The following is a 144,179-nucleotide window of genomic DNA, read 5'->3' on the forward strand; positions in this document are numbered from 1 at the left end:
ATTACTTCCTAGGATAACACGCATTTATTTTCATTTCTTCTTCTGCTTCCCCCTATACCCACATACGCATATATGTCTAAAGAACATCCAGCCAAACTTCAGATGCGAATCCTTTAAATCTCGAATATGAAAAATTGACTGCAAGACGTAATATTTTGACAACAAAGCTAAGCAATTTGCAGTTGAAAGTTTGGCACAATTGGCAGCAGACAATTGAGAAGCGCATTGCCCAAGGACTTGATACCAAACTGATGACTCTCCACCATCAAAACTCTGGCAATGACAAATTCAGTTGTTCGAATAAAATTCCCCAGTGTCGTGAATGGCCAACAACGAACAATAATGTCAGTGATAGTGGAGCTATCGATGCTGTGACTAGCAGTGGTGGAAATGCCAACAAAGTCAATAAGAACTATAACAACAACATCATCGTGGCGAACATGAACACCTGGACATCCAATTATACACATCGTTATCAAGTTGTCACCCCAAATCGTTGCAGTAGTGCAACAGCACTCCCCAATACTACAGCTAGGGCTTTAAGTGAATCGTCATCGTCGTCGGTGTCACCACCACCACCATCGTTGTCGTCGTCGTCAACGACACCTGGCAGTGGCAACACAAAAATCCTTGAAATGCATTACTCCAGCGAACTTTTCACATTATTAAGGGAGACTAAATATTTGTTGGCCCTACAACAGGTTAACGAGAGGCGTAAAGGGTTACTGGCCACATTTAACTCGCCACAGCCGGCGTCCACAGATCTGCAACGACAAAAGGCAGCTGAGGAACAACTGCACCCTCATAATCATCAAGAACAGCAGATGCAGCAGCACCCTCAATTGTTGCCACAGACTTTACTCGATTTGTACGAACAACGCGATGTTTTTTGGCAACGCAAGATCAGATTAATGCAAATCTCGGAATACTATAACGGCATTCGCCACCAGAATGGACAGCGAACAGCTATCACAGAAATGCAATTAATTCATCCGTCTGTCAGTGTAATCTATGAACAGTTGGATTTGGCTGCCAAAACATTAACATGGCGAAACTATGGTGAGTTTGTTAAGGTGCATCTTGCTTTTGTTGTAGTCGTTGGTGTTGTTTTCGTTTTGAAAAGGTGACAACTAGGGCTTTGATTAAAATTCAATAAGCCGCATCAAAGGATTTGCGGATTTGTTCGTTGTGTGCGCCATCTTTTTCTATTTGCCGATTAGAGATTAGTTTGGACAACATATTTTTTGGTGTCCAAAGAAAAAACTATGAAAATAAATCTGTAAATAATTGCTAAGTAATTTGATTACCGGATTCTGTTGAACCGGAAAAATAAAACGGCGTTGTTGAAGAAAATAGGTAAAATTAATTAAAATAAAGATAAATGCGTCCGATGTTAAACAGAGGGTCAGTGTGTCATCAGAGAAATCGGATTTAGGTTTCAATGCCAACCATAAGTTCTTCAATTAGAAGCCAAGTATGTCCTCTTATAGAATTCCAAGTGGTCCTTCATATAGAAAACCAAAATTAGTTTAAATTGGTTACCAGAAGGACTTCCAGAACTATACAAGGTCAGACAGGTATATCATAGGAGATGTTAAACATAGGGCCAGAGGATCGAAAGAGAAATTGGATTTAGGTAGTTAAGGTCCATCTCAAAACCAACCAGGAGTTCTTCAACTAGAAGCCCAGTATCTCCCAGGCTATGTGTTTCTTATTTTAGAAATTTGGTTATTTTAGGTTAAAAAAAAAGGACTTTCGGAACATTTATTTCGAGGCCAGAATTTTATCTCATAGAAAATATTAAACATGGAGCCAGTGGGTCAGAAAAAATTGTATTTAGGACTTGAAGGTTCATCTAAAAGCCAACCAGAAGTTCTTCAAATAGAAGCCCAGTAACCTTATAAACGGCTGTGGGGTCCTTCTTACAGAATACAAGAATTAGCTATTATTGAGGACAAAAAAAGTGATTATTTATTTCTTATTTTTTATAAAAAAAACGAAATGCCGTATGATCGTATTATACAACACCAACAGTCTTCACATAGAAGTTCAAAAAACCTTCCTATAAAATAAGAATATAAGAAAATGTTCTCGTAGCAGACATTAGGGTTAATTATAGAAGACAAAAGGTATTTTTTACAGAAGAAGATAAGCTCCTATTGTAGAAGATGAAATATCTTCTTGTAGAAGCCCAGAAAGATCTTCTTTTTAGAACTCCATAAAAGACGAAAGAGATTTTGTACAAGAGATGAAGAGATCCTATAGTATAAGACGACATATTTTGTTATAGAAGTCAAGAAGGATCCTCTATCTAGATGTCCATAAGTCCAGTAAAAAGTCCATTTTGTCTTCGTATAGAAAAATTTTACAGATGTCAGGAATTTTTTAAGAAAATGCCAGTAGAGTGTTTTTTTAGGAGACCAAGAGGGAATATTTATAAAAGGCCAGAATGAAGTTATTTTATAAATTCAAACATATAGAATACAAAGGTCTGTAGGGTTAATAACAGCAGTCGGGTTCTTCTTACAGAAAATCGAATAATTGATTATCAACAAAACTAGAATGCCTTTATTGTAAATGACCGGAACGATCTTCTATATAAAAAAATAAAACAATTTTATTAATAGCATAAGGTCTTACTATAAAAAAATCACAGACAAGAAAAGAATTGTGGCATGAAATGGTAGTGTCTTCCTGTTTATGAGGTCCTTACATGGATAATGAGAAGGGTTTGATCATTCAGCGTTGAATAAGAGCTGAAACGTCTGCTTATATAGATGATAGGGTTCTTTAAAAAAAGAAGACCAAAAGAAGGCTAGAAAATCGTATCAATAAATAATATATAATCTTCTCGTAGAGAACCCGAAGGTTTTTTTCATAGTATACCACAAGGTCATCTCATACAAAACCCTAAGGTCGTCTTATAGAAGATCAGAATGGCTTGCTCATAGAGAGGATAGGGTTCTTTAAAAATAAGTCTTGAAGAAGGCTAGAAGATTTTATCAATGAAAAGCAAATTATCTTCTAATAGAGAAATCAAAGCTCTTCTCATAGAAGACCACAATGTAATCTCATACAAAAGCCTATGGCCATCTTATCGAAGGTCAGAATATCCTGCTCATGGAAGACCAGAATGTTGTCTTGCAGAAGACCACAACATTTTGTCATTCACACTTGCAGAAGAAGACCTTCGAATGCCGCATAACCATATCTTTCAGGGTAATAATATATTCGATACCCTCATAGAACCTAGAAATCGCGAAGTTCTTCTCACACAAGACTCCAAAGTATGGCCCGCTCATAGAAGACCAGAATGTTGTCTACCAGAAGACCATACAGTTCTGTTCTTCACAATCGCATAGAAGCATGGGCTTTCTATATATTTCAAGCTAATAATCCTATTTACATGATCAGCCTTATTCTAATGAGGGTGTATACAATTTGCTACGATAAAAATATGCCCCATGATAAAAATGTGCCTCAAGGTTCTTTGGAACAAATTCTTTACAGATAATTTGGTGTCGATTCTGCCTGTCTGTCTGACTGGTGCGCATGAGGTTTTCTCTCAAAAGTTTATATTATAGGACAATATTCAGGGCTAAGACCATACATCATAGGTGCAACACATTATTCGGTATTTTCAGCACGTTCTTTATCTGATTTTCAAAAATATAGAAAACCGGTTATTTTTGACTCGAAATTAGTTTTTTGGACTATGTGGCATAAAGGGCCCCATACACTATATATCATGCCATACAGCATTTATCATAGTATTTGTTATTTTTTGAAATTTTATTTATGTAGTTTTGATTTGAAAATGAACTCCTATCAATCTGGTGAATAATATCAATTTTGAAAGTTGTCAATAAATAATTTTGTGTACAAAAATAAGAGAATTGTGTCGGAATAAAACAACAACTGAATTTACGACACAAAATGCAATTTTTGGGACAAAAATTGATTTTTTGGAATAGTGATTGAAGAGTTTGCCATACACTAGTCAATATCACATATACAAAAAGAGGTTCATCGGCATGACGGCATGATTTATAGTGTAACAATAAATATTTTTTAAAAAAATAATGTGGACAAATACGAAAGTGTTTCATAATACATATGTATAGGGTATTATTCTTCTTTTTTCTATTGACTCAGGTCAATAGAAAAAAGTCCATAAGAAGGATCAAATATAGATTTCTAATATTTAGGGACCCCAGCGATAATCTTATGAAGAAATTTTTTGCAGATACTGCGAGGATTATAAATCGCATCTTATGTAAAGTCCGGTATAAAAAATTATGGACGAAAGGGACACACGAGCAAACGTGTTAGAAGGACGAAATGTTATACAGAAATATCTCCATTCCATGCAAAAGCTACAAATCCAGATACGAACTTATCTCTTTATTTATAATAGGGTCGCCCGCAAAAAAAAAGAATGATCACGCCATATCTCTGAACTTTTACCTAAGGTGATTTTTTCTTTCTGGATTTTCATATACTCACCAAGGCCCTAATAGGAATTTCCTATCCCCCAGACAATGACCTAAATTTTGTCAGACATTCTTATAAGTCAGTGTTTATACCCTTCACCACACTGTGGTACAGGGTATTATGTCTTTGTGCATATGTTTGTAACAGGCAAAAGGAAACGAGATAGACACATGGTTCCTTTTGAGAATATGCATATAATCACTTTCTGAGTCGATTTACGCATGTTCGTCTAGAATGATGTGTGTTGAGTTTCCTGAATATCGGTCCAGATTTAGATATAGCTGCCATATATATTTTCGTCCGATTTAATGTAAATGGTGTACCAAAGTCCCTATATATCTTTCGATTTGCACGAAATTTGGCATAGCGTAATGAATTAGGTCTTGACTGATGTGTGCCAGGTTACCTGAAAATCGGTCCAGATTTAGATATAGCCCCCATATATATTTTCGTCCGATTTAATGTAAATGGTGTACCAAAGTCCCTATATATCTTTCGATTTGCACGAAATTTGGTAATGAAGTAGGTCTAGAATGATGTGTGTCAAGTTACCTGAAAATCGGTCCAGATTTAGATATAGTCCCCATATATATTTTCGTCAGATTTAATGTAAATGGTGTACCAAAGTCCCTATATATCTTTCGATTTGCACGAAATTTGGTAATGAAGTAGGTCTAGAATGATGTGTGTTGAGTTTCCTGAATATCGGTCCAGATTTTGATATACCACCCATATATATTTTCGTCCGATTTAATGTAAATGGTGACCCAAAGTCCTTATATATCTTTCGATTTGAACAAAATTTGGTACAGCGTACTGAATTTGTTCTAGAATGATGTGTGTTAAGTTTCCTGAAAATCGGTCCAGATTTTGATATAGCTCACATATGTATTTTCGTCCGATTTAATATAAATGGTGTATCAAAGTATAGGTTGCAGAATGGCATGTTTATGGATCTATTTTCGTGTTTATGGTCCTTCAACGTCTGTTGGGATTCATCTGTTGAATATGCCCAAAATGGTGAAGGGAATCACATAGTCGGCCCCGTCCGACTTTACTATTATCCTTACTGGTTTTTCATAGTCCCCGTAAAAATGTAATGCTTTACTTTCGGTATGGTCCAAGTCCCCTCCCAATTTTGCTGAGTTTTTAGATTTTGGTATTTCGTTTTCTCCTTTTGTAATCTTCAAAGTAATGACAATTTGGGGTGCCCAATGAAATCCAACATTTTTAATTTAACATTTCGGATATATTGACAATTTGGGTTAAATCGTTTGATAGATTTTTTTAACCAATGATAATCCAAAATACCAATTTTGTTGAAAAAGTGTAAAAAAAAATCCTCGAATTACCGTATGTACATTTATTTCAAAATCCTTTAAATAATTCTTGAAAATTATTTTAATCTCTGTGCGTTTTTATGATCGAAGAAACTATTTTTTGACTAGACTGTATGAATTTCGTGGACATCATACCTTCATCTATCACGACTAATCTGATATTAATACAATGCATGTTCACACCTACAAGTACAACAACTTTTTACTTCGATAACAAATTTTCCTTTTTGATATAAAATAATCGCAAAAATAAGTACGGAAACAGCTCAATAATATTTCACATTTATAAATAATAAGTTTATATTAATATTAAAAAATAAATGTATATTCCCTTTCAGATGACAAACTAATCGACGAAATCTATGTAAAAACTAAAGCACTACATCGCAATTTAGTGCAAACCCGATCCAACATAGACTTAATATTACAAAGCATACAACGCTGGAGCCGTGAACCATTGCATCAACGTTCAATTTATGGTAAAAATTTATTAGAAATACGACATCAGGAGGAACGCTTACGCACTCGCCTAGTGCAATGCGAAGAAACCAACAGTCTGCTGAATCGTTTACTGATTAAGAATTTCTGTTTATTTTTCAATTATGAAATTGATGAGAATTACGATGGAGGAGATAAAAATATACATGAGGTAAGCTAGTTGATCAATACACATTCAATAAAAAGTTGAAATATTTTTGTTTGTTAATTTGTTACAGTTTTTACTTAACTATCCCGATGATCAGCGTGATAAGTATACACAGTATTTAAAGTCAATTGATAAAATGATATATGCCGAAATACGCCAATCAATGAAAATAAGGTTACAATATGACTGTTAAATTAATCGCTCAATCATAAAACGTCATTTGGAGATTCATTAAAAACGACATCATCTCAGCAGGATCATTTAACATTTTTCGAGGATCATTTCATCTGTCAAACTCACAGAAGATATAACATCAGATACGACATAAAATACTAAAAATAAAAATAATCAATCATAACTAAATCGACAACAAAATATTCTCAGTTGACTCAGAGTCACACATCGAATATGGACTGCCTCCTCCGTTTTAACACACCCCAGACAAAAGTGTTCGCTTCAGATTAGGTATTTTCAAGTTGCTGTCCAGGACTCAAAGTTTTCTAATCTCCACTTCCCTGTAATAAGTCACTATGATATTGAATATGGAGAATAACGATCCCCATTTTCGTATAGCTCCCCTTTAACAGTACCGACTTATTTTCGATATTTTCATATTCCGGTTTCTTTAACGCTGAAAAACCTACCTATAATTTAGCATATCGGCTTTTTGGGTAAGAAAAACATGTTAGCATAAAATTATTGGCATTATGAGTAGATTTCAACAGTTCAGCAGATATTACTATTGTGTCAGCAGGTCTCTTAATGATGGATTTCGGGTATAGGAACTCGTAATTTTCATGTTCACGGGAAGAAAAAAGTTAAATATGATGCTAAGTCATTCGTTCGGGTTGGGCCCCGAAAAAAATCTGAAGCATGGAAAAATTGAGCGGAACAAGATTTTGACACAACCTTTGGGTTCTATTGCCAACATACATGGCATAGCCTCATCATTAAAATTTCTCTACACAGATATGTCAGATAATCTTCCGCCTATGCACTTCCATTGTACTGGCTGCAGGCTTGTGAAAGAACATTTGTTCCATAAGCCCAGCTTAAAACACATTTCCAGGTTCGTCGGTCTTGTGCGCAGCTTTTCCAATTTGAAAGACCCTGTTTCGAGATGTTGTCATCCACTTGATCTATCCATCGAATTCCCCTTCTATGTGAAGCTGGGGCATCCTCATCCATTCTCACAACATGATCTAGCGAACGTAGTCGCTGTAGCTCGATGCGTCGGACTATGTCGATGTCCGAGAATATATGGTACAACTCATGGTTCATTCAACGGCAATATTCACCGCCGACGCAGATCGGCCTATAAATCTTCCGAAGATTTTTTTACACTTCCATTGTAATGTTGCAATAATACTTAACAATAACCTTTAAAAACGGACTTTAAGTCACCCGATCCTGATGTACTTGTAAGAAAATCTTGTTGAATGCATATAAGGTCATAAACCGGTAGGTGGTAAGTTAGCTTACGCCAGAATATTCAATATGCCACTTGAAGAATTATGACAGGGTGACTCCTTAGGTCACCACATTTTCCCACCCAGTTATATCAGCAAATATTCTGGAGGAGGAGGTTCACTCATAGCATTTTTGTGAAACATTCGCCCTCACCTTGGATCATCCACGTCCGTCCTCATTCAATTCGTATTAGGCGGAAATTTAAGGGGGGCCCATTCTCGGTTTCAAAATACTGAAATTTTTATTTAATTCAAACCTATCAAGCATCTCTGAAAAGCGCTGCACAAGATAGACAAGAATTCCATCTGTCAGGACAAATTCGAATGTTTTAGCCCCTCCATAATCAGGATGGAGCAGCCGTCTGTACATAATTACTGTCTCAAATGCACAAAAGTTCAATACACATCTGCTTGAAGAAAGCACTTCTTATCCCGATAATAGTATAGAAGCACAATGGCAAAGAATTGCCCACTCCCTACAAACTGCAGAAAAAAGAACAATTGGGTACCAAAAACCACCACCAAGAAACCCATGGTACGATCAGGAGTGTCGTAATGATACTGATGTGAAAAACGCACGTTACGTAGCAACACGTAACGTGATGGAGAATTATCGGGAGAAAAGGAGAGAGTAGAAACGTGTTTTCAGAAAAAAGAAGAAAGAACTAGAAAAGCGTGAGCGTCAGCAAATCAAGATGTACAGGCGTCAAAATGAAGTCCGGAAATTTTACCAACGAGTAAAACACCAAACCGAAGGCTTTGGTGCAGGCACATCCTCCTGTAGAGATGAAGAAGGAAACCTGGTGACAGATACAGAAAACGTGTTGTGGATCTGGAAGGAGCATTTTGAAAAGCTTCTGGTATCAAATAGTGGTGATAAAGAAGATACCCCAGAATCAATAAGAGATGATGGTATAGAGTGTATACCACCTTGACAAGATGAGGTCATAAAAGCAATTAATCGGCTCAAGAACAACAAAGCAGCAGGAGCCGATGGGTTACCAGCCGAACTATTCAAGACTGGTGGCCAGATGCTGGTCAGGAGCTTGCACCAGTTGATTAGCACACTTTGGCTAGATGAATGCATGCCCAATGATTGGAACCTCAGCATCCTGTGTCCCGTGCACAAAAAAGGAGACAAGACGATATGTGCCAACTATAGAGGAATAAGTCTCCTTCCCATCGCATATAAAGTGCTATCCAGTGTGCTGTGTGAACGATTGATGCCAATGGTCAATGACATCATCGGACCATACCAATGTGGCTTCAGACCTGGCAAATCCACCATTGACCAGATTTTCACTCTGCGCCAAATCCTGGAAAAGACTCACGAAAAACACATCGACACATACCACCTATTTGTCGACTATAAAGCCGCATTCGACAGCCCTATCCGTTCAGAGGTGTTTAAAGGATTGTGATGGCCAACCAATGCTACTATGGTCTAAGTAAGCAGTTTAGAAACAAGGCCACCTCCCGCCAGACCAAACTCACACTTTACAAGACGATGATACTACCCGTGCTATTATATGGATCAGAGGCATGGATACTTGCGCAAGCAGATGAGGCAGCTCTTGGGGTGTTTGAGAGAAAAATTCTCCGAAAGATCTACGGGCCGATCTGCGTCGACGGTGAATATCTGCGTCGAATGAACCACGAGCTTTACAATTTATACGCGGACATCGACATAGTCAGTCGTATTGAGCTGCAGCGACTATGGTGGCGAGGCCATGTTGTGCGGATGAATGAAAATGCCCCGAATTAGATGGAAAGACCAAGTAAAAAACAACATCTTGGAACGTTGTCTTCCAAATTGGTGGACTTGCGCACAAGACCGACGCGCTTGGAAATCTTTTTTAAGCTCGGCTTATGGAACAACCGTTCTGTAACAAGCCAGCTAAGTAAGTAAGTAAATAGGTCATTCGACTTCAAATCCACCGAACAATTCGCACCAACGAAAAACCGATTAAGAACGTTTCGAAGAGGTTATTAATCGACTCTTAAGAACATTTCCCGCACTTCACATTAACGGGTAACTGAGTAGAATTTTCTGGACATTATGACTGTACTCTCTGAAACAGAACAAATATCCTTATGGTAAACAATGACTAGACCATAAATTTAATCTCTCAAATACGGATTTAAGGAATGGGAGGAGTTCTTAAGTGGAATGTTTAAATACCTATCATGTATGAAAAACACGAATATCCTTCATGTAAATAATCACTGCAGGATCCGTTTCATTCACCTAACTCCTCAACTATACCCACTCACATGTCCCCAATATCGTATTGGACTTAAGCAGTCTAGATTGTAACCTTCATGAATATTTAAGACACGTTCATAGATAAATTTCCGAACGGTAAAAATAATTGTCCTTCATTGCCAATTAATGGAATTAATTACAACAGGATGTATTTCTTGAAATTCTTTTGAAATGGAACCCCATTTCCAATAGACTTCCCTCCATACTATCTCCTACACCTTTTCACTTAGCACAGATTTCCCCCATTTTATATTTGGAATATAAAAATCAGGAGTCAATTTGTAAAATAACCCTCTCGTCCGCAAAGAGGTAATAAAATCAACACCAAATATCCAAGCAAGTAACAATTCAATAAAACCCCTGCCTCTCCCCCCAAGCTATTGACAATGTTTACTTTATACTAAGTCTGCCAACAATAACTACAACAGTGGCAATAACAAAAAATCGCTGAAAACACACATTCGCGGTATTTGAGCTGTCATGTCACTTTTTTGTTGCTGCAACCATTCAAATTGCACATCATGCGAATTTAAGTATCAATGCATTCGTCCGTCCGTCCGTTCGTGTGGCTCAACTTATTTTACAGCCAAAATGTGATGACAAGCAAACTGTCAGAATTGATACGTTCATCCACATTGCAAAACATTATCATGATCATCATCAGCACATCAAAACACATATGAACATACACGCACACACACATCGATACACCTGTACTCACACACACGCTCACTCCCTGATTCATTCGGCCATAAGTGAGAAATAACCATTAGCCTGCCATACCACAAAACTCACATTCACACCTTGTCGCACACACACACTCACACATGGAGGTACAACTCCCATTTGAAAAGTAACATTTCTGTGGAATTCACGGTGTTTTGTTGGCGTTGTTGTTGCTGGCAATTGCATGCAACATGCATTGCCACGACGGCACACAAAACACCTCTTATGCCACGTCACTTCACTTTTCGTTGGTTTTGCAGTTTGGAGTATTTGCTCAACGAAATGGCAACAACCGCAACAGTGGAAACATCACAACCACTGACAACAACAAGAACAGCAACAACAACATCGGTAAACGAAGACCCTATTACAACGATGCCAACAATTGCTGAATCAACTGCTGCTGCTGCTACGGCTGCCGTTGAAATGTGTGGAGTCAACCAAACAAGTGCCATCAAATCAATACAAATACTAACTGCAACAACAACACAGACACCAATACGAACATCAACAACAACATTGACAGAATTAACAGTTCCAAAAGCCACAACAGCGACGGCAACCAAACATTTTCTACCCCACTTACTTAAGGCGATCCATAGCCAGCAACAACAACAATTGCCCAATGCTAACGACTCTGCACCCTTACATCCAGCAATGCGTTCCCCACTCACCCACAACACTACGAATAACTCCCATCCCACCAAGGACCACCACCCCTCCATAACCACAACAACACCAACGAAATCACCCCTTTTTGAGGTAAAATTGCAACTACTTTATGGCGCCCGTTGCATCAACTTCGTACCCTCGCTCGAGACAAGTGAGCCAACAAATTTCCAGCAAATTGTCGAGCAACTACTCGTTGACATCGAGAAAGCATGCAAATGCATGCCGCGCATTTTCGTAGAAGATGACACGCCACTGACACCAGCGAGCAATGAATGCGACGGCGATGTTACGTTCCATCGGGTACAAGCGGCTCGTGTCGTAGGGCCAAGTCAAGTGTTGGCAAGAAGAAGCAGAACACAAACGACAACAGCTACAACTTCGGTGCGATGCCCATCAAGCGAAGACAGGGTGATGAATGCTACAAATGTTGCAACAATAACCCAAACAGGTAAATAGTTTTCAGCTCATTTCACTTAGTTAAATATTGTGGCAGGTTGGCAGGGTGGTGGTCGGTGGAATAATGGGAGGGATTCGATTGAAAATAAATTTATTAAAAATTGGCGTAATTAAAATTAATTTTTCAGTATTGTTATAACCCAGCCCATGGTGGCGTATGTGGTATATGCATGATATATTTTACGGATGTTACGCATACGCCATGATGTCCATAAGATATGATGAGGCCATCGTTAAGTTGAAAATATTTTTAGAATTTGCTTCTAATCGTCCAATCATCCGTCTGTTTTTATACCCTCCACCATGTACATTGAATTTGTCATTCCGTTTGCAACTCATAGATTTACCGGATACCCCACAAAGTATATATTTTGGATCAGAATACAAATTCTATGTCTATTTATGCATGTCTGTCCATCTGTCTGTTGAAGTCACGATAGAGATAGAGCTTTAAAGTTTTGCACTGGCATTGCTATTACTCCCAGGATGGTTGGTATTGCAAATATGGTATCCACCGTTTGGCATAGCCCCCATATAACGGTGTGGGCACCGTTATTATCATACGGATTTTTGACAGATTTTTCAACCGAATTAGCTGCAATTTGCTACTTTTGTTTCTCATTGGGTAGCAAGTCTTCCTACCGAAAAAGGTCAATAATCAGCTATAAATAGATATTTTAGTCACAATTTAGCTATACGATCTGACCACGAAAATGTCACACTGCTCGGCTCACTTTTTCAAAACGACAGATTTGATTAAATCTACACCTTTTCAAACACCGTACATGGTGGCGTATAATTTGTAGTGTACATGGTGGCGTATACATTTATTGTAAAATTTCTGGAAAGAAGGTTTTTTTTATCATCAATCCGATATGCCAATTTATAGACACTTCGATGTGAAAAAAAGCTTAATAATAGTCGAAATAAAGCGATAGGGGTTAGGTGAAGACATGAGCCTATGCTCAGAGTCCTACACACGTCGATCACCCTTATGGATGTCTGTTTTTTTTAGTGGTGTACTCAAGAGCCTTTTCCTTTTGCCCTTTGACACGGGTTATACTTCGGATCAGATGTCAGCTCCACACCTTTGCCAGAGACAGTGGGCTTTGCCGACTCTACTACTTTGTTTGATTCAGAAATCTCCTTAGAGGTTTTTGATCGAGTACCTGTTTGTTTCGGGAGGAAGATCCTTTCCATCTGGAGCTCACGATGAAAAGCATGCGGATAGGTTCTTTCGAAATTCTTTACGAATTTCATTTTGGCCTACATGAGATGAACCTCCCTCGCCGAAAGCAAATTCGCATCTCGCCCTACGAATTTGCGGAGGTACGATACGGCACGTTTATAGAGCTTCGCATCGGATAATTCACGGGCAGTTCCGACCTTTGAATCGTTGACCGTTGTTAAGGTCTCAATAGACGCTCATCGATTCGGTCGCGGTCTGCTTTTTGAGTTTATTGTCGGCATGTTCCGAAACAAGATCAGTGGGAATCATACTTGCATTCGGTTGGTAAACAGGGCCTAAACTTCCTTCGTTGTAACTAACCACAATAATCATCCTGTGTAGACTTAGCCGGAATCATCGTGGCGACCAGTTTATCATCGGAGTTAGATTTTGTAGCAGTTCCTCCTGAAATGTATCCCCACTTTGCTCTTTCAGTACAAGTCTCTCCAGTTGGTCGAAGAGTTCCCTACTCGGTTCCTCTAGATTTTCGTGTATAGCAATAAGGATCCTATGAAGGTCGCCCCTCCCAAAACTGTAGTCCTGTCTGTCACAATTTGTGATCGCGAGGTACATCTCTAATGTGGTAGGACCAGAATTCTGAATTTTCTTTAATTTCCGCGGATTTTTTACATCGAGCCGACACCAAATTTAACTACCTTTACTACCCTTTCCCACGCCTCTGCTGACGATATTTGTGTTCGTGTTGTTTTCCTAAACATTGGCAACACAAAGCTGACAATATTTCACTTGAAAAGAAATTGCAGTTTCTTTGGCTGATTCACTCTGATGCACATACTACTGACGATGCTTTTTATTTTTCATCTTCATCCACTTGGTATTTTTTCCAGGGGACAACTACGACAACAGCAACAACAACGACAACAACTACATCTTAAAACAACTCAATGCAGTCATACGGAATATGGTTGCTGCCACTGTTAATGCCGCCAAAGCGTATGCCTCCAACTTTCAACATTATGCACATTTATGGAGTGAAAAATATTCACAAGTTCTCAATAGACAATTGTGTGAAATAGCAGCAGGGGGTGAGAGGGCACGACAGAAACGGGATGCCGCCGATTCGCAGGTGGCAGGTGGTAAGCGTGCAACAGGAGAGGAGTATGGCATGAACCGAGGTTACTATGTCATGGAAACATTCAAGCGTGAGGTAAGTGGGAATATTAATGTCAACAGACGAACAGACGAAGAAACATAAGAATGATTTTGTGGAGGGAAGAATAGAGGGAGGTAGGGGAAAATAAACACGTTTTGAGCCATGTTTGCAAATGGAGATGAATGCCGGGGAAGAAGTGTTAACAAACGACAAACAATATTTTTATCTCAAGGCTTGAACTGCATGAAGAAATGCTGCAACGACAAATGTCTCCATGTCCAGGTGTTTTTTGTGTTATTGTTATTGTTATTGTTGTCATTCTTGTTCTTATTGTTGTTGTTGATGCTCTCTAACCATTTGCCGTATGGCAAGTTCAATTGTTCATTTGAAATGCTCATAAAAAAACTTTATGTCCATCATAAATAACCAAAGACAAATGTAAATTATATATGTATGAGTATGTTGACATATACAGGCTCACACACATACATGCATACTTGATACTAAATTGAGGAGGGCAGCATCATTTGGAATCAAATGCCCACAGCAATGATGGCTAACCTGAATTGAACTCTTATTTAAGTGTTTTTTTTTCTTTTGTTTTTGTCTCCAAAGCAATTTCCAAAACACTCCTGTTAGTGTGTGAGTTTGTGGCTGTCAATGTGTATGTGTGCGTGTGTGTATTTACGTGTTTGTGTTCTAACCACAATATGTGTGGTCAGTTGGAATTTTTATAAGGATTTGCCACATCCATGCATGCACACACACACATACACACCCATCTATATATTGCAAAACTAAAAGAAACATAAAACAATAAGAGAACCCGGTTGCACATCAAACACACAGGCACACAGCCACTCATACAGTGACACACTCTCAACCCAATACACTACACATGAAATATTTACTCACATTCACACATACACACATATTTATAAGATATATGCGACCACAATCACACAAGTTGTGCCCACGGGACCAATAACATTTGATAAATGTCGAGCATTTAAGGCCAAACTACTTGGCACTTCTCGGTAGCTGTGGTGGCTGGATGACTGCTTCGCTGGCTGGCTGTTTGACTGAATAAATGCCGAACTAACAACATAAGAGGATCTTGGTGGTCCTGGTCAGGCAACTTCATCGTCTTGTTTTTTGCTTGGTTGCTTGGTAGCCACTTTATGTCATCTTAAACATTCACAACACAAAGACACACACACAGAGACACTCACACACTTGAGAGTTACAATTACACATATATTTACGCTTAAGTGTCTGTAAATGTGTTGCAGTTTAAAACATTTCCAATTCAGCTTCTGGTTATGGGGCTTAAGATGAAAAAAACACACACACCAAAGATATTTCTTCAATTATTACAATCACCGAATATTTCTCATTTAAAGGGGACAATTTTGAAGGGGCACAGTGGTTTGACCCCAATACAAATATTATTTAAAAAATTAAGTCTTAAAAACAGGACCATCACAAGTCGACGCATTTAAAAGACCTTTAACAAAAGTCCCGATTTTAAAGGACCTTTGCACAATCCACTAATTCCAAAATCCACGCCTCAATGGCTTTAAAAAAACGATGCCTTTACAAGACACTTAAAAAAATGAACGACGTTAAAGGACTTACAAAATGCACGCCTTTAAAGGACACTAAAAAATACACGCCGTTGCAAGACACTTACAGAATAAATGGCTTTAAATGACCCTTACAAAATCCACGCTTTTAAGGACATTTAAAATATTCACGCCCTTAAAGGACCTGAAAATATTCACGCCCTTAAAGGACCTGAAAATATTCACGCCCTTAAAGGACCTGAAAATATTCACGCCTATAAAGGACCTTAAAATATTCACGCAAATAAAGGACCTTTAAAAAATCCACGCCTTTTAAGGACACTTCAAATATTCACGCCTATAAAGGACCCTCAAAAATCCAACCCCTATAAAGGACCTTAAAATATTCACGCCTCTAAAGGACCTTAAAAACCCTCTCCTATACAGAACCATTACAAAATCCACGCCTTCAAGGCCTACTTCTAGGCCTTGAAAAAAATTCTTTTAAAAATCCACGCCTACTTCTAGGCCTTGAAAAAAATTCTTTTAAAAATCCACGCCTACTTCTAGGCCTTGAAAAAAATTCTTGGAGGGGTATAAAAATTCTTTTAAAAATCCACGCCTACTTCTAGGCCTTGAAAAAATATTCTTTAATAAATCCACGCCTTCTTCTAGGCCTTGAAAAAATATTCTTTACAAAATCCACGCCTTCTTCTAGGCCTTGAAAAAATATTCTTTAAAAAATCCACGCCTTCTTCTAGGCCTTGAAAAAATATTCTTTAAAAAATCCACGCCTTCTTCTAGGCCTTGAAAAAATATTCTTTAAAAAATCCACGCCTTCTTCTAGGCCTTGAAAAAATATTCTTTAAAAAATCCACGCCTTCTTCTAGGCCTTGAAAAAATATTCTTTAAAAAATCCACGCCTTCTTCTAGGCCTTGAAAAAATATTCTTTAAAAAATCCACGCCTTCTTCTAGGCCTTGAAAAAATATTCTTTAAAAAATCCACGCCTTCTTCTAGGCCTTGAAAAAATATTCTTTAAAAAATCCACGCCTTCTTCTAGGCCTTGAAAAAATATTCTTTAAAAAATCCACGCCTTCTTCTAGGCCTTGAAAAAATATTCTTTAAAAAATCCACGCCTTCTTCTAGGCCTTGAAAAAATATTCGACGTCTTCTTCTAGGCCTTGAAAAAATATTCTTTAAAAAATCCACGCCTTCTTCTAGGCCTTGAAAAAATATTCTTTAAAAAATCCACGCCTTCTTCTAGGCCTTGAAAAAATATTCTTTAAAAAATCCACGCCTTCTTCTAGGCCTTGAAAAAATATTCTTTAAAAAATCCACGCCTTCTTCTAGGCCTTGAAAAAATATTCTTTAAAAAATCCACGCCTTCTTCTAGGCCTTGAAAAAATATTCTTTAAAAAATCCACGCCTTCTTCTAGGCCTTGAAAAAATATTCTTTAAAAAATCCACGCCTTCTTCTAGGCCTTGAAAAAATATTCTTTAAAAAATCCACGCCTTCTTCTAGGCCTTGAAAAAATATTCTTTAAAAAATCCACGCCTTCTTCTAGGCCTTGAAAAAATATTCTTTAAAAAATCCACGCCTTCTTCTAGGCCTTGAAAAAATATTCTTTAAAAAATCCACGCCTTCTTCTAGGCCTTGAAAAAATATTCTTTAAAAAATCCACGCCTTCTTCTAGGCCTTGAAAAAATATTCTTTAAAAAATCCACGCCTTCTTCTAGGCCTTGAAAAAATATTCTTTAAAAAATCCACGCCTTCTTCTAGGCCTTGAAAAAATATTCTTTAAAAAATCCACGCCTTCTTCTAGGCCTTGAAAAAATATTCTTTAAAAAATCCACGCCTTCTTCTAGGCCTTGAAAAAATATTCTTTAAAAAATCCACGCCTTCTTCTAGGCCTTGAAAAAATATTCTTTAAAAAATCCACGCCTTCTTCTAGGCCTTGAAAAAATATTCTTTAAAAAATCCACGCCTTCTTCTAGGCCTTGAAAAAATATTCTTTAAAAAATCCACGCCTTCTTCTAGGCCTTGAAAAAATATTCTTTAAAAAATCCACGCCTTCTTCTAGGCCTTGAAAAAATATTCTTTAAAAAATCCACGCCTTCTTCTAGGCCTTGAAAAAATATTCTTTAAAAAATCCACGCCTTCTTCTAGGCCTTGAAAAAATATTCTTTAAAAAATCCACGCCTTCTTCTAGGCCTTGAAAAAATATTCTTTAAAAAATCCACGCCTTCTTCTAGGCCTTGAAAAAATATTCTTTAAAAAATCCACGCCTTCTTCTAGGCCTTGAAAAAATATTCTTTAAAAAATCCACGCCTTCTTCTAGGCCTTGAAAAAATATTCTTTAAAAAATCCACGCCTTCTTCTAGGCCTTGAAAAAATATTCTTTAAAAAATCCACGCCTTCTTCTAGGCCTTGAAAAAATATTCTTTAAAAAATCCACGCCTTCTTCTAGGCCTTGAAAAAATATTCTTTAAAAAATCCACGCCTTCTTCTAGGCCTTGAAAAAATATTCTTTAAAAAATCCACGCCTTCTTCTAGGCCTTGAAAAAATATTCTTTAAAAAATCCACGCCTTCTTCTAGGCCTTGAAAAAATATTCTTTAAAAAATCCACGCCTTCTTCTAGGCCTTGAAAAAATATTCTTTAAAAAATCCACGCCTTCTTCTAGGCCTTGAAAAAATATTCTTTAAAAAATCCACGCCTTCTTCTAGGCCTTGAAAAAATATTCTTTAAAAAATCCACGCCTTCTTCTAGGCCTTGAAAAAATATTCTTTAAAAAATCCACGCCTTCTTCTAGGCCTTGAAAAAATATTCTTTAAAAAATCCACGCCTTCTTCTAGGCCTTGAAAAAATATTCTTTAAAAAATCCACGCCTTCTTCTAGGCCTTGAAAAAATATTCTTTAAAAAATCCACGCCTTCTTCTAGGCCTTGAAAAAATATTCTTTAAAAAATCCACGCCTTCTTCTAGGCCTTGAAAAAATATTCTTTAAAAAATCCACGCCTTCTTCTAGGCCTTGAAAAAATATTCTTTAAAAAATCCACGCCTTCTTCTAGGCCTTGAAAAAATATTCTTTAAAAAATCCACGCCTTCTTCTAGGCCTTGAAAAAATATTCTTTAAAAAATCCACGCCTTCTTCTAGGCCTTGAAAAAATATTCTTTAAAAAATCCACGCCTTCTTCTAGGCCTTGAAAAATATACTCTTTAAAAAATCCACGCCTTCTTCTAGGCCTTGAAAAAATATTCTTTAAAAAATCCACGCCTTCTTCTAGGCCTTGAAAAAATATTCTTTAAAAAATCCACGCCTTCTTCTAGGCCTTGAAAAAATATTCTTTAAAAAATCCACGCCTTCTTCTAGGCCTTGAAAAAATATTCTTTAAAAAATCCACGCCTTCTTCTAGGCCTTGAAAAAATATTCTTTAAAAAATCCACGCCTTCTTCTAGGCCTTGAAAAAATATTCTTTAAAAAATCCACGCCTTCTTCTAGGCCTTGAAAAAATATTCTTTAAAAAATCCACGCCTTCTTCTAGGCCTTGAAAAAATATTCTTTAAAAAATCCACGCCTTCTTCTAGGCCTTGAAAAAATATTCTTTAAAAAATCCACGCCTTCTTCTAGGCCTTGAAAAAATATTCTTTAAAAAATCCACGCCTTCTTCTAGGCCTTGAAAAAATATTCTTTAAAAAATCCACGCCTTCTTCTAGGCCTTGAAAAAATATTCTTTAAAAAATCCACGCCTTCTTCTAGGCCTTGAAAAAATATTCTTTAAAAAATCCACGCCTTCTTCTAGGCCTTGAAAAAATATTCTTTAAAAAATCCACGCCTTCTTCTAGGCCTTGAAAAAATATTCTTTAAAAAATCCACGCCTTCTTCTAGGCCTTGAAAAAATATTCTTTAAAAAATCCACGCCTTCTTCTAGGCCTTGAAAAAATATTCTTTAAAAAATCCACGCCTTCTTCTAGGCCTTGAAAAAATATTCTTTAAAAAATCCACGCCTTCTTCTAGGCCTTGAAAAAATATTCTTTAAAAAATCCACGCCTTCTTCTAGGCCTTGAAAAAATATTCTTTAAAAAAATAGGCCTTGAAAAAATATTCTTTAAAAAATCCACGCCTTCTTCTATGCCTTGAAAAAATATTCTTTAAAAAATCCACGCCTTCTTCTATGCCTTGAAAAAATATTCTTTAAAAAATCCACGCCTTCTTCTAGGCCTTGAAAAAATATTCTTTAAAAAATCCACGCCTTCTTCTAGGCCTTGAAAAAATATTCTTTAAAAAATCCACGCCTTCTTCTAGGCCTTGAAAAAATATTCTTTAAAAAATCCACGCCTTCTTCTAGGCCTTGAAAAAATATTCTTTAAAAAATCCACGCCTTCTTCTATGCCTTGAAAAAATATTCTTTAAAAAATCCACGCCTTCTTCTATGCCTTGAAAAAATATTCTTTAAAAAATCCACGCCTTCTTCTATGCCTTGAAAAAATATTCTTTAAAAAATCCACGCCTTCTTCTATGCCTTGAAAAAATATTCTTTAAAAAAATAGGCCTTGAAAAAATATTCTTTAAAAAAATAGGCCTTGAAAAAATATTCTTTAAAAAAATAGGCCTTGAAAAAATATTCTTTAAAAAAATAGGCCTTGAAAAAATATTCTTTAAAAAAATAGCCCTTGAAAAAATATTCTTTAAAAAATCCACGCCTTCTTCTATGCCTTGAAAAAATATTCTTTAAAAAATCCACGCCTACTTCTAGGCCTTGAAAAAATATTCTTTAAAAAATCCACGCCTTCTTCTAGGCCTTGAAAAAATTCTTAAAAAAATCCACGCCTTCTTCTAGGCCTTGAAAAAATATTCTTTAAAAAATCCACGCCTTCTTCTAGGCCTTGAAAAAAATATTCTTTAAAAAAAGCCACGCCTTCAATATTCCCTGAAAAAATATTTTTTGATGAATATGATGATATAATGAAAATATTCTTTAAAAAATCCACGTCTTCAATGGGCCCTGTAAAAATATTCTTTGAGAAATCCACACCTTGTTATAGGCCTTGAAAAAATAGTCTTCCAGAAATCCACGCCTTCTTCTAGGCCTTGAAAAATATTCTTTGAGAAATCCACACCTTGTTATAGGCCTTAAAAAAATATTCTTTAAAAAATCCACGCCTTCTTCTAGGCCTTGAAAAAAATATTCTTTAAAAAATCCACGCCTTCTTCTAGGCCTTGAAAAAAATATTCTTTAAAAAATCCACGACTTCTTCTAGGCCTTGAAAAAAATATTCTTTAAAAAATCCACGCCTTCTGCTAGGCCTTGAAAAAATATTCTTTAAAAAATCCACGCCTTCTTCTAGGACTTGAAAAAAATATTCTTTAAAAAATCTACGCCTTCTTCTAGGACTTGAAAAAAATATTCTTTAAAAAATCCGCGCCTTCTTCTAGGTTTTGAAAATAATATTCTTTAAAAAATCCACGCCTTCTTCTAGGCCTTGAAAAACTATTCTTTAAAGAATCCACGCCTTCTTCTAGGCCTTGAAAAACTATTCTTTAAAGAATCCACGCCTTCTTCTAGGCCTTGATAAAATATTCTTTAAAAAATCCACGCCTTCTTCTAGGCCTTGAAATAATATTCTTTAAAAAATCCACGCCTTCTTCTAGGCCTTGAAATATATATTTTTTTTTTGTTTGAAAAATATTCTCTGAACCACTGTGCATCCATTTATAGGCTGCAACTTCAATCCTTCTTATGTTTTATTTCTTATGACTTCGGTTTCAGATTGCTTTCCAATTATGCTGACGTAAGGGGTCGGTTAGCAACTGGCATTGGCCCCACTTACCATAAACCAACATCAACCAACCGCACCAAGAAAATAAAACACTTTGAGACACTTAACAGAAACGCACACACACAGTCACGCTCCACATACACATGCACATAAACGAGATCAGCAAACATAAAGGCCTCAAATTTCCTTTATGTTTTTCGATTTTTATTTGCGGTTGAGGTTAAAGTTTTGTGGTTTTTGAAGCCTATTAAACCGAAGAAATTGGTTCATATATCATAGTGGCCGACCGAACAACCGACAGACCGACATTCGTGCAACCAAACAAAAATGACCAAAGCACCAGTAAAAATGGCACATTTAAATACAAATGCCTATCGTCGTCGTCGTCGACGATGAGGACGTTATGGGCAGGACACATTGGTCATATTTCTTTCTGTGTTTGCATCCCCGATTTTCTTTGGTGGTTTATTACCCTTACCCATGTCCGTCCATTCCCGTTTTATTTGTATTTGCATGCACATGACATGTATTTGTTATCGCCGAAATGTTCGAAGTATATTTTCACCATAAATAAGACAAAGGAGGAAGAAAAATTATTTCATTTGCAAAAAAAGGGGGTTCGGTAGTAAATCTGTTATTGGGTTAAATAAAAAGTAATTTATTATTACTGTGGTTGTTATCGGGTGTGTGGAGGATGAAATGAAACATATGGGAACATATTTTGTTCCATTTATATTTTTATTTTGATTAAATACACAAATAATGGGCCCCAAAGAAAATGTTTCAAAGGATCATCACTGGAAGGAGTTTTAAAGAATAATTTTCCATACATTAATTTCTAAGATCCTGCTAAGGCGTGGATTTTTAAAAGAATATTTTTAAAGGTCCCGTTAAGGCGTGGTTTTTACAAAAATACTTTTTTAAAGTCCTTGTGAGGCGTGGATTTTTTAAAGAATATTTTTTTAAGGTCCTTGTAAGGCGTGTATTTTTTAAAGAATACTTTTTTAAAGGTCCCGTTAAGGCGTGGTTTTTACAAAAATACTTTTTTAAGGTCCTTGTAAGGCGTGGATTTTTTAAAGAATACTTTTTTAAGGTCCTTGTAAGGCGTGGATTTTTTAAAGAATACTTTTTTAAGGTCCTTGTAAGGCGTGGATTTTTTAAAGAATACTTTTTTAAGGTCCTTGTAAGGCGTGGATTTTTTAAAGAATACTTTTTTAAGGTCCTTGTAAGGCGTGGATTTTTTAAAGAATACTTTTTTAAGGTCCTTGTAAGGCGTGGATTTTTTAAAGAATACTTTTTTAAGGTCCTTGTAAGGCGTGGATTTTTTAAAGAATACTTTTTTAAGGTCCTTGTAAGGCGTGGATTTTTTAAAGAATACTTTTTTAAGGTCCTTGTAAGGCGTGGATTTTTTAAAGAATACTTTTTTAAGGTCCTTGTAAGGCGTGGATTTTTTAAAGAATACTTTTTTAAGGTCCTTGTAAGGCGTGGATTTTTTAAAGAATACTTTTTTAAGGTCCTTGTAAGGCGTGGATTTTTTAAAGAATACTTTTTTAAGGTCCTTGTAAGGCGTGGATTTTTTAAAGAATACTTTTTTAAGGTCCTTGTAAGGCGTGGATTTTTTAAAGAATACTTTTTTAAGGTCCTTGTAAGGCGTGGATTTTTTAAAGAATACTTTTTTAAGGTCCTTGTAAGGCGTGGATTTTTTAAAGAATACTTTTTTAAGGTCCTTGTAAGGCGTGGATTTTTTAAAGAATTTTTTAGGCGTCTTCCAAGGCGTGGATACTTTGAAGACTATTTTTGTACGGGTCCTTTTCAGGCGTGGATTTCTAAAGACTATTTTTGTACGGATCCTTTTCAGGCGTGGATTTTTAAAGACTATTTTTGTACGGATCCTTTTCAGGCGTGGATTTTTAAAGACTATGTTTGTACGAATCCTTTTCAGGCGTGGATTTTTAAAGACTATTTTTGTACGGATCCTTTTCAGGCGTGGATTTTAAAGACTATTTTTGTACGGATCCTTTTCAGGCGTGGATTTTAAAGACTATTTTTGTACGGATCCTTTTCAGGCGTGGATTTTAAAGACTATTTTTACGGGTCCTTTTCAGGCGTGGATTTTAAAGACTATTTTTGTACGGATCCTTTTCAGGCGTGGATTTTAAAGACTATTTTTGTACGGATCCTTTTCAGGCGTGGATTTTAAAGACTATTTTTGTACGGATCCTTTTCAGGCGTGGATTTTAAAGACTATTTTTGTACGGATCCTTTTCAGGCGTGGATTTTAAAGACTATTTTTACGGGTCCTTTTTTCAATGATTACTGTATTTAATATACAAATATATTTAAGCCTCTGTAACAATTTTTCCATGAGTCATTATTTTTTATATTTAATGATAGTATCCAGTCATTTGATTTTATCCTGCGGAGTATTACCTCCCAGTGCTATGACTTAGCCTCAGCTATAAAATTTTGTGAATATTAAAAATTCATTCTCGGACAATGGCCCAGTTTTTGATAAGCAATTAATTTGATTTTTATGTGCAATATAAAATGTGATATTTATTGGCCTCAGAAAATCTGACGCAACAACTTGTTGAATGACCATAAAATTGTCACATTAAATTTGAATTTATTTAAAAAATGCACATTAAATATCACTCAAAATACTCATAAAACACAATCGTGTACAAACACTCGCACACACACACACCAAAGCGCCCACTCATACACCTTTACAATTACATTTAATTATTTTTATGCCAATATGGCGCATTAAAACTTATTTTTCTCTTCTCCTCCTCCGTCATCTTCGTTGGTATTCACTTTACCTTTGCAGAGCTTATTTCATTTCAAAGTTAATTTAATTTCTTTTTTCAAAAGGGAGAAGGACAAGGGAAGTTTTTTTCGCATTTTTTGTCTATAATGTAATGAAGGAGAAGTAATTCTTGTTTGAAACATTTCAAACAATTTCGTTATTAAATTAAACCAGGGAGGTATTGAGACTGTGCTTGGAGGGGAGAGGTGGCGAGGCATTATTTTCTGTAATTTTTTTATATTTTATTTATTAAAAAATATGTAGAAGAATTTCCAAAAAAAAAATTTTTCCTCGAAATTCATTTTCCTTCATTTTTTGCTTTTATTTTTTTCAGATTGAACGCTACATTGAAATGCATGACGTCCTGGAACAATTTGATGACTTCAAAATCATTAACGGTTGGCTGCTCATCGACATTAGACCATTGAAATATGCTCTGCTGAATATGACATGCAAATGGTCACAGTTTTATAAAAAAGGACTTTTGCTTTATGTGGAAAGGACATTGGAGGTAAATATTAATGATATGGTGGTTTTTTGACTGTGATGGGGGGTGGGGAGGATTTTCGGAATTATTCATCATAACAGATAAGAGCTTTAATTTACATAAATAATATACTTATATAATAAATTTAAATTAAAAAATCCAAAAAAAATGTTAATTTTAAAAAAATAAACAATAGTTTTTCAAGGCCTATAACAGGGGTGGAGTTTTTAAAAAAATATTCTTTAAAGAATCCACGCCTATTGTAGTCCTTGAAAAAATATTCTTTAAAGAATCCACGCCTATTGTAGTCCTTGAAAAAATATTCTTTAAAGAATCCACGCCTATTGTAGTCCTTGAAAAAATATTCTTTAAAGAATCCACGCCTATTGTAGTCCTTGAAAAAATATTCTTTAAAGAATCCACGCCTATTTTAGTCCTTAAAGAAAAAAATATTCTTTGAAAAAAAGAATCCACGCCTATTGTAGTCCTTGAAAAAATATTCTTTAAAGAATCCACGCCTATTGTAGTCCTTGAAAAAATATATTCTTGAAAAAATAAAGAATCCACGCCTATTGTAGTCCTTGAAAAAATATTCTTTAAAGAATCCACGCCTATTGTAGTCCTTGAAAAAATATTCTTTAAAGAATCCACGCCTATTGTAGTCCTTGAAAAAATATTCTTTAAAGAATCCACGCCTATTGTAGTCCTTGAAAAAATATTCTTTAAAGAATCCACGCCTATTGTAGTCCTTGAAAAAATATTCTTTAAAGAATCCACGCCTATTGTAGTCCTTGAAAAAATATTCTTTAAAGAATCCACGCCTATTGTAGTCCTTGAAAAAATATTCTTTAAAGAATCCACGCCTATTGTAGTCCTTGAAAAAATATTCTTTAAAGAATCCACGCCTATTGTAGTCCTTGAAAAAATATTCTTTAAAGAATCCACGCCTATTGTAGTCCTTGAAAAAATATTCTTTAAAGAATCCACGCCTATTGTAGTCCTTGAAAAAATATTCTTTAAAGAATCCACGCCTATTGTAGTCCTTGAAAAAATATTCTTTAAAGAATCCACGCCTATTGTAGTCCTTGAAAAAATATTCTTTAAAGAATCCACGCCTATTGTAGTCCTTGAAAAAATATTCTTTAAAGAATCCACGCCTATTGTAGTCCTTGAAAAAATATTCTTTAAAGAATCCACGCCTATTGTAGTCCTTGAAAAAATATTCTTTAAAGAATCCACGCCTATTGTAGTCCTTGAAAAAATATTCTTTAAAGAATCCACGCCTATTGTAGTCCTTGAAAAAATATTCTTTAAAGAATCCACGCCTATTGTAGTCCTTGATAAAAAAAATATTCTTTGAAGAATCCACGCCTATTGTAGTCCTTGAAAAAATATTCTTTAAAGAATCCACGCCTATTGTAGTCCTTGAAAAAATATTCTTTAAAGAATCCACGCCTATTGTAGTCCTTGAAAAAATATTCTTTAAAGAATCCACGCCTATAGTAGTTCTTGAAAAAATATTCTTTAAAGAATCCACGCCTATTGTAGTCCTTGAAAAAATATTCTTTAAAGAATACACGCCAATTTTAGGCCTTAAAAAATATTCTTTAAAAAATCCAAGCCAATTTTAGGCCTTGAAAAAATATTCTCACGCCTATTACATACTTACTTAGCTGGCTTGTGACAGAACTTTCGTTCCATAAGCCGTGGTTAAAAAAAATATTCCAGGCGTGTCGGTCTTTTGCGCAGTTTTTCCAAATTGAAAAACCATATTCGACAACGTTATCTTCCACTTGATCTTTCCATCTTATTCGTGGCCTTCCCCTTCTGCGTGAACCATCAGCTGGTTCGCTTTTATATGCCTTCTGGGCTGGGGCATCTTCATCGATTCTCACAACATGACCTAGCCAATGTAGTCGCTGCAGATCAATACGTCTAACAATATCGATGTCCGAGAATAGCTGGTACAACTCATGGTTCATTCGACGGCGATATACACCGTCAACGCAGATCACCCCATAGATCGTTCGGAGAATTTTTCTCTCAAACACTCCCAGAGCTGCCTCATCTGCTTGCGCAAGTACCCATCCTTCAGATCCATATAACAGCACGGGTAGTATCAACGTCTTGTAGAGTGTGAATTTGGTCTGGCAGGAGGTGGCCTCGCTTTCAGTTGTTTGCTCAGACCATAGTAGCATCTGTTGGCCATCACTATCCTTCTCCGAATTTCAAAACTGATGTCATTCGTTTTATTTATGGCGGTACCAAGGTTTATAAAATCTTTAACAACCTCAATGCTGTCGTTATCAAGTTCCACAGTTGGTTCGAGTCTACTGGATGTCTTGCGCGTTGATACCATCAGCTGGGTTTTCTCGCCATTTACTACCATATCCACTTTGGCAGACTCCTTTTCAATTTGTTCAAAGGTGGCTGTTACCGCTCGCAATGTTCGACCCATTATATCGTCGAACATTGCGCGAGTAACATGTGTTGTTTGGTGTACAGGGTGCCATTTCTGTTCACTTTTGCCTCTCGTATGAACTTTTCCAGCAGGATGTTAAAAAGATCACACGACAAACTGTCACCTTGTCTGAATCCTCATTCGGTATTGAAGGGCTCTGATAGGACATTTCCGACTTTAACATCCGATCTTGTGTCACTTAAAGTTATCCTGCATAGCCGTATTAATTTTGCAGGAATGCCAAACGCAGACATGGCATTAAACACCTCTGAACGGATAGGGCTGTCGAATGCGGCTTTATAGTTGACGAATAGGTGGAATGTGTCGATATGTTTTTCTTGGGTTTTTTTCCAGGATTTGGCGCAGAGAGAAAATCTGGTCAATGGTGGATTTGCCAGATCTGAAGACGCATTGGTATGGTCTAAAAATGTCATTGTCACTTTATATGCGATGAGAAGGAGACTTATTCCTCTATAGTTGGCACATATCGTCTTATTTCCTGCTTTGTGCAAGGGACACAGGATGCTGAGGTTCCAATCATTAGGCACGCATTCCTCTAGCCAAATTGTACTAATCAGTTGGTACATGCTCCTGATCAGCATCTGACCTCCGTTCTTGAATAGTTCGGCTTGTAACCCATCGGCACCTGCTGCTTTATTATTCTTCAGCCGATTGATTGCTATTCCGACTTCATCTTGGCTAGGTGGTATACACTCTATACCATCGTCACTTATTGGTTCTGGGGTATCCTCTTCACTGCTACTATTTGATACCAGAAGTTTTTTCAAAATGCTCCTTCCAGATCCTCAGCACTCTGTCTGTATCTGTCATCAGGTTTCCTTATTTATCTCTATAGGAAGATGTGCCGGCACCAAAGCCTTCTGTTTGGTGTTTTACTCGTTGGTAGCATTCTCGGACTTCATTCTGACTCCTGTACATTACGATTTGCCCATGCTCACGTTTTTCTTGTTCTTTCTTCTTTTTTCTGAAAATACGTTTTTCCTCTCTCCTTTTCTCCCGATAATTCTCCATCACATTACGTGTTGCTTCTGTCTGCAGGGTAGCTCTATACGCTGCGTTTTTCATATCAGTAGCATTACGACACTCCTGATCGTACCACGGATTTCTTGACGATGGTCTTTGGTACCCAAGTGTTGCTTTTGCTGCAGTTTGTAGCGAGTGAGCAATTCTCTGGCACTGTGTTTCTATACTATTATCGGAAAGGGTGGTTTCGTCAAGCAGTTGGGTAATTTGAGCGGAGTAGGCTTCTGCTATCTGTTGTGTTTGCAGCTTTTCGACGTCAAATTTCCGTGTTACATTAGATCGCACCTTTGCTGCTACATTAAGACTGGTGCCTACCTTGGCTGCCACAAGGTAATGGTCCGAATCGATATACGCCCCTCGGATCGATCGGACGTCTAAAACACTGGATGAATGCCTTCCGTCTATCACAACATGATCAATTTGATTTCTCGTTGTTCGATCAGCAGAAATCCAAATGACCTTGTGTATATCGAGATGTTTGAATCTGGTGCTGCTAACTACCACCTCATGCCGTTGTCGGTTGTTTCTTCATGAAGACTGAATTTTCCGACGGTGGGACCAAAGATATTTTCCCTTCCGATTTGTATATTAAAATCTCCTTGCAGAATTTTAATGTCATGGCCAGGGCAGCGATCATATGCTCTTTCTAGGCGCTCGTAAAATATGTCTTTGGTCTGCTCATCTTTGTCTTCGGTCGGAGCATGGGCGCAAAAGAGACTGATGTAGAAGAACTTCGCTTTTATACGGATTATAGCAATTCGCTCATCTACTGGAGTGAATCTGGAATCGAGGTATTTTTTCTGCTGTTAACCATAAATCCGCCGCCAAATTCATGTCTCGTTTCATGGCAGCTATAATATAGGGCGTAATCTTCTGATTTACTTACGCCAGTCCCTTTCCATCGCATTTCCTGCAAGGCAATAATATCGGCTTTGTAGTTCTTGAGTACATCCGCCAAAGCGAACACTGCGTCTGTTCTGTACAACGTGCGAACATTCCAGGTGCAGATTCGCAGATCCTTTATATGTTTGTGGACGACCCCCATTAGATGGGTTTGGTTTTCTTTTTCATAGTTCCGGTTCCGATTTTCCGAGTGTGGACAACTAACCCGACGCCTCAACCCATTTTTTATAGTTCTTATGGGTGAACTCGCAGCACATATTAGCTTACTATTTCATCGGGTGGTGAAAATAGGTACGCCAGGTGGCACCACGGGGAGGTCAGTGAGATGAGATGAAAGAGGGACCAAGATAAGCCTGGACTTCCCATGTTAAAGCCAATCCGAGCCGTTGCTTGGTATCTATCATCTCCTACGCCACCTCTATTGTAGTCATTGATAAAAAAAATATTCTTTGAAGAATTCACGCCTATTGTAGTAATTCAAAAAATATTCCTACAATTCCTAAAAAATCCACGCCTCAAAAATGTAGAGCTTTCTTCTCAATATCTTATCATTAATTATTTCTCTTTTTTTATTTTTCTTCAGAGATTTAACATCTTCATTAAACAAAGTTTCGAGCTGTTGCAACTTCATGTGGCACGTGATGATTTTCGATCACTCCTCAAAGTATTGGAGGTGTTGGCCCGCATTAAGAAAAAGGAAAAATATGCTGATCATCTGTTTAAGCCACTCAAGGAAATTGTTCAGCTGCTGAAAACCTATCATGTACAAATCAATGGACAATTTGCCCGTTCCATTGATCAATTGCCGATGCAGTGGCAGCATCTGAAAGCGGTGGCAGCTGGAAAAATTGAATCGTTGCAGGACACACAACGCTATCAACAGCAACGTGTCGCTGGTATTTCACAACTCTTTACCTGTCATTTGCAGACGTTTGCAAAACAGTTTCAACAAATGGCTGTAAGTATGGAAGAGGACTGAAGGTGTGGTACGGGGTCAGAGGGGGGCTAGACAAAATACCAATCAATTTGTGCAATTTTTTGGACAAAAGCAACCGTTTTGCTGTTTGTTCAATTCAATTTTCTCGTTTCGTTTTGTTTCTTTTTTGCTTTCTTTCGTTTTCTTTCCATTTGTCCGCTGTGTGACAAATAGTTCTTCGAAACACCCTGCTCGGAGGTGTATTCGTTGTGCGACAGCGTTTGTTTGCTTTTGCATTGCTTCGACATGCAACACAAACGCATTAGCCATTGTGCCCAGCTACTTGATATTGCAGCACCGGATGATACAGTGTTGCGGGTCTGTGCCACCGAAGTGAAACGGGTTAAGGTAAGTGTGAGTTTTTTTCGGCTTGAATGGAAGATTGCTTACCTATAGAAAGGGTCTGGCAATGGACCATAAAACCATTCATCGTCATAGCACAATAAGCAACATGGTGATGACAATTTGTCAACAAAATTGTACACGAGCTTACAAAGGACCAACAAAACACTGGATTTTTAAAGAATATTTTTTCAGGCTCGAATATAGGCGTGGACTTTTTAAAGAATATTTTTTCAAAGGCCATCCTAGGCGTGGACTTTTTAAAGAATTTTTTTTCAAAGGCCATCCTAGGCGTGGACTTTTTAAAGAATATTTTTTCAAAGCCATCCTAGGCGTGGACTTTTTAAAGAATTTTTTTTCAAAAGCCAAAATATAGGCGTGGACTTTTTAAAGAATATTTTTTCAGGCTCGAATATAGGCGTTGAATTTTTTAAAGAATATTTTTCAGGCTCGAATATAGGCGTGGACTTTTTAAAGTATATTTTTTCAGGCTCGAATATAGGCGTGGAGTTTTTAAAGTATATTTTTTCAGGCTCGAATATAGGCGTGGACTTTTTAAAGAATATTTTTCAGGCTCGAATATAGGCGTGGACTTTTTAAAGAATATTTTTTCAGGCTCGAATATAGGCGTGGACTTTTTAAAGAATATTTTTTCAGGCTCGAATATAGGCGTGGACTTTTTAAAGAATATTTTTTCAGGCTCGAATATAGGCGTGGACTTTTTAAAGAATATTTTTTCAGGCTCGAATATAGGCGTGGTCTTTTTAAAGTATATTTTTTCATGCTCGAATATAGTAATTTTTTTTCTAGAGCTGTAAATTTTTTAGAGAATATTTTTTCTAACAACATAGTCTTCTTTAGAATATTTGTAAGCCAGTGATGAAGTCGTCAATTCAATTCCTCAACCTTCGTCTTATACGATTCTCTCGTTTATTGAATTCAATGTCTTTGTTTACCATTTACATACATACATCCATGATGATGGTGTATCATCACCATTATTGTCCCCTTATAACCTTCTCCGCCTCTCTATCTCTCCTCCCTCAACAGCAATTGTGGGATTTCGTCCATGTCATTGAATCCTGCATCAACGATTGGCGTGCCTCACCTTGGCTACTCATCGATACCGATGACATTGAAAACGAATGCAAACAATTTACACGCGATTTACGAATCCTAGACAAAAGTATACGCGACTGGTCGCCCTATTTGTATATTGTGGGTGTTCTTAGGGAATTAGTGGCATCGTTGCGTACCATCACCGAACTGCAAAATCCTGCAATTACCGAACGTCATTGGCTGGAATTGATGCAAGAGACGCAGGTAAGTACATGCAGGAAAATTGAAGTTTTAAGAATTATTACCAATTATTTTTAATTTATTGGGAGCAAAATATCTTTCGGCGAATTATATTTATAAGGGAGGCACAAAAGTGCAATGGTTAGTATAGTCGCCTGGCACCTTGAAGGGTTCAGCAGGGATAACCCCCTATAAATCTATCTACATTTTATAGGACTTCATTCTTTAAAATGTATCTATAGTTGGTGGAGGTTATATATTCGATACTACTTTCGGCCTCGTCGATAAAAATCAGGTCAAAAATCAATGGACATAGTATAGTCAGGTTTGACTTTTTGATATTATAAATCACATTCCTCCACCTGGGATCTGTTTACATTACTATATATTTTTGGACCATATCAATTTGTACCTACCCATTACTCCACTAGTTCAATAAATATCCCTTTATTTGTCAGTTAAAATATATGTTGCCATTTCTCTTTGCCATTCGCTTCTTTTTCGTCGATTTTCGAATTTCGTTAAAATTTATCCAAAGAACAACAATGGAATGAATGGCGAAACAATTACTTAATTCACACACAACAATCAGCGTTGTGAGTTGTGTGAAGACAAACATTTCTTTGCTTTTAGCAAAAGTGAAAAAGCTGTTGATGCAATAAAAAGCATCGTAAACATCGGTCGGTTTGGTAGGATACCCACGGCAATGCAGGAATCGATTGTATCAAACAATTGGTAACCTAGCACACATTCTGACTAAAACCAGTAAGGAAAGTAGTAAAGTCGGACGGGGCCGACTATATGATATCCTTCACCACTTTGGGTATATTCAACAGATGAATCCTAATGTATGGGGGTTATATCTAACTTCGGACAAATTTTGGGCCTTTAGTGTACAATTTACATAAAATCGGAAGAAAATATATATAGGAGCTATGTCTAAATCAGAACCGAAACTTAGCACACATCATTCTAGACTTAATTCAGTACGCTATGCCAAATTTCTTGCAAATCGAAAGATATGTGTGGACTTTGGTGCACCACTTACGGACGAAAATATATATGGGAGCTATATCTAAATCTAGACCTAATTCATTAGGCTGTGCAAAATTTCGTGTAAATCGAAAGATATATAGGGACTTTGGTGCACTTTTTACCTTAAGTCGGACGAAAATATATATGGGAGCTATATCTAAATCTGAACCGATCTTCACGAAACTTAACACACATCATTCTAGACCTTATTCATTACGCTGTGCCAAATTAAGCGCAAATCGAAAGATATATAGGGACTTTGGAACACCATTTACCTTAAATCGGACCAAAATATATACGGGAGCTATATCTAAATCTGAACCGATTTCCGGAAAATTTAACACACATCATTGTAGACCTAAATCATTAGGCTGTGCAAAATGTCGTGCAAATCGAAAGATATATAGGGACTTTGGTGCAACATTTACATTAAATCGGACGAAAATATATATGGGAGCTATATCTAAATATGAACCGATTTTTCCCAATTTAAATAGGGTACGTCCTTGGGTCAAATAAGTGACCTATGCCAATTTTCGTCCAATTCGGATCATAAATGCGACCTGTACTTTGTTTACAATTTAACATTGACAGACGGACGTACGGACGGACATGCATAAATCGACTCAGAAAGTAATTCTATGCATATTCTAAAAAGGAACCATGTGTCTATATCGTTCCTTTTGCCTGTTACAAACATATGCACAAAACCATAATACCCTGTACCACAGAGTGTTGAAGGGTATAATGAACAATTGTTATAAATTCCGAATAAAAATATATTGTCTCATCTAACATTAAGACCAGTCAGGACCATTGTCTCACCAGGGATAATGGGTCAGTCGACAACGACCATTGTCTCAGATGAGCCGATGACAATCATTATCGCTAAGACAATGTCAAGTAAGGAAAATTATCTTCAAATTGCACCCTCTCTTCTTGGGAAATGAGGCTAGTGAACATAATAATTTGGCACTTCGATGTTGATATCACTGTGTAACAGGATTTTAGGTTTGTGCAAAATTCCTTATGAGGTTGAAAACCCTTGGTGAGCATATTAAGACCCAGCAGAAAAAATTTGCATATATGAAGTTTTTATACCCTACACAACTATGCTGTAAGGATAGTATTGCCTCCTGTGGCCTCAAGAGTTATTACACCGCAAAATATTGGACCTTTAAGCATATCGATCATCATATCACGTCTTCTTAGTCGATCAGAACATGTGTGTCCGTCCGTCTGTCCATTATAATTTGTTAACACAGTACAGGTCAACGAAATTTTGCATATATGTCCGGTTGTAGCCAAGGAAGGCTACTATTGTTGTTAGCAGTGGTCGGTTAACATTTAGGGGATGAAATGGATCAACAACTTTATTTTTATTGTATGATTTGGTACCATTTTAAAGGTAACTGCAGAATGCCTCTCTCATAGAAGTCCTGCTCTCTATTTGCAAAAAAGATCTAATATTTTATCATTAAAGAAATTTTGCAATGCAAGAAAAAAATGATAATCGCTTGGTACCAAGTCCGGACTGTATAGCAAATGCATTAATACCTCCCACTCAAGCTCCCGAAGTTTCTGACAATTCACTGTAGATGTGTGAGGCCTAGCGTTGGCCGTTTCTGGTCAATTGCTATATTCAAACGGTCCAGTTGTTGATAGTAGAATTTAGCGTTTGGCCATTTGGAAGCAACTGATATTAAATAATCTTCCAGTCCCACCAAATGCATAGCAGAACCTTCCTGGCCCTTAGTCCTGGTTTGGTCACCGTTTAAGGTGCTTCACCGTATATAATCCATTTCTCATCTTCAGTCACCATCCGTGTAAGAAATGGGTCTACCTCGTTCCGTTTTGTCAAGGCTTCGCAGATGAAATATCGATCCACTTAGTTGTTTCTGTTAATTGGGCTTATTTTTGAATCAAGATTTGTGTAAAGGGTTTAAAACAGTTTTATTGTAGATTTTTAGCTCCTGGACGATGTTACGACTGCTAACATGCCGCTCAATTTCGATAATTTCCCCGATTTCATCGATCAGACAGACGGACGGATGGACCTTCGTGAATCGACTCCACTTCGGTGAATAGTGCGACTAAAGCATTAAGAATACGTCTAATATGGTGGGATCCATATATATTTAGATTATGGCAAAACATGGGCTCTCTATCACCTCTTATGAACCCGAAATACCAAAATAATGCTACTTATATTGAATAATATGACTATGTCAGACCATGGACAAGCATTTTACATTTTTGCAAAGTTGTTTTTCAAACTTCAATAATGCGGAATGCCAAAATGAAAATTTGAAAATTTACATTCTGTCAAAACGTGAACATTTGTGAAAGCCAAATACCAAATTAATGCCACATCAGCTGGAAAATGCAGGTAAGACTTCAAAACATCGGGAAATTACCTGGACCTGTATATAATATTTTTTGATATTTGCAGTCAGGAGTCACCCTGTCGTTTAAAGGTGGCAAAAACTGAAGCTATGAAAACAAGGGTGAAACCTTTCCCTGTTTTGAGGAAAGGAAGGGGGGCTATACCAAAAGGTAGACCAATATATACCGAAGCAATATCAAAATTTCAACAGATTGTCTTTATGAGGTTCATGACCAATATTTTCAGGAGTTGCAAACAGATTTGACAAATTTAATATATTATAATAATAATGAAGGGCATACAAATGTAGAGTTGTGGACGAAGAATCATTATGGGCATACTTTGTGAGATCACTTTGGTGTATACAAATATATCGACAAAGCGCCCATTGTGATGTAGGGCCCCGTCAGGCTGTTGCTCTTTTGATTTATCGGAATCCAACATGACAGATTAAGTTATTTAGGTTATTTTAAAATATTAAACCCGTAAACTTATTTACTGCAAATTCAATGGAGATTTTGACTAAGAAGTTAAAATTGGCGAAAATCGGCTGTTCCAGTTATGTGGAGTTTGTAAGGGGACCAATATTGAATCTAAAGTATATTGTGGTTGAAAATGTAACTAGGTTCAGAATAGAAATTATCTTTGATTTCAAATTCTACTCATCACTATCTTGGACCCCACAACGTCAAATCAAACTCAGAGATTTCCGAATTTTGGTTATTCAATTACCACATCAAATGCTAAGTCAATAGTAAATATCTCCCTAAAAGTCCCCCCAACAAAGAAAACCTAAAAAAAACAAACAAAAATCTGAAACATGAATAGCACCTACACCAAAGGCAACATCTATTACAATTTTCAATTGAAAAGTTTAGAGAGCGTTTTCCTATTTCTCTTCCAAAACACAACAAACAAAACCCGAATAGCAAACCCAATAGTGGCCACAAATAAATTTACACGATCAAATACACAAATCAAAGCAAACATTTAAACAACAGCAATTCATTCGAACTGGTATCCCTTAAACTCCCGCATTTCCGTTTTCCGCGTCTATGTTCACTAATCTCTTTAAACAAGGTCTTCTACATTTGAAGTCTAAAGCAAAAAACAACAACAACGACAACAAAGGAAATAGGACAAGAGTCTGAGAATTGTTATAATTGTTGTTGATAGCCTTTCGAATTCCTTTGCAGCTGCAAAGGAGTGGAATCGTAGAGAAATGAAGTTGATTGGGGGCAAATCACAATTACCGGAATAGCAATAATATTGTAATGGTCAACTCAAGTGGGCGTGGGCTTCTGAGGGAGAGGGGTGTTATAGACAAAACATAGAAAACCAACCAAAAAAGGTAATTAACAGTAGATGCTGTGATAACATAATTGAAATTGGAGTTTTCTACTTTGTTTTGTTTCCTTGTTGACCAAGGTTAGAGGGATTTGAGCGGAAGTAAGCAATTCGAACAATTGTCTGACCAGGAGTTGCTTGGATTGCACCCTACACCCACAAGGCGTGGATTTTTCAAAGAATATTTTTTCAAGGCCTATCAATGGCGTGGATTTTTCAAAGAATATTTTTTCAAGGCCTAGAAGAAGGCGTGGATTTTTTAAAGAATATTTTTTCAAGGCCTAGAAGAAGGCGTGGATTTTTTAAAGAATATTTTTTCAAGGCCTAGAAGAAGGCGTGGATTTTTTAAAGAATATTTTTTCAAGGCCTAGAAGAAGGCGTGGATTTTTTAAAGAATATTTTTTCAAGGCCTAGAAGAAGGCGTGGATTTTTTAAAGAATATTTTTTCAAGGCCTAGAAGAAGGCGTGGATTTTTTAAAGAATATTTTTTCAAGGCCTAGAAGAAGGCGTGGATTTTTTAAAGAATATTTTTTCAAGGCCTAGAAGAAGGCGTGGATTTTTTAAAGAATATTTTTTCAAGGCCTAGAAGAAGGCGTGGATTTTTTAAAGAATATTTTTTCAAGGCCTAGAAGAAGGCGTGGATTTTTTAAAGAATATTTTTTCAAGGCCTAGAAGAAGGCGTGGTTTTTTTAAAGAATATTTTTTCAAGGCCTAGAAGAAGGCGTGGATTTTTTAAAGAATATTTTTTCAAGGCCTAGAAGAAGGCGTGAATTTTTTAAAGAATGTTTTTCCAAGGCCTAGAAGAAGGCGTGGATTTTTTAAAGAATATTTTTTCAAGGCCTAGAAGAAGGCGTTGATTTTTTAAAGAATATTTTTTCAAGGCCTAGAAGAAGGCGTGAATTTTTTAAAGAATGTTTTTCCAAGGCCTAGAAGAAGGCGTGGATTTTTTAAAGAATATTTTTTCAAGGCCTAGAAGAAGGCGTTGATTTTTTAAAGAATATTTTTTCAAGGCCTAGAAGAAGGCGTGGATTTTTTAAAGAATATTTTTTAACGCCTATTACTGGTTTGGATTTTTTAAAGAACATTTTTTTGGGGTCTTTGAACTCACTTGTTGTGGTATAGGGTATCAATTGGTCTCCTTTTTGTCTCATATAATTTCCTTTTTAATTGTTTATTTTGATAGCTATTTAACAACTTTAGAAATACTTTTTCCCGCCTTTCTAACTTTCCACTTTGTTTTTATTTTCGTTTCCCAACTTTCATTTAGCTGGCCAAACGATTTCCATTGGATTACCTGGTAAGTAACACAACAATAACATTGAAAAAATTGCCAACAACACCGACACTTAAATTTCTGCCAATTGTCTATGGGAGGAATCCCCATTTGTTCGTTCTAATCGCTAAAAGATCCGACCGACTTAACCTTTTTTAATTTATTTCAATTGTCCATGGGCCATAAAAATCAAAAAAAAGGGGTTAAACAACTTAACACTTTATGGGAAAGGGCGCTTTTAGCGAACAAATTACCATCTTATCGACATGGCCAGTCAGCCATCCAACCCGCCTGCCAGCCAATGAGCATTTAAAAGGTTTTTGGCAATGTTTCGATGTGATTCATAAAATTATTTTGTATTTGTGTTCATAAATCCCACCCGACAAAATGCGAAAACAATTGAAATTAAATGTTTGAGATTGTTCGTTTTGAGGGTTCGAGTTTAATTGTCTGCTCAAGAATAAATTCCACATAGGTCAGCATGTTTTGGAAATTTTGTTAAGGTGCATAGCTACTACATAAATTTATGTCAGATTAGAATTTTTTTATTTTTCGGATAATTTCAATAAATTTTATGACTAGACAAATATAGAAAAACATGAATTTACATATTTTCTTTTTAACAAATGTTCGAAATGTTTAAAAATAATTTATTGTTATTTTTTTATATTTATTAATAGCTTACGTGAATTTTTAAATTTATTATAAGCAATCTAAAGTTTTTGGGAAAAGGTAATTTCTCAAGGTCAGTGGGGAAAATATACGTATGACGCAGATGTATAATGTGAAGGTGATATGTTTCCAGTTAACTGACAAAAGACAAAACATGCCAAAGGTTTTAATTTTTTATTGTGAACCGGTAATTTATTAGTGAAATGAAAATCGGGACTATGTCTTTGACATATTCTGTTATTCATTGGTCATGATAATATGAAATTTTGCGCAATTAGGCGAATGGGCTTGGTTCACACACTATTCTTCAGAAAGACATCCTGCAAAGGGGAGTCCAGCTAATAAAGACTAGCATATGCAAGTTAGACACAAAACAATCAGCATGAAATGTTCTCAATTAAAGTAGATGAGCGAATTTCTTCTACATCAGTCATATTTGCGTCCTTGCTCCGACCAAAGGCATATTTTACGAGCGCCTAGAAACATCATATGACCGCTGCCTTGGCCATGCCATTAAAATTCTGCTAGAAGATTTTAATGAAAAATCGGAACGGAAAATATTTTTAGTCACACCGTCGGAAAATTCAGCCTTCATGAAGAAACATCCGACAACGGCATGAGGTTGATTGACTTCGCGGCAGCAAAAAACATGGTAGTTAGCAGCACCAGATTCATGCATGTCGATATACACAAGGCCAACTGGATTTCTCCTGACCAAGCAACGAGAAATCAAATTTATCATGTTGTGATAGACGGAAGGCATTCGTCCAGTGATTTAAACGTTCGATCGGTACGAGGAGCGAATATCGATTCGAACAATTACCCTGTGGCAGCCAAGGTTCGCACTCGTCTTAGTGTAGCAGCAATGGTGCGATCTAACACAACACGGAAACTCAACGTGGAAAAGCTGCAAACACAACAGGTAGCAGAGGCCTACTCCGCTCAACTTACCCACCTGCTTGACGAAAGCACTTCCTGTCCCGATAATAGTATAGAAGCACAATGGCAAAAAATTGCCCACACCCTACAAACTGCAGCAAAAGCAACACTTGGATGCCAAAGACCACCATTAAGAAATCCGTGGTACGATCAGGAGTGTCGTAATGCTACTGATGTAAAAAATGCAGCATATAAGGCAACCCTGCCGACAGTAGCAACACGTAATGCGATGGAGAGTTATGGGGGGAAAAGGAGAGAGGAGAAACGGGTTTTCAGAAAAAAGAACAAGGAAAAATGTGAGCGTGAGCTAATCGAGACGTACAGGAGTCAGGATTTGGAAGGAGCATTTTGAAAAGCTTCTGGTATCAAATAGTGGCGGTGAAGAAGATACACCAGAACCAATTAGAGATCATGGTATAGAAAGTATACCGGCCAGCCAAAATGAGGCCATAAAAGCAATTAATCGGCTCAAGAACAATAAAGCAGCAGTAGTCGACGGGTTACCAGCCGAACTATTCAAGACTGGTAGTCAGATGCTAGTCAGGAGCATGCACCAGCTGATTAGTATCAGCGTCTTGTAAAGTGTGAGTTTGGTCTGGCGGGAGGTGGCCTTGTTTCTAAATTGCTTACTTAGACCATAGTAGCATCTGTTGGTCATCACAATCCTTCTCCGAATTTCAAAACTGATGTCATTCGTTTTATTTATGGCGGTACCAATGTATATAAAATCTTTAACTACCTCGACCCACTTTGGCGGACTCCTTCTCAATTTATTCAAAGGTGACTGTTACTGCTCGCAATGTTCGACGCATTATATCGATGTCATCGGCGCAGGCGAGTAACATGTGTTGTTTGGAGTACAGGGTGTCATTTCTGTTCACCTTTTCGTCTTGTATGACCTTTTCAAGCATTATGTTAAAAAGATCACACGACAAGCTGTCACCTTGTCTGAATCTTCATTCTGTATTGAAGGGCTCCGATGGGTCCTTTCCGACTTTAACTGCTGACCTTGTGCCACTTAAAGTTATCCTGCATAGCCGTATTAATTTTGCTGGAATGCCGAACGTAGACATGGCTTTAAACACCTCTGAACGGATAGGGCTGGTCAATGGTGGATTTGCCAGGTCCGAAGCCGCATTGGTATGGTCCAATAATGTCATTGACCATTGGCTCCAGTCGTTCACACAGCACACTGGATTGCACTTTAATGCAATGGGAAGATAGCTAATACCTCTATAGTTGGCACATATCGTCTTGTCTCCTCTTCTGTGCACGGGACACAGGACGCTGAGGTTCCAATCATTGGGCATGCATTCCTCTCGCCAAATTTTATTAATCAGCTGGTGCATGCTCCAGACCAGCATCCGACCACCAGTCTTGAACAGTTCGGCTGGTAACCAGCTCCTGCTGCGTTATTGTTCTTGAGCCGATTAATCGCTATTCTGACATCTTGGCTAGGTGATATACATTCTATACCATCATCACTTATTGGTTCTGGGGTATCTTCTTCACTGCCATTATTTGATACCAGAATCTTTTCAAAATGCTCCTTCCACATCCCCAACACGTTGCCTGTATCTGTCACCAGGATTCCTTCTTCATATCTACAGGAGGATGTGCCTGCATCAAAATCTTTGCTTTGGTGTTTTCCGGACTTCATTATGACTCCTGTACATCTCGATTTGCTACAGCTCACGTTTTTCTTCTTTATTCTTTTTTCCTGAAAACACGTTTCTCCTCTCTCCTTTTCTCCCGATAATTCTCCATCACATTACGTGTTGTTACTGTCTGCAGGGTTGCCCTATACGCTGTGTTTTTCACATCAGTGGCATTACGACACTTCTGATCGTACCATGGATTTCATGATGGGGGTCTTTGGTACCCAAGTGTTGGTTTTGCTGCAGTTTGTAGGGAGTGGGCAATTCCTTGCCCTTGTGCTTCTATATTATTATCGAGACAAGGAGTGTTTTCGTCAAGCCGATGGGTAATTGAGCGGAATAGGCTTCTGCTATTTGTTGTGTTTACAGTATTCCGACGTCGAGTTTCCGCGTTACATTAGATCGCACCATTGCTGCTACATTAAGACGGATGCGTACCTTGGCTGCCACAATGTAATGGTCCGAATCGATATTCGCTCCCCGGACGTCTAAAATACTGGATAAATAACTTCCGTCCATCACAACATGATCAATTTGATTTATCGTTGTTCGATCGGGAGAAATCCAGGTGGCCTTGTGTATATCGAAATGCTGGATTCTGGTGCTGCTAACAACCATGTTTTTTTCTGCCGCGAAGTCAATCAACCGGATATTTCTTCATGGAGGCTGAATTTTGCGACGGTGGGACCAAAAATATTTTCCCTTCCGATTTTTGCATTAAAATCTTCTGGCAGGATTTTAATGTCATGGCCAGGGTAGCGGTCATATGCAGTTTCTAGGCGCTCGTAAAAAATGTCTTTAGTCTGTTCATCTTTGAGCGCAAATAAGACTGATGTAGAAGAACTTCGCTTTTATACGGATTATAGTAATTCGCTCATCTACTGGAGTGAATCTGGAGACGAGGTATTTTTTTTCCTGTTAAGCATAAATCCGCAGCCAAATTCATCTCTCGTTTCATGGCAGCTATAATACAGGGCGTAATCATCTGATTTACTTACTCCAGTCCCTTTCCATCGCATTTCCTGTAAGACAATAATATCGGTTTTGTACTTCTTGAAAACATCCACCAAAGCGAAAACTGTACATTCCAAGTGCAGATTCGCAAATCGTGGTTGTTTATACGTTTGCGGTTCGTCAACATTGGGGAGGTTTAGTTTTCTTTTTCGTTGCTTTTTCATAGTAGGAGGGGTTTTCCGAGTGTGGACGACTATCCCGATGCCTCAGCTCATTTTTTATAGTTCTTGTTGGTGAACTCGTGGCACATATCCGCTCACTATTTCAACGGATGATGAAAGTAGCTACCTCAGGTGATACCGCGGGGAGGTCAGTGTCCACAATGAAAGAAGGACCAAGATAAGCCTGGGCTTTGCATGTTAAAGCAAATCAGAGCCGTTGCTTGGTGTCATCATCCACTACGCCATCCGCTCACATACCAATGGTCCGGTTAATTTTCGTTATATTGAAATTCCTACCCCAATTTTCCCTACCTGAGTGTCTGCAATTTGGAACATAATTTTTTTTAGACCTGAGCAAGAAATTTGAATACACACACCGTGGTAGTCAAATATTCCGATATGTTGCAAAACTAAATGACAAATTTAATATATACTCCACCTCATGGGGTATTGTATAAAAATAAGACTTTGACAAGCCCTTAGTATCACCTTTAGAGTTCTCTAAGTATTAAATTTTTATCTTTTATCATTCTTTTAAAATAGTTACAAAAAATAGGAGACATATCCTCAAGAGACTCATATAAAATATAAACTTCTTTTTTCTTTTAGCTCATGAAATCATGTCTTTTTAAAACAATTACAAATTGTTTTCATCGTTCTTTTCAATTATCCGCACAGATAATCTCAAAATAATCACACCCCTACACCAATTAATATTGTCCACCAATTTAAATTCTCTATCAAACAACATCATCGAAATGTACCCACAAAACTTCTTTTACAAAACGACGCAATTTGTTTCTAGATCCCATTTGGACAATACAAAAATGGAAAACAACAACAAGAAAATAAAAATTATCATTCAGGGAATAATCATTGGTAGAACTTTTCGAAGAAAATTTAATTTCCGTTGCATATGGCCAGAAATTATATCTCATGGTGTTCCGCAGACAAATAAAAACGAAACACGCACGCACGTGCATACACACAGGCGACACATACACACACGCCTTCCTCACATTTACTCCTTAAAATTGTCTCTATTAATGGAGTTTTTATATGTTTTTTTTTCGGCCTCCATTCGGTCTTTAAATGTTCGTACGTTTTCATTTGAATTTAACTGGCAGGAGATGATCTGGACAGGACTTGACAGGACACCTTCCGCCTTTACTTTTGATAAGAAGAAAATACTCACACAATATGCTTAAGGATAATCATAAAAAAATTTAACTGTTCCATTCATTGAACAATTTGTTTACTGTATATCTACACCCTCCACTTCGAGCGAATGGAAATGATACAATGACCCAAGGACAGGATGCACGAACGAGACAGTGAGGGAGTCCATAAAAGTCCAATGTCCATTTTCGTAATATATGTACATAAAAACACTTATAATGACATAAAATATAAAAAAGCATGTCCTTAAAATATCCTTACATATGTCAGTGCTGCAAAAGAGAAGACATAAACAAACACAGAAGCACGTCCTTTGACCCAGTAACCCCTGGTCTTCACATTTTTCCTGTGTTTATTTAATGGTCAAGTTATTCGTCTCACACCCTCTCTCTCCCCTTCTCAATTTGGTTCCCTGCAATTGAAGTAGACATTACATCATTTGTCCATATCCAATTACCCATCTATTATTACCCATTCCATTTAGTCATCCTGACATCCTCATCGTCTTAGAGTGCTGCAAGGCATTCCAAAAATTCTTGGAATTATTATTGTTGTTGTTGTTGTTGTGACTTATGAGCATTAATAATTTATTTATTACTAATATTTATTCTGTGTAAATTAAATAGAATTAAATTATTTGTACATGTGTATGCAAATAAATGTATGTGTACTCGACATGTGTATGTCCGGTCATAGACACACACACTCTCTATATGTTTTTGTTATTATGGCTTTTTGAGATATCCTTTGGGGATGAGAGATGATACAATCGATATGATACATATTAGGGTGGCCAATATTTTATTAATGACCAACACAAGCTTGGGTTTTAAAAATATTTTTTCATGGCCTACTGTAGGCGTGGGTTTTTAAAAAAAATATTTTTTCATGCACTATAATAGGGTGGCGTAGGGGATGATAGTACGGTTCTGATTGATAGCAATGGCTCTGGTTGGCCTTAACATGGCGAAGTCAAGGCTTATCTTGGTTCCTCTTTCATCTCAATTGTGGACACTCACCTCCCCGTGGTACCACCTGGCGTAGCTATTTTCATCACCCGATGATATAGTGAGCTAAAATGTGTCGCGAGTCCACCCATAAGAACTATAAAAATGGGTTGAGGCGTCGGGTTAGTTGCCCACATTCGGAAATGAAAAAGCAACGAAAACGAAAACCAAGTCCATCTAATGTTGACGACCCCCGCAAACGTATAAAGGACCACGATCTGCGAATCTGCACTTGGAATGTGCGCACGTTGTACAGAACAGGCGCAGTGTTCGCTTTGGCGGATGAACTCAAGAAGTACAAAGCCGATATTGTTGCCTTACAGGAAATGCGATGGAAAGGGACTGACGTAAGTAAATCTGACGACTACGCCCTGTATTAGATGCGAGAATTGCTATAATCGGCATAAAAGCGAAGTTCTTCTACATTAGTCTCATTTGCCCCATGCTCCAACCGAAGATAAAGATGAACAGACCAAAGAGATATTTTACGAGCGCCTAGAAACAGCATATAACCGTTGCCCTGGTCATGACATTAAAATTCTGTTAGGAGATTTTAATTCAAAAATCGGAAGGGAAATATCTTTGGCCCCGCTGTCGGAAAATTCAGCCTCCATGAAGCAACATCAGACAATGGCATGAGGTTGATTGACTTCGCGGCAGCAAAGAACATGGTAGTTAGCAGCACCAGATTCAAGCATCTCGATATACACAAGGCCACTTGGATTTCTCCCGATCGAACAACGAGAAATCAAATCGATCATGTGATAGACGGAAGGCATTTATCCAGTGTTTTAGACGCCCGATCGATACGAGGAGAGAATATCGATTCGGACCATTATCTTGTGGCAGCCAAGGTACCCACCAGTCTTAATGTGGCAGCAAAGGTGCGATCTGACATGGAAAAGCTGTAAGCACAACAGATAGCAGAAGCCTACTCCGCTCAACTTACCGAACTGATTGACGAAAGCACCCCTTGTCCTGATAACAATATAGAAGCACAGTGGCAGAGAATTGTCCACTCCCTACAAACTGCAGCAAAAGCAACACTTGGGTACCAAAGACCATCGTCAAGAAATACGTGGTACGATCAGGAGTATGAAAAACGCAGCAGCCACTGATATGAAAAACGCAGCATATGAGGCAACCCTGCGGACAGCAGCAACACGTAATGCGATGGAGAACTATCGGGAGAAAAGAAGAGAGGAAAAACCTATTTTCAGAAAAAAGAAGAAAGAACAAGAAAAACGTGAGCGTGATCAAATCGAGATATACAGGAGTCAGAATGGAGTCCAACAATTCTACCAACGGGTAATATACAGGAGTCAGAATGGAGTCCAAAAATTCTACCAACGGGTAAAACACCAAACCGAAGGCTTTGGTGCAGGCACATCCTCCTGTAGAGATGAAGAAGGAAGGTTGAGGATCTGGAAGGAGCATTTTGAAAAACTTCTGGTATCAAATAGTAGCGGTAAAGAGGATATCCCAGAACCAATAATAGATGACGATATAGAGTGTATACCACCTAGCCAAGATGAAGCCAGAATAGCAATCAATCGGTTGAAGAATAATAAATGCCGGTGCCGATGGGTTACAAGCCTAACTATTCAAGACTGGTGGTCAGTTGCTGGTTAGGAGCATGCACCAGTTGATTAGTACAATTTGGCTAGAAGAATGCATGCCCAATGATTGGAACCTCAGCATCCTGTGTCCCTTGCACAAAACAGGAGATAAGACGATATATGCCAACTATAGAGGAATAAGTCTCCTTCTCATCGCATATAAAGTGCTATCCAGCGTGCTGTGTGAACGTCTGAAGCCAATGGTCAATGACATTATTGGACCATACCAATGCGGCCTCAGACCTGGCAAATCCACCATTGACCAGATTTTCATTCTGCGCTAAATCCTGGAAACAACCCACGAAAACCCCATCGACACATTCCACCTATTCGTCGACTATAAAGCCGCATTCGACAGCCTTATCCGTTCAGAGGTGTATAAAGCCATGTCTGCGTTTGGCATTCCAGCAAAATTAATACGGCTATGCAGGATAACTTTAACTGGCACAAGATCAGCAGTTAAAGTCGGAAAGGACCTATCGGAGCCCTTAAATACAGAACGAGGATTCAGACAAGGTGACAGTTTGTCGTTTGACCTTTTTAACATCCTGCTGGAAAAGGTCATACGAGTGGCAAAGATGAACAGAAATGACACTATGTACACCAAACAACACATGTTACTCGCCTACGCCGATGACATCGACATAATGGGTCGAACATTGAGAGCGGTAACAGCCACCTTTGAACAAATTGAGAAGGAGTCTGCCAAAGTGGCGGTCTGGCAGTAAACGGCGAGAAGGCCAAGCTGATGGTATCAACGCGCAAGACGTCCAGTAGACTCGGAACAACTGTGGAACTTTAGAACTACAGCTTCGAGGTAGTCAAAGATTGTATATACCTTGGTACCGCCATAAACAAAACGAATGACATCAGTTTTGAAATTCGGAGAAGGATTGTGATGGCCAACATATGCTACTATGGTCTAAGAAAGCAGTTTAGAAACAATGCCACCTCCCGTCAGACCAAACTCACAATCTACAAGACGCTGATACTACCCGTGCTGTTATATGAATCTGAAGCATGGGTACTTGCGCAAGCAGATGAGGCAGCTCTTGGAGTGTTTGAGAGAAAAATTCCCCGGAAGATGTTGTGAGAATGGATGAAGATGCCCCAGCCCAGAAGGCATATAAAAGCGAACCAGCTGATGGTTCACGCAGAAGGGGAAGGTCACGAATAAGATGGAAAGATCAAGTGGAAGATAACATTGCTAAACATGGTCTTTCAAATTGGAAAAAACTGCGCAAAAGACCGACGCGCCTGGAAATATTTTTTAAGCTCGGCTTATGGAACGAAAGTTCTGTCACAAGCCAGCTAAGTAAGTAAGTACAATAGGCGTGGATTTTTTAAAAAATATTTTTTTTTCAAGGACCAACTCAAGGCATGGATTTTAAAAAAAAAATATTTTTTTCAGTGTCCATCCTACACAATGCGTGGATTTTTTAAAACATATTTTTTTTCAAAGGACCGTGAATTTTTTAAAGAATTTTTTTTAAGGAACAACTCAAGGCGTGGATTTTTTAAAGAATATTTTTTCAAGGACCAACACAAGACGTGGATTTTTTAAAGAAGATTTTTTTCAAGGACCAACACAAGGCGTGGATTTTTTAAAAAAGTTTTTTTTTTTCAAGGACCAACACAAGGCGTGGATTTTTTAAAGAATATTTTTTCAAGGACCAACACAAGGCGTGGTTTTTTTAAAGAATATTTTTTCAAGGACCAACACAAGGCGTGGATTTTTTAAAGAAGATTTTTTTCAAGGACCAACACAAGGCTTGGTTTTTTTAAAGAAGATTTTTTTCAAGGACCAACACAAGGCGTGGATTTTTTAAAGAAGAGTTTTTCAAGGACCAATACAAGGATAAAAAATGTTTTTTCAAGGACCAACACATCCTATTATACACATCCTATTATATACAATTTATAGAATATGGTTCGAACAATTTTCTACATACAAACATATATATTTATAATTGTCGCAATGATTTGCCATTGATATGTTGGGCCTTTATCATTTAATTACAAAATGTTAATGGCAATGCAAATGAGTTCACTCACTTATTCGGTTTATGGGTGATTTGTCCTGCCATTATTATTGTTATTGTGATTCGGCTAGTTATAAATAAAATTGGAATTAGAAAATCGAATCTATACAAATCCAGGATAAAACGAACAAATATTAATTTGTGGCTCTTAAAATTTGTAAAATGATAAGGGAAAGGAGATACACGTAAAATGAGTTAACAATAATTTTGAGAATTGAAGATTAATTTAATAAATTAACCAGTTAACTGGGTCAAGTGTGGTTTTGCAAATCTTGCTATTAAATAATACAAAATTCCACGAAGTATGAATTAAATATTAGATATCAGCATGACTAAGGAGATAATTAGATTTTCTTGTTAATAATTTAATACATTATTTTAAGGAAATATTATGTAAAGGATACTTCAAGGAGTAAAGGAATCTTTTCAGAGGCTCTATTCCTACTTTAGGCGTGGATTTTTAAAGGATTATTTTCCGAGGCATAATCTTAGGCGTGGATTTTAAAGGAATCATTTTATGAAGCATACATTTAGGAGGGGATTTTTAAGGAATCATTTTATGAAGCATACATTTAGGCGGGGATTTTTATGGAATCATTTTGTGAAGCATACATTTAGGCATTGATTTTTAAGGAATCATTTTATGAAACATACATTTAGGCGGGGATTTTTATGGAATCATTTTGTGAAGCATACATTTAGGCATTGATTTTTAAGGAATCATTTTGTGAAGCATACATTTAGGTATGGATTTTTAAAGAAAGATTTTTAAAGAACCCGGTAGTACAAAATGAAAAAATTCGTTGTTGCAAACATAAATTTACTGTGAAAAAAAATTATTTCGGGGGGGGCCCGGGCCCCCCCGGGCCGCCCCCCTGCGTACGTCCCTGGCTCCCATATATATTTTCGTCCCATTATAGGTAAATAGTGCACCAAAGTCCCTATATATCTTTCGATTTGCACGCAATTTGAAGATGAAGAACTCAAAATGTGACCGAATGCTCAAAACATACTGAAATAAGTGTAATCCAACAAGTGGCAAGTTTCGATTAATCGGTTTAGATTTCGATATTTTGCTTTAAATTTATTTACATAATATTGTCCCATTGTAAGAAGCAACTCTATATCTGACCAAAATTTAGTATAGGTTGCAGAATGACATGTTTAATTTCATGTTAATGGTCCTTAAAAAATGCGAGGTCTGTTAGGATTCCATCTTATGAATATACCCAAAGTGGTGAAGGGTATCATATAGTCGGCCCCGTCCGACTTTACTACTTTCCTTACTGGTTAAGTAATAATTTTGTGAGCATACATATAGGCGCGAAGAATATTTCTGAAGGGCTATCACAGGGACGTACGAAGGGGGGGGGGGCGGCCTCCCCCCCCGAAATGAAATCCTGTGTACGTTGCTGGGCTATCAGACTTCTTAAATGTCTCTATTTTCTTTTTTGTAGCTCTCCTTCAAACTGGACAACACCAGCACCCTGGACGAACTTATGAAACTCGAACTCCACAAACACGATGAAGAAATTAGAAACACCGTGGACCGAGCCATAAAAGAAATGAACGTAACCAAAATCCTAGATGACATTAAGGCGATATGGTCACAAATTAAGTTCGATCGGGAACCACATCAAAGACGTCAGGATATAATATTACTTAAAGTCTCGGAGGGTCTCATTGAAACCCTCGATGATAATCAAATGCAAATTCAAAATATAGCCTCATCGAAACATGTAGATTATTTGCTGGAGAAGCTCAACTATTGGCAGCGGATTTTAAGCGGCGTGGAACTTTTCATTTCCAATTGGTTTGAGGTACAACGTAAATGGGTATATTTGGAATGTATTTTCATTGGATCACCCGACATAAGGGCTCAGCTTCCTAAGGAATCGCAATTCTTCGAAGAAATTGATGAAGAATTTATTGACCTACTCTCAAAAATTCAAAATGTCAAAATTGCCATGGACATTGTGATCGATCATCGTTATGTCTTCGAAGCCTTGGAGCACCTACAGAAACGCCTGCTAATTTGTGAAAAGGCTTTGAATAATTATTTGGAAACAAAGCGGTTAGCATTCCCTCGTTTCTACTTCATATCCTCAGCCGATTTACTGGACATCCTTTCCAATGGCAATAATCCGCAGATAATCGAAAGGCATTTCATTAAATTATTCGATTCCATTCTAAGGCTTTCTTTTGCCTCATATCGCACCAATAATGCCATCGGAATGTATTCCAAAGAAAATAATGAATATGTACCTTTCATCTCCTGCGATGGGATACTCTGTGAGGGTCGCGTTGAACTATGGCTACAAATACTGATTACCGAAATGCGTCACACCTTACACCAGCTGTTTAGCAAAGCTCTGCAGGTGCAATCGGAAAAGCCACGCGATAAATGGCTCAATGATTGGCCAGCCCAGGTTGCCCTGTGCTGCAGTCAAATCTCATGGACCGCTGATGTTAATCGGGCCTTTGCCTGGATGGAGGAGGGTTACGAGGCTGCCATGAAAGATTTACACAAAAATCAAATAATACAGCTAAACTCATTGATTAATCTGCTGTTGGGTGAATTGACTCCCGGAGATCGTCAAAAAATTATGACCATCTGCACAATTGATGTTCATTCGAGGGATGTTGTTTCGCGAATTATCCAGGCAAGGGTTGATAGTTCATTCGCCTTTCAATGGCAAAGTCAGTTAAGGCATCGTTGGACGGAGTTGGAAAGAGGAGAGGATTCGCTGATCAACGAAGATTGCTTTGCCAATATTTGTGATGCGGAATTTCGTTATGCCTATGAATATTTGGGTAATACTTCCAGGTTGGTCATAACACCACTAACAGATCGTTGTTATATTACGTTGACACAGGTAAGTATATATTTATTTAAGGGAACAATAAAAAAATAAGGAAGATCTTCACCGATTGGCTTTATCCTAGTTCATACGAGAGCTATACAGTCCCAGAGAAACGTTGCAAAATTTGGAACCGATTGCATTATTAGTTTTCGCAAAAACATGTTTAGAGAAAAACGCGTTTAAAGTTTGAGAAGCCCTTCAGCCGTCACTTGATGCTGACACAATAAATCGGCTATATCTTCAAGAGTTCTTGAGATTTTCACTTGAAATATATCGAATTATATCAACAAAAGTATTGACCCCGAGAAGTAAAAGTCCAGTGCAATAGAGTTTTTTTAATAATAGAAAATTGAAATGTTTGGAATGAAAAAATGGCGATAAATAACACTAGGTCCCCGTTTTGGAATAGTCCGCATATGACGATACTTTGTTTACTTTAAAGGTTTTAGCCAATGTATTAATCCGAATGATATGTGTATAGGCGCCTCAAGCTCTGATGAAATAGTAAAAACCTTGAATATGTGAAGGAACATAAATTCAATTGTGACAGAATTACATGTTTCCTATAGAGCATCAAAACTCAAGCAGCAGATGCCAATTCTACATACTTCCCAACGAAGAAGTTGGTAAGGAAACCAGCCGCCGAAACTTTGATAATATGGGTCCACGTTTTTTCTTTACTTTACTTTACTTTACTTAGCTGGTTGGTGACGGAACATTTGTTCCATAAGTCGAGCTTAAAAAAGATTTCCAGGCGCGTAGATCTTATGCGCAGCTTCTGCACTTTGAAAGACCATGTTCCGAAATGTTGTCTTCCACTGGATCTTTCCATCGAATTCGTGGCTTTCCTCTTCTGTGTAATCCATCAGTTTGATAGCTTTTATATGCCTTTTGAGCTGGGGCATCCTTATCCAACGTAGTCGCTTGCGTATCTACCCATGCTTCAGATCCATATAACAGCACGGGTAGTATCAGCGTCTTGTAGAATGTGAGTTTGGTCTGACGAGATGTGGCCTTGTTTCTGAACTGCTGACCATGAGACTGAGACCATAGTGGCATCTGTTAACCAACACTATTTTCCTCCAAAGTTCAAAACTGTTGTCATCAGTTTTATTTATGACGGTACCAAGGTAAATAACATTTTTTACTACCTCGAAGCTGTAGTTCTCAAGCTCCACAGTTGGGCCGAGTCTACTAGACGTCTTGGGCGTTGATAACATCAGTTTGGTCTTCTCGTCGTTTACTGTCAGAACGACTTTGGCAGGATGTTAACAAAGGTCACACGACAACCTATCACCTTGTCTAAATCCTCTTTCGGTACTAATGGGCTCCGAGAGGTCCTTTCCGACGTTAACTGCTGATATTGTGCCAGTTAAAGTTATCCTACACAGCCGTATTAATTTTGCAGGAATGGCTTTTAACACCTTTGAACGGATAGGGCTGTCGAATGCGGTTTTATAGTCGACGAATAGGTGGAATGTGTCGATGTGTTTTTCGTGGATCTTTTCCAGGATTTGGCGCAGTGCGAAATCTTATCAATGGTGGATTTGCCAGATCTGAAGCCGCATTGTTATGGTCCAATAATGTCATTGACCATTGGCTTCACTCGTTCACACAGCACGCTGGATAGCACTTTATATGCGATGGGAAGGAGACTTATTTCTCTATAGCTGGCACATATCGTATTGTCTCATATTTTGTGCACGGGCCACAGGATGCTGAAGTTCCAATCATTGGGCATGCATTCTTCTAGCCAAATTGTACTAATCAGCTGGCGCATGCTCCTGACCAGCATCTGACAACCAGTCTTGAATAGTTCGGCTGGTAACCCATTGGCTCCTGCTGCTTTATTATTATTCTGCCTATTAATTGCTATTCTGACCTCATCTTGGCTAGGTGATAAACAATCTATACCGTCGTCTCTTATTGGTTCTAGGGTATCTTTTTCATCGCTACTATTTAATACCAGAAGCTTTGCAAAATGCTCCTTCCAGATACACAACACGCTGTCTGTATCTGTCACCAGGTTTCCTTCTTCATCTCTACAGGAAGATGTACTTGCACCAAAGCCTTTGGTTTGGTATTTTACTCGTTGGTAAACAAGTGTTGCTTTTGCTAAAGTATGTATGGAGTGGGGAATTCTTTGCCATTGTGCTTCTATACTATTATCGGGACAAGAAGAGCTTTCGTCAAGCAGGTGGGTAAGTTGAGAGGAGTAAGCCTCTGCTACCTGTTGTGTTTTCAGCTTTTCGACGTCGAGTTTCCGTGTTACATTACATCGCACCTTTGCTGCTACATTAAGGCGAGGGCGAACCTTGGCTGCTAGAAAGTAGTGGTCCGAATCTATATTCGCTCCTCGGATCGATCAAACGTCTAAAACCCTGGATGAATGCCTTCCGTCTATCAGAACATTATCCATTTGATTTCTCGTTGTTCGATCGGAGGTGGCAGCAAATTCACGTCTCGATTCATGGTAGCTATAATACAGGGCGTAATATTCTGATTTACTTACGCCAGTCCCTTTCCATCGCATTTCCTGTAAGACAAAAATATTGGCTTTATACTTTTTGAGTACATCCGCCAAAGCGAACACTGTGCCTGTTCTGTACACCGTGCGCACTTTCCAAGTGCAGATTCGCAGAACGTGGTCCTTTATACGTTTGCGGGGGTCGTCAACATTAGGTGGGTTTGGTTTTCTTTTTCTTTGCTTTTTCATAGTAGGTTCGGTTTTCAGAGTGTGTGCAACTAACCCGACGCCTCAACCCATTTTTAAAGTTCTTATGGGCGAACTCGCGTCACATATTAGCTCATATTTCACCGGGTGACTAAAATAGCTACCCCAGGTGGCACCACGGGGAGGTCAGTGTCCACAATTGAGATGAAAGGGGGACAAAGATAAGCCTCGACTTCGCATGTTAAAGCCAATTAGAGCCGTTGCTTGGTATCTATCATCCCCTACTCCACACCCAATAACAACTCAATGTAGCAAATTTCAGCGAATTCGGTTGAAACACGCGCTCAAGAACTCCAAAATTTCGAAAATTTGGTGGTACTCTTAAATGGGGTCTACTCGAAAAAAGGTACCCAACGTACCAAATTTCATTGAATTCGGTTGAAATTTGGTTGGTATCCTTATATAGGAGCTATGCCTAAACGTGGACCGATATAGCTCATCTTCGAACTTGACCTGTCTGCAGACAAAATTCGATTAGAGGCTAGAGTGATTACAACAGACAGACGTACAGAAGGACATGTCTATATAGTCATAGGAAATGAATATGTCGATGAGTTGCAAACGGAAAAACAAAATTGATATACCCTCCATTCTATGGTGGAGGGTATAAAAATGGATGTGCGGTGGTTATAAAAGTTCGACCTTCCATTAAGTTAACCGATCGTCATTAGTTATGACCCTCGGGAACAAATGGCGGACTATTTAAAGCCTTTCCAGGGCAAACTTAAAACACAAACAAAACACCTGTCCAAAATTAATATCAACCTAAGTATCAGTATAAGTAAGAGGTCTTAAATGCCAATATAACGCAAAAAACCTCTCAAAAATCTCTGTCCACGCAATTCCCATCCGCATTCCATCCGCAACTATATAAATTGACCAGATTTCATCATTTGTTTTCCTTAAAATCTTCTTCAATTTTTATTCGCAACCGCTTAAAAAGTCGATTTCATTTGATTTCCTTTTAACAAAAATGAATCCAACGCCATAATCCAGCAATTATTTCATAAAGTTTTCCATTAATCTTTGTTCCCTCAACAACAAAAAAAGTATTCAAATGAACAGCAGTAACAGAAGCTTCGAACTTAAACAAAATTCACCATTTAACTATCTCTTGAACCCATAACTCCCTGCATTCCAAGCCCCCACCCTTTTGTAATCTGCATTCAGCATGGAAATTCCTGTACGAAAAAAACACGCAAATTTTTAACCAATGTTCGTTCGTTCGCTCATTCACTCGCCTCATTCATTTCACTTCATTTAATCTTTGCCCGGCTTGGCAATGCCGGAAAATGGCTTTACTTTCAATATTTCATATTTATGTTTAATGATTTTTTTCGAATCTGCATTTTCTTTTGCACAAAAAAAAATCGCTTCGCTGGATGGGTGAATCCCCAAAAAACAACAACGGAATTTCGAACGCCTTGCATTCATTCGCATGGCATGGCATCGCACCGCATCACATCGCGTTCACATGAAAAGTCATTGCATCTTGTGATGGGTGGTGCCCCTGCCGGGCCGGCTGGTACTGGCAAAACGGAAACCACAAAAGATTTGGGCCGTGCACTGGGTGTAATGGTTTATGTATTCAATTGTTCCGAACAAATGGACTACAAATCCTGTGGTAATATATACAAAGGTCTGGCACAGACAGGAGCATGGGGCTGCTTTGATGAGTTCAATCGCATTTCCGTGGAGGTACTGTCTGTGGTTGCGGTACAAGTTAAGACCATACAGGAGGCAATAAAGGTTGGTGGTTTTAACCTCAAACACATGCACGAACAAGCAGTCACACACACACATACACATGTTTTAATACCTCAAGAATATGTTGTTGATGTTGTATTTTTGGTGTTGTTTTTTCCTGTTATCTTTTAGATGCATAAATCCCAATTTGTATTCATGGGCGAAACAATAGCCTTGATGCCATCGGTGGGAATTTTTATTACCATGAATCCCGGTTATGCAGGACGCACAGAGTTACCGGAAAATTTAAAATCCCTATTTCGCCCGTGTGCCATGATTGTACCCGATTTTGCCTTGATTTGTGAAATAATGTTAATGGCGGAGGGTTTTCAGGATGCCCGCCTCTTGGCCAGGAAATTCATAACCTTGTACACCCTATGCAAGGAATTGCTATCCAAACAGGATCATTATGATTGGGGTCTGAGAGCGATCAAATCGGTGCTAGTCGTTGCTGGCACCCTGAAACGTGATGATCACAGCCGTCCTGAAGATCAAGTTCTGATGAGGGCTTTACGAGATTTCAACATACCAAAAATCGTTACCGAAGATATTTCCATATTTATGGGCCTGATAGGAGATCTCTTCCCCGCCCTGGATGTACCACGAAAGCGAGTATTTGAATTCGAGAAAATCATACGTCGAGCCGTGAACGACATCAAACTACAGCCGGAAGAAGGCTTCCTCATGAAGGTGGTTCAACTGCAAGAGCTACTCGATGTTCGACATTCCGTATTTATTGTCGGCAATGCGGGGACAGGAAAGACACAAATTTGGCAAACACTTCGTGAGACATATCGGCTGCAAAAACGAAAACCTGTTTGCAGTATTTTAAACCCCAAGGCTTTGACGAATGATGAACTGTTTGGGGTGGTAAATGCCACCACGCGAGAATGGAAGGATGGCCTATTCTCGTCGATAATGCGTGAGCAAGCCAATCTCAATAATGATCATCCGAAATGGATAGTGCTGGATGGTGATATCGACCCGATGTGGATTGAAAGTCTCAACACCCTAATGGATGATAATAAAATTCTGACCTTGGCGAATAATGAGAGGATTGCGTTGAAGAAGGAAATGCGTTTGATATTCGAAGTGGGTCATTTGAAAGCGGCAACACCGGCAACTGTTTCGAGGGCAGGGATTTTGTATATTAATCCCCTGGATTTGGGATGGTCACCGTGAGTATTGAAATCCACAAACTAGCCTCTCATAAGAACCTTCAAAAATATTCCCTAAAAATCCACGTCTAAGGCTCAAGAATATTCCTTAAAAATCCACGCCTAAGGTTCCATAAGAACCTTCAAAAATATTCCCTAAAAATCCACGTCTAAGGCTCAAGAATATTCCTTAAAAATCCACGCCTAAGGTTCCATAAGAACCTCAAGAAATATTCCTTAAAAATCCACGCCTAAGGTTCCATAAGAACCTCAAGAAATATTCCTTAAAAATCCACGCCTAAGGTTCCATAAGAACCTCAAGAAATATTCCTTAAAAATCCACGCCTAAGGTTCCATAAGAACCTCAAGAAATATTCCTTAAAAATCCACGCCTAAGGTTCCATAAGAACCTCAAGAAATATTCCTTAAAAATCCACGCCTAAGGTTCCATAAGAACCTCAAGAAATATTCCTTAAAAATCCACGCCTAAGGTTCCATAAGAACCTCAAGAAATATTCCTTAAAAATCCACGCCTAAGGTTCCATAAGAACCTCAAGAAATATTCCTTAAAAATCCACGCCTAAGGTTCCATAAGAACCTCAAGAAATATTCCTTAAAAATCCACGCCTAAGGTTCCATAAGAACCTCAAGAAATATTCCTTAAAAATCCACGCCTAAGGTTCCATAAGAACCTCAAGAAATATTCCTTAAAAATCCACGCCTAAGGTTCCATAAGAACCTCAAGAAATATTCCTTAAAAATCCACGCCTAAGGTTCCATAAGAACCTCAAGAAATATTCCTTAAAAAAAAATCCACGCCTAAGGTTCCATAAGAACCTCAAGAAATATTCCTTAAAAATCCACGCCTAAGGTTCCATAAGAACCTCAAGAAATATTCCTTAAAAATCCACGCCTAGTGCAGGACTAAAGCCTCAGAAAATATTCTTTAAAAATCGACGACTAAGGTTGTCGTGGTACCCCAGGCTCTTATTACCTATTATTTTTTTATATTTTTTTCCAGCTATGTATTATCCTGGCTGGAGACCCGCACCGATATGCTGGAACGTGGCATCCTCACAACGCTCTTTGAAAAGTATTTCCCAAAGTTATTACAACGTCATCAGGATTTTCGTCACATAGTTCCAATATCCGATATGGCTGTCATTCAAATGTCCTGCAATCTCCTGGAATGTCTATTGGACTATCAGCAGGACGAAGAGGCGGAATTTCAACAAAACTTTAACCCAAATAACCCTCACAGTTTACATCATGCCGGTTTACCTTCTGACTCTTTGGAACTACATTTAGAGCTGATATTTGTGTATTCGGTACTTTGGGCTTTCGGATCATCTCTGAGTCAGGATCACACCATCGATTGGCGTCGGGAATTTCAAAAATGGTGGTCCACCGAATTTAAGGATATTAAACTACCATCACAGGGGACCATCTACGATTATCATTTGGATGTGAGGACACAGAAATTTATACGTTGGTCGGATATGGCAGGTCAGCTTCCGTTACAAGTGGAATTTCAAACACCAGTACAGGTACATTTTTAATGAGGTCCTTAAAAGCTTTTTAATTTGATATTCCTATTTTTCAGAACATCATGATACCCACCTTTGAAACGGTGCGCCTAATGCACTTCCTCGAATTGCTGATAAATCGCAATTTACCCTGCATGTTGGTGGGCAATTCAGGTTGTGGTAAAAATACAATATTTCGGGAATTATTTTCGAAGTATGCCCAAGCTTTGGATGCCATGGATGTAAATTCTGCCCCGATAGAAACACAGCGATGTTCATTTCAATCCCAATTGAAGCCATTAGCCACCACGGTTCAATCGATCCATTTCAATTATTATACCTCATCGGAAATTTTCCAAAAAGTCCTCGATCGGCCATTGGAAAAGAAGTCGGGACGCACTTATGGTCCGGTGGGAGCTAAAAGACGTTTGGTCTACTTCATCAATGATCTGAATATGCCCGAAGTGGATGCCTATGGGACCGTACAACCTCATACAATTATGCGACAATTTATGGACTATAGGCAATGGTAAGATGGGATTTTTGAAGAATATATTTTGTAAGATATCAGTAAAGCCTTGGGCCTAGGTTTTTAAAAAAATATAGGCTCTATTCCCAACTTAGGAGTGGATTTTTAAAGAATATTTTCTGAGGCTCTATTCCTACCATAGGCGTGGATTTTTTAAGAATATTTTCTGAGGCTCTATTCCTACCTTAAGTGTGGATTTTTAAAGAATATTTCCGGGGGCTCTATACCCACATTAGGAGTGAGTTTTTAAGAATATTTTCTGAAGCTCTATTCCGACCTTAAGTGTGGATTTTTAAAGAATATTTCCGGGGGCTCTATACCCATCTTAGGAGTAGATTTTTAATATTTTTGTTCTGAGGTAACAATACAATCTAAATGTCTTCTTCTATTTCTATTTTCAGGTACGATCGCCAATGTTTACAATTGAAAAATATACGCAACTGTCAATTTGTGGGCTGCATGAATCCCACGGCTGGGTCTTTCACCATCGATCCTCGTTTGCAGAGACATTTCTGCGTCTTCTCAGTGGCACCACCTAGCGAAGCTACACTCCAATATATTTACGGAAGAATTTTATCCACACACCTCGACAACCCTTTGAATACTTTTAGCAAAGAAATCAAATCCATTGCACCACTCCTGGTACGAGTTGGTATAGCTTTACATCGCCGAATGGAGGCCTCATTTCTACCGACTGCCGTAAAATTCCATTACATCTTCAATATGCGTGATTTAACAAATATCTACCAGGGTCTAATGAATAGTTGTGGTGTACCCGCTGAGGCTAATAATGTTGGAAATATAACCTCCTTGGGTGGTACCGTCTGTTCGAAGCCTTCAGATCTTATACGCCTATATGTCCATGAGGCATATCGTACCTATAATGACCGCCTGGTAGATCCTTATGATATCAAGGCCTTCAATTCGGCCATAAGAGATATTTTCAAAAAAGATTTTGAAGATTTCGATGAGGATTTTGTATTCTCAGATCCCTTGATATATTGCCACTTTGCTCAATCTCTGGCCGATCAGAAATATATGCCGTTGAAAAATTGGCAGGCACTATATCAGCTGTTAATGGAGGCCCAGGCGAGCTATAATGAAGTTATTGGCTATATGAATCTGGTGCTTTTCGAAGATGCCATGAAACATGTATGTCGGTAAGTGTAACAACAACAAAATAATAGAACTTTAGAAAATACACTAATTTCTTAGCGAAATATTCCTTGAGGGAAATTACTTTAAAAATCCACGCTTATGGCTCCAATAGCCCTTGAGAAAAATCCTTTAAAAATCCACGCCTATGTTTGTAATGGACCTAGAGATAAAATTACTTTAAAATTCCACGCCTATGTTTGTAATGGACCTAGAGATAAAATTACTTTAAAAATCCACGCCTACGGCTCCAATAGCCCTTGAGAAAAATCCTTTACAAATCCACGCCTAAGGCTCCAATAGTCCTTGAGGAAAAATTCTTTAAAAATCCACGCCTAAGGTTCCAATAGTCCTTGTGGAAAAATTCTTTAAAAATCCACGCCTAAGGTTCCAATAGTCCTTGAGGAAAAATTCTTTAAAAATCCACGCCTAAGGTTCCAATAGTCCTTGAGGAAATTTTTTTAAAATCCACGCCTAAGGATCCAATAGTCCTTGAGGAAATTTTTTTAAAATCCACGCCTAAGGATCCAATAGTCCTTGAAGAATAGTTCTTGAGCAAAAAATCTTTAAAAATTCACGTCTGTTCTCTAAAAAATCTACACTTATTTAAAGCAATCGATAATTCATTAATTCCAGCATTAATCGCATATTGGAAAGTCCCCGCAACAATGCCTTACTTGTGGGTGTTGGCGGCTCCGGCAAACAAACACTAGCCCGTCTGGCCTCCTTTATTTCCTCGTTCAGCGTATGCCAGATACAAATCAAACGTGGCTATGGCCTGCAGGATATGAAGGAAGACATTGCAGCGCTTTGCATGAAAGTTGGCCTGAAAAATGTGGCATCCGTATTTCTAATGTCCGATGCCCAATTACCCGAGGAAAATTTACTAATGCTCATCAATGATTTACTGGCAACCGGAGAGATACCAGAACTTTTTGCCGACGATCAAATGGAAGTCATTGTCAATGGGATACGCAATGAAGTGAAACAGTCCGGCACACTGGATACTCGTGAAAATTGTTGGCGTTTCTTTGTCGAGAAGGTTCGACGGCTGCTGCGTTTAATTTTGTGTTTTTCACCCGTCGGCCAGGCTTTGAGGGTAAGGGCTAGGAAATTTCCCGCCATCCTGACACAGACCACAATCGATTGGTTTCATGAATGGCCGAAGACGGCGCTGCAGTCAGTGTCACAACAATTTTTGGGTGAAATAGACAATGGTATTTTGCCGGTAAGTAAGTAAACAACCACCAATACATATCCTCCTCGATGTGCCTTCTAGGTACTCTCTATCTGACCACATCATCACCACTGGACCATGATGTAAAAATATCAGTCATATCATCACCTTACTGAACATATTGTATATTGTCCAGGGTCATGTCTTTACCACACCCACCATAAAAAAAAATTTCTTTCCCCAGCCCCCTCTCATTGAACCCATTGGCTGTTTCATGGCCTATGTACATGGCACCGTGAATCAAATATCCAAGATTTATTTACAAAACGAAAAACGTTACAACTACACAACCCCAAAGACCTTTCTGGAATATATTTTCCTGTACCGCAAATTATTGGTCGACCGTAGTGGCGAACATACGAGACGCATACAACGGCTGCAGAGCGGCATGGCCAAATTGGCAGAATGTGCCAGCCAAGTTGATACCCTAAAGGTAAGTGGAATGGTGGGGTGGGAAACACAATCGAAGGCCGAAGCCATAAATATTTTCGGAAACCTTTGAACTCACATTGCAATTAGTGTAAAACAGCAGAGAAGTTCACACATCTTTAAATGGGTTTCTATTGGCACATACACTCACACATATACACAATGTGTTATACACATTTACGAAATCCGCACATAAGTTAATCTATGACTTTAGGTCTCATTGTCGCATTTGCTGTTCGATTCACACCTCCTTTGTCTCATCATTTCATCGGGCTCCTCCCACACCGTTAACATGAAAAACCGCGAATGACATTAAATTAGTAAAATGCTGCAGGTCATAACACACACATGGGCAAATATAGAGCACACTATGTTAATAAGAATTCACGGGAGTTCTTAATTCTTCAATAAATGTACGCCTTAACAGGACCTTAAAAAAGTATTCTTTAAAAAATCCACGCCTTAAAAGGACCTCTAGCTGAGCCTTGAAAAAATATTCTTTAAAAAATCCACGCCTTAAAAGGACCTCTAGCTGAGCCTTGAAAAAATATTCTTTAAAAAATCCACGCCTCTAGCTGAGCCTTGAAAAAATATTCTTTAAAAAATCCACGCCTCTAGCTGAGCCTAGAAAAAATATTCTTTAAAAAATCCACGCCTCTAGCTGAGCCATGAAAAAATATTCTTTAAAAAATCCTCGCCTCTAGCTGAGCCTAGAAAAAATATTCTTTAAAAAATCCACGCCTCTAGCTGAGCCTTGAAAAAATATTCTTTAAAAATCCACGCCTCTAGCTGAGCCTAGAAAAAATATTCTTTAAAAAATCCACGCCTCTAACTGAGTCTTGAAAAAATATTCTTTAAAAAATCCACGCCTCTAGATGTACCTTGAAAAAATATTCTTTAAAAAATCCACGCCTCTAGCTGTACCTTGAAAAAATATTCTTTAAAAATCCACGCCTCTAGCTGTACCTTGAAAAAATATTCTTTAAAAAATCCACGCCTCTAGCTGAGCCTTGAAAAAATATTCTTTAAAAAATCCACGCCTCTAGCTGAGCCTTGAAAAAATATACGCCTCTAGCTGAGCCTTGAAAAAATATTCTTTAAAAAATCCACGCCTCTAGCTGAGCCTTGAAAAAATATTCTTTAAAAAAATCCACGCCTCTAGCTGAGCCTTTAAAAAATATTCTTTAAAAAATCCACGCCTCTAGCTGAGCCTTGAAAAAATATTCTTTAAAAAATCCACGCCTCTAGCTGAGCCTTGAAAAAATATTCTTTAAAAAATCCACGCCTCTAGTAGACCCTGAAAAAGTATTCTTTAAAAAATCCACGCCTCTAGCTGAGCCTTGAAAAAATATTCTTTAAAAAATCCACGCCTCTAGCTGAGCCTTGAAAAAATATTCTTTAAAAAATCCACGCCTCTAGCTGAGCCTTGAAAAAATATTCTTTAAAAAAATCCACGCCTCTAGCTGAGCCTTGAAAAAATATTCTTTAAAAAATCCACGCCTCTAGCTGAGCCTTGAAAAAATATTCTTTAAAAAATCCACGTCATAACCGGACCTTAAAAAAGTATTCTTTAAAAAATCCACGTCATAACCGGACCTTAAAAAAGTATTCTTTAAAAAAATTCACGCCTTACAAGGACCTTAAAAAAGTATTCTTTAAAAAATCCACGCCTTAACAGGGCCTTAAAAAATAATCTTTAAAAATCCACGCCTTAACAGGACCTTAAAAAATAATCTTTAAAAAATCCACGCCTTTACAGGACCTTAAAAAATAATCTTTAAAAAATCCACGCCTTTACAGGACCTTAAAAAATAATCTTTAAAAAATCCACGGCTTAACAGGACCATAAAAAAATCTTTAAAAATCCGCGCCTTAATAGGACCTTAAAAAATAATCTTTAAAACATCCACGCCTTAACAGGACCTTAAAAATAATTTTTAAAAAATCCACGCCTTAACAGGACCTTAAAAAATAATTTTTAAAAAATCCACGCCTTTACAAGACCCTAAAAAAGTATTCTTTAAAAAATCCACGCCTTAACAGGATCCCTGAAAAAAATATTCTTTATTAAATAAAATCGGTGCTACCATTTTCCTCCCTTGTATATCCTGATAACCTCCGTATTTATATTTCACACATTTCAGTTTTCGATTTTAATTAATTTTCATTTTCATCCTCTGACTGCATTTTACAATTTTATCTTGGAAAACCACAATCCATCTATATACATACATAAGTATATATGTATGGGAACATATGTACTATGCTGTTATATATAGCAGAACACGTAGCTATCCCGCACATTACCTTCTCGGCACTTTTGTTATTAATCTTTTGATTAAAGACACATTTAGTGAACGAACGAAGAAATAAATGAATCAGTCCATAGATCGGTTGGCAGCCAACCCTGGTATCCATGGTATGTCATCCGGTTTCTTATAAAGCATTTATTTTTTCTTCTTGGTTTCATCAGAATCAATTAGCTGTGCAGGAAATTCAATTGACTGCCAAAAATGCTGCTGCCGACAAACTGATACTGATTGTCAGTGCCGAAAGTGAAAAGGTGAAATATGAAAAACATATCGCCTCCGAGGAAGAGAAGCGAGTACGAATCATAGAAGAGGATGTTTGTATTAAAACGAAAATGTGTGAAGAAGATTTACGGAAGGCTGAACCGGCCTTGGTAGCGGCCCAGGCAGCTCTAAACACCTTGAATAAAAATAATCTAACGGAGTTGAAATCATTTGGTTCGCCACCCAAGGCCGTGGTTAATGTTTGTGCTGCGGTTATGGTGCTCTTTGCCAATAATGGTAAAATACCGCGGGATCGTAGCTGGAAGGCTGCTAAATTGATGATGGTGCGGGTCGATCAATTCCTCAACGATTTGGTCAATTACAACAAGGATAATATACATCCGAATATCATTGAGGTCCTGCAGGGGTATTTGAAGGTAACAACAAAGACACTTCTCTTTTTTTATTATAAACACCCCTTCTTCGCATATTTTTTATTTCAGGATCCCGAATTCAATCCCGATAAAATTGTACAAAAGTCCGTAGCCGCCGCAGGTCTTTGCGCCTGGGTCATTAACATCCATCGTTATCATCAAGTTTTCTTGGTCGTTGGTCCAAAACAACAGGCTCTCAAAGATTCTCAAAATGAATTGGCCGAGGCGAGGCAACGTTTGGATTACTTGAAGCAGAAAATTAATGATTTAGAACGAAAGCTCAGCGAAATTCAATCGGAATTTGAAGATGCCATAGCTTCGAAACAAAAATGCCAACAGGAAGCGGATAAGACTACATTTACAATAGATTTGGCCCATCGCTTGGTTAATGGTTTGGCTAATGAAAATGAACGGTGGCGGGAATCGATTCAAAGGTAAGAAAAACGATTTTAGGGATTTGCTATCATTTTCATAAGCTGAAGATGACATCGTAGGGATTAAATCATAAGGTGGAATGTATATTAATTTTGTCATTACGTTTGCAACATCTCGAAATATTTACCGGAGACCTGATATATTATATATATTCTTGATCAACAAAAAAGTCTACGCCAATGTATGTCCTATTTTCTGCCTGTCTGTTGAAATCACCATAAAACTCAAAATATTTAATATATAGCTTTGACATTTTTCACATACCTTGTTACTACTTCTAAGATGTTTAGTACTGAAAATGGTATATCGGTCTACGTATTGAACCACAAAATACCGAATAATTTGAGTTTCCATTGGGTAGCAAACCTCCCTACCGAAAATGATCGATAAGGGTCCACTTTTTGGGATAGCCCCCGATGAAATGGGATTCATTTTATCATTGGATAGTACTACTATATCGGTCGCTATGTTGAGGATTTTTTAACCTAATTGACTCTAATTTGGTTTTCATTGGATGTCGAATCTTCCTACCAATAATTTTCCACGGCATAGCCCACCATTTATGAAGATCTCGAACGATTACAGGTATTTTAAACGGCTACATCATGTTGGAGGGCTCAGCCAAATGTATTAAATTACTTATTATTTTACTTATTTTGAAGCTTATACCTGGGGCGTCGCTGAATGGGATGTCTTCAAAAATGATCCTACTTATCATGTTTCAGAGCATGTCTTATAAAAGTTCCCGCCTCATTGCAGATATTTTAGAAGTTATAGACTCATTTTCGTGTTCTTGGAGGAAAAAAAGTTTTCCTCTTTGGATATTTTTAAAATAGGTCAATGTTTTACTGTAGACCTCAATAAAGGTACAGAGTTGTTGTCGGATATTTTTGATAAAAACTTGCCACGTATAGCATAAGACACTAGGTTAGCTCGGATTAATCTAAATTTTACAAGATAGACACCATCCGGTGTACCACTGTTACAAATTTCCTAATGATACTCTTCTCAATGCATTATTCGGCCTATCAGCATTACGCCGAACCACTAGAATACAGAAAATTCCAAAATGATCGATGCCAAATGCAGCGATTACAGCTTGACGTTATATATCCATGAAGGTAAATTGGAACTCTCCAAATGTTTCTTTCTACAACTAACCACATCGTATAGGCCAATATCGATATACTTGTCTAGCTTTGAGAATCAAATCCACAATTACCTACCACAACATACTTGGTATGAAAACTAAACCAGCTCTTAAAATCACCCTATTCACGGTTATGACTTTATTTCTTAAATCGATCGGGAACTTCAACATATTAAGAATTAAACGGCATATCTGTATGGGGTCTATTTAATTTATTTAAAAAAAAACCTTGAATTGAATAATTTCTGTCAAAAAATATTATTCAAATCTTGGACCTTAAAGACAATTATTCCCTCTAATGTTCCGAAATAACATAGCCAACGACTCGATGGTACCGAAAATTATATGTGAGCTATACCAAAATGTAAATCGATATCGATAATTTTTAATAGGAAATTGAATACCAGAAAAATTCATTTCGAGCCGATTCGGTTGAAAAACTTCCCAAATTACCTATACCGGAAAATTGGTCCAATACTGATAATTTTTTGAGTAGAAACAATGAAAACACAAAATATAAAATTACAGCCAATTTCTGAACTCCCTAAAATACCGACATTTGAGATGCAGCGTTACATGGGGGCTTCCGTAAAAAAATTTATCAATATTGAAAAAACTTAACTGTTGTTGATTGATAAACTTGCCCATAACTTCATAATACCGAATATTTGTGGTACCTTTATATAGGGACTACCCTAAAAAGTGGAGAGGTAGCAATGTATGTACAAAATTTCAAAGCTCTATATGAAATATTGCAGACAGGCGGACAGTCATGTCTAAATCGACACCAATAATTTAGGGGCATTAGGTGAATATTTCGAGGTGTCGCAGAAAACTTCATTAAAACGATCGAGACCTGTGAATTGTACAAAATAATTATATTGGAACTATGTTAAAAATGGTGTAGCTCCATATATTCAATAGACATAACATGTGGTGGAGTCACATGTGTCTTAATGTGGACCTATATTGACAAGTCTTAAGTTTATTATTTTCTCAGAACCCGAAATGCGACTTCGATTAGAAAACGCAGACAAGACCTGAAAACCATAAAAATATGACAGACATTAATTGAACGCTTGGGAACCCTAAATTACAAATTATAGCCACTTCGGTTAAAAAATACGACAGGGTTCTTTGTGGGTTATTCAAAAAAAAAAAAATCTGTTACAAGTATGTCTACCCTCTGAGAGCATAAAATTCTAAATTACAACCAATTCGATTTAAAACCAGCGAGCGGAGCAATATAGTCTAACTTTCTGTGATTCTATATTCTGAACTTGGGCAATATTTAGCGATATTTGCTCTTGGCCGACTAGAACTCAACAAATATTCCTAATATTCAGTACAGCCCTTACTTGTCCAGATTCGCTTCACCGTGGGTTATGTTGCGATGTTCCGCCCTCTAGTGTGGTTATATGAATATGTAAATATGAATATATGAATACGTAAATATTTAAGTATAACTCCCACACCCAAGTACATACGACTATATATAGTTGGTATCAATTTAAAGGTCAACCACTACTCTTGGATATACTATAAACTTCTCGGGTCTATGTCCTTCAGGGGTAAAAATATATAACTTTTGTCATTTTCCAAAACCGGCGTCCTTATTCTTTGGCCCGATTTCCTTCTCCATCTACAAATGTTTGGCTTATATTTGTGGCCTCTGGAGCAACCAGAAAATCATTTCATGGTCCATTTTATCCGCTAAATATTAACTGATCATTACCAAAAACAATAGGGGTCTTCATTGGCCAGAACCCATCCTACATGCAAAATTTCGTGAATATTGGCCCATAACTGTGGCCTGTATCGTTCCAAATTATAATGGACAGACGGACGGACACACATGTCTAGATCGACTTAGATGGGTCTATATATCAATATTTCGCTGCATTACAAACTCTTGGGGCTGCACAAAGCTATAATACCCTCACAACATAGTTGTTTAGGGTATAAATACAGTTAGAACCTTTAAATACGGACCTATTCGACAACCAATTTAATTTTTTTAACCAGGATCGAAGGCATGAATCATAACAATTTAATTTTCTAACCAAACACTTAACAAAATTTTTAAATTCATCGCCATTTTCTACTTCCGTTCTAAGATTTCCTTTTGAGCACCCCAAAAACTCCCCCTTGTTTCATTTTATTTACCAAAATTGACATGTAGTTGTTGTTGCTGCTGTTATTTAACAATGTTCAAATATTGAACAATTGGTACCCATTTGCCACAATTGTCATTTGTTAGCACTTCTGGTGCACAGCGCCATTGCCGGAAACTATGAACACTTAAGTTTATTGGAAAAAGCCAACATCATTTCTGGGATGTTGTAGCCTGGGAGGGAAGGGGATTGGAATTTTGCTGTTCTTGTTCGCCCTAAAAACCATGAAATATATGATTTCATTTTTCTATTTCCTGTTTGTTTTCAAAATGTTACAACATTGACTGTCAATATGAACTGTCAACTGCTTTCAAACAACATCTTCGTAAACATAAAAATGACTTCCATAATCCTTGGCGGGTGGTCGTGATGTTTTCTTGTTCGATGGCTGGCTGACTGGTTGGTTGGTTGCTTGTTTGGCTGTCGTCGGAATTGTATACCTTATCCCTGATGACCCAAAACACAAAAAGTTTACAATCAAAAAGTGCTACACTACCTGGTGATATCCTGCTAATTTCCTCTTTTCTATCGTATGCTGGTTGTTTTACACGTCGTTATCGTGAGGAGCTGCAACAGCAAATGTGGCTGCCAAGCTTTCGACGGATAGAGGTAAGTGAAAGTTTTTCCCCTCTTGGTTCTTAAGAGATTTTTATGGCCTGATTGAATTGAGTGTGTAAACATTTGATTATAGCCAGCCATTCCGCACACGGATGGTGTGGATTATTTGGCCTTGTTTACGGATGATGCACAAATTGCCACCTGGAATAATGAAGGTTTGCCCATGGATCGTATGTCCACAGAGAATGCTACAATATTGGTGCATTCAACGCGGTGGCCACTGATGATCGATCCGCAATTGTAAGCAGATTTTATGTCATAATCCACGAAAAATATTTTTTTTAATCCACGCCTTAGCATTCCGACCGAACTTATCGAATTTTTTTCTTCCTAGACAAGGCATCAAATGGATCAAAAATCGTTATGGCGACAAGTTGGTGGTCCTGCGTCTCAGCCAAAAACATTTCCTGGAGACCCTTGAAAAGGCAATGGGAAATGGTGATACTGTCCTCCTTGAACAAATTGAGGAATCTGTGGATACCGTACTCGAACCTCTGTTAAGTCGGGCTTTAATCAAACGTGGACGCTTTATACGCCTGGGCGACAAGGAATTGGACTTCAATCCAAATTTCCGATTAATCCTACACACCAAATTGGCAAATCCCCACTATAAACCTGAAATGCAGGCCCAGACCACACTGATTAATTTCACCGTTACCCAAGATGGCCTAGAGGAGCAACTACTGGCAGAAGTGGTAAAAATCGAAAGACCCGATTTGGAAGAAATGAAAACCAATGTTACGATACAGCAGAATAAATTCAAAATTTCCCTAAAACATTTGGAAAATGACCTCTTGGCCCGCTTAGCCTCAGCTGGAGAAAATGTCCTCGATGATCATGAGCTAGTTTCCAATTTGGAATCCACGAAGCAGACAGTTGATGAAATTGAAGTGAAGGTGAATGAGGCTCGCATTACCACCCTGCAAATAGATGAAGCTCGTAATATGTATCGAACGGCTGCGAAGCGGGCATCCATCCTCTATTTTGTACTCTCCGATTTGAGTCGCATAAATCCGATTTATCGTTTCTCCTTGAAATCATTTATGCAGGTTTTCAAACAGGCCATAATCTCAGCACCAACACACCGGGTAAATGAACGCCGAGTTGCCGCTCTCGTCGAAGCCATAACCTCACAAACCTTTTATTTTGCTTTGCGGGGGCTCTTCGAGGTCGACAAGTTGACATTTACCGCCCACATGACCTTGAGAATAATGTCAGCTTCAGAACAAATTTCCCGTGATGAATTGGATTTTTTGTTACGATTTCCTCATGATCCGAACACTTTGCCGCCTGTGGATTTTGTTGGACGTACTGCCTGGGGTGGTATAAAGTCGCTGGCATTGATGGATAATTTCTATGGCATTGATAAGGATATTGAAAATTACCCGAAGCGTTGGAGAAAATTTGTGGCAAGTGATTTGCCGGAATGTGAGCAGTTCCCAGGGGAATGGAAGCACAGGACACCATTGCAAAAATTGTGTATTATAAGGGCTCTGAGGCCGGATCGTGTTACGAGTGCAATAAGGTAAGTAAGGCCATCTAAGTCTATCGGATTCTACCTTTAAAAACAGGACCTTTCCACGCCTCTAATAGACCTTGAAAAAATATTCTTTAAAACTCCTCTCTTTTCCTTCCAGACTCTTCGTGGAACAGACCATGGGTCGGCAGTATTCCAGTGTCAAGACATTCCAATTCTCCGACATCTTCAACGAAGTTACTGCAGCTACTCCTATATTTTTCGTGCTCTGCCCGGGAGTCGACCCCATTTACGATGTTGAACGTTTAGGCCAGCAAATGGGCTTCACTTCGAACAACAATAACTTATTAAATATTTCCCTGGGCCAGGGTCAAGAAATGTTAGCCGAACAGGCTCTGCAGCAAGCCCTTACCTCCGGCAATCAATGGGTGGTATTTCAAAATATCCACCTGGTTGCGAATTGGTTACCCACCCTGGAGAAACTTATCGAACGTCTTACCAATCAACCGGAAAGTTTCCTCAACAGCAATTTCCGATTATTCATTAGTGCCGAACCTGCACCAGATCCACAATATCACATTATACCCCAAGGCATTTTGGAATCCTCCCTGAAAATTGTCAATGAACCTCCTTCCGGGATGGCTGCCAACATGCATCAGGCATGGGATAACTTCTCCCAGGAAACCCTGGAAAGTTGTACCCAGGAGGCGGAATTTAAATCGATATTATTTGCCCTATGTTATTTCCATGCAGTGGCAGGTCAGCGAAGAAAATTTGGTCCATTGGGTTGGAATAAGGTGTACCCCTTCAATGTGGGCGATTTGACAATATCCGCCTCGGTACTCCACAACTACTTGGAGGGCAGTAATCGTATACCTTGGGAAGATCTGCGTTATCTATTCGGTGAAATAATGTATGGAGGTCACATTACCGATGATTGGGATCGTCGTTTGTGTCAAACATATTTGGCGGAATTGTTGCAGCAGGATTTAGTTGATGGGGATTTGGAACTCTGCCCAGGGTTTCCTTCACCACCCAACTTAGATTTTCAAGGTTATCACAAATACATCGATGAAATGTTACCCGATGAATCGCCCCTGCTCTATGGTCTACATCCGAATGCAGAAATTGGCTTTCTCACCAGTGCCTCGGAACAGTTACTGAAAACTGTTTTCGAATTGCAACCCCGTCAATCGGAACTCACCACAACCTGCAGTGCTCCCCGTGAGGAATTGGTAAAAATTATGGCTGAAGATTTTCTCGACAAACTGCAAGTGGAATTCAATCTGCACGCACTCCTTAATCGCATTGAACGTAAAACCCCCTTCGTAGTGGTGGCCCTGCAAGAATGCGAACGCATGAATGCTTTAATTCAAGAAATAAAGAGATCCCTGCGTGAATTGATGTTGGGACTGAAGGGTGAATTAACTATTACTTCGGATATGGAACATTTAGATCATTCTTTGTTCTATGATCATGTGCCCGAGTCATGGACTAATTTAGCCTATCCCAGTATGTTGGGCCTGCAAAGTTGGTTTGCCGATCTACTACATCGTATTAAAGAACTGTCATTGTGGTTGAATGATTTTAAATTACCCTGCACCATATGGTTGGGTGGGCTGTTTAATCCGCAGAGTTTTTTAACGGCCATTATGCAGGAGAGTGCTAGGAAGCATGATCTCCCCTTGGATCGCATGTGTCTATGCTGTGAGGTTACCAAAAAGGATGTGGAGAGTATAACGTGAGTATATAATTTAGTTGGTGTGTAGATTTAAATAAATAGTAATAGAAGCTGCGGATTACGAATTCAAATGGTCACCAAACCCACCTTCATATTTTGTTGGAACTCCGCCGCAGTAGGTGGGATATAACACAATCGTGCTCCACGTTGGGCGCCATACGTTTCCAATCCCTATTAGGTGCCTTTTTGTCATTAGCGTTATAATCTCACATATTTTGTTGGAACCCCACCGCAGTATGTGGTATATGTGGTACGTGTCGTATTTTTGGAAACTCCCTGTAGCGCCGCATTAGGTAGTACAATACTATAACACGTCCGTGTCCCACGTTAGGCGCGATTTTTTAACATTCCCTGTTAGACGGCGCTCGAGGGGACCTTTAGAGTAATTTCTTGGAACATCATAGTTTTTTGTTTGGAACACCATCCTACCCGATTTTGGGCCCCATTTGTTAACACTCTGTATTTTGTTGGAACCCCCGTAGCGCTGCATCAGGGCAATATCGTACGCCTCGTTGGGTGGCAACTGTTACCACTCCCTTTTAGGTGGCACTAAAGTAGACCTTCCGACCGTTTGTACCGCCACATTTCACCCACCCAATCATGATATCCAAAGCATTCACTTTTGTATTTCGTTAGAAACTCCACCGTATCTTCACAGTAGTCGGTATTAAACAATATCGGGCCACATGTTGGGCACCATCTATTATCATTCTCTGTTAAACAACTCTACATGGGTAGTTTGCGATTTTAGGTCCTTGAGCCTTTGAAAAAATGCTATAAAAAAATCCGCACCTTAAGGCCCTGATGAGCCTCTGGAAAAATTCGTTAAAAAAATCCCCACATTAAGGCCCTGATGAACCTCTGGAAAAATTCTTTAAAAAAATCCACGACTCAAGGCCCTGTTGAGCCTCGGGAAAAATTCGTTAAAAAAATCCCCACCTTAAGGCCCTGATGAGCCTCTGGAAAAAATCTTTAAAAAATCCACGCCTTAAGGCCTTAAGGCCTGATGAGCCTTTGGAAAAATTCTTTAAAAAAATCCACGCTTTAAGGCCTTGATGAGCCTTTAGAAAAAATTTAAAAAAAATCCACGCTTTAAGGCCTTGATGAGCCTTTAGAAAAATTCTTAAAAAAATCCACGCCTTAAGGCCTTGATGAGCCTTTGGAAAAAATTCTTTAAAAAAATCCACTCCTTAAGGCCTGGATGAGCCTTTGGAAAATTTCTTTAAAAAAATCCACACCTTAAGACCTTGAGGGGTTTTTGGAAAATTTCTTTAAAAAAATCCACGCCTTAAGACCTTGAGGGGTTTTTGGAAAATTTCTTTAAAAAATCCCCACATTAAGGCCCTGATGAGCCTTTGGAAAAATTCTTTAAAAAAATCCACGCCTTAGAGCCTTGATGAGCCTTTGGAAAAATTCTTTAAAAAAATCCACGCCTTAAGGCCTTGATGAGCCTTTGGAAAAATTCTTTAAAAAAATCCACGCCTTAAGGCCTTGATGAGCCTTTGGAAAAATTCTTTAAAAAAATCCACGCCTTAAGGCCTTGATGAGCCTTTGGAAAAATTCTTTAAAAAAATCCACGCCTTAAGGCCTTGATGAGCCTTTGGAAAAATTCTTTAAAAAAATCCACGCCTTAAGGCCTTGATGAGCCTTTGGAAAAATTCTTTAAAAAAATCCACGCCTTAAGGCCTTGATGAGCCTTTGGAAAAATTCTTTAAAAAAATCCACGCCTTAAGGCCTTGATGAGCCTTTGGAAAAATTCTTTAAAAAAATCCACGCCTTAAGGCCTTGATGAGCCTTTGGAAAAATTCTTTAAAAAAATCCACGCCTTAAGGCCTTGATGAGCCTTTGGAAAAATTCTTTAAAAAAATCCACGCCTTTAGGCCTTGATGAGCCTTTGGAAAAATTCTTTAAAAAAATCCACGCCTTTAGGCCTTGATGAGCCTTTGGAAAAATTCTTTAAAAAAATCCACGCCTTAAGGCCTTGATGAGCCTTTGGAAAAATTCTTTAAAGAAAATCCACGCCTTAAGGCCTTGATGAGCCTTTGGAAAAATTCTTTAAAAAAATCCACGCCTTAAGGCCTTGATGAGCCTTTGGAAAAATTCTTTAAAAAACTCCACGCCTTAAGGCCTTGATAAGCCTTTGGAAAAATTATGTTAAAAAATCCACGCCTTAAGGCCTTGATGAGCCTTTGGAAAAATTCTTTTAAAAAATCGACGCCTTAAGGCCTTGATGAGCCTTTGGAAAAATTCTTTTAAAAAATCGACGCCTTAAGGCCTTGACGAGCCTTTGGAAAAATTCTTTAAAAAAAACCACGCCTTAAGACCTTGAGGGGTTTTTGGAAAATTTGTTTAAAAAAATCCACGCCTTAAGACCTTGAGGGGTTTTTGGAAAATTTGTTTAAAAAAATCCACGCCTTAAGACCTTAAGGGGTTTTTGGAAAATTTCTTTAAAAAAATCCACGCCTTAAGGCCTTGATGAGCCTTTGGAAAAATTCTTTAAAAAAATCCACGCCTTTAGGCCTTGATGAGCCTTTGGAAAAATTCTTTAAAAAAATCCACGCCTTAAGGCCTTGATGAGCCTTTGGAAAAATTCTTTAAAAAACTCCACGCCTTAAGGCCTTGATAAGCCTTTGGAAAAATTCTTTTAAAAAATCCTTTGGAAAAATTCTTTAAAAAAAATCCACGCCTTAAGGCCTTGATGAGCCTTGGAAAATTTGTTTAAAAAAATCCACGCCTTAAGACCACAATCAGACTTTGAAAATTTTTTTAAAAAAATCCACGCCTTAAGACCTTGAGGGGTTTTTGGAAAATTTCTTTAAAAAAATCCACGTCTTAAGACCTTGAGGGGTTTTTGGAAAATTTCTTTAAAAAAATCCACGCCTTCAGACCTTGAGGGGTTTTTGGAAAATTTCTTTAAAAAAATCCACGCCTTAAGACCTTGAGGGGTTTTTGGAAAATTTGTTTAAAAAAATCCACGCCTTAAGACCTTGAGGGGTTTTTGGAAAATTTCATTAAAAAAATCCACGCCTTAAGACCTTGAGGGGTTTTTGGAAAATTTCTTTAAAAAAATCCACGCCTTAAGACCTTGAGGGGTTTTTGGAAAATTTCTTTAAAAAAATCTACGCCTTAAGACCTTGAGGGGTTTTTGGAAAATTTCTTTAAAAAAATCCACGCCTTAAGACCTTGAGGGGTTTTTGGAAAATTTCTTTAAAAAAAACCACGCCTTAAGACCTTGAGGGGTTTTTGGAAAATTTCTTTAAAAAAATCCACACCTTAAGACCTTGAGGGGTTTTTGGAAAAATTCTTTAAAAAAAATTCTTTTTGGAAAATTTCTTTAAAAAAATCCACGCCTTAAGACCTTGAGGGGTTTTTGGAAAATTTCTTTAAAAAAATCCACGCCTTAAGACCTTGAGGGGTTTTTGGAAAATTTCTTTAAAAAAATTCACGCCTTAAGACTTTGAGGGGTTTTTGGAAAATTTCTTTAAAAAAATCCACGCCTTAAGACTTTGAGGGGTTTTTGGAAAATTTCTTTAAAAAAATCCACGCCTTAAGACCTTGAGGGGTTTTTGGAAAATTTCTTTAAAAAAATCCACGCCTTAAGACCTTGAGGGGTTTTTGGAAAATTTCTTTAAAAAAATCCACGCCTTAAGACCTTGAGGGGTTTTTGGAAAATTTCTTTAAAAAAAAATCCACGCCTTAAGACCTCGAGGGGTTTTTGGAAAATTTCTTTAAAAAAATCCACGCCTTAAGACCTTGAGGGGTTTTTGGAAAATTTCTTTAAAAAAATCCACGCCTTAAGACTTTGAGGGGTTTTTGGAAAATTTCTTTAAAAAAATCCACGCCTTAAGACCTTGAGGGGTTTTTGGAAAATTTCTTTAAAAAAATCCACGCCTTAAGACCTTGAGGGGTTTTTGGAAAATTTCTTTAAAAAAATCCACGCCTTAAGACCTTGAGGGGTTTTTGGAAAATTTCTTTAAAAAAATCCACGCCTTAAGACCTTGAGGGGTTTTTGGAAAATTTCTTTAAAAAAAATCCACGCCTTAAGACCTTGAGGGGTTTTTGGAAAATTTCTTTAAAAAAAATCCACGCCTTAAGACCTTGAGGGGTTTTTGGAAAATTTCTTTAAAAAAATTCACACCTTAAGACCTTGAGGGGTTTTTGGAAAATTTCTTTAAAAAAATACACGCCTTAAGACCTTGAGGGGTTTTTGGAAAATTTCTTTAAAAAAATCTACGCCTTAAGACCTTGAGGGGTTTTTGGAAAATTTCTTTAAAAAAAATCCACGCCTTAAGACCTTGAGGGGTTTTTGGAAAATTTCTTTAAAAAAAATCCATGCCTTAAGACCTTGAGGGGTTTTTGGAAAATTTCTTTAAAAAAATCCACACCTTAAGACCTTGAGGGGTTCTTGGAAAATTTCTTTAAAAAAATCCACGCCTTAAGACCTTAAGGGGTTTTTGGAAAATTTCTTTAAAAAATCCACGCTTTAAGACATTGAGGGGTTTTTGGAAAATTTCTTTAAAAAAATCCACGCCTTAAGACCTTGAGGGGTTTTTGGGAAATTTCTTTAAAAAAAATCCACGCCTTAAGACCTTGAGGGGTTTTTGGAAAATTTCTTTAAAAAAATCCACGCCTTAAGACTTTGAGGGGTTTTTGGAAAATTTCTTTAAAAAAATCCACGCCTTAAGACCTTGAGGGGTTTTTGGAAAATTTCTTTAAAAAAAATCCACGCCTTAAGACCTCGAGGGGTTTTTGGAAAATTTCTTTAAAAAAATCCACGCCTTAAGACCTTGAGGGGTTTTTGGAAAATTTCTTTAAAAAAATCCACGCCTTCAGACCTTGAGGGGTTTTTGGAAAATTTCTTTAAAAAAATCCACGCCTTAAGACCTTGAGGGGTTTTTGGAAAATTTCTTTAAAAAAATCCACGCCTTAAGACCTTGAGGGGTTTTTGGAAAATTTCTTTAAAAAAATCCACGCCTTAAGAACTTGAGGGGTTTTTGCAAAATTTCTTTAAAAAAATCCACGTCTTAAGACCTTGAGGGGTTTTTGGAAAATTTCTTTAAAAAAATCCACGCCTTAAGACCTTGAGGGGTTTTTGGAAAATTTCTTTAAAAAAAATCCACGCCTTAAGACCTCGAGGGGTTTTTGGAAAATTTCTTTAAAAAAATCCACGCCTTAAGACCTTGAGGGGTTTTTGGAAAATTTCTTTAAAAAAATCCACGCCTTAAGACTTTGAGGGGTTTTTGGAAAATTTCTTTAAAAAAATCCACGCCTTAAGACCTTGAGGGGTTTTTGGAAAATGTCTTTAAAAAAATCCACGCCTTAAGACCTTGAGGGGTTTTTGGAAAATTTCTTTAAAAAAATCCACGCCTTAAGACCTTGAGGGGTTTTTGGAAAATTTCTTTAAAAAAATCCACGCCTTAAGACCTTGAGGTGTTTTTGGAAAATTTCTTTAAAAAAAATCCACGCCTTAAGACCTTGAGGGGTTTTTGGAAAATTTCTTTAAAAAAAATCCATGCCTTAAGACCTTGAGGGGTTTTTGGAAAATTTCTTTAAAAAAATCCACACCTTAAGACCTTGAGGGGTTCTTGGAAAATTTCTTTAAAAAAATCCACGCCTTAAGACCTTAAGGGGTTTTTGGAAAATTTCTTTAAAAAATCCACGCTTTAAGACATTGAGGGGTTTTTGGAAAATTTCTTTAAAAAAATCCACGCCTTAAGACCTTGAGGGGTTTTTGGGAAATTTCTTTAAAAAAAATCCACGCCTTAAGACCTTGAGGGGTTTTTTGAAAAATTCTTTAAAAAAATCCACGCCTTAAGGCCTTGATGAGCCTTTGGAAAAATTGTTCAAAAAAAAAAAACACGCCAAATATCAACCTGGGAAAAGTATAAAGGGCCGTTCGCGGATTTTATTAAATTTGCCAGAGATAGGCCTAAAAGCCCTGATTGAGTCATCGGAGCTCATTTGTCGATGCGACCACATTTTTTCGACCTGATTTGACATTTATGAGTAAGCCCACCTAAGTCTTGGTATAATTTGTATTTATATTTTTTGAGGGTCATCGATCCACACTTTCGTATTGAATTCCCAAGTTCAGACTATTTTTAATGATGAAAAAACCTTGGAAAAGTATAAAGGGCCGTTCGCGTATTTTATTAAATTTGCCAAAGATAGGTCTAAAAGCGCTGATTAGAACGAAATATTTTTTTTTTTTTTTTTTTTTTGGAATTCCATACTTCGGGAGATATGAGCTTCCAAAACTTTGCTAGGACCCTTGTATTATGATCTTTGTTACTGTATTTAATATTGTTCAGATGGGCAGATGATGCCTTTTAAAAAAATAAGTTTCAAATTAATAGACTGAAAAGTTGGCAATATTAAAAGAATATATCGGAACATATTAGATACGTCTTGAAATCTAATTATAAAGTTCTACAAAGGCAAAAATCAAAGTTGTCTTATCTAATTAATTTGTTCCCAGATTACCACCTATGGATGGAGCCTTCGTGCATGGTCTGTATTTGAATGGAGCCAGTTGGGATTGTCAATTGAATTCGATAGTACCGTTAAATCCCAAGGAACTGCTATGTTCCATGCCAGTGATTTGTATTAAAGCCAGTGTACAAGAGAGACATGATACGCATCATGTGTACGAGTGTCCTCTTTACAAGACGAGGTTAGTACGGCTGAAAAAATTTGCTATTTCGATAAGATATAATATTCTCCCCCATCTTTTCTTTCTTTTCAGATCACGTGGCAACACCTATGTTTGGACATTTAATTTAAAATCACGATCGCCAAAATCCAAATGGATTTTAGGAGGTGTGGCCCTACTATTACAACCTTAAACAATATCGCACGCAAAACTACTTCTACGCACAGAATTCAACAAAAATAAACTTCTATTCAACACCCACAAAAATCACAAAACGTTTTTTGTTAACAACAGCACCAAAGCAAAATGTTAAATGTTATAAATAATAATAAGTAATGAAAACAAATTAAAAAAAAATAAATAAAATTCCATTTTAAATTCAGAACATATGATCATGTGTAGTTCTGTGTTGTCTACGAATGTGCGAGTTTTTTATTATTTACAAATAATATAATCTGTTTCACTTATATATGTTTACAAAGATTTTCATTATCACGGTCATTAGACAAATAAACACAACAACAAAAATATATAAACACACGATATGAAGAAATTCTATAGGCAAGTCATTCATAATCATGCTCATTTCACGACATTCATTAGCCATGTTCGCTTCTACAGTACATGATCAGATAAATATGGTTAGTTAGATAATAATTGAATAGTAGTGTCAATCAATACGAGGGCAAGTCAATAATTCCACGGATTTTAAAATAAAAAATCAACAACAAAAGTTTCAAATACCAATTCTTTCAAAAATAGAAATATTGATGTTCTGCTACCGATCATTGGTTGTGTGATTTTTATCCAAAAACAAAAAATCTGTCTTGTATCAGCCAGGGAATTTGTCTTACCTGAAGCCTGTGGATTTTTTGTTCATAAAACTAAAATAAAAACTTCATTCAAATAGCTGCTGATACTATAGATATATTTTGGCCTAGGCCACACCAACTACTTCGCGGTGTCATCTGGATTTTTTTAGCATATTCGTCCTCAGTATAGCTTGACGTACCGTCATGTGTTGTGTTGTTTAAAGGGCATTGAACAGGTCAATTTGCCAAAAATGCCTTTCAATCATTATTCTCAACAATTTTCAAAGTAATAATCCGAAAAAATGTATCGATGAACTTAAATCTTCAAAATTTTTTTAATAAAGCCGTTATGCCACTTTAAATTGATAGCATACGTAAACTGGTAATGCAATATCCTGTTCATGTTAATGTTAAAGACATCATTGGGTATTTCTGCAACCAGCACCTCCATAAAGAATACTCAAAAATCCTAAAGTAGATTGATGCAGAGGAATTTTGAAAAATGATATCGTTTCTAAGATCGTCATGGATCTTAGAAACGTGAACAACTGTACAAATGGTAGTAAATGTTTTCGCATAACTGATCATGTAGCGACTGTTACGCTTGAGCAACATACAAGGTCAATCCGGAGTGTACAACACTATTTGTTTGCAGAAGACTTCGGAGAAATTCGAACCCGAACAAGAAAAGAGGATTTATTGTGCATGGTGACAATGGGAGATCTCATACATCGGCAGAAACATGCGCCTTTTTTAACAGTCAAAACATGGAATTCGCCGACCAAACCTGACTTGGCACCCATACGTGAAGAAAAAATTCGTATTTCGTAGAAGCGTAGAAGATGCCTCAATCGGAATGTCTTCACATCGAAATGTAAGGACCATAATTCCTAGATGCCAGGAATGAGAATGCAGTCAATGTCAGATGCCTAAACATTGTTAGTGCAACATAGATGGATTAGGCCGTGTGCTTTTCAGTAAATCGGGGTTGTATGACCAGTATTCATTTCACTCGAAGATCATTAATTCATTGTGTTCATACTGGATAACTGAGAAGTAAAACGGATTAAAGAAAATCTTGACATTCTGGGTAAATGTCATCAAAAATCTAAATTATATATGTGTGAGGTATATATAAATCTAAACCGATTCTTGCCAATAATAACTTCCATCCTTAGGCGAAATCAATTTGTGTCAAATTCCATGTCTATCGGATGATCAATTTAAAGGATACATAGTCGGACGGACATGCGTATTCATCGATTCAAAAAGTGGTTGAAACTAGCCGTAAAAGTAAATGTCCACCTAGTCCAAAAAACTTTGTGACCCACCAGTGTCTAAATCTAATTTCATTTATTTGACTTCAACTACAATAAAACCTATCGGCTCTCAAGAAACCCATAGACATTATATGAGAAGATATATTATATGTTCAGTGACCTCTCGACGAATAACATCGCCATAAGTCCTGTCGACCCTCTGCTGATCCAAATAACTTGAAGGCAACCCATGATGACGAAAGCCGAAGACTCATCAGCATTCTCCATGTAATTCTAATATCAGCGACATGTCGGCATTCTCGATGACTAATCACATTGGTTTTTAACCTCATCAGAGTCTCACTGATACGCCTGTCGAAATTATCCCTAAAAATCATGATGCTACTCTTTGGTCATCTGCCCCCATGAAGAAACATCCGAAAACGGCATGACAAATTCAAGCATCTCGATATACAAAAGTTAACCTGGATTTATCCTGATCAAGCAACGAGAAATCAAATTGATCATGTTGTGATAGACGGAAGGCATTCATTCAGTGTTTTAAACGTTCGATCGATCCCTTATGGCAGCAAAGGTTCGCACCCGTCTTAATGTAGCAGCAAAGGTGCGTTGAGTGTATATCAGAAGCCTACCTCGCTCAACTTACTCACTTGTTTGACGAAAGCACTCCTTGTCCCGATAATAATATAGAAGCACAATGGCAAAGCATTGCCCACCCTACAAACTGCAGCAAAAGCAACACTTGGGTACCAAAAACCACCATCAAGAAACCTAAGATACGATCAGGAGTGTCGTAATGCTACTGATGTGAAAAACGCAGCGAATAGGGCAACCCTGCAGACAGTTGCAAGTCGTAATGCGATGGAAAATGGTCGGGAGAAAAGGTGAGAGGAGAAACGTATTTTCAGAAAAAATAACAAGAAAAACATAAGCGAGAGCAAATCGAGATGTACAGGAGCCATAATGAACCAAACCGAAGGCTTTTGTGAGGCACATCCTCCTGTAGAGATGAAGATGGAAACCTGGTGATCTGGTTGAGGAGCTCGAAGGAGCATTTTGAAAAGCTTCTGATATCAAATAGTGGAGGTGATGAAGATACCTCAGAACCAATAAATAATGACAGTATAGATTGTAAACCACCTAGCCGCGATGAGGTCAGAATAGCTATTAATAGGCTGAAGAATTATGAAGTAGCAGGTGCCGATGGATTACCAGACGAACTTTTCAAGGCCGTTGGCAGACACTGGAGCATGCGGCATCTGATTAGTACAATTTGGCTAGAGAAATGCATGTCCAGTGCCTGTAACCTCAGCATCCTTTGTCCCATGCACAAATATGAAGTGCTATCCAGGTGCTGTGTGAACGACTGAAGCCTAAGGTCGATGATATTATTAGATCATACCAATGCGTCTACAGACCTGCCATTGACCACATTTTTTACTCTGCGCCATATCGACCTATTCGTCGTCTATAAAGACGCATTCGACAGCCATACCCGTTCAAGCCATGTCTGCGTTCAGCATTCCTGCAAAATTAATACGGCTATGCAGGATAACTTTAAATAGCACAATGCCAGCAGTTAAAATCGGAAATGACCTCTCGGAGCCCTTCAATACAGAAATGGCACTCTGTACACCAAACAACACATGTTACTCGCCTACGCCGATGACATCGATATAACGGGTCGAACACTGAGAGCGGTAACAGCCACTTTTGAACAAATTGAGAAGGAGTCTGCTAAAGTGGGTCTGGCAGTAAACGGCGAGAATACCAAGCTGATGGTATCAACGCCCAAGACGTCCAGTAGACTCGTGCCAACTGTGAAACTTGAAAACTACAGCTTGGAGGTAGTCAAAGATTTTATATACCTTGGTACCGCCATAATCAAAACTAATAACAGCAGCTTTGAAATCCTGATGATGCTACTATAGTCTGAGTAAACAACTCAAAAGCAAGACCACCTCTCGCCACACCAAACTCACGCCACACCAAAGACGCTGATATTGCCCTTGATGTTGTATGGATCTAAAGCATGGGTACTTGCGCAAGCAGCTCTTGGAGTGTTTGAGAGAATTCTCCGGGAGATCTATGGGCCGATCTGCGTCGACGGTTAAATCGCCGTCGAATGAACCATGAGTTGTACCATCTATACTACGTTGGCTAGGTCATGGTGCGATAATGGATGGAGATGCCCAACTCAAAAGGCATATAAAAGCGAACCAGATGATGGTTCACGAAGAAGGGTGATGACACGAATTCGATAGAAAGATCAAGTGGAAGACAACATCTCGGACAATGGTCTTTCAAATTGGAAGATCTGCGCATAAGACCGACGAGCCTGGAAATCTTTTTTAAGGTCTGTCACAAGCCAGCTAAGTAATGTAGGCATTTGGTGGTACTTTAGACTATAAATAAGGAGCGAGATGCACAACAAATTTGTTCGATCCCGACACATTCACAACATATGTTATAGTACGTGTCGGGGTCGTAGATATAACATATGGGTGGCATATAACTTTCGACTAGGCCTACTGATACTTCTGAACTACTGATGAATCCTTAAGGCCCAATACTTTTTTCCATTTGCCTTTTGATGTCTCAATTAACGCCACAGCATCAATATACTTTTCATTCAACATTTATTTTCATGAATGAACGGCATGCCACAAATTCCAATATTTTTCTCATGATGCCACACAGGCACACTTTTGAAAAATCCCCACTTGAGAATCCACACAAAAAACACAGACTTTGACCTCAGGAAAATGATACTCATTCTATGGCCAAGATACTGTGTCGGTATTATAATCATGTTTTTTCTTCTTAGCTATATTTTCAAAAAGAAATGAAATGAGGGAAAAATATATCGAAACTATTTTGTCTTAGCCACAAGAGCAATGCCACAAAAATATATATAGGCGATTGGTTGGTTGCTTGCTTGCTTGGTCATACATATAAACTGACTTAATGGCTCGCTATCTGTCTAACCGTCTGGCAGGCATATGACAAAATGACAAATAAATATTTTTGCCTCTATTTTTTTTTCATAGGACTTGAAAATAATTATTACTATACGATGCGCATCATTAATGCTAGACGGCGAGGGGGGTGAGTGGGAGTGCGTTGAGAGGGTTGGGTTGGATTAGATTTGTTCGTTGGTTGTTTAGTTGTGTGAATATGTGTGGTTGTGGTTGTTAGCTGGTGGCAATGCTGCTATAGTTTAGCCTATGAATGTGTGTGTCTGAGTTCGCTTGTTTTTTTTTCAATTCGAAACAGAACGGGAGAAGAATTTCATTTGCCCAGACATCGTCAAGACGTTAAGACCTCAACCGACACTGTGATTTGAAAAACCAAGTAAAAAAACACAATCGTTATATTTATTTTTACGAAAAAATACAACAACAAGAACAATTCATATATATATACTTCACAAGTGTAAGGTGAGAAAATTGGGGGAGTGTTTTTACAACAACAATCGGAACACGGAAAATTATTTGTTTGTCAATGAACTTGAATATATCAATTTGTATTTAACACTCAATGTGTGTGCGTGTGTGTGTTCTATGGACTAAAGACCTTTAACAACAACAAAAAATCAAGTGACACTTAAATGATTTTTTTGGTTCCATTGAAAGTGAATAGCAAAAAAACGAGGCCAGTGTTTGATGAGTGATTTTAGATGTGATTTTGTGGAATTAAAAACAAAATAAATTTTTTGTTAAATAATAAAAGCATTTTGCAGTTTCCCTATAAACGCTATTGTTTATTAAAGATTTTTTTCTAAAAAATTATTGTTTAATTCATAGAAAAAAAAATTTAAAAATACAAATAGAGTAATTAACAACATCTGGCAGACATTACAAGCAAAAAATCACAACAACAATTTCCCAAGTGGTAGTTTTTTTCTCTTCCGATCGTGTATGTTTATATTTCAAAAATAATTGATGTTAATTTTTTCTTAATTGAATCTATTTACAGTTGTCCGATCATCAAACGAATTCCGTATACGGACTCTCTTTTACATCAGGTGTTCAATATCGAAACAACAACAAAAATAATGTGAGTATAGCACCAAAAACTAGAAATGTTTGATAATAAAACGTGGAACTACATGTGCTGAATTGTGTAAAAAAATATCTAGATTTGACTGAAAATGTTCATAAATTTCGTGAATATTAAATTTACAGTACGTTCGAAACAGTAAAATTTTATTACAAATGTAACAAGTGGAAAAGACCGGGTCGAATTTTTTATACCCTACTCTGAAATTTGAGTCAATATTAATAAATTTCGGTACGGTGATGTATTATACAATGAGAACCTAGAATACCAAAACCCCAAAAAAAAAATAAACAATATTTTGGGCCTGTTAAAGTGGGACGATATTGGTCATTTTCGGTATTAAGATTTGATACGGAAATCAATCGTAGCAAATTACGGTTGACAAATGTGCCAAAAAAATCCCAAAATACCGAACATATTGGGGCCTATACCAAATCATGGACCGATATACCTCATTTACAGTTGCAATATCAAGCCAAATTTTCAAAGCTCTATCTCAAATATTGCGATCACCATCGTGATTTAAACAGTCAGAGGGAAATGCATAAATCAGTGGGGTCTCCACTGAATATTTCGAGATGTTGCAAATTTCATCTGGGTGGCTAAACCCTCCGATATAATCAAAAACCATTTTTTGTTTAGAGTATATAATAAACACTTATATCTATATAAGAGACTATACCGAAAGATGGACCAATATTGATTACCTCCGGTAGGAGTATTTTCAATGACCCCAAATATTATATGCCTAAATTTGGACCGATAAAGCTGTCAATTTCTTCTGACAGACATACGGACATGCATAAATCGTCTTAGATTTTTATAGCTTTGTGCAGCCCCAAAAGTGTGTAACGCCGCGAAATATTGGTCCTAGACCACCTTTAAATATACCGATCGTCAAATCTCAACTAGCTGAGTCGATCTAGACTTGTGTATCCATCCGTCCGTCTGTCGATTATAATTTGTAAATACGATACAGGCCAAAGTTATGGGACAATCGTCACAAAATTTTGCATGTAGAATGGATTCAGGCCAATGAAGACACCTATTGTTTCTGGTAAAGATCGGTTAATATTTAGGGAATGAAATGGAACAAATACTTTTTTGCCGGTTTTTCTTGTCGCCACAGAGGCCGCAACACTCACTTTGAAATTTTCAATGAGGTTCCAGTTATGGTCAAGGACAACGCATATAATTTTCGGTGATGATCAGTTAATAATCTTGGGATGAAGTGGACCGAACTCTTAATATATTGCGTTTTTTGGAGTCGATATATAGGTCACAATTATAAGCCGAACATCACAACACAACCCACGGTGAAGGGAATCTGGACAAGTATAGAAGTAATATTCGGAAAATAGGTCAGTGTAAGGAAGAGGTGCTGTTGACCTTTAATCGAGCAAGAGGAAATATTGCCCAGACTCGAAATAAACATCAGCAGAAAGTAAGAGTTCCGTTGTAGTTGTGTAGGGTATCGCATGGTCGGCTCGTTCGACTATACTGCTCCGCTCACTGGTTTAATTCTTCAAATATACATGTGCAAAGTTTAAAATCTTAACAAGCATTTGTATTCAGTTACCATCATATTAAAAATCTTGAACATTTTAAATCCTTTAAGGGGACCCCCCCCCCCCCCATTCTCGGTGTCAAATTTGTTTTTGATTTAATTCGAATCTACTCTAATTCTAGAATGTTCCTACAAAATTTCAAGTAAAAATCTCAAGAACTCTTGAAGATATAGCCGATTTATTGTGTCAGCATCAAGTGACGGCTAAAGGGCTTCTCGGGCACGATAACTCAAAAACTAGTAATCCAATCGGTTTCAAATTTTGACACGTTTCTCTGGGAGTGTGTAGCTCTCGTATGAACTAGGATAAAGCTAATCGGTGAAGATCTTCCTTATTTTTTAACTTAGTTTGTGGTAAAAAATAGGCGATTTTCCATAAAAAATTTTTCAAAGTTCCGCCATTTTGTTAATTGTTGTGCGAAGTCAATAATCCTAGTTCATACGAGAGCCAGACATGTCCTCTTTCTAACACAGTTGGAATTTTCGGATTCCGATGTTCCAGTGAGGAGTTATCATGCCCGCCATCGAAAATAAGGACCTTTCTTTGAATCCAAAAAACAACAACAAAACAACAACAAAAAATTTTGGTAAATTATTTTTCTTCCTTTTTAAATCTTCAAATATATATGTGCCATGTTACAAACCTTAACAAGCATTGGTATTCATTTACCAGCCCATTTAAAATCTTAAAAATAAAAAATCGAGAATTGGGGGGGGTTCCCTTAAATCAAATGCTCTGTTTGCATGATATGATTTTTCAGCAAAACATTGACCATTTTATAGGGAAGGACCAACAATTTAATGTTTATCTGTTTTTTTTTTGGTCACTCCTGAGCCCTCAATATGACCTGAACATCACGAAATTTTTACACGGAGAAGGTGATTTGACCAAGGAATAATCATGGCCAAAATTTAGCTGTCCCAAAATTTAGCCGTACCTATATATTTACTCCAGGGAGACAAAGTCGGGATAATTGACAGTTTATCCAAGAGGAGTGATGCCAATAATGCTTATGTATATGTACAGGTGTCTACCTATTTTAATATTGTTTCGTATAATCATTACCAGACGAGGGGTAGCGGAAATGTCCGGCTGATCGTTTTGAAATTTTACATGAAGTTCCGGTTGTGCTCAAGGAAGACGCCTTTAATTTTCGACAACGATCAGATGGTATTCAATGGATCGCAAACTTTATTTTGTCTCGTTTTCTAGTCAATCTAGAGACCAATATTACAAGCCAAACATTTAAAATTGTATACGGAGAAGGAAATCTGGCCAATTCACTTGAAGAACTGTTTTGATAAAATGTTCGTATTAGACGTAAATGAAAACAAGATTAAAAAGAAAATGCTAAAGAGGAGCTAGTGACCTCTAATAGGTCGAGAGGGTGTACATATCGCGAAATATTGCCCATAATATAGATCTGAGGCCCGTCGTTTAATATAGCTGCGCTTACTGGTTTTTATATGAAGATTTGTTACCGAATAGGCATCAAAAATACCAAATTACAGTGAATTCGGTAAAAATACCGACATTTTGGAGGCTACCCAAAAAAAATAGTTTTTTGGCGGGAAGATTTGATACCCAATTAGAACCCAACATACCAAATTACAGCTAAATCTATTGAAAAACGTCCCCAATCTCCCCTAAAATACCGACAGTTTGGGGATATCTTAATATAAGGGCTACCCGATAATATTGACAGCGAACTCGGCCGAAAACGCCCTTCAAAAAACCCAAAATTACGAAAATTGGCCATACGAAAATTGACAATTACGAAAATTGCCATATAACGGCACTTTTGACTTGACCTCCCTGCAGACAAAAGACAACTCTATACAATATGTTGGTGATCTATCTGTATTCGTTTTGATGCTAAATGAACAGATGGATTTAGAATTTTACGCTGATCAGTTATATACGAACTTTATAAGGTCGGAAACGATTATTTCTATGAGTTACAAACGGAAAAATAAACTTAGTATATCCTCCGTATAAAAATAGAACGAGCAACTATATGTGTTGACTTGGGTAAAAAATTCTCCTTCTGATCCTAAGTTGATTGAACTTTTTTCTTAATCTCGTAACAATGAAATATACAGTTTCTTCGGAAGCGCAATAATTAATTACAAAATTAACATTCAAAATATGGGGTCTGGTGATTGTATGGGGTCTATGTAGAAACTCCGTACCAAGGCCATGAAATGTCAAATTTCAGCCACTTCGTAATTCTAAAATAAAGTTACATGTATTTGGAAATCCGTCTATGAGCCATGAAGATATCTATAAAGTGTGTAGACCTTTATATGGGGGCTATACCCAACGATCGACCGATCGATTTATGATATTTGCTAGGTATGGCAATCAATTCAGAATTCAAAATATGAAATTAGAGGCAATTCGGTTAAAAAAAAACTTATTTTAAAAAATTTATATAACGAAAATTATATGACGTCTATACCTTGATCATGGTTCGAAATATGTAATTATTTTAAAGAAAGGAATACACCGACGAGTACCATTTTGGAACATAATCTAAATACGTTGAAAGCATTACTTTTAACGATTTCAATGAAATTGGATATTCGCTTCCCTTAATAAGATATGTACATGTTTTCGAAATTTTGAACCTTTGTGGGGGAGGAATGTGGAACGATATTATACAGCCATGGTTAAACTATTAGGTTGTGCAAAGTTTAGTACAACTCGGATAGCCCGCGTGATATCATATAAATAATTTTCAATTCATTTTTTACCATTCTGTTGGGGAGTTACCAGAAGAAGTGGACGGGTCCCATTTATTAAAGTTTAGAAAAAAATATTCGAAATGTTCAAAATTGGTCAAAATGTTGACCCTTCGTGGGGAGGCACCAGATTCGGTTAACGGTTGGTCCCCATATTCGTATTCGCTCTAGTCAAGTTAAAAATATTATCATGTGCAAAGTTTTGATGATATTTGAATATTCCGTTCATAAAAGATTTACAAACTTCCAAATTTGTTGTGGACTGATATTCCCCATCTTCGGATTTTTGAAAGAAATATTACGATGTGCGTATTCTACATCAAATTGGACATTACATTCGCTTGATATTATATATTGAAAACTTTGGCCCATTGTATTGGAGGTACGAGGAGTGGACGATGGACCCCATATTCATACTTGATTTAGGCTTGATAAATATATTGTGCAAAGTTTGATTCAAAAAATAAACTAAATAAAATTATCCTTCCGCAAATTTGCGATCTTTTTGTGTGGGAGAAGTGGACCGATATTCCCCATTTTCGAACTTTTTTTTTTTTTTTTTGGTACAAAATTTTTGTTCCTATTTGCAACACGTGCTTAAAATCCCCACAATATCGAAATTCGGGTATACTGTTATATGTGGTCAATACCAGAATTTGAACCGACATTTATCCTTTTAAGTACACCGAATACGTACCCACAATTACCACCAAATGTCAAATTTTAAAGCTTTTGATCGCTATAATTTGAAATTCCGGGTTCCAAGTGAATCAACAACTTTTGCACAAAATAATAGGCCGTTAACCCTTTGTGGCCCGAATTTTTTCCGTAAACATAGAACAAGTTTCTGTTCAGAGATTTAATGGAAGTATCCTAAATAGGATATGAACGAAATTTGACATCGCTACATCCTTGCATTCGGGAGATACAGTACAAACATTCTAAAAAATAAAAGTCCAATATCAAGTAAACCAAATGCAAAATCCACAGAAAATTGCTTTAAATTATTCTCTTTGTTTATTTTTACAAGAATCAAAAGTAATTCTGATGACAGAATTCGTATAATTCGAATACGAAGCGATTTAAATAATTTGGACTGTATAAACAAATTAGTACTGTACACATTTGTGCCCTCTTCTACATATTGAAAAGCTCATAACTGTACAACAAATTTGATTTTTTTAGATTTTTCTTTTGATAAGTGTCGTCCATAATTAGGTCTTGACGTATGAAATCCAAAGAATATATATCTACTGGCTACATATTAAATATAAGCTCTAAAACATGTTGTTGCCTGTGGGCAACATTGGGCCATAAAGGGTTAATATGACATAGTCCCCATACGATTGTCCTGCATAATTTCCGGTTTATTCAAGTTCCTAGCCATGTTTTCCAACCTGAGTGTCTGTAATTTTCTTAGAGCATAAAAAACATACAAGCAGAAAATGTACAACATTGTGGAAAGAACGATATTTTTTTAAATCTCAAAAAGATCAACTTAATTTTGAACTATATGAACAAATTCGGAAAACATAGGGCCTTTGAGGCATACTTTAAATGAAATTTGATGACGGTTATATCATGGAATACATTAATCGATACAACCTTTTCTTTATAAATGATTTTAATATTAGATAAATTATTTATTTACTTATTTTATTTCCAGCAAATGTCGTCCAAAGACAAACATCATGGTGAATATAGCGGTGAACCCGGCTGCAAGACGTTAGAAGAAATTAACAGAGCATTCCATCATTTTTGGGATCCCACAGCGTATTGGCAATGTGGTGAACAAGGTAAGCCGGCGAAACTGAATCGTTGCCCAACATCGAAATTATTTTCGGGCAGCAGAGGAGAATGTGTACACTATACGGAATGGGAATGGACTGAAGCCAAAGAACCACCAAGTCGTCCTTAATAGAATAAATTAGTTGTAATAGTAGACGGTTTTCAAATGTAGACAAGTAAAATAAAAAAGATTGATGTTGTTTTTGTTTTTTTTAATTAAGAAAAATATATTTTTTCTGTTTCGTTTTATATTTTCATCTTTGTTACGTTTTTTTATTATTGGAAATAGTACAAAAAAAAAGAGCAAGACTTCATTCTCTTGGGATGTGTGTGTGTATTTAATACATTTCTAAATATGTATAGAAATAACAATACTAAAGAAAAGGATGTAATAATTCGAAAAATTAATAATAGTATTTAATGAAATTCTAAATATATAATTTGGAATGTTTTACCATAACCGAAAAATAGGTTTTGTTTGGGAATCTCTATCTATATATAAAAAGAAATCGACGTTAATAAATTAAATAATGTAGTAAATGTAACTCTTCTGTCTTTCAGTAAATTGATCGCAAGGGGATCAACTTTCGAACTTAAAAAATCTATGTTGATTGGTTTTTTTTTTCAATAATTTTTTTTTCAGTCGACCATGGGAACCTCTTAATTTGCTGTCGACTCAGGTTGTTCAGCATAAACTTAATATTTCTTGTTGTTATATTAAATTGACTAAAATTTCTGCTTAAAAAATCTATGTACATATTTTTGTTTTTGTTGTTTGTGGCTGTTTTCTATATAAAAAATTGTTAACAGAAATTTAACTTTAAGCTATTCAAATAGGTAATGTCGTTGTCATCGTGTTGTTCCATAGAATCCCATGTCTAAAGCTTAAAGCGTTCTTGTTGTTGATTTGCTGATTCATTTATTTGTTTGTTGGAGTGTTGAGAATCTTTTTAAAGTTCAACATGTTCACCCTGTTTGTTGATCACTTTCAATTTCTCGGGTTTGGGGGCGGGTGTATCGAGAGGAATGTTTTCTTCAACGGGAGCTGGTTGTTTGGGAGGTACCCGGGTGGTACTGGCTGTGGGCTTAGCTGTGGTGGTGCTAGGCTTTGGTGTTGTAGTTGTTGCAGGTTTGGGAGTTGTGGTAGTTGTAGGTTTTGGAGTGGTGGTAGTGGTTGTTGTGGTTGGTTTGGGAGTAGTTGTTGTGGGTTTAGGAGTTGTTGTTACTGGCTTGGGAGTTGTTGTTGTTGTGGTAGGTTTGGGTGTGGTAGTTGTTGTTGTTGGCTTAGGGGTTGTAGTAGTAGTTGTGGGCTTAGGAGTTGTGGTCGTGGTAGTTGTAGTAGTAGGCTTTGGTGTAGTTGTAGTAGTGGTGGTAGTTGTGGCCTTCACCTTTGGCTTAGCTGTGGTGGTGGTAGTCTCCTTTTTAGGTGGCTTCACAGCCGGTTCAATACCCACACCTTCATAACGCACATTATTAATCTTTACATTAGGTTCCTTCCTTGCTGGCTTAGGATTTGCAACACGTCCCAAGAAACGATTGAATGGCGATCCCAACAACAAATGATCATCAAATTCCAAGACATGAGAAATAGAACCCACACTCTTATCGAAACCATGCAATGAACCAACAATATGACCATTCCAATCAACACGTACAATGGTGGCACGTTTGGGTGCCAACAACAATATACTCTCACCATGACCAATGAAATGGATGAAGCGTTGAGCAATCTTATTCGGGTAGGCATTGTTGATTAGTTTGAAGGGCAATTCAAACAGTGTCAACATACGTGCCAAGAACAAACGAATACTGGGGAAATTACAGAAAATATTGAAGCCTGAGGGATGTTCGCTGTCGCTAGCCATAACCAATGGTACCCACAAGCCTTCGGCGTCGGGTGTCAAATTATCAGGCATACCGGGTAAACCTTCAACGAACACTTCAGTTTGTCCAGCCTTGCTACCCTTTAAGTAGTGTTTCATCAAACGCATACCACCCGTTTCGGCAACAACCAAAAAGTCTTCCTGGGGACTCAAAGCAACACCATTGGCAAAGAAGAGTTCATCGGCTAAGACAGTGCTTTCGTTCTTAACGCGATCATATTTGAAGATACTGAAAAGAAGAGAGAGAAAAGAATTAATTTTATTTCAATACTGATAGATGAAAAAAAAAACAAGTAAAAACTTTAAGATCGTCCGGGCCTCCTCCAGATACTCTAATTGGAAGTTTTCCAACGGGTCTATGAAAATTAGGTTTAAAATTTATTAATACCGAAAAGGAAGCGAAACTTTTAGATGGACCTATATACACAGCACAAATGTGTATATAAGACGGCCTCTCAAAATCTTTTTAAAATAAATATCAGCCTCATCGGTTGGAAAATGCAGCTTAAGTCTTTAAAATACTGAGAGGGAGAACAGCGCTTTGTGGAATTTTCATTTTAATATTGCGAATTTAACATTAGGGTAATTGGCTGCCCAAGACTTCACGACATTCCGAAGGGTGAGATTGTCGGATATTAGCACGGCATGCTTGACTATTAAACGTCTTGGAAAGATCTAAAGCCGATTGTCCAAACTAAAGACACTTATGAATGAACTTTTGCAAGTATTTGTTAAATTTGTCATTCACACAGAAACCTTGCGGAAGATATGTTCTAGTAAATGATATTACAACGAACTTGTAAGAAATTAAACACAAATTTAGTAAAACTTGCAATAGACATTGCTTTATCCCAATGTAGATTAGACAAGTTCACTGGCAGCAACTCTTTGTTTGTAGGAGAGAATTGAAATGGAAAAAGTTGCTCGAACCGGCAATTTTCTGGCGTTTTCGACATGAAGCCTTCGTTGCACATCGCTAGCTTCTTATACATAGGTATCTAATATCGTAATAAATAACTGTCGCAAAGTTTGAAATCTCTAGCTAATAAACTTATTGAATGCACATGCATGCAAAATACAAAAAAAAATACAGAACATAATGTTTTTAGAAGATTGATAGAAGAAAAAAACCAGTAAGGAATGTCGGACTGGGCCGGCTATATGATACCCTTCACCACTTTGGGTATATTCTACATATGTATCCTAAAAGACGTGGCCTTTTCGAAAGAACATTGTCATTGAACGAACTTAAATATTTAATCTTTATCTATATCTCTGCGTACGTCCCTGATGGAAGCTATATCTAAATCTGAACCGATTTTCACGAAACTTAGCACACGTCATTCTCGACTTAATCAGGGACTTTGGTACACAATTTACCTAAACTCGGACGAAAATATATATGGGAGCTATATCTAAATCTGAACCGATTTTCTCCAATTTCAATAGGGTTCGTCCTTGGCCAAATAAGTGAATTGTGCCAAATTTCATCCAAATCGGATTAGTTTAAAATCAACAGACGGACAGACATGCATAAATGGACTCAGAAAGTTCTCAAAAGGAACCATGGATCTATCTCGATTCCTTTTGCCTGTTACAAACAAATGCACAAAGACATAATACCCTGTACCACAGTGTGTTGAAGGGTATAATGAAAAAAAAACTATAGAAAGTACCTTCGGGGTAGATTCGACACTTTAAAGTGGGGCACGGAAGAAAATAGAGATTCTAAAACCTTGCCTTCTTCTTTAACATGAACATAGAAATTCCGTCTGAATCTATAGCTTTGAAAGGTTTAGCTTTGAAAATAATTGCCTCTAAATCGCTGGATGTGGATGATATACAGCCGAGTACGCTTTTAACGAACATATTATCACAACGAACTAGCTACAAATATACATAATACCTAATAATGACAAATTCGCATAAAAGTTAATTTCCTCAAAACAATTCATTTCATTATAATCAGAATCAAAAACTCAACCACGGGTAAAATGTTTTTTTCCTTAAGCTCAACAACAAAAAGTAGCACCTGACTTGTTTATTATATTTCTACAGCAGCTATTAACACCGACATTAAAATTGTCATACATCGTACGTAATGCATTAACCTTTGGTGCATGTAGGTTAATTTGTTATTTTGGGTCTACACACATAGTACCGTTTAATTGTTAATATAAAAAACTTAAACATTACGTATACAATGAGGCTTTACCTCCACAACGAAAAATGTTTAAAATATCAAATAAGACATTTTTCATTTTCATGTCATATTCACCATATCCCCCTTACGAATCAAATTATACCGTAAAGGTACTCATATAAACCGGCTTAACCTATGTTCTATCAACTGAATTAAATTACAGTTGCAAAACGATGGAGACTAACAAAAACCAAAAAATTTTAAAGAGTTTTGAATATCTTAAAACAAAATTAAGAAGAAAGCGTACAAAATTTATATATTCATCTACAACTAAACTATTCCCCTTGCCCATTTTGAAAAACCGGTTAAAGTGTAAAAATGTTTTTCCATTCTAAAGTGTGTCAAAAGTCATTAACATAAATATGATGTCAATTTTGCAAAAATTAAAAAATGTTAACTATTGCAAAAAAATGAAACTTTCAAGTCTTTTGTTGTTGTAGCTATTTATAGATAAAGTAACAGTTATGGCTATGGAGTGCAGCTGCAGCTAGCCCTCACTGAAGCTTTTCTGGCATATAATAAAAACATAGAAAGCAGTTAATTTAAATTTTCTTAAAACATTTGCTAAATACGTTATCTTATCACAATAACAACACCAACAACGAGAACAACAAAAGTTCAAATACCGGCATTTGATCAGTTCTTTTTTTAATTTTAATTCTTCATCTCCCCTCAAAACTTTCTAACGCATTATGAATTTAAACAAAGAATCTACGAAGATTGTTTAAAAAAGAAATGACAACAAAGTATGGTATGCAGCAGAAACTGCTGGCAGCGCTAACCTGCCAGCGTATCAACACAACAAACAATGGTAAATTAAATATAAAATAAAAAAAGGTTCAAACAAAAGATTACAAAGCACTTTTTCCAACCACTACAGAGAGTGAGAGGCAGAGGTAGGTTTAGGAGAGTAAACCGAACATTAAGAGAAAGACAATATGAAATATACAAATTACTCACCGTCCAGAGGGATTAACCAAAGAGGTGTAAACCAAATCTTGCAACAGATAATCCGATGAAGAATCTGACCAATAAATGTTTCCCTGCTTGTCGACAGCGACATCATTGAACAGCTTGGCTGGACGATCAACACCTTTGCCGGGCAAAACTTGTTGTGGTGAAACCAAGAGTTTCTTTTTGTGCGAATCCAGATCGACTTGCCAAATGCCATAGTAGGCATCGGCCACCAACAAATTATTGCCTTGGGTATCAAAGGCCAAACCCAGGGGACGGCCACAACGTGATTCCTCGGTAATATCTTCTATAAAGGGAAATGGGAAAATTATCGTTAATGCCATGTGGAAAAATTAAATTCCACAAACTTACCGCAAGGTTGTCCCAATTTAGTTACATGTGTAACATGACCGGCATTTATTTTGATCACCTCACCGCCATGTATGCCCATATAAATATCACGATTCTTGGCAATCAAACATTCAGGGCCATAGACACGTCCTTCCAGTAGGCGCTCGGCTCCCTCCAAATGATAGTTGGGCTCTAGGGCACCGGTCAAAGGTCTAGGCGGTGCCACTCTACAAAATGTAATTTAATAATAGTAAAATTTTCCTACAACAACAACTACTACTGCTTTTCAGACTTACGAAAATTCTTTGAATGGAAATGTGGTACGTGGCGGCAAGCCGGGCAAAAGAATAACAATTAAGAAAACAACCATGAAATTCATGATTCTTAAACCTAGACCGTATAGTAAACGACCCATGATGATGATTGCTTAATTATTATTACCCCCTATATTAACAGAAAACAACAGAGTTCTAAAAATAAAAGAAATAAAAAGAGAGATGATGTTGTTTTTAACTAGAAAGTCATCTCGTTGCCGTTAAAAAGAAAGTTAAAAGCTAGCGTTTAACAAACTTACCGATCGAACCTAGGGCGTTGATGACGATAGAATAAATCAAAGAGATAAAACCGGAAAATTTTTATTTGTTAATTATTAGCTCAGTTGTTAGTTTCGATAACATGCCGTTTATCGATATAACAGGGTGACATAGAGGAATGTGTTTGTCAGTGATACCGTTGGTCTGTTCCTGTACTGCAAGGGAGACCAGCTGATAATCGATACCTCTCAAGTTTGCTGTCAAAATGCATTAATGTGAATTGACTTCCATTATGAAAACGTAAACAAAGTCGAAATTTTTGACATTAGACTTGAGAAAAAACAGCTGTTTTCCGATTTCGATTGCTATCTTGGTGACCTTATTTGGTCTGTTTCCGTACTGCAAGAATCTACTACTTTTTACTACGATAACAAATTTTCCTTTATGTTATCGAAGAAAATAGTAAAATCTAGTAGATTCTTGCAGTACGGGAACAGACCAATTAATAGATCTTGATTTTACTATTATCTTCGATATCACAAAGGAAAAAAGTGTTATCGTAGTAAAAAATTGGTCTGTTCCTGTACTGCAACAATTTATTAGATTTTAATATTTTCTTCGATAACATAAAGGAAAATTCGTTATCGTAGTAAAAAATAGTAGATTCTTGCAGTACGGGAACAGACCAAATAGTAGATTCTTGTAGTACGGGAATAGACCACGTATGTTTACATTCAGAAAAACGAACAGCTTTTTATGCCATGATGAGTGTATATTATCATCATCATAAAAATAGGAAAAATTAGTAGATTCTTGCAGTACGGGAACAGACCAAGTGTGATTCGAGTTGAACAATCGGTCCATTCCCGTACTGCCAGAATCTACTAATTTTTACAATATTGTTCAATATCATAATTTGTTTGAAAAATTTAGGGTCGAGAGCGAACACCGGCCGTATGTACACGGCATGAAGCGGTAATATTAAGCGGTTCAAAATTAAAGATACCCACGTTGGAAAACTAGAAAAATAAAAACATTTTAAAACATTTATTGTATAATTTCTGGAACGAAGGTTTTTATTTATCATCAATCCGATATGCCAAATTATAGACACTTCGATGTGAAAAAACTTAATAATAGTGAAAATGGTACGGCACTTTTCTACAGGGGTTAGGTGAAAACATCGGTGAAAACAAACTATCGGTTGTGTTGGGTACCAGGACATTGTGACATCTTGGGTAATGAAAGAGCGGACGAACTAGCTAGACGAGGATCTCAATCCACCGATCTAGAAACTGATGACTCAATCAAACCACCCATATGTCTTTTCTATAGCAACTTTGAGGCATTCATTGACGAAACAGCCTGCGAACTTTGGCACAACGAACCTAGGTGCAACGTGTCAAGATCAATTTGGCCGACTCTATCTACCAAAAGAACGCACTCTCTATTGAACCTAAGCAAAGCTGAAATTAGAGTGATGACGGGAATCATCACTGGTCACTTCAACATCAGGGCTTTTACTAGTAAATGGGATCTTGATGCAACTGATTACTGTAGACTCTGTGTTGACGAGGAGGAGACGGAGACAATTGAGCATCTCCTGTGTCATTGCCCAGCTATGGCTTACAAGCGACACAGACTAATGGGTTGTCATTTTGTACCGAATCTCAGCTTCTTCTCAACAGCCGAACCTGCTCTAATCTACAGCATAATTAGAAACATAAAGTGGTTAGGAGCATACAAACTTGTCACGTAACGCTTATTCTGTCTGACTCATAGGGCCATCGACCTTCATTCATTCTTCACTCCTTTAATTTACTAATTTTCTCTCCCCTACAGATCTGTCTTTGGTCTCTTCACTTCGCTGTATCTCTTCTTGTGGATGATCTCAACGGACCTAACCGGTCTCAGAGTGTTGTAGTCACACATGTGACTGCACATCCCCAAACCTAACCTAACCTAGGTGAAAACATGAGTCTATACTCAGAGTCCTGCACACGTCGATTACCCTTATGGATGTCAGTTTTTTAGTGGTGTACTTAAGAGCCTTTTCCTTTTGCCCTTTGACCCGGGTTATACTTCGGATCAGAAGTCAGCTCCACACCTTTGCCAGATACAGTGGGCTTCTCCTTATAGGTTTTTGTTCGAGTACCTGTTTGTTTCGGGAGGAAGATCCTTTCCATCTGGAGCTCACGATGAAATGCATGCGGATAGGTTCTTTCGAAATTCCTTACGAATTTCATTTTGCCCTATATGAGATGAATCTCGCCCTACGAATTTGCGGAGATACGATACGGCACGTTTATAGAGCTTCGCATCGTATACTTCTCGGGCAGTTCCTACCTTTGAATCGTTGACCGTTGTTAAGGTCTCGATAGATTCCCCATCGACGGACATCGATTCGGTCGCGATCTGCTTTTGGAGCTTATTGTCGGCATGTTCCGACACAAGATCAGTGGGAATCATACTTGCATTCTTTTGGTAAACAGATCCTAAACTTCCTTTGTTGTAACTAACCACAGTAATTATCCTGTGTAGACTTAGCCGGAATCTTCGTGGCGACCAGTTCATCATCTGTCAGAGTTAGATTTTGTAGCAGTTCCTCCTGAAATGTATCCCCACTTTGCTCTTCCGGTACAAGTCTGTCCAGTTGGTCGAAGAGTTCCTTCGTTGTAACTAACCACAGTAATCATTCTGTGTAGACTTAGCCGGAATCATCGTGGCGACCAGTTCATCATCAGTCAGAGTTAGATTTTGTGGCAGTTCCTCCTGAAATGTATCCCCACTTTGCACTTCCGGTACAAGTCTGTCCAGTTGGTCGAAGAGTTCCCTACTCAGTTCCTCTACACTTTCGTGTATAGCAATAAGGGTCCTATGTAGGTCGCCACCTCCCAGAACTGTAGTCCTGACAGTCGTACACTGTTTATTGTCAGTCTTGACTAGCTCATTTTCCATTTGAATTTTACCAAGATGAGCTTGTAGCAGGTGCAGGTGCCAAGACACACCTAGAGTAGTTGGATCACTATCGCTTTATTTCATATGCATCGCACAGTTTGTAGTTTTCCTACTTGAAGATCCTACATCATCAAGCGATATGCAAGTGGTCCCTGTTGACTGGAGGGTTAAATTAAAACTGGTAAATTAAAAAACTCGCGCTTCTAACGCTCTGTACGAAATCCCGATAATTTTAGTTTTCAGTCGAACAGTTTGGTTGGAACGTTTTCTGAAGTTTATGAATCTATAGGTGTTGGTAACTGAACAAATACTCATTGTGGCGCCCAATTGCCAATTATCAGTTGGTACCCATAGTGCAAATATTATATTCTGATTATTCCGATGTCACAATAAACTCCAGCTATATGGTGTCATCGTTCAGGTTAGGGAACTAGCTACTAATGGCATAGTATTTGGCCTCCATATTAATATTGTTACGTTCTTGGATTTTACTAAATCCCGTGTAGACGTTGTTTTATTTCCCGATACAATTCGTACCAAATAAAACGCAGGTTCTTTCGGATTACGATTATTACAATGATTTTATTCGCACAACTTTACTTTGCACTTTACTTTACACAACGGTTTCAATTCGCGATCTGATTCACAACTGACTCACTGCCTTTCCATTTCCCCTATTTATATGAGCCTCGCTTGTCGCTACAGAAGTTTCTAGACGATCTGGTAACGCCTAGATCACGAACAATCTACCAATGCAACAAACACACATACAAACTTACATTGAGTAAACAATAACAACAACACATACAAACTTACATTGAGCAAACAATAACAACAACACATACAAACTTACATTGAGTAAACAATAACAACACATATACAGGCGAGGGGGTAACAAAGAAAGGGGAATTAAGCGATCATCCATGATGACGTTTAACAAGAATTGTACGACAATAACAAAATAGAAAATGAAAGAGGAAATGGAAGGATGTAGAGAAATCTATACAGTAGTTGTTGTTGTGAGGTTATTCAAATAAACTGCGTAGTAGAAATTTACGTTACAATTCAAATTCTTAAATTAACGGAATTCATCTAAATTAACTTAAATCTAAAGTTATATTCGTAACATTGCCCCCCGCTTAAGCCTGTTCGTCCCGAATAGGCACAGTTCCCGTTCCGTAGGGGGTCAGCCGCTCCAAATGTACAACTTTCATCTTCGACCTGGGACTGTCGCTCCTCTGGATGCGATAAACCACATCATTTATTTTCGTGACAATCTTGTAGGGTCCTTCCCAGTGCGTTTGCAATTTGGGGCATAGTCCTTTCTTTCGTTGTGGGTTGAACAATAGTACCAGTTGCCCTTCTTGGAACCCATCGGTATTTGCCGCTCGATCGTACCTTGCCTTCATGCGGTTGCTAACCATTTTTATTCGATGGCGAACTGCATCGTGGACTTTACTAAAAGAGTTTTGACTGTCTTCATCTTGGTTCACATCATTTGGGGTAGCACCGAATATCAAGTCGCCAGGTAGCTTTAATTCATTTCCGAACAGAACTTTGGCTGGGGTCCGGGATGTGGAATCATGAATGGCCGATCTATAAGCCAATAAAAACTTCGGAATATGCTCATCCCAGTCTCGTTGGCCACTGTCCACCACTTTCCGTAGATGTTCTTCAAGGGTGCGATTGAATCTTTCCACCATGCCATCTGATTGTGGATGTAGGGGCGTCGTTCTGGTTTTCTTAATTCCGTAGGAGTCACACATTTCCTTGAAGATCGCTGATTCAAAATTCCTACCTTGATCGGAATGAACCTCAGATGGAACACCATAGCGACAAATCCAATTTTTGCTGAACACATCCACAATTGTCCTGGCTTCTTGATTTGGGATAGCATAAACCTCCGGCCATTTACTGAAGTAATCCATGACCACTAAGACATACCGGTTCCCAGAGTCGCTTGTGGGGAACGGTCCAGCTACATCCATTGCGATTCTTTCAAAAGGGGCTCCTGAATTATACTGCTGCATGTAGCCTCGACTCTTCCGTGTTGGACCTTTAGCTTTTATGCACCTTTCGCAATTGGCGATCCAGTCGGCAATGGATTTTTGACAGCCGACCCAGTAGAATCTCTGCTTTACCTTTTCAGCGGTCTTTGCTATGCCAAGATGTCCTCCACTTGGCCCATCGTGAAACTCCGACAAGACATCTCTTATTTTGGAGTCTGGGACGACGATCAAGTTCCGGTGAGATTTACCGTCCTCACTTTCCCATTTGCGACATAGGCAACCATCTTTTATAAGTAGACTGTCCCACTGGGCCCAATAGGATTTTAAAAGAGGGCTTTCGGAGGTAATTTCTTTACGACTAGGTCGCTTGCCCGTTTCAATGGCCGAAATTACTTTGCCCAGAATGGGATCTCTTCGTTGTTCCGTCGACCAATCTTCACCCGACTCAAACTGCAATAGTCGGACATCAACGATATTCTCCTTATTCTCAGCCTTTGAGCAATGCCTGCATTCTACCTTGCATGGCCGACGAGACAGGGCATCAGCATTACCGTGTTTTCCGCCTTTTCTGTGCTCGATTCTGAAATCATAACTCTGGAGCCTCTCGATCCAACGGGCTAGTTGACCTTCCGGATTCTTAAACCGCAGCAACCATTGGAGAGCAGCGTGGTCGGTCCTCAGCAGGAAATGTTGGCCATATAGGTATTTGTGGAAGTGTTTAACGCTCTCAAGGACAGCAAGCAGCTCTCTCCTCGTCACACAGTAATTCCTCTCAGGTTTCGACAATGTCCGGCTGTAGTACCCGATGACTTTTTCCTGTCCGTCGATTTCCTGGGAAAGGACGCCACCGATGCCGCACGCACTTGCGTCTGTATCCAGAGCAAACTTGCCGCCAGGTATAGGGTATGCCAAAATGGGGGCTCTGCATAGCATGTCTTTGAGTTTACTGAATGCCTCTTCTTGGTCGTTGCCCCACTGAAACCTCTGGCCTTTTTGCGTTAAGCGGTGTAGACAGGCGGCGATGTTGGCAAAATTTGGGACAAATCGACGGTAGTAGGTGCAGAGACCCAGAAAGCTTCGCAGCTCATGGAGATTTCGGGGCTGCGGCCAATCTCTGACGGCTTGAATTTTCTCCTGATCCGTCGATATGCCCTCCGGCGTCACGTGGTGCCCCAGGAACTTCACCTCTCGTTGGAAGAGACTGCACTTCTTTGGGTTTAACTTGAGGCCTGAAGACGAAAGCTGCTGTAGAACATCCCTTAAGTTCTTGATGTGTTCGTCGAAGTTGCGTCCCATGACTATGATGTCATCCAGGTATATGAGACACGACTTCCACTGCAGCCCTTTTAACACGCGCTCCATCAGCCTTTCAAATGTAGCCGGGGCGTTGCAGAGTCCGAATGGCATGACATTGAACTGCCAGAGACCCCCATTAACGCCAAACGCTGTTTTTTCTTTATCTTTCTCGGCGATCTCTACTTGCCAGTACCCACTCTGCAGGTCGAGGGTGGAGAACCATGACGTCCCGGCTAATGTGTCCAATGTGTCGTCGATCCTTGGGAGCGGATAGCTGTCTTTCTTGGTGACATCATTTAACTTTCGGTAGTCCACACAAAATCGGGTGCTTCCGTCTTTCTTCTTGACCAAGACCACTGGGGAGCACCATGGACTTGACGATGGTTCTATTACACCACTCTTTTCCATTTCACTTATCAGCTTCTGAACCTCGTCTCTTTTTGCCAGGGGAACACTTCTTGGAGGCTGTTTAATGGGTCTCGCGTCTGCTGTATTGATTTCATGCTTCACCACTGATGTTCTTCCTTGGTGCTCTTTTGTCAACGCAAAGGTAGAGGCATATTTCCATAATAGCTGCTTAGCCTTGTTCCTCTCGGAAGGTGATAGTTGGTGTGTCCACTCTTTTATGTAGCCGTCGAGGTGCTTCTTCTCCATGGCTGCTGGCTTTTCGGTGCTAGTTTCCAAATTAATTACAGCTTCAGCTGGTGTGCATTGTCCAACATCGGAAAATTGGCAAATTTGTTCTTGCTTGTTTGACAGGTTCAAAACTCTAACAGGAATCAATCCGTCCTTGTTGCTTTTCACCAGGGCATTCGCTATTAGGATGTTACTGTTTACGTTTTCTACTGGTTCCACCACCCACAACTTCTCGGCTCCACAATCTCCATTCATTGGTACCCATATTATTGCTTCGGCACAGGGCGGTATTATCTCTGGATGGTCCGTAGTCAGACGTCTAATGGGTGTACTTTCATCGTAGCCCACGTTTAACGGAATTTCGACGTTAGACCAGGTCATCACATGCTCTTTCATATCCAGATTGATACCGAAGGCAATCATAAAATCTGCGCCTATTATCACTTCGTCTACGATATCAGCAACTATAAAATCGTAATTCACCGATTTATTGGCAATAGTTAGTCTCAGGGTAATCTTGCCGTGTACGGCCGCGGGCTCCCCCGTTGCTGTGCGCAGTCTGACTCCATTAAGTTGCGTTATGTTTCCCTTTACCAGATCTGATCTTATGATGGACTTTGATGCGCCAGTATCTAACGTCAGAACTCGCTTGTCACCATTGATGTACCCAGTTGTTGTTAGGTTGTGACTTTTCTGTTGTACTATTGCTATGGAGATTGTGGGGCCATCGTCGATGGGAGCCAGTTCATGCCCCGCTGGACTGGCTCGATTTAGTTTAACGGTGACTCATTGGTGGACTGTTGAGCCATTCGTCTACCATCTTTCGTTGGAGGTGGTGACGATGACCTGGATCGTTTGCGCTTAGCTCTGCATTCGCGCGCAATATGACCTGCTTTATCGCAGTTGTAGCATCTAACCCTGGGCTTAGTCATCCCTACTAACTTTGTTTCTTCTATTACCTGCTTCATGGCGTCCTTGATCGAGTTAACGAGAGATTTGGGTTCGCAACCTTCGGTCTCCAGTTGGCGAATCTTGTGGATCTGGGGCTTAACAATTATTCTTGCCGTCTCTTGGGCAAGGGCAAACGACACGGTTTCGGCAAATGACGCTTTTGGTGACGCATATGTTGCACATTTAATCTCAGGGTCACGTATGCCATTCACAAAAGTTTCGATTTTAATACGGTCCACCAATGGGTGATTTTCTCCTGGATACGCCATTAGCACCAAACGTTCCACCTCAGCTGCAAAGTCTTGCAACGTCTCGTTTGCCCTCTGCACTCTTCCCCTTAGTTCCATAAGGTAGATGTTTTGTTTATGTTCGCCACCGTACTTACGTTCCAGTGCAGCAATAACATCTTCATAGTTGTTCCTAGAAGCGACAGGAATACTCTGTATAACATCAGCAGCACTGCCCTTCAATGCCAGAAGTAGTGCAACCGCTTTGTCGCTGTCGTTCCACGAATTTCTAGAAGCCACTGTCTCGAACTGTAACTTGAAAACATTGAATGACGTAGAGCCGTCGAATACAGGAGGTTTGATTTTTAGTGCGTTATCAGGAACTCGCACCGGACCACCTTTAATTTCCAGTTCCGAAATTTTCTTCTCCAGATTCGTAAACCTGTGGTCGTGGGCCAGAAATTTCTCGTCAACCGACTGCACTTTCTTATCCAACTCTTTAATTTGAACCTCCACAGTTTCCACTCTCCTTCCAATAACTTCTGTAATGTACTCGAGTTTCTCGTTCGTTATTCTCGAATTTTCTTCGAACATTCGTCTCGTGTTTCTGGAATTCTCTTCGAACATTTTAGCCAGCATTTCTCTGAAATCGTCACCCCTGGCAGCTACTGACGAGACTTCCCCACCGTTGGATTCGCCCATTTCCGATAAATCCACTTCATCCTTACTGTCAAACTCATATGTATCGATGTTCATACCACGGCGCTCGAACTCATCCAACAGACGTTTTTGTAGCTCAGCCTTGTTGCCAGTAGAGGACAATTCCAATTTATTCAGCTCCTTCTTCAAGTCTTCCACTCGTAGATCCTTAAACTTCATCGTAGTATTATCGTAATCTCACTTCCGACACCAATTGTTACGTTCTTGGATTTTACTAAATCCCGTGTAGACGTTGTTTTATTTCCCGATACAATTCGTACCAAATAAAACGCAGGTTCTTTCGGATTACGATTATTACAATGATTTTATTCGCACAACTTTACTTTGCACTTTACTTTACACAACGGTTTCAATTCGCGATCTGATTCACAACTGACTCACTGCCTTTCCATTTCCCCTATTTATATGAGCCTCGCTTGTCGCTACAGAAGTTTCTAGACGATCTGGTAACGCCTAGATCACGAACAATCTACCAATGCAACAAACACACATACAAACTTACATTGAGTAAACAATAACAACAACACATACAAACTTACATTGAGCAAACAATAACAACAACACATACAAACTTACATTGAGTAAACAATAACAACACATATACAGGCGAGGGGGTAACAAAGAAAGGGGAATTAAGCGATCATCCATGATGACGTTTAACAAGAATTGTACGACAATAACAAAATAGAAAATGAAAGAGGAAATGGAAGGATGTAGAGAAATCTATACAGTAGTTGTTGTTGTGAGGTTATTCAAATAAACTGCGTAGTAGAAATTTACGTTACAATTCAAATTCTTAAATTAACGGAATTCATCTAAATTAACTTAAATCTAAAGTTATATTCGTAACAATATATTCCCTGATATATTGATATTTATCCATATTTCACATCGAAATTGCTGTAGTTTTCTATTGCAGATTAACAACATTCGTACCTCAAGATGACAAATTCCCCTTATATATGTGTACCAACCATTTTAATGAATTTTGAATGCACACCACACAATGGCAGACAACAGTCATTTAGATATATTGCAGGGACATTTCCGACAATAATAGTCATTCAGGTACAGAATCGACAACATTTTTGGTCTGTTCCCGTACTGCAAGAATCTACTCGATTTTACTATTTTCTTCGATATCATAAAGGAAAAATGTGTTATCGGAGTAAAAAATAGTAGATTCTTGCAGTACGGGAACATACCATTTGCTGTATCGATATCCGTTCACCGACACCTCAAGAATATTGCCCAATGAAGCCATCAAAGTATAACATAAGGGGACTTCAGGATTCGCATGTTTAGTTGGCTTCTTTTATTGTAAAAAAATAAATGTGTACGGCGTCCAAAATTAAGTTTGACTCCGATATTCCTTTATAAATTGACATTTCATACAAAGTCAACTTTACAAGCCAGGCCTTAAACCTCGTATGGGTTTCTCACTTTACAAACCACACAGGCGCCGCCTACGAACAAGGTATCTTCATCAGCCCTCGACAGTGCCGTTAGTCATCGACATAAGGATCTTGTTCTCCCTTTCGACTCAGGTTTCAATCAGCAGCTTGTATTTCTAAATTAACTTTCTCGCCTGGGTCGGATTTCATACGAAGTAGCAGTTAAGGGCTAAACAGAATGTTCGCGTTGGGCGTTTTTTGTTATCGCGTTAACGCACGCAAAAAGTTAAAATATATTTAACTCCGAAGCGCAGGGCACATCAACTTCGAGCGTTTGTGTTATCGTTTCCTTGTGGTTGTTGTATTTTCGATAACTCATAACGCAACGGATGGCTCAACGCGAACATTCTGCTTAGCCCTTTAAAGTAAACGAATGTCTGCAATGTATTTTATATCGATTTCGAAAACTGTGTCAAATTCTAGCTTTTCACCTGAAAATATGTAGGCAACTCTGCTTCTGCTCTTTACAATTCTGTCAATTCAACTAACCTAGTTCATTTGCTCCCTCTAATGAATCGTTCAATTGAACTAGTCCGTTCTCGAACTAAACCACTCTACTGCTGATACGGAATATGGATTGACTGTGGCTGTGTAAAAGTAAACATCGTCGTCGAATTCAACTCAAAAGAAAAGAATTACATCGTTCGTTTTGTAGTAGCATATAGTTTTTTTATTATATTTTTATTTTAATTTTCAAAATGGCTGAGCAGCAACATTCTGCAGAGATGTTAGGTAAGAGGATGGACATGGCACGGAGTGGAGGCCATAAATGTATTGAAATTATAACATTTAACCAAAATTAGGAGTACCGTGTAACGAAGAATACAGCGGATCCACAATGATGGATCAAGATCCGAGTAGTGTTGACAACCGTGGCGAGGGGCAGAAACACTACTCACGTTGCAGCAGTGCTGGAAGTATACATACCCCGAATTCATCGCCCCACAATACAGGTAGGTGGAGGAATCTGCCATTTGTTTGCTCTTCAGTTGAGTGTTTATCTTCAAGCTAATCATCATCACTCACCACAATTGCTGCGTTTTATTTGTTTGTTTTGTTAGATGATGACGACGACAGTGGCGATAACTGCAGTGGTCGTGGCGGTTCAAATGCCTCCGCCTTGAGTTACAAAGAGCGACGACGGGAAGCACACACACAAGCTGAACAAAAGCGTCGCGATGCCATCAAGAAGGGTTATGATAGTTTGCAGGAGCTAGTACCCACCTGTCAGCAGCATGATTCCGCATCGGGTTACAAACTGAGTAAAGCGTTGATTTTGCAAAAATCCATTGACTATATTGGGTATTTGAATCAGCAAAAAAAGAAACAAGAAGAAGATAGTGCTGCCCTGCAAAAAGAAGTGACAGCACTGAGAATTATACAAAATAGTTATGAGCACATGTTACAACATCAACAGGCGAATCCCGGGCCAGAGGAAGCACGTCTCACAGATGAGGCTAAATTTCAGGTGGTAAGTAAAATCTCAGTCGTTTCATATTTGAAATATTTAACCTAATGTGTTCTTTTCCCCCTTTAGTTTCAAGCTGTAATGGATGAAATGTTCGAAACGTTCCAACACATACCCATGGATAATTTCAAACAATTAACAACGGGTGTTATTCCATGGCTCGAAGAGCACTGTAAACCCCATATACTACGTAATATATTAAGTAGAACGTTACAGGAAATGTCGATGCAACAACAACAACAGCAGCAACAGCGTATGAGTGTCGATCAACAAGACAATGATGGTTTCAGTTGATAGCTATTACGTAATTGCAATTATTACACATTTTTGTTGGGATCTTCTTCTTCGTTTTTTACATTTATCTACATAGTAAGAAATTGTCGACGACGGCGACGTCTTCAAATTATTTTCATAGGGTTTAAGAGGAAAACATACTATTGTTTTATTTAGTTAAATTTTTTATTTTTGTCTTTAATAGTATAAGCATGTATGTATGTATTTTACAACAATAACACTGAGAAAAAATAATTAAGAAAAAAGAAACAAAGAGGTTTGTGATAAAATTACACTAAAACATTGTTTTTTACTTTTTCTTGACTACAACTTGGAGAGATAAGATTTCTTTTGGGCATTGTTGTTTATGATATGATTAAATGATATACTGTTAATTTTAAGTCGATGAAATGACGTTTTTGGAATCGCTCATGGCCCTTTGGGCTAGGTTCTCGTTCATGAAAGAAATTAAATTGAAATAACGAATTATTATTATAATTTAATATTATATTTGCTCAGAAATTCGAAAACATGTGTTTTTACTAAACTAGCTTTATTTTATTGAGGCTACCAACGAATATGATTTGTTGTTAATGAGACACAATCTTTGCCAATATGAAGTTTATTTTTGTTTGTGCCTATATTGTACATTTTGCTACTTTGGTCCGACAAAATGATAAGATATAGATGGCATGTTGCCTATGCCTTAGGGGATTTTTTGAAAGCAGTGTATTTTAACATGCTCAAGTCGTTATCTGTAATTTACACTCGTCATATTGTAATTATCACAAAATGGTTTATAAAAATCGTTATTAATTTTTTTTATATAAAATGGAAAGGGATAAACATAAACCGTGTTAAACATATGGCAAATTAAATTAGTCTTGGAAACAGGTATATAATTTATGTGTACAAATATGATTGTTTTTTATTTTATATATTTCATAATGCCCAGTCATTCGACCTTAAGGCTGTAAACTACGTTTCACAATTAAATATACATTTCATCATGATAAAGCGGCTTAAATGTAAAATGTATTGGACTACTAAAAAAATATTATATCGAGCAAATTATAAAAAAGTTTTAATAAATTAGATATGGGTTAGATTAAAAACTTTTGGTTTTGATTAATTGGATTATGACTACTCCGGTAGGAATGGGATGGAGGTTAATCCGCACCAAAAGAAAATTAATATGTATAAATATGAATTGTATTTTGATCTAATTAAATTGTATCACAACTTCAAAACAAATTTTTATACATACATACGTATTTATAATAATAAATTGAATTTGAACTACTCCAAAATTGAGGTGAAAGTGTAGATGATATGATTTGATGATCACTGGCCAAATTGCTCTCGTTCCGTAGACCGATATACCCCATTTGCAATACCAAACATCCTAGTTGTAATATGGTGAAGGGTTTAAAGATGGTATCTTCCTGAAGAGGTTGCGCTCTAGATCCCTTCTTAGATTTTAATGTAGATTAGGAAAAATATTACGATTTGCAAAGTATGTATCAAATCAGATATTACATTGTCTTGATATTGGATTCACAAATGTTTAAAATGTTGACATTTGTTAGGAGTGGATCAACGGGTCTCATCATCAAGCTTTATCTCTGTAAGGTAAATATATTACCATGTACATGTAAGTTTGGATGAAATTCGGTATTCCATTCGCTTCATATGAGATAAACAAGTTTTCAAAATGTTGACTCTTTGTGGGGGACATACTAAGTCCCATTTTCCAACATTAAAGAGGCATGGTGAAAATATTATAATAGATTTTCCAAAGATTAGTTAAAATTGGATAGTCCCTTCGCATGATGTTATAAAATGAATTTTCAGCACAGGTACCAGAATGAATGGTTCCAATCTCTAAATTCAATTCAGTTTGAAAGAAATATTACGATGTACATATTTGGCATCAAAACGGACATCCCATACTATGCTAGGTAAAAATATTACGATGTGTAAAGTTTGGATGAAATTGGATATTCGGTTCGCTCCATATTGGATTTGCAAATTATCAGAATGTTGACCATTTGTGGGCAGGTATAGGTAAAGTATTAGATTGTGCATAATTTGGTTCGAATCGGATGCTCTTTTCGTATGATATTATAAAATGCATTTTCAGAACAATATTGTCCATTTAGTGGGGAAGGTACTAGAAGGAGTCTAACCGTGATTTTGCCCATCTTCAAAATTAATATGAGTTTGAATGTAATATTACGATGTGCATAATTTGGATCAAATCGGACATTCCACAAATATTTAAAATGTTGACTGAATCGGATGCTCTGTTCGCAAGATATTATAAAATGCATTTTCAGCACAATTTTGACCATAATGTGGGGGAGGGTCCAATTTTCGTACTTGATCTGGGCTTGGTAAATATAATAGGTTGTGCAAAATTAGGTTTAAATCGGGTATTGCGTTCGCAAGATATTATAACATTAATTTTCAGAAAAATGTTGACCACTTTGTGGCGGAGGAACCAGCATGAGTGGACCGATATTCCCCATCTTCTAATTTAAAATAAGTTTGGAAAAAATATTTTGAGGTGCATTAATAAATAAAATGCATTGTAAATCGACTCCATTTCTATTTAGTTTGGAACTTTTTAGAACGGGCTTCTCATCACATTTTGTCCTTCTACTATAATATATAATAATTATATAAATTAATAACATCTATAAGCATCTCTTCTGTAACAGGTTGGCAAGTAGCTCCCATCTAGAACATAGTTTTTATTTTTTAACTTTTTACAAGGGATGCTAACATCTCACGATATGTTATTCTTCTTCTAATAGAGTGTATATTCAATTTGCCAAAATGTTTGCAAAAACTCAATAAGAGTAAAATTTTGAAGAAATAACGACAGTCCATCTGTCTTTAAAAATCACTACGACTTCCAGGTTATATAAAATGGAATATATCGGTTCCCTTTTTGATATATGGTCTGTTCCCGTACTGCAAGAATTTACTAGATTCTACTATTTGCTTCGATAACATAAAGGAAAATTCGTTATCGTAGTAAAAAGTAGTAGATTCTTGCATTACGGGAACAGACCAATAATCTCCATATAAGTTTAAGGTTTTAACAGAATGCTCCAACGGAAGAGACATTTGTTTGTTTTTGGGTTTTTGAAAAAAAAACATATTTGCGGAGCATTTTCAATATATGGTCATGTTTTGACATAGCAGTCCGACTCGATGGTGGATACTGTACCGATATTTTTCAAAGGTTTAGCAGCATTATCCAACGAAAGGGACTGTAATTTGTTATTCTGTCCGCCCGTCTGTCTTTTAAAATAACTATAGTGTTCGGAATAATTTAGATATAGATTAAAAAAATCGTTGCATATATTACTCCTAGGATGTATATAGTTTTGAAAATTGTATATATCGGTCCTTTTTTGGTATAGCCTCCATATTTTTATGCAGCATTCTCGAAAATGTAGTTGTTTTTTTATTTGGAGAATGAAAATCATATTTATAGATCATTCCAATATAAGACCGTTTTTTGACATAGAATTCCGTGTTATTTGTTCGGATGTTAACAGCAATTTTCTCCGTAATTTCTTAATTTGGGGTTTTGGGACGTGAAACCCTAAATTTTATCCATCATTCATTCCATTCTTAATATAGTTTTACGTTTGGACACATCCCACGTTTAAATTTGAAGCTTCAACAAATTAATTGAGGATATATATCGATATTTTGTTGTTGTTTTTTTTTACAGGATTAATCGAATTAAAAACATTTCTTATATTTTGTTCATAATTGGAGGATAAAAAGGAAATAAAGGAAACAGTCTATTATTCTAAACAGTATAATAAATATATTAATCATGGATTTTCATCTAGCCCGCCAAAATCAGAAATTCTTCAAAACAAATTTAAATAATTCGATAACTCCAATTTGACTTTTGCAATTAAAAGTTAATTAATCGATTACTTTCAAAATCGACCTAGCAATCCCTTGTCATTGGGACGACAACTAGCGTCACTTATTTTCAAGAAAAGTTTTTAGACGTTGACGTTCAGAAAAAGTGATTGTGTTGAGAAATTGTTATTTTTTTTAAGACGAAAAAGTGTTAAACGAATTCAAATTTATGATCATTTTTATATTTTGATTTTTTTAAATTGCAACAACAAATAGAAAAGAATTGCATTGCATCCAGATGGCGATTGAAACGAATAAACTTTTGCTGTCGACACAGCAGGAAAAACCAAATCATTATACGTAAATAAAACCAGATTTTTTCGAAACCAAAAATTGCTTTTTTGCATCTTTGTGTACAGTTTTAATAATAATATTTAATATGTATTCTATTTCATGGTACAATCGCGCGTTCGGATTTGTGAATTATTTCGATATTGTTGTGCAGATATTTAAAGGAATTCCGTGTGGAACAGTGCCAGTCCTTTTTGCAACATAAATGCAATCAGCATCGACCCTTTGTTTGCTTCAATTGGCATTTCCAAAATCAAAGGCGCCGACGACCGATAAGAAAGCGGGACGGCACCTTCAACTATAGTGCCGACAATTATTGCACAAAATATGATGAAACCACGGGCATATGTCCAGATGGTGACGAGTAAGTATTAATCATTGAAAATCAACCCAAAATATGTTTGCAATGGGAAATTGCGTATTATTGTGAAAAAGAGAAAAAATGAAGTCGTCGTAGTCTGGTTGGAAGATGTGTGTGGTATGTACGTGCTTGTTTGTGTGTGTGTGCCTGTATCTATGCTGCTCTATGTGCAGTTTTTACTTTCAAAATAAATCTCCATATTGTTGTTGGTAGAATTCATAAATTCTAATTAAAATTCATTTTTTGAATTTGTTGTTTTTGTTAACGAAAAAACCAAATAAAAACATTTGTTGATGTATTGTGTGGCTTTGCGAAATTACTTCGTCTTATTTATCCACCCTATCCCCCCTCCATCAACAATCATTCCATTAGTAGTAGTTGGCGTTTTTTCGTCTTCTTCTTTGAATGTGTATTGCTTTCATCATTTACGCATTTATTTTGTTTGTATTGTTTTTTCTTGTTTCCCTTTTGCTCGGTTGTGTTGTTTTTTTCTGTTTCCATTCATTTTTGCCGCTTCTCTCTCCTTTACTCATTCGTAATTGGATTTTTTGTCTCTGTTTAATTGTATATGTTTTGCTTATTTCGTTTTAATGTTTTGTTCTTATGGTTTGTTGGTGTGAGTGTGTGTTTGTGTGAATCATAGGGTAGGTAATCGGTTATTCTTCATGCGATATCACAACAAAACCGAGAAGAGTAATGCTGTCGTTGGCGTTTTTTGTGTGTGAACATATTGGCGTTTTCATTGAGTTTTACGCAGTGGAGTGTTAACTGTACTACCGGATTTAATTTGGAATCAAATTTCCTTAAATGGGGACTGAAAATAATTTCTATTATTATTCAAGGCGTTTCTTAATTTATTATTAAAAAAATGGAAAATTAAGATAGCCAATTCAATTCTGTCCAACTGAAGCAAATTGGTCCAATTGGAATTGTTGATTGTAGGCATTCAAAATAAATACATAGTACAGCAACAGTTGTACAAGATATGTAAATATTGTATTGGTAGTCATATTGGAGGGTTGTCTATAGTTGTGGGATAAACACATTAGAGGATCTTCGGATAATGTGGACCACCTTTTTCTTAGGATTATTGTTTGTACTAAATGATACCAAATGGTTGAACCAGTTAGGTGGAATCTTCAAATTTGATGTTAGGACCAGAATTGGGCTATGCAGAAAGTTTTGGAAATTTGTACTAATATGTAGGGGAGAGGGGGGCACCTTTGAACACTTTTTGCTTTCAAGCCTTATAAAATTTTTTATTTTATCATTTTTGGTTTCTTATAAATTTTAACTAATAGGTACATATGAAACCTTTAAAATGAATATACATATGACATACTATAAGCTTGATAAATATATTTTATTACTGTTTTAATGGACGAACTCAAAGTGTTGAAAACTGCCCCCCAGGGGGGCACCTTTGAACAGGGGTTGGCATTTTTGAACGACATGGTTTTTTACAGTGTTTATGTTCAAATATGTATGTATTTTATTCATACATATCAGAAATGCATTAATTCATTAAAAAATATATAAAAAATGTTCAAAATTTAAAAAATTTAGATCAAAAATTATTAAAACATAAAATGTCTTAAAAATACAAATTAATATGGTGAAAAATACAGTTAATTTCGTAATCTTATTAGCCCATTTGAAATTTTGAGAAATCGAAGCCAAAAGTTAAAAACTCCTTTTTTACTCGAGTTTAATGGGCATGTTCAAAGGTGCCCCACCCATGGCATTTTACGGAAATTTAAAATAACTTTTTTGTAATAAATATATATGAAAGAAATTACATTAGTTATGTTTGAAATGATTGTTGGAATGCAAAAAATTTGTTTGACGAAAGAAAACTATCACAGAATTCTTCCTGCGCCCTTACAACGAAATGAATAAAAGTTTACAATGACACTGAGAAAACATGGTCACCTATGCACAATTTTTCGACAACTGAAAAAGCAAGCCAAAGTGGTTTACGCATATAGAGAACAAGATTGCCATATACAAAAATGTGGTTGCGGGTCGGAAAAATATTAAACCAAGATTTTATGAGCGCTGTTCAAAGGTGCCCCACGTTCAAAGGTGCCCCACGTTCAAAGGTGCCCCCCTCTCCCCTATGTATGCTTACTTAGCTGGCTTGTGACAGAACATTCGTTCCATAAGCCGAGCTTAGAAAAGATTTCTAGGCGCATCGGTCTTTTGCGCAGTTTTTCCAATTTGAAATACCATATTCGACAATGTTATCTTCCACTTGATCTTTCCATCTTGTTCGTGGCCTTCCCCTTCTGCGTGAACCATCAGCTGATTCGCTTGTATATGCCTTCTGGGTTGGGACATCTTTATCCATTCTCACAACATGACCTAACAATGTCGATGTCCGAGAATAGCTGGTACAACTCATGGTTCATTCGACGGCAGTACTCACCGTCAACGCAGATCGGCCCATAGATCTTTCGGAGAATTTTTCTCTCATAGACTCCAAGAGCTGTTTCATCTGCTTGCGCAAGTACCCATGCTTCAGATCCATAAAACAGCACGGGTAGTATCAGCGTCTTGTAGAGTGTGAGTAGGTGTGGCGGGAGGTGGCCTTGCTTTTGAGTTGTTTGCTCAGACCATAGTAGCATCTGTTGGCCATCACTATCTTTCTCCGAATTTCAAAACTGATGTCATTCGTTTTGTTTATGGTGGTACCAAGGTATATAAAATCTTTAACTACCTCGATGCTGTAGTTCTCAAGTTCCACAATTGGTCCGAGACTACTTGCGCGTTGATACCATCAGCTTGGTCTTCTCGCCGTTTACTGCCAGACTCACTTTGGTAGACTCCTTCTCAATTTGTGTCCACAATTGAGATAAAAAAGGGTCCAAGATATTTATTTCTTGTAATCACTTAAATCTATCGATTATTTGAGGTCTACATATGTGTGAATGATATGAATTTAACTTTCTTTTGATATCTTTAGGGTGATTGTAATTTTATTCCATTTAAATTTTCTAATTCCATTTTTTGTCGGTAACAATCAATATTTTTGTTTCACTGAATTCGCCGTTTCCATCCGAATCAGACACAAATAGCATCTTCTAACGTTCTTCACATTATTTTAGCTTTAGACGTAGAATCAATATAAACGATATTATGGAATTTTTTTTATAAAAGTATCCTACTTCTTATACTTGTCCATTATTATAGTATTACTTTATTTTTTTCTCAGTTGTCCATTTTTACATCGCACAGCAGGTGATACCGAGCGACGTTATCATTTGCGTTATTATAAGACATGTATGTGTGTCCACGATACAGATAGTCGTGGTTACTGCGTTAAAAATGGCCATCATTGCGCATTTGCCCATGGTTCCCAGGATCAACGGCCACCGGTATATGATATAAAAGAGCTGGAAGCTTTACAAAATGCCGAACTAACATTGGATGGTGCCAATGCACAGAATGCATTAGACAAGGAACGTAATCTTATGAATGAAGATCCTAAATGGCAGGATACCAATTATGTGTTGGCCAATTATAAAACAGAGCCATGTAAGAGGCCGCCTCGCTTGTGCCGTCAAGGCTATGCATGTCCACAGTATCATAATAGCAAGGATAAACGTCGTAGTCCACGTAAAGTTAAATATAGGTGAGTAAGCTATATGCTAATGGAAATAGGAAACAGATTAAAAAATGTGTATTTTTTTTATTTTTTATAGATCCACACCATGCCCCAATGTCAAACATGGCGAAGAATGGGGTGAGCCGAGCAATTGTGAGGCTGGAGATAATTGCCAATATTGTCATACTCGCACAGAACAGCAATTTCATCCGGAAATTTACAAGTCAACAAAATGCAACGATGTCCAGCAGGCTGGCTATTGTCCTCGCAGTGTTTTTTGTGCATTTGCACATGTAGAACGTAAGTACACATACCCCAACCGTTCACATTTGTATATTTGTATAATTTAGAAATTGTTTTTATTCTACAAGAATTCTTTTTTTGTTTACTTTAAACAAAATTGGTGTGCTTTTTTCCACAACCATTTTATTATTGACTACCTACCTATATCCACAAAAAAGTCGTAGTTATTTCTGTTTAAAAAGACTAAAATATTTTTGAAAAAAAATCAATTCCCTTAAATATTTTATAAACTCCGTCCATTAAAACTATATTTACAAATGCTTCGTTTCGAAAACACCTACATTCACTACTCTTTCAAAAATGTATTCTTCCTTCCCTGCCACTTTCAAATTTTATCACATACACGTATTTCTTTAATTTCATTATACAAAAAAAAAAAAAAAGGTTTTATTTAATTGGAAAGCTAATGCATTTTAGAAGAGAAGCGAAATGACTTTTTTCTTTATCATTTTCTTTTTTTCTCAATTCCTTTATCTGTGTATGTTTCGAAAAAATCAACTAATTTTTATAAATCATCATCATCATCATGTCAAAAATAACAATTGGTCAAAATCAAAAAATAAATCGTCCACGTGTCCTCCTCTTCCTACAAAACAACAACTCTACCACATTCATCCACGATATGCAAATTTGATTGAAACAAACAAACAATTAAAATAGCCTACATTGTCACTGAGGAGAAGTCCCGCGATATAGATGCAATTACCACAAATTTAGCTTTAAGTGATTTAATATCAAATGCTTTGCCCGATATCAAACCTAAGGATGCAACAAACAACAAAACAGGATTAATGACAATTGGCGAAAATGTATGTATTCCATTCAAATTGAATATATATTATATATCTCTATATAAATATATGCCTTGTATCTATCTATATATTATTAGTAAAACCAAAAAAGCAAAGCTAGAAACCAGAACAGAACACACTTATATATAGCTGTTACATTATATACATACCTTCTATGCTCTTCCCTGTTACCTTTTTTCGTAATACTTTCTTTCTAATTATATTAAATTTTATTTCAAGATACTATTTCATTTCATATAGACATCTAAATTATGAATATTCATCCAATTTCATTTTTGGCCTTTATAGGGGTTTAAATTCAACTCCTTTTCCTTTTTTTAGAAGATATGAAAATTTTATTATCCTAAATTCGAGTATACACTATTGACTGTCGTTCTATAATAGTCCTACATGGTCGACCATATGATGCCCTACACAACTACCTCTGATCGTAACGTGTGAGCATTAATAGCAGGGCTAGTTATTCTACTAGTACTCCAGCTAGTTTTCCGTCAAGCAGAACTCCTACCAGTTCCAAAGGTTGTAGTTTGGATAGTTATCCTACTTAGTTATTCCATTACTACAGCTCACAGCACTCCGTCTAACTATTCATTCAATAGAATTCATTCTCGTGTTCAGACAATTGCGTAACAGGCAGGTTTTCAGCCGATTAATTCCATCTGCCTGCCTCCACAAGGTCCAAGCAGGGAATTTATCCATATACATCCTTCTTAGTCTTGAAATTTAATTGTAATCGTCTTAGAAATAAGGGAATTGAGGTCACAAACTTCATGCACGAAAACAACAACCTCATTGCTACTTTGCAAGAATCGAAGCTGACCAGCATTTGTTCCCTATCTTCTTCCGGAATTAATACATCATTCGGTGAGAAAGGTATACAGAACCAGCGGAATGACAGATATACCTTGGCTTCCTCTTTAAATACTTCCTACTGTGATTCTTTGATTCTGAAATTGAAATTGGCAATGTCTATATTCCGCCAGTCAACAGCATTGGGGCCAGTTATCATAATATCGTTCTTCGTGAGATATGGTTTTCCAAACGATCTATAGACGACTCCATTCCGCTTCCATCAACGAGGAATCCTCTGCCAGAGTTACTGCTAAGTGTTCGAGCTCTCCCGACATTACTATAGTCAGTCCATCGCTTTTTCCATACACTTCCTCGCTTTAAATTCGGATTATATTCCCATCCTGGTCACTGAGAAACCCAGCCCAGAAACCCAGCGATGTCGTGGAGTACGATTAGCGTACATTTATGAATTATAATAAAGCCAACTCCGACACGGCTTCACAAAATTTATTGAGGGCTACTTAACTATTATGCCGCCACCCGTATGTGCCCGAAAGGGTGAGAATATATTCCTTGAAATTGTTCTTAAAGAGGCAAAACGCTTCATTTTCATAGTTTGCACAGCAACGCGACCAACTCCGTGCTGAAAGCGCTGCTGACGACAGATTCCCCCAGATAAGAGCATAGTTCCTCTAAATGATTAGAACACCTTAACAACATCGCGGTATTTTTATTGCGAACCATATAGACGAGTCTCATTCCCACAGATAAGCGCTGAAATTGATACTTTAGTCCTTGAACATTAGGCGCTCTATATTGTTATAACACCTTAACCATTGCAATATAAATTCCAAGCTGCTATGGTCTTCTCTTCAATAACATTAAACATTCAGGTGGCAAAAATGTGCATTGAAGTTATCCGGATTTAGGGGCAATTATCTCCAAATCCCAGACATCCAAAGCTCTTGGTGCAGACGGAATTTCCATGTTCTATTGTAAAGAAGCTTTGTGTAAATGGGCTGATTTATCTGACCAAAATCCTCAAATTATCGATGTCACAGTTGGTAATTCCAGATATTTGGAAAGATTGTTCCAATTCTAACATCAGATAAATCCGTTACTAATGGGGAATCATTTTTCGTTCTTCTGGTATCAAATAATAACGGCGAAGAAATATCCCAGAGTCATTGTGTACCACTTAGCCATGATGAGGTAATCGGCTGAAGAATAATAAAGCTGCACGTGCGGATGGATAATCCGATAAATCCGCTACTAATGGGGAATCCTCTTTCGTTCTTCTGGTATCAAATAATAACGGTGAAGAAGAAGATACCCCAGAGTCAATAAGAGATGACGGTATAGATTGTGTACCACCTAGAAAAGATGAGGTCAGAATAGCAATTAATCGGCTGAATAATAATAAAGCTGCAGGTGCCGATGGATAACCAGCCGAACTATTCAAGGCCGGAGTTAGACGCTGATGAGAAGCATAACCAACTGATTAGTACAATTTGGCTAGAGGAATACATGTCCAATGATTAAAACCTCAGTATCCTGTGTCCCGTGGACAATAAAAGGAGACAAGACGATATGTGCAACTATAGAGGAATAAGTCTCCTTCTTATCGCATATAAAGTGCTTTCCAGTGTGCTGTGTGAACGACTGAATCCAATGGTAAATGACATTATTGTATCATACCAATGCGGCTTCTAATCTGGCAAATCCACCATAGACCATATTTTCCCACTGCGCCAAATCCTGGAAAAGACCCATTAAAAATACATCGACATTTTCACTTATTCGTTGACAACAAAACCGCATTCGACGGCCCAATCCCTGGGTTTGTCAGTCTTGCAAAATTTATGCAGGATAACCTTAAGATCCCTTCAATACCTAACGAGGATTCAGACAAGGCGACAGCATGTCGTGCGGTAACACCTTTGAACAATCCCTGTGTTTGTCAGTCTTGCAAAATTTATTCAGGATAACCTTAAGATCCCTTCAATACCTAACGAGGATTCAGACAAGGCGACAGCTTGCCGTACGGTAACACCTTTGAACATATTGAAAAGGAGTCTGGAAAGTGGGTCTGACAATAAATAGCGAAAATACCAAACGGATGGTATCAACCCGCAAGACGTCAGTTAGACTCGGACCATCTGTGGAACTTGAAAACAGATTTAATTGGCACAAGGCCTGCAGTTAAAGTCGGAGAGGACCTTAGATCCCTTCAATACCGAACGAGAATTCAGACAAGGTGACAGTTTGTCGTGCGGTATCAGTCACCACAGAACGAATTGAGAAGGAGTCAAAGTGGCAGTAAAAAGCGAGAAGACCAAGCTGATGATATCAACGCACAAGACGTCCGGTAGACTCAGACCAACTGAAAACTACAGCTTCGAGGTAGTGAACGATTTTATATACCTCGGTACCGCCATAAACTAAACTAATAGTATCAGCTTCGTATGGATTTGAAGCATAGGTACTTGCGCTAACTGATGAGGCAGCTCTTGGAATGGTCCGATCTGCGTCAACGGTGAATATTGCCGTCGAATAAACCATGAGCAGTACCATCTATTCTCGGACATCGACATAGTCAGACGTATCGAGCTGCAGCGACTACGTTGGCTAGGTCATGTTTTGATAATGGATCCCCCGTTTGAGACAAAACTTTGCGCAGTTTTGCATGCGTAATTTTGTTGAAATCGGTTCAGATTTAGATAAAGCTCCCATACACGATTTTATGTAAATAGTGCACCATACTGCTAATATTTGTCCGATTGAGACAAAATTTCGCATAGGTGGTAAAGGTTATCATATATCGGTCCGTTCGAATTTTTCTTACTGCTTTAAGCTCGGCTTATGGAACAAACGATCTGTCACAAGCCAGCTAAGTAAGTATGGAATGGCGAATCATACTGACCGATTACAGTTCTTTCTTTGGATTCTGCTTTGGTACCAAATATTGAAACATAGAAAATGAAAGAGAAAATTTTGAGGATTATGGAATTTTTTAAATTGTCGGCATAGGTCCACGTTTATTTTATATCTCCTATATAACGATTATTACGTCAGACGCTTTAGCCACACTTTCCAACATTATTTGCTGTATCATAGAACTCTGAAGGTTTGATCAGACCTCCTTTTTCACCTAAACCTATAGCGATCAATTTTACAAATCGAAGAGAGCAATGAGTTTGTTTGAACCCGTTACGAATAGTTATGGGTATTTTAAAATATGTGAAATATTTTGCTAGGTTTGGCATCTGCTGGTCGATTTCACAATATCAGTAAATCAAAAATTTTAAAAATAGTTGAATTTAAACCTTTTTTATTGAATAGTCAAATATTTAAAAATATATCGCATACACCTTCAAACTTACATCCATTCATTTCACAAACAAAAACAAATTACCCATTAAAGACTCACATCCATACATATTGCTAATAATAAATCTTTGCTGATTATATTCATTTTGTTGTAACCGATTCAAATCAAATCATGTTTTTTTTACATCATCTACCTTTTGCTACGTTCTTTTTGTAGTTATTGAATATTGATGGTAATGATTCAGCCAATAATATGTTGGTTAATGCTTTGGAAAAATCCGCTAATCAGAGCAAATATTTAAACTTCCCATTGCCAATGGACAGAATTTGTGAGTATACAAAAATATATAGTGTAATTTTTTTATTTAAAGGGAAATAAAATATATATTCGCAAAATAATTTTTAATAAAAATAATTTTTGAAAAAATATGGTTGTGGATAAATTGCAAAAAAAGAAAACAAAAGTATGCATACAAAATAAATCAAAGTAAATGTTTTTTTTTCGATTTTGTTGTAGATTAATAATAAATATATTACAAGACGGATTAATTAACATCATTTCTATTTTTTAACAGCTGCCTGTTCCATTGATGAGCAACGTGACAATTCATTGTCGGCTAGTTTGGCCAATAGCAGTTTCATTACCAGATCTTCGGCTCCTATTAACATTCCAAATTCGGCACTTAGTAATTCCATAAATGGTAAGTACAGCAAAAAAATTAATACATTAAATCAATTTAAAATATAAATCATTTCATTTCAGATTTCAATTCGAGCGGTTTTGCTGTTAATCTTCCCTACAGTCCCACCACTCACAACACCAACAATTTCTTCAGTGTCCAGGATGCTTTTAATTATGGCGGCGGTTCGAGTACAAATAAACTAAGCAATTCCTTAAGTGCTGCCAATCAAAATGATTGCAGCAATAATTTATATTTTCCCACAAATATTATATCGCCGGGCTTTAATGATGGCCTTTCCATAAGTCCGTCATTTCGATTATCGGAATTGAGTACAATGCCGGATGATTTGAATAGTGGATCGTTAGGCAATAGTCTGACCACCAATAAAAATGCATTTTCATTGCAATCCTTGCCAACGCAAAATAATGGTGATGTCGGACGTATGACATTGGAGTTGATGGCAACCAAAACGCAAGCATTGAAATTATCCAATCGTGTTGAAGAGTTACAGCATAAGGTAAGATGATTGATAAAATGGTGGTTTGGTAAAATTAATATTAAAGTTCTTTCTTGTATTTCCTACAGTTGAATGTTGCCAAACAGGAGGCGCTAAAATGGAAAGACAGCTATGATGCCACACAAATACAATTGAAATTTTTGAATTCGGAGGATAAAGAATTGAGAAATTTGTCAATACAAAAATTAAAGCAATTACAGGTGAGTTTTGTGATATACATTTTTAGAGTAAACTAATTTTTAAAGACATATACGATTAAGAAAATATTGAAGGGTACAAATTTAATTTACCACCCTGTCCAGTACATACCTATCTCGCTTGAACTAAACTCTAGTGATTCATGCATTGATTGTAGTGATAGAGTTGCTTGATTAATGCATACCGAGGATGAATACTTGTACATCGTGATGTTTACCGTCTGATACTAGGGAATTAAAATCCCCATCATAAGAGGATATTGTTACAGCTGGTCACATATCACCATAGTGGCACCATGTCTGATAGACGTAAGCTGGCAGCCCATAATTTCTCTTAGATCATACTGGGAAAACTGAGTTTCCAATAGCATACTGGGAAAACTGTGACTTAGATCATTACTACATCTGAAGCTTGCTATATCTGTCAAATAGCTTGTGATGACCCAATATTGAGAGACTTTACTCTTGAAGCTAAGTGTAGTTGTTTAGTAGATCAACATGAGTATGGATTTTTCAATTCAATTTATTTCATATACGAGAATCTAGCCCAAAGGCCCAAGAGCGATTCAAATGAATGACTATCAATATGAGTATGGATTTCGTAAAATACATACTACATTACCAGATTACCAGGCTCGTCGGGCTTGCGATCAACTCTTCGAAATTGAAAGACCATGTTCCGAAATGTTCTATTCCACTTGATCTTTTCGATTAATTCGTGGCTTCCCCTCTTCTGTGCGAGCCATTAGTTTGCTCGCTTTTATATATCTTTTGTGCTGGGGTATCCTTATAGCAGCTACAGCTCGATACGTCTGACAATGCCGATGTCCGCGAATAGATGGTACAATTCATGGTTCATTCGACGGCGATATTCACCATCGACGCAGATCGGCCCATAGATCTTCCGGAGAATTTTTCTCTCAACACTCCACGAGCTGCTTCATCAGCTTGCGCAAGTACCCATGCTTCAGATCTATATAACAGCACGGGTAGTATCAGCGTCTTGTAGAGTGTGAGTTTGGTCTTGTTTCTGAATTGCTTAGTTAGACCATTGTAGCATCGCTTGGCCATCACTATCCTTCTCCGAATTTCAAAACTGATGTCATTCGTTTCATTTATGACGGTACCAAGGTATATAAAATCTTTGACTACCTCGAAGCTTTTGTTCTCAAGTTCCACAGTTTCTACTGGACGTCATGTGCGTTGATACCATCAGATTGATCTTCTCACCATTTACTGCCAGAACCACTTTGGCAGACTCCGTCTCAATTCGTTCAAAGGTGGCTGTTACCGCTCGCAATGTTCGACCCATTATGTCGATGTCGTCGGCGTAGACGAGTAACATCTGCTGTTTGGTGTACAGAGTACCATTTCTGTTAACCTTTGCGTCTCTTATGACCTTTTCCTACTGGATGTTAAAAAGATCACACGACAAGCTGTCACCTTGTTCACACATCACACTGGATACACTTTATATGCGATGGGAAGGAGTCTAATTCCTCTATAGTTGGCACATTTTGTCTTGTCTCATTTTTGTGCACGGGGCACAGCATTCCTCTATCCAATTTGTACAAATGAGCTGGTGCATGCTCCTTACCAGCATCTGACCACCAGTTTCGAATAGTTGGGCTTGTAACCCATCGGCACCTGATGCTTTATTATTCATCAGCAGATTGATTTCTATTCTGACCTCATCTTAGATAGGTGGTATAGACTCTATACCGTCATCTCTTATTGGTTCTGGGGTATCTTCTTCACCGCGAGTATTTGATACCAGAAGCTTTTCAAAATGCTCATTCCAGATCCTCAACACGCCAGATCCTCACCAGGTTTCCATCTTCATCTCTACAGGAGGATGTGCCTGCACCAAAGCCTCGGCTTTGGTGTTTTACTCGTTGATAAAATGTTCGGACTTTATTCTGACTCCTGGAGATACGTTTCTCCTCTCTGCTTTTCTTCCGATATTCGCTCCTCGTATCGATCGAACGTCTAAAACACTGGACGAATGCCTTCCGTCTATCACAACATGATCGATTTGATTTGTCGTTGTTCGATCTGAAGAAATCCAGATTCGCAGATCGTGGTCCTTTATACGTTTGCGGTGGTCGTTTGGTTTTCTTTTTCGTTGCTTTTTCATAGTATGAGGGGGTTTTCCGAGTGTGGGCAACTAACCCGACGCCTCAACCCATTTTTTATAGTTCTTATGGGTGAACTCGCGGCACATATTAGCTCACTATTTCAACGGGTGATGAAAATAGCCACCCCAGGTGACACCGCGGGGAGTTTAGTGTCCACAATTGATATGAAAGAGGGACCAAGATAAGTCTGGGCTTTGCCATGTTAAAGCCAATCGGAGCCGTTGTTTGCTATCTATCTTCCCCTACGCCACCCTGAAGAGATCATGGTGATAGAAAAATTAGAAGTTTCGCAAGAAAAATTCTGAACAAAATTAGAAATAGGACATCGGTTTTCGGGAATTCGCAAACTTAGAAAATATTTCTTGAAAGTCGGTGTAGAGCTATGCTATGCTTTCTGAAATCAGTGTGGTGGCTATTAAGACCGGGTTTTAAGAATAATGACCAGAAATTTAGCAAACTTTTTTAAAAATTGCAATTATTGAATCGAATTTTGTTCAATTGGTTGATAATATGTTTCTTCAATTTTTTTCTACATGTTGGGCGATTGCTCACAGGGCGGACTTTATGTCCAGACTATGCTGGCGACCAATCCGTTTCTTATTATTATTACAGCCTTATTTTAATGTTATGACTTCTTGTATGAAATAACTTTACAATTACTTTCCATTTGCTCTCCTTTCCAGTCAAAATTACGCACCGATCTAGAGGAAGTCGAAAAGGTTTTGTATTTAGAAAATGCCCGAAAGTGTATGAAATGTGAAGAAAATAATCGTACCGTTACATTGGAGCCATGTAATCATTTTATATTATGTGACAATTGTGCCACTTCGGTGACTGAGTGTCCATATTGCCAAGTACCAGTAGTAACCACACATACCTAAATATAAACAACAACAAAGTAGAAGTGTGTGAAAAAATAATACAAAAAATTCATTAGCGGTGATAAATAGTTAGACGATCATGAATAGAAATGAAATATACCGCTTTATATAATGAAAACAACAAACAAAAAGAAAACTGCGGCTGGTTACCGACAAACAACAACAACATTTATTAGGTACTCAAATTAAAATATTACAAAAAAAAGAAAAACAAAACAACTAATGAAACTAATAACAAATTATTTTTTTATTTCGAATTTTATTTTTTACAAAACAAAAAAGGAAATGTTAGAACACAAGAAACTCGTATTAAATTTATAAAAAACAAAACAAAAATTGAATATTATATATATTTGCTATATAGATATCTAACTTGTAGGAATTCTATTTTTTTACTAAATGTTTTTTCTTTTTATTTCTTTATTGTTTGTAATAAACATAAAATTGTTTACTTTTTTAAAAATATATTAACACAGTGATATATAGAAAACAAACAACAATATATAAAAAATAAATACTTTTGTATTTTAGTTATTTAACAAATTTATACAGAAAGAAGAACATCACATGATTACCAAAATAACAACAAAAAATGCAAAATAATTTCTTAAAAACCACAGCAACAACTTATTTTTTTAATATTAATATTAAAAAATTATATTATTTTCATATTGTATTTATAGTTAGTTACATCCTTTTCCCAAAAAAGATTTTGGAATTGGATGTATAATTAATTAATTTTTGAATATATTGTGGGTCACAGAGTTTTTTTTTTCAATTCGATGGATTTGAACTTGGACTAGAGGAAGAAAGAGATGAAGAACTTTTGTTAGATTACAAAATGTATGATTGAATTTATTGGAATTTTCAAAACCTTGTCATAATCTGATTTAACCTGTGTTAAAAACCTAATATACCATTTTGTGAATAACCATAGGGCTTTCAAAATTTTAAAACCATGTCATAATCTCCCTTACACTGTGTTAAAGAAATTAATATTTCATTCTGAGAATAGTCTTAGGGTTATTTTGAAACGATTTGCGTCTGAAAGTGCGTCTGAAACTTGGAATCCTTTTCAAACAACATTGAGTATAATTCAGCAATTGAGATGAGTCCAAAATGTCGTTCGGGAAATTTGATTAAAATCAGTTGGGATTTAGATGTAGGTTCGATATATAATTTCGTCTGATTTTGATTTTGAAAATGATGCATCGAATATATTTCATTTGTCCGATCATCATGGACCTAATAACTTTGTAACGATTAAATGTAAATGTTGCACCCTAGGTCTTTACTCTGGCTGATTAGGCTGTAGGTTCGATAAATAATTTCGGCTGATTTTGAAAATGATGCATCGAATATATTTCATTTGTCCGATCATGATGGAACTATTAACTTTGTAACGATTTAATTTAAATGTTGCACCCTAGGTCTTTACTCTGGCTGATTAAAGAAACTCTGTGACCCCCTTTATATTCGTGACTTAGACACACACACACAATAGAAATATACATATATATGTATTTGATCGAAAAACTTGTGTTTTTCTTTTATTATTTTTATTTTTTTATACATAAATATATAAAACTATTATTTTTCTAATTGTATTTTTGTATGTATATTTAAGTTCCTTTCTCTAATCGAGACAATTAATTAATAATAATAATTATAAAATAACAAATTATATAAAAAACAACAACAAAAATATTGAAAACAACACCTAATACAAAACAAAATTTGTAAAGAAAAAGGTAATACCGAAAAATAAGAACAATAATAAAACAAATAACTAATGCTTTTTATTATTAAATTAAATAATTAATAAAAAAAAAACAAAAAACAAAATAAGTGTATATGTACTAAAAATTAGCAAACAAAGCAAATTGAAATTCTAAACAAAGAAAAAACGTAAACTATGAAACTAAAACCACCATATATGAACAAAGAAAATACAGTGACAACAACATTGATTGTAAGCAAACAACAAAATATCTACAACAACACTATTATATATAAACTAAGTTTTAGGTGAATCCCTCTCCAAACAAAATAAATAGGTTTTTGCAGAGATTTTAATATTGTAATATGGCTGGTGGACTGCTGCTCTTGTAACAAACCACCCACTCCACATTTGACTGATCATTTAACTAAAAGACACCGATGAAAAAGTAGTAGTTTCGTTTTTTTTTCTATTTAATCTATTTTTTAATATTAATAAATATTGAAATTTATATATGTAATAATATAAAAAATACATAGCATGTTTTTTACTATCACTTATTTTTTTTTTTTTGAAATGAATTGATATGATAAATGTAAGAGAATTGATAATTGAGAGATGGATTGATAATTTGTCACTAAAACAATGGTTTCTTAAATTGATATTCATTGTAATATAGGACCATTTTGGCTTAATATATTTAAAGTTCGTTATTCATACCCAAACTAATTTAAATACGTTTAATACATTTCCAAAAAAAACTTCAATTCATGTAACATTTTTTCCTCCAGTGATTTATATTATGGCAATATTTTAAACACATTCGAATTCAACATATGACAGCTGTAATGTTGTAGGAATAAAAAAAATATTCGTGAAAAGGGGTTTTATTTATTCTATACAACTTTTACATTTTCTCCGTTGCATCCTGAAGAAAATTAAAACCTGAACACTGACAGTTCAAGAGTTTGTGGTAGGTAATTCAATACATCCAATCAGGGACGTACGCAGGGGAAATGAATTAATTTTTTTCACAGTAAATTTATGTTTGCAACAGCGAATTTTTTCATGTTGTACTGCCGGGACCAGACCTCACACTCACACTCAAGACAATATGTCCGTACGTTCAATAAAACATTTTATTCACACATTCAATTAGGGAGTTACTAAATTGAGTGTTACTAAATTAAAAAGTGTGGTTATTAAAATTAAATAACTTTTATTGCTTTAAAACATAGAAATAAAAATTAACTGAGAACGAACTTAAAATGTGACTCCTATTTCAATTTTTCTTCAAATACGACAGAAAATTATTAACGTAGCTGGGTCGGAAAGGGTTATAGATCTTTTTATACAAAAAAAAAATATTTTTATACTCTCTGCCTTACAATTACTGAAGGTATGTACACTTTGCAACGGCATAAAGGTACTTCATCGAAATATTACTTGTCCGTCCGTCTGTCTGTTGCATGCGATAACTCTCGAAGGGAGTAATCGATTTCCTAAAAAAATTTGGACACCGTAATATTTCCTTCAAATTTAATTCAAGTTCCAAAATGGGCCCATCGGAATTATACCTTTCATATACGATTATACTTTTCATATGAACAGTGTTGCCAATTTAGTACAAAAAATGATCTATCACCCATCATCTTCTTTAGCATTTTTATTTTTTCCGGAATATTTAACAATTTTCATAAAAAACGGTCGGGAACTTCACATGGTGACTGTGGCATTGTCTACAATTAGGTTGTTTATTTGGGAAAATGAAAAACCAAATTAAGCGGAACCGTTTTATGGGAGTGATGTAAAAGTCATGAACCTAAATTGGAAACATTCCGGAAAATATTATTTTTTATTCACCGCGAATCCAGAATGTAAAATTAAAACCACGTCAGCGTACCGAAAATTGATCGTGTCTCACTTTATATGGAACTTATGTCAGTTGATGGACCTACATCGAAAAATGTTGGCAAACTTAGTTTTTTTAAATTACAGTCAGTTCGATGGAAAAAGGTTCCAAAAAGTACGCAAATAGAACGAAAATTGTATATGGGGGATATGTACAACATATAGATCTACGTCCGCATAAATATGTTTCACCCTAAAAGCCCCAGAGAATATTCCTAAAATCTTAAAAATACCCAAAATAGGGCGGTACTCTTATATGAGGGCTATGTGCTAACCTTGGGGGTTACTCTGTATTGCGTTGCGAAAGCAAGTGCGATGCGAAAGCTAAATGCGTTAAGAGTACAATTTGGTACTCTGTAACGTTCACGCAAACGCATTCGCAAACTAAATTGAAAATAGGGCAACACTGTCGCCACAAAGTAAACAATAACGAAGAATGACAAAAGGAAACGTCAAAAAATTGTAAATGAAAACATATTTTTGTGTGGTACGAGTGTTTTTTTTAAACAAAAATAATGAACGAATAAAAAAAAAGAATTTTATGAGATCTATCAAATATACTCTCCCTAAGTGACCACGGGTATGAAAATATAAATACGAATTATGTGACAAATGTTTTCAAATATTTAATTTTTATAGATTTATATAAAATGTCTCAATAAAGATTCGTTTATGTATTTTTTAAACGCTCGTCGTTTCAAATAGATCCATAACAATTCCAACTCCAATAAAAGAGGCCGCTGCTTTGAAATTGCTTGGACAAGGTGGTTATCAACACCAACCTATAAATATGCACACATAGTTTCACATTTTATATAAAAAAAAATAATATATTACTTTTTCCAACCACCGACATCTTTTACAGGAGGTCAATTTGAATTGAGGTCATCAGACAGTTGGACAAATTGTTGGCGCGTTGTTTCGTATTTGAACTCTGCAACTGTCCCTTTGCCAAATCACTGTGTTGCCCCATAAAATCTACTGAAGTTAGGAACTGACGTTGCTGAGCCTGTAACTGTGACTTTTTTGCCTTTTACTTAAAATAATTTACAATTTATATATAAATAAAACCTTTAATGGAGCTTACTTATATGTTTCGCTTCCTTTGCGTTTGCTATTTTGTTAACGCAAGATATTTGCGCTTAACGAACGAGTTTGACATGCGTTTTCGTATTACAGAGTGCGGTGATGCTACATTTGCGTAAAGTAGATGCGAAAGGAGATACGAAAACGAATTAGAGAGTACCAATTACGCTATGCGTTACAATTTTTCTCATGCATCGCAATACAGAGTAGCCCCCCTTGACATAAATTGATAATAATCTGCCTCCAAAACCCCGAAATCTGAAATTACAGTTACTTTGGTGAGAAAATACCAAAAATTGGTAGCTGTGCCGGTATAATCTTTTTAGTGGAAGATTTGACACCTCATCAATCAAGAGTATCAAATTGTAGTCAATTCGGTTAACAAATGCGTTCGGCATCCCCAAAATGCCAAATAAAATGGGGTACAGCACGCTGGGCTGGGGACTACCGCGAGACATTGAAATATTCCCAATTAGAATTCAAAATATAAAATTGAGTTCACTTCGATTGGGCTCTGAGGTAAGAAATATAGATCACATTAATAACTTTGTATAAGGAAAGTTCTGTCTATACATTTTTAGCACTTTTTAAAATTATTAGCATCAACTTTCAATTGCAATACCAGAAATACGAAAAAAAGTTATAGCAAAAAGAAATAAGGTATGCCATTTTTGTAAACCAGTCGCCAGAGCCATCGACGACTGGTCCCATCAATAGACGGACATGATTCAATTCATGCAAATCAGTTTTTTAAGTCCAAGGGTCCAAACATATAACAGATAATCGCATGGTGCCCTATGAAGGAGTAAATTATCTACTTTACTATGACTAACAAGAAATTCTTTTAACACAAATAGCACCGAGGGAAATTATAGTAATCTTTAAAACTGTTTTTAATATTCAAATATAGCTATTTTACAAGAAAGTCTAAAATTGTACCTTTCATATGATACAAATGTTATTGAAATATCTGTAGTAGGTCAAATGTAAGAGGAAACAAAAATTAGCTTTCAATTTTGCATAATCGATCTACCCATTTAATAGAAGTTATGGCGAAAATAAATTTTAAGATCGCATTATCAGCGCCATCTATTGATGGGCATGATTCAAATCAGGCATCAGTCTCTTAAGCCCTGTTTACAAAGTGTATAACTTTTAAACGGATAATCGCATTTCTACGAAACTGCTGTCATTTAAAAGCGTAAATAGTTTACATATGACAAGCAAATAATTTGTATAACAAAAATATTGAATAGGGAAATAGATTTTGAATATGAAATGTAATGTTTAAAGTTTCAATATTACATTTCATATTCAAAATCTATTGTGCATATGCCCATATATTGATGGGCATGATTCAAATTGTGCATATCTGATTACAAGATCATCGTATCCCTACCAAACTAGTGCCATATGAAAACGCAAAGAGTCTACTGTCTTACGACCATCACACAATATTTGTAACACAAATATTACCATGGAAAATTAAAAAAAAGCTTTGAAAAAGATGTTATATTCAAAATTAAAAAAAATTAAGTCATTTCACAACAAAGTGCACGATTATAACTCTCATATGACACCACGTTCAGTACGAAAAATGTTATGGCATACTTGAAGTTTGGATTTATCCAATCAATAGATGGCGTTGACCAGAAATGTTTGCTCGGGTTGCCATGTTAACAGAAAAGCTTCGGCAATTTAGATTGTAGGATGTAGAAATTGTGTAAATGATATTGATAGACCCTATTATCCACGATCTTGTAGTATCGAACCAGGATTGCTATGCTTCCGGAAAATTACAGTTTTCTAGGATTCTTTATTTACATTCGTTTACTTGTTTCCTCCTTCTTCGAACATTTCCTGCTTCCTTTAATTTTATTCCTGATAAATATTTTCATAACTATTTTTTGCAAAATAGTCAGGCTGAATCCCAGTTTGTTGTTTTTTATAAAAAACAACTATTTATTATTGGGGAATGTATGGCATTATGCGCCGACTCATAACTCTTATTAGTGATTGGGAACTTAAATTTTTACACTTTTTTCAAAGCAATATTAAAAAAATCAAAAAAACCAAATCAATCGTTATATCTCTCTCTTGATTCTGAAAAGCTTTATACGAGTACAAGAATATTGTGTGAAAATGCAAATTTATTAAATTATAATAAAAAAAAAAAAAAATAATAAACGACACATGATATAAATTACAAAAAAGCAACCAACACCAAAATCTTTAATTTCAAAAATGATGATGTATGAATTTTGTAGTAATTTGATGTTTAGTTAAAGCTTATAAATAACAAAAAAAAAACTAAAATGTCTATATGTAAAATTGAAAAAAAAAAATTAAAATCAAACAAAAAATAACTATCATTAGATTAACTATCATTAGATTTATATACATACATATAACACCACATTAATATCGAAATTGATAACAAATTATATATACATACATACATAACTAAGTAATTATATTTATACATCTATATGATTGTGAGAAATGAAAACTATACGAGAAAAAAATATTGAAAATTAATAAATTGAATAATTGTTAGTCTTACCAATATTACAAACAGAACAAATAAACAGTAAATAGCATTTATTGTTAGGCTTTTTCAAAATAAAATTAAAAGAAATATATTATATGATATACAAATATTCCCATCATTTAGAATGAAGAAAGAAATAATATATGTGATGCATTCATCATTGTTAAACTACAGAACGAATATTGTTTATTAATAGAGAAATGTTTTGACTATAGAACTCCCTCAGGGAATGTATCTATACAAAAAACTATGTACACAAGAGCAAATTGTAAGCAATACATATACAACAATTCGTCCTACTTTTCTTCTATTTTTCTATACTTTCCGTGACTGTAATCTGTAAAAATACTATCGGGATTAGAATAGCACTAATCTAAAAAACTACAGAATATTTTATTCAACAATGTATTTGACTAATCATAATTTCGATCTTCTGTTGTTAAATTCGGATTTACGTAAATGTTTGGGGTTTGAAAATGTTTTCTTTTTAGAACCCAACACCAATACATATATATGTTTATTTTGATGGGGGATTAGATTGAATTGAGATTATACAAAATACCAAAAAATACGAGCAATGATCACAAAATATATGAGTTTGAAAGAAACATTTCAAAAAGAGTATATATTCAACCCGATTTTCGTTCAATGTATATATCTTCTCTGATGATATCTTTATCCCTGAATCGATCATTTATTATGAAGATAATAAAGTCTCCATAAAATAACTATGGAGCGATATATTCAATAAATGCTATTTTATAAATCCAATGACAGAATTTAGACCAATTTAAAACTGCATATAAACGTGGAATCTAAAAGCGGGATGCATACATCGAAATAATGTCAAGGCGTTGTAAACAAGAAATAACATTTGCATAAATTTTAGTCGGAGTGGAGTGTTCGTCTATTGAAAGGTGTTGTAGCAGTTTAACCCTTTGAACCCTCATTTTTTCTGTACCCAAATTTTGTATACTATCCCAAATAGGATATGAACAAAATTTGACGGGAGATATAATACACTCTTTCTGGAAAATAAAAATCCAATATCAAGAAAAGGAAATGCAATATGGACGACTAAACTAATTTTAATTATTCTTTTTTACAAATTTCAAAAATAATATTAAGGCTACAATTCGAAATCGAAGCGATTTAAATAATTTTCACTGTATACACAAACACATGTTGTCCTCAAATTTGATGGAACTGATGGATGGTCTGCGGGAACTGTTTTACACGGTATTCACTTATATCAATAAGCACAGCTTAAGTTGGCATTATGGGCTTGCTTGATTGTCTTTTAGATCTGGAGGGTCCTCATATACCTTTGGACGTCTTCACATTATGCAGATCTTTCCTGACACTACTGTGTGGGGAATATATCCATATCCGTTCTGATTAGTGTGACTACTTCTCCACATAGCTGGCATGAATCGTCTTAAACAAGCTTTCGAATAAGGCGGCGAGTGGAATTTGTTAGTCTATCAACCTACACATTCAGTTCATTCTCACTTCATATACTTCATGGCCGAAATTTTTGTATTCTTTGCATGGCCACACAAATATCAGAAAATTCAATATTTTATTCCGTATTACTTAAAATTAAAAATGTAACTCATCATCTTCAAATTCGTCTTCTATTATACTTCTAACTAATTACATCTGGAATATTCATCCATTCATCTCAGACCCGCTGCCAAATCGTGTCTGTTTGGTACAGTCCCACCCGTTTCTTTACGATTGACCACAAATCATCAATCGGATAAAGATCGAGACTTTGTTGTTGAAAATTGTACTTTCCAAGATATTTTCTCAGGATTTTGGACGTGTGTCTTGGATCACCATCTTTCTCAAAATTACTTCTTCTACCGGATAGACTTCTTTCTCACTCAATATACTTCTTTCATTATTATATTATCAAATATTTTGAATCGATACAAGTTTCCACAAAGTTAAAGACCCCTCATACCATGAAGTTTCCTCAACTGTACTTCACATGGCGCCTTTGAATTGGTTTTCAACAGAAATAACACTTACCGTCGGATTGAAAACTCTTGAATTTGGATTCAACTTTTGGGCTCTTTAAAAGGTTCCTGTTTTTTTTACTGCTGCTATAAACAAAGTCGGAAAGGGCTCTTCACGCCGTCCATCGACTAACGAATTTGACGATTGTTAACGAAGCATATTTCGGTGTTAAAACCTATCAATTTTCATTTTATTTATCATTAGACGTAGGTCCACATTACTTAAAAGCGTTTTTAAGGTTAGGCAACAACGGAACACCGTTTTTGTACCAAATGTCCATTAATTAGCAAACTTTAAGCCCCAATACAATTTCTGGTGTAGAACAGTTTCATTCACAGAAGATCGGGATGTCCTCTTCGGTGGGTTTTAAAATCTGTATATTTTTTAATTAAGGTCTCAGTGGCATTTCGTAGACGAAGGTGTTGGTATTTCGGGATCTATGCATATAAAAAAAGAAGTCTTTATTAAAAGTCCGCATATTAGAAATCTATGAACGATTATGGATACTTTTAAAGGACTTACTCTCATTTTCAAAATGAATTCATCATTTAAAACCCGTAACAATTTCATACTCTCAAGCAGGAGCCAACATTTTGAAATGTTTAAAATTTCACCGATGGTATATACATTTTGGCACATCCGCTCACAAAGGATTGAAAATTAGAAAATATCATATAGTTGCAAATCGGAATTGATCCACCTTTAAAACACCGTAATATTTAAAAATTTTGGTATGTCGGCCACAAATTTTCGTTAAAAAAATCAAAAATCTTATAACATTTTGCATAAATGAGTTCTCGATTTGATTTAGACCTAAATATGTTATTCAAACATAAATAATAGTCAGACATGGGCTGGTTATCTTAAAGGATTTTCAGCTACGGGTTGTTTAGCAGTTGCTTTTACCTGAAAACGGAAAGATTGAGTCTCGGAACCTTGTTGCATGAAACCTAACCAAAAGGTTCAATGGCTGGAGATTTAGGATTATGTTCTAGGCAGCTTGATGTGTTATTTTGAGGGTCACAATAACAACGAGCGATCGCCATCGCTACATACTGCATAATTTTGCCAAGAGTGTCCATTTACCAAAAGCCTTCTACCATACAAGACATCCATATGTTAGTATAGCGGGAACCACCGTTGCGTAAAACGATTTTCGTTTTTAGTCCGCAGCTATGCTATTTGACCTCTCTTAGTCTTCTCCTCCAAATTCACATATTATTCCGAGGTATGTGGTTTCTAATGAGAGTTTCAAGATCATTCCATTAATGGTGGTCAGGTGGAAGTTTAGAATCTTACGATTCCTAATGAATAGCACCATCTTTGTCTCCGTGGGGTTTACCACAATATCATTGGTTTTAGGCCAATATGGCTATGTTACTAAAGCACCCTGTATTATGATAAATATTTGCATGTGACATATAGAAGGAGACAGGATACACACATAGTTTGAAGACATACTGAAAATCACTGTTAGTCGTACGAACGTACAACAAAAAAATCCTATGGGAATCACCCACTTCTTTTTGTCCAATTTTATCTAAATGGTACACCAAAGTCTGTCCGATTAGTATGCAATTTTGCCTATATTACCTCAGACAGATTCGATCAATAATAGATTATGTAAATCAGTTTCGAAGAATATGGCTACTTTCGGCTTTGGCCTTTTCCTTGATGATTTTCATTTTAGGACTCGTTTTGAATTATGTTTCTGAACGTCTAAAAAATGAGTCACGCCCCAATTTTACAAACATTTTATGGTTATATTTTGGATGTGTAGGCTATAGAGGCCTACATTGGCTGCTTCCCTTTCTTTATATCCCTGTGTAATTATTTCTGAATCAATTGCAATGGATTTTGAAAAAGTTCACCTACGCCTTTAACTAAAATTTAAATTTTACTTATCTCATTAAATGTCTTTTCGTTTTCCCTGTAAAATTTCAACGAAAAAAATACTCTTATTAATTGATTTTATATTTTATATTCATTCATCTGTTTGTAAAACTATAAATTTTTATTAGCCACCTTTAATAATTCTGCAAATTCAAATACATTTTGTGAAAATTATTTTTTTTTCATTTCATCAACTACAAAAAAAATAATAATTGTAAATTTACAATACACACAAACAAAAAAACCGAAATGAAATCCTATTTATTACTAATATTACAACAACAACTACTACTAAAAAAGTTATAAACAACAATTAATTCTACACCGATCAATCTATATTTTATAAATCTATTTACATACGAGTATTTAAACAATAGAAAAAATTGTAAATTTTATTATACACCAACAAAAAAAAAATCAACAATGTTAACAACAACAAATGCTATACATCTAATTTTTTTTTATAAAAATATATAAATCTTTTGCTAAAGTGGGTTTTTTTGAAGAGAGAAAAAATGGAGAAATAAGAACAAGAATATAATAAATAGAAAACAAAAGGAATTTAAATAAATAAAAAATAAAAGTAGATGATTTATGGATGTTTTAGTTGAATATTTTAATAAGAGATATATGATATAAAAAATTAAAAATATAACTATATAGGTCATTCAAAATATAAAAAATAAATAATGAAATATAAACAAAATAAATATTTAACACATGGCCAGAAAAGTTGTGGAATTGCAAATTAATTTTAATCGATTTTCAATATAAATTTTTAAGGTTAACGAATGAGAAAATGTTAAGGAAAAAATTCGAATAACTCTAGAATAAAAAGTTCGAATATAACAGTCTAACTCTAGACTGTCATATTCCAATTTTTTTGTTTAATGCTTAAGAAATTTATAAATTTTCAACCTTCCAAATTTAGAATTCTTTTAACACAAATATAACCTACGAAAATTATAGAAAACTTTAATACTACATTTCATATTCAAAAATTTAAGAAATTTAAAATTTTTCAATTTTGAAGAAAGTTTTCAATTTTGAATATTTTTTAACTATTTTTTCTTCCTTGCATTTATTTCAAATATTTTATCCTCTGCCACAATTTTTCTGTCCATGTGTTTTTTTTATATTCAAATATTAGGTAACAACAAAATAAGCAATCCAAATTTAATCCCTCCTTCCATTACTCGGTTTTTCAAATCAATGAGAAAAGAAATTAAGAATTTTTAAAATAAAATTAAAAGAAAAAATAACAGCAACAAATTGTAGTTTATGAAAAAGTAGAATATTTAAAAAATAAAATTAATGAAAACAAAAAACGCAGATCAACTCTCTGTCACTCCAATCTACCTAGCCCCCACCACCCCGAAAACCGGTTAACAAAATTTACAAAATAACTAAAAATGATAGCAACTATATAATCAGAAATCAAATCCAACAACTCAATTACAAAATAGGTATATTATATACAAATTAATAACAAAAATAAATAATTAAAAAAACAAATTAAAAATAAAACAAAAAATATAAAAATAATAAAAAATAAATGAAAAAATTATATATATTTAAAATATTATTATATATATAAAAACAAATTTAGAAGATGAACAAATTTATGTATGAAAAAAAAAATAAATAAAATACAAAAAATCTAATCTAATAAATTCTAGAGATTATAACAAATTAATTAATTAAAGACACAACAAAATAATTGAAAACAAATATTAAACCAACAAAAAAATAAGTTTTGTTAATTTAATTACAAACAAATTTATTAAAAAAAAAAACATTCAAAAATTTATTAATTTTTTTCAAATTACAAATTAATTGACATATGTAACAAAAAGTTGGTCCACTGTACGAGATGAAGTAGAATTTTTGTGTATTATTGATTTAAAAAAATGGAACTAATTTGTGACAAAATATTGAATTACAAAAAAAAAAAAAAAATGAAATGAAATGAAATAAGCAACAACAACAAAAATTTAAAAATAAAAAAAAACTATTTTTATTTATTTAGCATTAACAAATTATCAATTATATGAAATTGTGTTGAAATTAAAGAATATATATTATATAACAAATATATTTGAAAATGTTTTTTATTTTGGGAAAAGTATCGAGTGCATCAATAGGTACACTTATTTACTGGTATTTTGACAGAACATTTGTTTCATAGGACGAGTTTAAAAAAGATTTCCAGACGCGTCGAAATGTTCTCTTCCACTTGATCTTTCCATCTAATTCGTGACCTTTCCCTTCTGTGTGAGCCATCAGTTGGCTCGCTTTTATATGTGTTTTGTGCTGGGGCATCCTCATTCATTTTCACAATAAGGCCTAGCCAATGTAGTTGCTGCGGCTCTGACAATGCCGATCGGCGTCTCATGGTTCATTCCAGGATTTGGCACAGTGTGACCACAAAATGGTCAAAATTTAGAAAATAGTTGGAATGTCTGATTTGATACAAAATACGCATATCGTTATATCTCTTTCAAACCTAAATCAGGATCGAAGATGGGACTAATTGTGGTACATCCCACACAGTATAATATTCCAATTTCATATTAATATTCAACTATTATCGAAATTTTATTTATTTCCATTATTTAAAACCGTTGTCAGCTCCATCTATTGATGGCCATGTTTCAAATTGAAAGTATGAAATCGTACCTTTCATATGACACCAATTTTATTAAAATGTCTACAGTAGGTCAAAATATATGGCGAAAAATAGGCTTAATATAGGAATAATCGGTTTTTGAATGTTCCATTCAATAGATGGCGCTGACGACAATTGTTTGCTTACTTACGTTGCAGGCTTGTAACAGAACGGGTGTTCCATTAGCCGACTCAACCAATTTGAAAGACCGTGTTCCGAGATGTGGTCTTCTACTTGGTATTTCCATCGGATTCGTCGGTTTTATATGCCTTTTGGGTTGGGGAATCCTCATCCATTATCACAATAAGACCTAACAAACGTAGTCGCTGCAGCTCGATCCGTCTGACTATGTCGATGTCCGAGAATATGGTTAATTCGACGACCATATTCACAGTCAACGCAGATCGGCCCATAGATCCTGAGAATTTTTCTTTCAAACATTCCAAGAGCTGCCTTATCTGCTTGCGTAAGTACCCATGTTTCAGATCCATATTACAGCACGGGTAGTAAAAGCGTCTGGTAGAGTGCGAGTTTGGTCTGGCGGGAGGTGCACTTGCTTATGAGTTGTTTGCTCAGACCATAGTAGCATCGGTTGGCCATCACTATCCTTCTTCGAATTTCAAACTGATGTCATTCGTTTTATTTATGGCGGTACCAAGGTATATAAAATCTTTGACTACCTCGAAGCTGTAGTTTTCAAGTTCCACAGTTGGTCCGAGTCTACTGGACGTCTTGCGCGTTGATACCATCAGCTTGGTCTTCTCACCATTTACTGCAAGAACCACATTGGCAGACTTCTTCCCAATTTGTTCAAAGGTGGATGTTAGCGCTCGCAATGTTCGACCCATTACATCGATGTCATCGGCGTAGGCGAGTAACAGGTACAGATTGCCATTTCTGTTCACCTTTGCCTCTCGTATGACCTTTTACAGCAGGATGTTAAAAAGGTCACACGACAAACTATCACCATGTCTGAATACTAGTTCGGTGTTAAAGGGCTCCTTTCCGACTTTAACTGCTGGTCTTGTGTCAGTTAAATTTATCCTGCATAGCCGTTTTAATTGGGCAGTAATGCCGAACGCAGACATGGCTTTAAATACCTCTGAACGGATAGGGCTGCCGAATGCTGATTTGTAGTCGACGAATAGGTGGAATGTGTTGATGCGTTTTTCGTGGGTCATTTCCAGGATTTGGCGCAGAGAGAAAATGTGGTCAATGGTAGATTTGCCAGATCTGAAGCCGCTAAGCAGCTGGTGCATGCTTGTGGTCAGAAGTGAATAGTTCGGCTGGTAATCCATCGGTACCAGCTGCTTTATTATTCTTCAGCCGATTGATTGCTATCCTGACCTCGTCTTGGCTAGGTGGTATACACTCTATAGCGTCATTTATTATTGGTTCTGGGACATCCTCTTCACTGCTACTATTTGATACCAAAAACTTATCATAATGCTCCTTCCAGATCCTACAAGGTAGTGTTCCGAATCGATATTCGCTCCTCGGATCGATCGAAGGCCTAATACACTGGATGAATGCCTTCCGTCTATCACAACTTTATCAATTTGATTTCTCGTTATTTGATCAGGAGAAATCCAGGTGGCATTGTGAATATAGATATGCTTGAACATGGTGCTGCTAACTACCATGTTTCTAGCTGCCGCGAAGTCAATCAACTCCAGGCAATTTGCGGATGTTTCTTCATGGAGGCAGAATTTTCCGATGGTGGGGCCAAAAAAAAAAATCCCTTCTGATTTTTGCATTAAAATCTCCTAACAGAATTTTAATGTCATGGCCAGGACAGCGGTCATATGCCGTTTCTAGGCGCTCGAAAAATATGTATTTGGTCTACTCATCTTTGTCTTCCGTCGGAGCATGGGCGCCAAGAACTTCGATTATAGTAATTCGCTCATGTACAGGAGTGTGCCTGGAGACAACGTCTTTTATTATCCTATTAACCATAAATCCGCAGTCAAATTCAGGTCTCCTTTCATGGCAGCTATAATACAGGGCGTAATCATCTGATTTACTTAGGCCAGCCCCTAACCACCCTGTAAGGCAATAATATCGGCTTTGTACTTCTGAAGTACATCCGCCAAGGCGAAAACTGCACCTGTTCTGTACAACATGCGCACATCCCAAGTGCAGATTCGCAGATATAGTTCTTATGAGAGAACTCGCGGCAAATATCAGCTCACTATTTCAACGGGCGATGAAAATAGTTACCCCAGGCTTCGCCATTTTAAGACCAATCAGAGCCGTTGCTTGGTATCTATCACGTATCATGTTATCTATGAGAAATTAACATTCTGTGACGGGCAATTGTAAATCGATGTCAAATTGTCCGAAAGGAATTAGATAAAAAAACATTGGGTCTTTCCCTCATAAGTCATAAAATTGTGGTTATAATAATATATGTGATCCATTTTTTTGTTAAATAAAAATCCTATAAAAAAGTCTCCACAATTTTTTCTACTAAAAAGAAGTTTTTTTATATACTTCTTAGGATATTTTTTATGTAAAAGAAATTTAACAGTTTGTTGGAATTCTGGAACAGTTTTGGGACGACTTTAAAGTGCAAAATTGATCTACTGTGCAATAACAACACGATATTGTTTTTATTATTCAAATATCATATGAATTTGTGAACTAAACCTAACCGAAATCTTAAAATCGATTATTTTGCTAAGCCTTTTTTTCAGTGTAATTGCTAACGTGTTTGTGTCTTAAGTCTTTTGTTTTTACACACATCATACCAACACAACTGACATATGTCGACATTTATTTTTCTCTTGTAATTAAAAATGAAATTTCAAGAAACTGTGGGAACACACCAAACAATTGACAGGAGAAAATTGTAAACAAACCCAATATGTCAACTAATTAAAAAGTATCACTCTTCTGTATGTTTGAAAATATGTGTGTATGGGTGTGAAAGAATGTGGCGGAAGCCCTTTTGCACATTAGTTACGTGCACCAGTGAGAGCTGATAAAGAGAAATTGTCCTAATGAACTGATGTTTGCTGCCAACGTGTCAAAACATGTAACCTTTTCGTGGGGAAGGCGTTACAATAGCATCCATATTGACACCTTTGGTTTTGGTTGTGCAGACTTTCATATTGACATACTACTATTTATAGGTATATTATAGTCTTTATAATAAAAGTATAAACTTTGTAAGAGTATTGTAATATTTATGCCCCACGAAGTGGTCTCCGAAAATTGGGATATGAACGTAATCTATATTTAAAATCATGATGGTGAACGTTAGAAAAGTTACTATTTGAAAACATTAGACGAAATTTGGCAC

At 36.8% G+C, this 144,179-nt stretch overlaps 4 protein-coding genes across 4 annotated transcripts; 3 read left to right on the forward strand and 1 right to left on the reverse strand.

The window, feature by feature from the left end:
* Positions 1–82: 82 nt before the first annotated feature.
* Positions 83–79,187, forward strand: LOC133322730 (dynein beta chain, ciliary; the record flags this gene model as incomplete). The annotated part of the gene is made up of 28 exons (XM_061531692.1): positions 83–258; positions 610–714; positions 817–1,059; positions 6,173–6,483; positions 6,551–6,654; positions 11,202–12,061; positions 14,146–14,465; positions 24,905–25,081; positions 30,049–30,423; positions 30,616–30,789; positions 31,834–32,106; positions 38,118–38,147; positions 49,872–51,290; positions 55,495–55,761; positions 55,891–56,936; positions 57,937–58,462; positions 58,519–58,970; positions 59,372–60,130; positions 60,762–61,353; positions 61,547–61,795; positions 64,265–64,741; positions 64,808–65,172; positions 68,968–69,106; positions 69,189–69,355; positions 69,450–70,640; positions 70,753–72,333; positions 78,812–79,006; positions 79,079–79,187. Coding segments are annotated over 28 exons (12,673 nt in total), but the record flags the coding sequence as incomplete, so codon positions are not given.
* A 13,002-nt stretch (positions 79,188–92,189) lies between these two features.
* On the reverse strand, positions 92,190–97,049 carry LOC133322727 (adipocyte plasma membrane-associated protein Hemomucin-like). The gene is made up of 4 exons (XM_061531688.1): positions 96,927–97,049; positions 96,652–96,857; positions 96,286–96,586; positions 92,190–93,351 (listed from the first exon to the last, which is right to left on the reverse strand). The coding sequence occupies exons 1-4, from the start codon at positions 97,043–97,045 to the stop codon at positions 92,190–92,192; spliced, it is 1,788 nt and encodes a 595-aa protein (XP_061387672.1). The 5' UTR covers positions 97,046–97,049.
* An 11,025-nt stretch (positions 97,050–108,074) lies between these two features.
* Positions 108,075–109,185, forward strand: LOC133322725 (max-like protein X). The gene is made up of 3 exons (XM_061531687.1): positions 108,075–108,367; positions 108,476–108,885; positions 108,952–109,185. Exons 1-3 carry the CDS (start codon positions 108,253–108,255, stop codon positions 109,174–109,176), a joined length of 750 nt encoding a protein of 249 aa, XP_061387671.1. The 5' UTR covers positions 108,075–108,252; the 3' UTR covers positions 109,177–109,185.
* A 4,162-nt stretch (positions 109,186–113,347) lies between these two features.
* On the forward strand, positions 113,348–127,044 carry LOC133322729 (RING finger protein unkempt). The gene is made up of 8 exons (XM_061531690.1): positions 113,348–113,409; positions 113,555–113,764; positions 116,976–117,395; positions 117,466–117,668; positions 123,181–123,306; positions 123,369–123,805; positions 123,874–124,005; positions 126,824–127,044. The coding sequence occupies exons 1-8, from the start codon at positions 113,348–113,350 to the stop codon at positions 127,019–127,021; spliced, it is 1,788 nt and encodes a 595-aa protein (XP_061387674.1). The 3' UTR covers positions 127,022–127,044.
* Positions 127,045–144,179: the final 17,135 nt, after the last annotated feature.

Source organism: Musca vetustissima, unplaced genomic scaffold, assembly GCF_032173495.1.
Source record: "Musca vetustissima isolate MV318-11 ecotype Yass unplaced genomic scaffold, APGP_CSIRO_Mvet_v1 utg38941, whole genome shotgun sequence".
NCBI classification, from domain to species: Eukaryota; Metazoa; Arthropoda; class Insecta; order Diptera; family Muscidae; genus Musca; species Musca vetustissima.

Excerpts from the sequence above, each read along its gene's own strand:
- LOC133322727 (XM_061531688.1), bottom strand. The coding sequence starts at position 97,045 with ATGGGTCGTTTACTATACGGTCTAGGTTTAAGAATCATGAATTTCATG. Across the intron at positions 96,587-96,651 it reads TAAATTGGGACAACCTTGCG|AAGATATTACCGAGGAATCA; the intron begins GTAAGTTTGTGG and ends TTCCCTTTATAG. Across the intron at positions 93,352-96,285 it reads TTGGTTAATCCCTCTGGACG|TATCTTCAAATATGATCGCG; the intron begins GTGAGTAATTTG and ends TCTTCTTTTCAG.
- LOC133322725 (XM_061531687.1), top strand. The coding sequence starts at position 108,253 with ATGATGGATCAAGATCCGAGTAGTGTTGACAACCGTGGCGAGGGGCAG. Across the intron at positions 108,368-108,475 it reads TTCATCGCCCCACAATACAG|ATGATGACGACGACAGTGGC; the intron begins GTAGGTGGAGGA and ends TTGTTTTGTTAG. Across the intron at positions 108,886-108,951 it reads ATGAGGCTAAATTTCAGGTG|TTTCAAGCTGTAATGGATGA; the intron begins GTAAGTAAAATC and ends TTCCCCCTTTAG.
- LOC133322729 (XM_061531690.1), top strand. The coding sequence starts at position 113,348 with ATGGCGATTGAAACGAATAAACTTTTGCTGTCGACACAGCAGGAAAAA. Across the intron at positions 113,765-116,975 it reads ATATGTCCAGATGGTGACGA|TTGTCCATTTTTACATCGCA; the intron begins GTAAGTATTAAT and ends TTTTTTTCTCAG. Across the intron at positions 117,396-117,465 it reads CCACGTAAAGTTAAATATAG|ATCCACACCATGCCCCAATG; the intron begins GTGAGTAAGCTA and ends TATTTTTTATAG.